General features: G+C 37.7%; 1 protein-coding gene across 1 annotated transcript; it reads right to left on the reverse strand.

The window, feature by feature from the left end:
- Positions 1-22,650: 22,650 nt before the first annotated feature.
- SLC27A6 (solute carrier family 27 member 6) lies at positions 22,651-86,772 on the reverse strand. Its single transcript, XM_045075552.1, has 10 exons — positions 85,357-86,772; positions 73,930-74,133; positions 58,887-59,045; positions 57,486-57,610; positions 39,396-39,590; positions 33,701-33,791; positions 30,317-30,515; positions 28,948-29,045; positions 27,284-27,414; positions 22,651-23,226 (listed from the first exon to the last, which is right to left on the reverse strand). Exons 1-10 carry the CDS (start codon positions 85,835-85,837, stop codon positions 23,050-23,052), a joined length of 1,860 nt encoding a protein of 619 aa, XP_044931487.1. The 5' UTR covers positions 85,838-86,772; the 3' UTR covers positions 22,651-23,049.
- Between the last annotated feature and the right edge of the window lie 57,407 nt (positions 86,773-144,179).

Below are 144,179 nucleotides of genomic sequence, written 5' to 3' on the forward strand. Positions count from 1 at the left end.
GATTTCAACTTATATCTTTAGTTTTTTGCTATTTGTGATAATACTTTACTTACTCATCTGAACGGTTCTTTCTGTATATATAGTCTCAAAACTAAACACATTTTATAATACAGGCATCCCAAATATCATTGCCTATATTGTGGTTAGATGTATTGCTTTACAAACTTAAAAATCAAACTGGTATTTGGTAACTCTGGTGGAAAATTAAAATTATTTTCCAGTTGTTTTCATTGTGAATAGTATATGTGGTTCACCGAAGAGATTTTGAGGACAAATGTATATTCCACACAGATCAAAGAAAGACGAGCCACCAAGCTTCCTGACATTCACCTTCCCTGCAGCTAAAGACAACAGAGTCCGCACATGCTGCCAACTGTCAAGGATCTTCATTCTGTTCATCCAGGCTTAAATATCTGCTAATTTAGATAATGGCTACAGCCCATCAGCTAATAGTATTTACAACAAAAACATATGGCCAGTACTTGGAAGGCCAGTGATTAGCTAATGTGAGTCATTTCCAGATGATACAGAGATAATTTATATTGTCAGTATGAGTTCTATTTGAGTCGTATGGCATTTACCAGAGTTGACCCTTCAAGAATAGACACTGGTAGGTACTTATGTGTTAACTCTTAACGGACTCTGAAAAAGACTATCACAGTTTAAGGAATACAGACTGAAAAAAGGAGTAAGGCTTGAGGGAGGTGGGGGAGAGATGAAAGAATGAAAAAGAAAATCAGAAAAGAGTAGGAGGACAGAGACTGAGCAAGCTAAAGTTTACATTAGATGGAATAAATGCTAGATTATGTTGTAGTAAGAAACTATCTCTAGTAATGATGGCTTAACCCAATCAAATTTTTTCTTGCTTACATTGATGTTCACTGTGGGTCAGAGAGGGCTCTGACCAATACTCCTCAAGAGATAGAAGCTTCTGTGATCATTATAATTTCCTTTCAAAATTGATATGCAACATTTCTGATCACACGTGATTGTTCACAGCAGATTCCATGGCTGCCTATAACTTCAACAGGAACTGATAGATCTTCCATGGTAGCCTGGAGGTAAAGGAACAGGAAACACTTGGCAAACAGCATAATAACTACCAAAGACCACCATTTTAGTTATCAAGTCTTGGTTCAGGGGCACCTGGGAGGTTCAGTCGGTTAAGCATCTGCCTTTGGCTCGGGTCATGATCCTGGGGTCCTGGGATCAACCCCTGAGTCAGGCTCCCTGCGGGAAGCCTTCTTCTCCCTCTCCCTCTGCACGCTCCCACACTTGTGTTCTCTCTCTCTCTCAGATAAATACAATCTTTAAAAAAAAAAAAAGTGTGTTCAATTGGTTCACTCTCCCAAAAAGAGAACACATCTACCCCTACTCCAAGAAAGATAACCCCCAAATCTCACTCATAGTATTACCAAACCCCAAGTTTGGCTGCCTATCACTTGAAATGCCAACACTCAAGTAAAGGTTTTGATTAGAAAGGAATTTGAGCCTTATTTAGGAGGCCAGCCACCTGGGGAGAAGGCAGACTCTTGTCCAAGAGCCAACTCTGAGGTTTGTCCATGGTCCATGGGTTTTGAAAAAGGTTTAGGGGAATTAATCAGTGATGGGGGTGGTCTGCAACATTTCTTGATTACGACCAGACTTGATGGTGCCAGCTACAAATGTTATCTCAGTGCCCCAGGGGTTGTGCAAGCAGGTCCAGTTCTTGTTTGATGATGTGTAGGAACACTCTGTTCTTTCAGAAGGGCAATATCTACATATTCACAAAAGGAGGTAAGTAAAATTATTTTCATGACCTGAAAAAAGAGAAACATTTTGCTAAAAAAAAAATGCTAGACTAATCAAAAAGCTGAGGTGGCTTCAGAATTGCTGGCCTCTGTGGCCTGGGAGTCTTGGTCCTTCACTCCTCAAGGCCAGGGGCATGTCTGCTGAATATCAAGGGACTTAGGTCAGCAAGTAAAGACTGTGTTAACTTCAAGTTAACCCTGCAGATTGGCTAGAGTGCTGTTATAATGGTATTAAGCTCAACATCTCCGAAGGGGCTCCCTCCTACACTGTTGGTGGGAATGCAAGCTGGTATAGCCACTCTGGAAAACAGTACAGAGGTTCCTCAGAAAGTAACAATAGAGCTACCCTATGATTGAGCAATCATACTACTAGGCACTTACCCAAAGGATACAAACAGTGATTCAAAGGGAACCTGCACCCCAATGTTTACAGGAACAATGGTCCACGATAGCCAAACTGTAGAAAGGGCCCAGATGTCCATGGACAAATGAATGGATAAAGAAGACATGATTGATTTTATATATATATGAATGGATAAAGACATGATTTTATATATATATACACTATATATATATAAAATGTATATACATATATATGTATATATATATATATATAAAATGGAATATTACTTAGCCATCAGAAAGGATGAAATCTTGCCAATTGCAATGACGTGGATGGAACTAGAGGATATTATGCTAAGTAAAATAAGTCAGTCACAGAAAGACCAATATCATGATTTAACTCCTATGTGGAATTTAAGAAACAAAACAGACGAACATAGGGGAAGGGAAGGAAAAAATAAAATAAGATGAAAACAGAGAGGGAAACAAACCATAAGGCCCTTTAGCCATCGGAGAAAGCCTGAGAGTTGCTGGAGGGGAGGTGGGTGGGAGGATGGGGCGGCTGGCTGACGGGCATTAGGAGGGCACACGATGCAGTGAGCACTCCGTGTTATATGAAACTGATCAATCACCGAACTCTACCTCTGAAACTAGTAATACACTATATGTTAATTAAATTAAATTAAATTTTTTAAAAAAGCTCAACGTCTTGGACCTTTGCATTGTATTCTTCTGTATCTATGTCAAGTTTGGATGCAGCTACTCTTGAAATGGAGAACTATCAATGAAAAAGACAAGTTAACACCTTTCAACACACAGACATACATACACACATGCTTCATTTGTTAGTGTAACAGAAACAGGTAATCATTGCTAAGGCAGGAAGCAATAAAAATCCAGTACAAATAGTGAAGAACTTGAGAAAATTGTTAGTTTATCCTGGCGTCAGCGAATCCTACCAAAGAGTGTGATTGGGAGGCTGTTGGGCATTTATTTCATCCAAAGTTAGATTTAGGGTGATACCTGGAAAAGACAGACACAAGGAGCTTCCACACTCAGGACTCTGCCAAATTAATATGCGAAAATAAAACCATCTGCAGCATGTACAAAGATGGGTAGACACCATGTTAGGATGCAGTTTACTCTTACCCCAGGCTTGTCTGTCAGCTTCTGGACATACAAAATTAAATTCCCTTGTGGGTGACTAAATTTAAACTCCTTTAGCAATGCATTTCTCTTCTATTTCCACCTCACTTTCTTCCCGCCCATGTTGTCTGCAGTCCCTGAGCTCATTTAGACTGGAGTCTAATATCTGTGCTCCTGGCATCTGGTCTGTTTGGTCCCAACTGAGTCTAACCCTTCTGAGGATAGATCTATAAAAAGAAAAAGGATATTTTTAATAAGAATGGAAAACTTTCATAATACAGATGTTTTCAGTAACTGACAGTACAGTTGGTTGAAAATAAATTTGAAATGAGAGTGCATGGGGATATTTTGTTTGGGGGGGGGTGGGTGTTTTTTAATATGCAGAGTATACTTCCAGCAGGCTAAGACCCTGAGATAATAACCTGGGAAGAACTACAGAATGCCAAACACCAAAGGGAATAAGTAATTGAGGAGGAGGGGGAAAGCCTGGGGAACTTTTAAACAGAAGTCAGTCAAGGAGGCTCACCCTTCGTGTCCAAGGATGACCGGAGCACTGGCAGCATGGGTATTATCTGGGAGTCGTTAGAAAGGCAGAATCTTGGGTCCTGAACATTATAGTATCAGAGTATGATTCCTATCTGTGTTAATGTTGGTACTCATCAAGATTTTATTTACTAAGAGTTTTTTGTTTTTTTGTTTTTTTAAATTTACTTATTTGACAGACAGAGACCACAAGTAAGCAGAGAGGCAGGCACAGAGAGCAGGGGGTTGGGGGGCGGAGCAGGCTCCCCGCTGAGCAGAGAGCCTGAGCAGGACCCTGAGATCATGACCTGAGTCGAATGCCGAAGCTTTAATCCACTGAACCACCCAGGTGCCCCTACTAAGAGGTATTTTATTTTATTTTTTAAAAAAGATTTTATTTATTTATTTCAGAGAGAGAGTGAGTGAGAGAGAGCCTGAGAGGGGAGAGGGTCAGAGGGAGAAAGAGACTCCCCACTGAGCAGGAGCCCGATGTGGGACTGGATCCTGGGACTCCGGGATCACGACCTGAGCTAAAGGCAGTCGCCCAACCAACTGAGCCACCCAGGTGCCCAAGAGGTATTTTAAAATAGTAAGGTACAGTTGCTCATATATTCTTGCATTCAGAAAGCAGGACCTAACACAGTTACCAAAGCTAATACAAGCTGACTAGTTGGTTATTGGTAACTATTATTAAAATCAAATCATGGGACACCCGGCTGGTTTGGTCCGAAGGGCATGTGACTTTTGACTCACGGGTTGTGAGTTTGGACGCTATGTTGGTGGAGACATTATTTAAATAAATAAATATAATAAAAAATAAATAAAAACTTAAAAAATAAAATCACCTCTTTTGTAGTAAAAACATTTTTTCCTCTGTGTAGACTGTTATTGCTAGGATAAAGTTTATGGGGATGACAAAGCAATAAATACAAAATTTGAAAGAACAACATGAAGTAGAGGAATGCCTTATCATTTATGTATTTACATATTCCTGTATATGTGGTGTACGCAAGCAGAAATCATGCATACAAATATATAAAATGTAATATAAATTATAAGTGTAAACTTTTGTCATGTAAAGTGTCTTCATATAATAAAGGATACCTAGACACAGAGAAGTTAAATGTATCCAACATCACAAAACATTTAAGCAGCAGAATATGGAATACAATCTAGTTCTCCTGAACATATTACATTGTATCTAATAACTGATATTTAAAAACATTCATTAAGTTTAACTGGGATAGTATTTCATGACGAGTTTTAAGCAAGAATCAAATTACAGCTTGAATAGTATGGATTTTATGTTCATGTTTTTCTGGAATTTTAAATAACTAAAATGTCTGTCTCACAGTTAAAAATATTTTTCATATATTGTAATTTCTTTTTTTGATTTTTGTTATTTTATTACTATGGAATTCTCTACTTTCTAAATAAGATGGGCTAAATTTAATTTAAACATTAAGTCTTTAACTCAGAAATTTTAATATCACTAAAGGCTACCACAATGTCTTACAATATGAAAGCTTTTCTAATACTTGATTCATTTTAATCCATTCAATTTTTATAATGGGAAACCATAAAACATATTAAGTAATAGAGACTAATTTATTGGGTATTTTCCATGTGTCATGCACTTATGCCATATTTGTGCCAATAAAACTTCCTTCTCTTTAAAATATTGATATATATTAGTTCCAACTTTATTACCTATGATACTTTATATCTATATTTTAGAAATAAGCAATGTAGAAAATCAACACACTTATGTACAATAAAATAATCCACAATTTCATGTATACCATGATTACAATATAAAAATATTCATGCATATACACAATGAAATGTAAAAATACATTTTCTAAAATAGGGTTATAGATTTGTGTTACTCTAGACATTTACATAATATGATATATTATTTCAATAAAAACTGAGTGCTCTGTGTGTTTATGTTTCTCAAATGAGAAAATGAATGTTTTCTCATATTGTGGCTTAAATTTTTATCTTCTTAATGATGTATTTAGAGAAACACAGATCTTATTCATTGAATAAGAGGTATCAGTCTTCCTTAGTTAGTGTTTGGTTCTGTTTAAATTTTTACACATCACAAGTTCATATTCTCTCTTCTTCTAAAAACATCATAGCTTTTACTTTCATGCTTAAATTTGCAATTGATTTGTAATTGATTTTTGTTTGTGGCAGGATGTTGAAAGAAGTTTCATTACTTTTCCACATGAATATCCAATTTTCACAACATGGTATTTGGAAATCATTGTCATTTCCCCACCACTCTCCAGGGCTACTTTTCCACAAGTGAAATGTCCATATGCACACTGTTATATTTTCTGGTTCCCAGTTCTGGTCCTCGTTTTATTTCTCTACCTTTGTGATGTCATGATAATATCTTAGTTATTTTAGCTGTATAATAAATCTTTAATTACAGATTTTATTTTCTTAATAGAAGAATATTATTCAGATTTACAACCTCCTTTTTATTTTTATCAGTTTCATTGAGTTGTATTTTTCTAGAAGAACTAACATACATTTAACTTAAGTCCTAGAAGGAAAAAAGGGAAACAAAGAATGAGGCAAGAATGAGGATATTGGAAGTGGTAACAACTAAGAAATGCCCAAAACTGATTAAAGACTTCAATTCAAAGATTGGAGATCAAATTTAGATCAAGATAACATTTAAGTTAGAGGTAAATAAATGAGAAAATGGTTACAGAATTCACAGAAGTAGAAAAAGGAACAAAGAAGCAAATTACATAAAAATGCTTTAACTCACATACTGTAGATTTTAGGTACAAATTCAAATACCAGTTACACTGCATGTAAATAATAGTTTGAGTGCTAGGATCAGGCTGTTTCAGAACCTCTCAGATGCCCTCAAGCTATTGTGCCTTCTCTGCAGGAGAGTCTGCAGGAGATTGATTCCCAGTGGACCCTGACACTGACTCCCTATAAGGCCACCTTTGAGCCCTAATCTAAAGCCCTAATCTAAAGGTTTAGAAGAGTCCCCACCACTGGTGTCTTCCTGAGTGCTTTCATTCCCTATCCCCCAGATTCTTTCAGTAGTCAGGATGAGTTTCCTTGCCACCACCATTAGGTTAACCGAAGACTCTTGGGCCAAAGCAACCCTGGAGGGATTTGGCATTTCTCTGATTTTCCATCAAGACTCAATTATTTGTATTTCTGTCTTCTTATCCCCTAGTGTTTTACTACCTTGTTAGGATTCTGATAATGTCAAGTGAATTCCTTTTTTTTTTTTTATTATTTAAGACTTTATTTTTTTATTTATTTGACAGAGAGAGAGAGATCACAAGTAGGCAGAGGTAGGCAGAGAGAGAGGAGGAAGCAGGCTCCCCACTGAGCAGAGAGCCCAATGCAGGGCTTGATCTGAGGACCCTGAGATCATGACCTGAGACGAAGGCAGAGGCTCAACCCACTGAGCCACCCAGGTACCCCACAAGGGAATTTTTTTGGCAACATATTTGATACAGGTTTTCTACTTTTCAGTGGGAAAAGTGGTCTTAATTACCTAGCTTATCCCTACCAGTAAAGATAATTCTACTCTTATGATTTCTTTACATGCAGAGGGCCTATCATTTCGCCTTTCTAACCTAGTTGAAATCATCTCTTCATTTCTTTTTTTAAAATGTTATTTATTTATTAGAGAGAGAGAGAGAATGAGTGAGAAAGCACAAGTGGGGAGGGGAGAAGAAGGAGAAGCAGACTCCCCGCTGAGCAGGGAGCCTGATGCTGGACTCCATCCCAGGACCCCGGGATCACAACCTGAGCTGAAGGCAGACGCTTAACTGACTGAGCCACTCAGATGCTCCTCTATATTTCTTAAACTTATAAAAAATAAGGGTTTTAATATAAACATCATAAAATCTCATTAAAAGTCAGGAAACCTCTGAGTTTAATCATTAATATTATACTTCATATTTACAATCAAAGGTTTAACAGATTTATTGTATGCATTGCCCTCATACCAAATTCTGTAAAGGTTCAGAAGGGTTTAAGTTTTATGTAAGCATATTTAACATTAGCTTTCTTCAGCCTAGCTAATTTTAGGGAAAAACAAAGTAATAATAGATAATAATATTAGAGATATGGGGCAAGTGATCTTCAAATATTTGAATCTGTTAGAAACTCAGGAGACAGGGGCACCAGGAACTAAAAGGAAGGACAGAAATAAAGGGGAATATGTGCAGAAGACATATTCCATTTTTTCTAGGATCTATGGCTCTCTGGAGCTGCTCTAGAAGAACTGGTAGTTTATCTTGTATGCAAATAACACTGAATCAGGGGGTCATGTTGAGTATTTCTCCCATCTCATTTTCATAGCTTTATGCTTGCTTATGCTTGATAATGGAAACAATGCCAGATGGTAAGGCCAGTTAACAGGCTCTGAGAGACAGCTACCAGAACTTAAATGCAAGTTAGTCTTAAATAACTCAATTCGGTTGCTTTTCTTAACTGTGAACAGGAAATGTGCAGTCATTTGGCCAGAGAGAGACGGAGTTACTTTAATACTTCAAGTTTTGTTTAATGCAGTTCTGTTCAGAGACTGCTTATGGGACTAGGGAAGATTTCGTGGTAAGGACAAAGTCTCTGATGACTATTGAATAGTGAGTATGAATTACCAAGGTTGGGAAAGGTGTGGGGAAAGGTAATCAGCACAGGGATGTATTTAAGAGATGTATGTTAAAATCTCACCATGGAGGGTACCTGGGTGGCTCAGTGCGTTAACCCTCTGTCTTCAGCTCAGGTCATGATCTTAGGGTCCTGGGATCAAGCCCTGAATAGGGCTCTCTGCTCATCAGGGAGCCTGCTCCCCTGACCCTTGCCTGCATACTTGTGATCTCTCTGTCAAATAAAAAAACAAAATCTTAAAAATAAATACATAAAATAAAATCAAATATTACCATGGGACAAGCCAAGAGTAAATTTTGCCTCTAAGCAGACAAAAGTTTCTGACTTGACTCATCAGGAGAATGGCTAAAGGTGCAGTTTACTGTTCATCAGAAATATAGTAGGTTGAAATCCTAAAATGCATCAAATTTAAGAAATTAGATTAAAAAGAGGGGCAAAGGACTTTGAGAACCCAGAGAAAACATCCTAGAGGTCAAGAGATTTGGGAGTTTTAAAAAGAAATAAGCACCCAAAGATGTCAAATGAACCCCATAAGTCTTAACAAATGGCAAAACAATGGCAAAAAGCCATTGGGTTTAACAATATGTTGATTATTAAGGATGTGTAGACAGCAATTTGGACATCATTATGGCATCAAAAATAAGATTTCAGGTTGTGCCTGGGGTAGCTCAGTCAAGTTAAGCATCTGACTCTTGCTTTGGGGTCAGCTCAAGATCTCAAGGTCTGAGATCCAGCCATCTATCATCACCCATACTCCCCCATCTGCCGTCCACTCAGCAAGGGGTCTGCTTTGAGATTCTCTTCTTCTCCCTCTGCCCCTCCCCTACTCATGCTCACTTGTGTGTGTTTTTTCTCTCTCTAAAATAGATAAACAATCTTTAAGTTAATAGGATTTCAGTGAGTTAAGATGCAAAGGAATTAGGGAAGCAGAAATAACAAGGGTGCAGTAGACTTTCAAGAACCTTGGCTAAAGTGACAAGGAACGCTATCTATTAAAGGGATACAAAGTAGAGGGGAGGGTTCTCTTCTTTTTCTTCCTCCAGTAGGAGTAAACTAAGATCAGAAAGACTCGGGATGAACGGGATAAATAGGGGTAAACGGTACACAGATGGTGGAGAAAATACTGTGTGAGAAGGAGAAGTCTTGATGGGAAGTAGTGGAATGTTAAGTGGTTGGTCATAAAACAGAAGGACATTTTGAACAACTGAGGGTAGGCAAAAGTTGTTTAATGAAGATATAGATGTGACTGTGTCTGGAGAAGCTTTGCTATGTAGATGATGCATGATCAGGCCTGAAACTATGCAAGATGCACCGATTAAGCTCTGCTCTGAAAACTCAGCTGAAGTTGATTTTTAATACAAAGGATGTAATTAAGAGAAATAAGACAATTTGTAATAGTCATCCACATAATAAGGAGTCTCAGTAAGATAAATGATATTGTGAACAAATCCAACAAGAATATTTTAATTAAAAATTTTGCACTCAAGACTGAGCTTGAAGGACAATTATAGGAGGGAAGGGAATTGCTGACGTCCCATAAAGATGATGTAGTCAGCAGCAGGGCTGTCCTTAGACTTCAAGGACATCCAGTCCATCAGCCAAAGAAAATGCCAGTGGTCAGTACAGGGTGAGTATGTGAGATAGCAGAAGTCAAAAGGGGAGGACAGGCCTAAAAACATGATGGGAAATAAGAGCCGAGAAAAGAGTTTTTGAAGCATTCACCACAATTCCTTCACCTGGTAATCTTCTATTTATCTTGGCCTCTGGGATTTAGTTAGAACTCATACATCCCTGTTTGCCTGGTTTATATCTGTTGTGACAGCACCGTTTCCTATTTAACTTTTGTCGTGGGGTGAGCCTAGATGTAGGCACACCTGGTTGAACATTAAAACTAAGAAAGGTCATGCAGAAGTTAAGTGAATAGGTTAAGTTAGGAAGGGTAAGAAAATTTTAAATTAGATTGCTGGGCCCATTAGTGTTTGCCCAGCCAGTGTATTTTGTTTTAATCTAATTTTCCCTTGATAAGCTTGATTTTATAAGCTTCGGTGTTCAAACTGCAGGAGATTAGCTAAGGCTGAACTACTGACCTGATGAGAAAGATCTAATCACAGGTAAAATGCCTAAGAGGCTCATAAACCCCTCGAAGCTTTCTCACTGAATCCCAGTGCTTTTTAAGTTACAAGCTAGCTACCTAAAAGGAAATAGTTATTTGTGACCACAAGCGGTAAGTAAAGGATTGAGTTAGCCTACCTTCCAATAAGAGAAAAGGGATGAAAAAAAATCAAACTAATATCTCCTTTTCCTGTTCACTTGCTTTGCCTTTCCTCTTTCCCCTCTACATCCTGGAAAACGAACTTATCATTTGAATATTGCTTCTCGAATACAAAATCAATACAAGCCACTCTATAAGCAGGTAAGGGATTTTATAATTCAGGATAGGATTTTCCAATTTTGGCATTTAAAATGCCTAGAAGGCTCATTAAAACACAGGTTGCTGGGCCCTGTCCCCAGAGCTTCAATCAGTGTGGCACTGACGGGGAGAATGGAATGGACCTGGGGGGACCGTATTTCTAACAAGTTCCCAGGTGAGGTGAATGCTGCTGGTCCCAAACCACGCCTGAGAACCACTGCCGACTGTATAGCTATAGGGTATACCTCCTCAATACCTCTCTCTTTTTTTTTTTTTTTAAAGATTTTATTTATTTATTTGACAGAGAGAAATTACAAGTACACTGAGAGGCAGGCAGAGAGAGAGAGAGAAGGAAGCAGGCTCCCTGCTGAGCAGAGAGCCTGACTCGGGACTCGATCCCAGGACCCTGAGATCATGACCTGAGCCAAAGGCAGCGGCTTAACCCACTGAGCCACCCAGGCGCCCCTCAATACCCTCTTCTTGTGTGGTCCTTAAGAAACCCTGACTCATTCTTCCCCCCATCATACCGCTGCCCAGATTCAGTGAAAATTCAGGCCTGCACGGAAATCCCCGATCACTCCTAATTAGTACGAAGCCTCAAGAGCCTCTTTCTGACCCTCAGGGACTCATGTAAGAATTAACTGAAAACATTTTAAGTTAACTGGCTCCCAAAGTGAAAGGCCTGCTCACAAATCTGAAAGTCCACAGGTTACTGACACAAAGCCTACAGGAGCCAGACGACTAGCTTATATGAACACACCCCATATTTGTAGAGTGTGCTCAACGTTGGCGCCTGATCAGGCTGAAAACTGCTCATCTGAAGTCACTGACCAATTTCTTCCATATCTTCATATGATTGCAATCTGGATGACAGTGGGCAAGTTTGCAGATTATTTAATAAAATTAGACAACAAGTAAACCAATGTAACGCTTCTTTAAGTTTTTTAGGTACTGAAATTACTTGCAGAAACTAAGGAAAGTTATGGATATTTTACCCAAGTAAATACATTCAATTTGTTTGGGGTGTGGGGGGACAGTGCAGTACCTCCTCAGGGATCTATATGCTCCCAATTAAGAACTTCTGCTCTAAGGGTTTTAGGTTGATGCCCTCCTGCTTAACGAGGTATCTCACAATCCTATGATATAAAGGCCAATTCTGGGAGGATTTCAGTCAGGAAGAGCTAGGCCTGCATAGACACAGTCTATGTCTTTACCTTAATCTTCTTTTGTCCTGGAACTGTATTCATTTTAGCTGTTGAGGAAAGTTACCACAGACTTTGCAACTTTAAAACAACACAAACTTATTATCTTACAGCTCTGGAGGTCAGGAGTTCTAAAATCAGCATGTCAGCAAGGCCGTGTTTCTTCTGGAGGCTCTGGGAGACAGAATCTGTTTTTTTTTGCCTATGTCAGCTTCAAGAGGCCACTTGGATCCTTTGGCGGGTGATACCTGCCTCCATCCTCAAAGCCAGGAGCCTAGCTTCTTCAAAACCCTCTGTTTTCATCATCGTATCTCCAGCCTTCCTTCCAAGGCTCTCACTTTCCTCTTTCTCTTTGTAAGTTCTCTGTGATTACAGTGGGCCCGCCTGAATAACCTCAGATGTTAGTCCCATCTCAATATCTTTGTTTTTCCCCCAGATTTTATTCATTTATCTTATATATATAGAGAGAAAGCACAAAAAGGGGGAGCAGCAGAGGGAAAGGGAGAAGCAGGCTCTCTGCTGAGCATGAAGCCCAATGTGGGGCTCGATCCCAGGATCCTGGGATCACAGCCAGAGCCAAAGGCAGGTGCTTAACCAAGTGAACCACTCAGGTGCCACCATCCCACCTCAATATCTTTAACCTGATTCTGTAAAGTCCCTTTAGTATTTAAGGAAACACATTCACAGATTCTGGGAGTTAGGACATGGATCCTAGGGGGTGGTGTGTGTGGGAGACACTATTCTGTCTACGATAACATGCATTTTATTATTATTTCTCCAATATACTCTAGCTTTTGGTTGATTATCATTATTTTCAACATGAGTCAGATAAAATTAATATTAACTGTGGATTTCAGTTAAGCATTTTGAACTTACTACTAGTAAGGAAGTTGGTAGGACTCTAATAGCCACTCCATGAATCATAGAAAACTTCTAAACTTCGATATTGATACACACCAATTAATAATGTTGCTTCTAGTTCTCTAAAACTTACATATTGTGGAAACATGGTTAACAGAGTCTGTATTTTGAGACCAACTGAAAAAAATAGAAAAAGCACAATTTAATCTTAAAAGCACATGATGTAATCAATCAAAAATTCTCGTGCTCAAGTATAGAAAACCAAGGAATGCAGTAAGAAAGACATGATTTCACCGAAATATTGTCAAAAATAAAGTGTTTTAGTTGCCTCTATGATCAATGTGGGTCTTCAAGATAATGAATGAGATGAATTAACAGTACTATAATATTTAGAAAAGGGGAGAGAATATTCACTCGTTCAAAAAAGGTTGTTTTTGAAGCACCTATGTAGCAGACAATCTCCACTTTGTACTGTTACTATGTCCTCATTTTTTTAAAATATTTTTAAAAATTAATTAATTAATTAATTAATTTCATAGACAGAAAGAGATCACAAGTAGGCAGAAGGCAGGCAGAGAGAGAGGGGGAAGCAGGCTCCCCGCTGAGCAGAGAGCCTGATGTGGGGCTCGATCCCAAGACCCCAAGATCATGACCTGAGCCGAAGGCAGAGGCTTAAACCACTAAGCCACCCAGGTACCCCACTATGTTTTCATTTTTTAAAAATTTTAGCTTCAGAAAACCTGGGTTAAAAAAAAAAATCACAGGACAGTTACAGGAAAAGGCCTAAACTTTAAACTCAATAAACAAACAACAAACTTTATTCTGAATTATTGTGTCTGTTCCTGCAGTTTTATTAGCAAAAATGTATTTAAAACTGTTTTTTTTTAAAATCATCAGTGGCATCCTGCATATGAAAGTTTTAAACCATCTGCTTTCCAAAATGTTCAGTTCAACATCACCATCTGCTGAAGGGGATTAAGAGCACACCTTGATGAGCATGGAGTAATATAAGGAATTATCGAAGTGTGCTATATTGCACACCTGAAACTAATTTAACACTTTCTGTTAACTATATTGGAATTAAAATCAAATTTTTTTTAAAAAGAAGGAAATTCTGACACAGACTACAAGATGGATGAACTCTGAAGACATTATGCTAAGTGAAACAAACCAGTTACAAGAGGAAAAAAATAATAAATCTCACCATCTGCAACATGTGAAAACTTTTTCTTTTAATTTTCCTCCTATTTCTCATGAACAGCTCTCAGAATGAACTGCAGTATAATCATTGACAGAATTTACATTCTCATCATGTTTAGCTAAACATTTGATCTACTGCAATTTTAAGCGGCAGCAAGAGTAGCAAAGAGTAGCAATAAAAAAAAAAATCTTGTAAACAATTAATTCTGTCTGTGATGCTCTAAATTGCCTCAACCTTTTCCATGGGCTCAAATCCCTGTTTCACTATTGTATTTGGGATAGACACACATTTTTAAAATCCTGAAGTGACATAAGCAGGCAAATGCTATTTGGATTACAAGTTTTATGACAAAGTAATCAATTCTTCTTCTTCAATGAAGTAAACGTGGAAAAAAACAGAAAACACAAGTGGTGACCAATGAGTGTGAAAACACAAGTGGTGACCAATGAGTGTATCAGGCCGCAGGCCCAGGGGCACCAGAAGAAACCAGGCCTCAACCCATTTGTTCAGTCGAGGCTGGCTTCGGCTGACCTGTCCCCCATCCCATTTCTCATCTGGTCGGCAGGTCAGGCCAGTGGCACATGAGTGGCCCGTGAGCCTCCTCCTTAACTTTGAAGATTTTTGTTCCAATTCTTTCATTACTACAATGACCCTCTAAAAGGCTTGGAAAAACACTTGTCTGGGCCCGCATACCATGCTGGCACAAGGATTCTCTCAGGCTATCTCAGACCACTTGTGCCTAGACACATCAAAGACAACCCCTACCCACATCACGCCATGTTGGATAAAGGGGTCCTTGAGGTGGTGCTGACTCCCAGGACTTTATTCGAATTGGGGTTCAGAGCACCCCCCAAACTCAAACACACCATCAACCATTGCTTTAATCAGGATTTCTACTGTTTTTCTCTTTCCTGCTATTTGGCCTCAGACATCAGCTAGGGCACAAAGCCCATTTCCTGGGAAAAATCACGCCACTATCTAAACCTTGTGCTTTTCCTTCCAGCTCCCCCCCCCCCCCCACTAGTCTGGCAAACTTGAATACTGTCTCTGAGACAGGGAACAGCGGCTCTGACTGACACTTAGCTTACATTTCTGAAGCCCAGAATCTAAGTATTGACTTATTTTGTTCTGTGGTATGTTATATTAACAGGCCAATTTAGAGTAAAGCCTGCCTCTTGCCCCAGCTAGGTAGGACGCAGTGAGGAGGGAAGGGAAAATGAGGGAAAGGCTGGCTCCTGGGAGGGTGAGAAATGGATACACTGCAGAGTCTTAGTCTCAAACTTAGAAAGAAAAGAAAAAGGACGAATGTCAGAGTGAATATTTGGAGGAGAAGCGCTTAAATTAGTCTTGAAATTAAAGGAGTTTTGAAGTGAAAATAGCTCTGCTTAAGAAGGAAGAGGACCAAAGAGTTAAATCCAGGGTAGAATAGGAACTTACCTATGTGGGGGAGAGGGAAAAAAGTGTTAATTAATTAACCAGCTTTTTAAATTTTTGTGTCATTTTAGTTACTATAGTTTTTCCTGATATAAGTTAAATTTTAGATTTTTAAAATGCAGCGAGGAATGAAATGTGCTGGGCAGAAAAGAATTCACTCACGTCGTTACGACTTCTCTTCAGGTCACACAGTACTTGCAAGATTTTTACCTTTACGAAGGGCATCTTGCTGGCTCAGTCAGCAGACCCAGCGACTCTTGATCTCAGGGTTGTAGGTTCAGGTCCCTTGTTGGGTGTAGAGATCACTTTAAAAATAAATAAATAAAGGTTTTATTTATTTATTTTTACTTCAGGAAAAAGTGAAAAAAAAAAAAAAACAGAGAATTTGTCCTCCTCATCTTCTCCCCTTCTTACTGAGTCTTTCAATCCTAAATCTCAGATGCTGCTATATATGAAAGGCAGTTGGCTTTCTGGTTCACTTAAAATTATATTTTTGTATTGTTACTGCATTAATGCTTGTGTTTTGCTAGACAGTTGTATTTTTCAAAGCATGATGCAAATTTTATTCTACATTATAACAAGGAAAGAATCCGGGCACCAGCCCATAAGCGCATTATAATCTCCTGGAGACTGTGGATTCTGAGAAACAAACTGAGGGTTTTGGAAGGGAGAGGGGTTGGGGGTTTGGTGAGCCTGGTGGTAGGTATTATGGACGGCACATATTGCACAGAGCACTTGGTGTGGTGCATAAACAATGAATTTTGGAACACTGAAAAAAAATTAAATTAAATAAAAAAAGAAAACAATCCACTTAGTTCTATGGAGAATGAAATGCTATGATTCCATAGAGGATGATAGGAAACAGGCAATCTGAGTTTGTGTCCCTGTGGCCACAGGCTGACCCCAGATGATGCTGGCACTCTGGGAATAGTTTGCCAGCTACTGAGTAGCAGAGAGAGCCTCAAAGCAATATAGAGATAGCCTTACTCATACAATCTATCTTGGCATTGGAAAGCTTATTTAATCCGTCTTTTAAAGTATCTTTTACAAAGATGTCTGGGTGGCTCATTCAGTTAAGGGTCTCCCTCTTGATTTCCGCTCAGATCATGATCTCAGGGTCATGAGATTGATCCCTGAGTCAGGCTCCACACCCCACATGGAGCCCAAGATTCTCTCTCTTCCCCCTCTCCCTCTACTCCTTCCCCAACTCATGCTCACATGTTAGCTCGCTCTCTCCCAATAAAAAAATTATAAAGTATCTTTTTACATAAGGTAAGAATGACAAAATTTGTTCTTATAAATTATTTCTTCAAAATAATAGCCACTTGCAATTTTATTAGCCTTTCCCCCTTCTGGCTATGGCTTACTCTTATTGCTAATAATGTCAGACTTTGTACTTGACTTACCTTTCAATCCGATTTAGCAGCTTTCCTGAAAGTCCCATACATAACACATTAGGATGCTTTTCTTCTTCTTTTTTTTTTTTTTTTCCACATCAGGATACTTTTAATGACAGTAACAGGAACCCCACTCAAACTAAAGGGATTTCATTGCCTCCCATAACTAAAAGTCCAGATGAAGAACAAATTGCTTGAGTGGTTCAATTTGGGATTTTCTCCATTTCTCTGCAATGCTCAGCTCCACATTTCTGTATGTGTTAGCTTTTCCCCCGTTAGCTCAATCTCCATGTAATTGTAATACAGCTACTGTTGACATTAGGGCAACCTGATAACCTCATTCACATCTGGCTGGAGAGTCTGCCTTTCCATTGTTCTCTGGTAAAAGTAAGGAAGGACTTTCCCAGGAACCACCAGAAAACTTTGTCCTGGTGCCTCATTAATGAGAATATGAGGCTGATTACCATTCTTCACAAGCCACTGTTAAAGGGAATACCAAGACCAACCAGTTCTACCCCATAAGCCGAGGTCAATTACACAAACATTACAAATGACAGAAGAAAATCATCATCATCATCATTATCATCACCATCATCACTACCATCACCATTTCAGATAGGTTAAAAATATTAAACTTATTGGCCTTTATTTTATTTTATTTTATTCCTATTAGAGACCCCTACCAATGCATCTCACTAGTGACCTATTCCACAGCCATGGAGCTTAAAGTAGCTTTTTTCTAAACTTCTGTGTCCAGCTTTTTTCTTCCCATGCTCCTCCTGCAAGCCTTCCCAATCAAGCAAGTTCTCTCTTTCTGGGTTCTGCTAAATAAAGGTAAGTGAATATCCTGTATGCTATTCATTCCTATATTAACTTGCTGATTAATTGACACTTAGATAGCTTTGTGATGAATAATAAGAAGGAATATTAGTTGTTAATTATGGTAATTGTTGTCATATGTGAATTAGTAAGGCTTGGGAATTCACCTTTTCAGGAATGTAACCCTCTACCGAAATCTTGTTTCCATGGGAAAATGAATTTATCTTCTATCATTTCCATTGGCATAAATTCATTTATTATTTGAATTAGCATATGGCTCTAAACTTAAATACTAGTTTTTCTAAATTAATGTAACCTTTCATTCATTCAATAAAAATGATATTGCTCAATCTAATCCTGTAGATAGAAAATGGCCATCTCTATTTTTGCAAACTGAAGGCTAAACACAATTGTGCATATTTAATAGATAGATGCAACAAGCATTTTTTTTAATTGAGTGTACCCACGGCCTTCACATTTGTTGTTCACTTCATCTTCCAACATTTTTGGAAGGCAGATTTATAACTTCTATTTTACAGGTAAGCAAAACAAGGCTTAGAGAGGTGAGTCGCCAAGCAAAGGTGACCCAGCTAGCTAAACATCAGGGCTGTGAGAGGACAGAACACAGTAAATCCTGACTCCAGTTTCACTCTACCCATGAGTTTAAATAGGGAGACGTAATGGCTAGACACTGGACAGGACAATGCCAAGGTGACAGTGAATTTAATTTCCAGAAATCATATATCGAAAGAATATTTCGCTACATGTTAAACTTAATTCATCTGCAGTGTGGGCCACTAGACATAAGTCACTGTTTGACCAGAAAAATTTTTAAGAAATAAAAAATCACTACATATTAATAAGAGAGATTATTACTCACCATTCTTCTATACAATTTATAGAATATGTTAGTCTGATCTCTCTCCTACACAGAAACAGTAATTTTCTTAAAATTGCCCAATATTTTAGATTCCAACCATAGATGCAAGCATACACACCTCCAGGTTTTTACTGACCTTGAGAGTTTTGAGGAGTGCTAGTCGGCTGTTTTGCAGAGTATTCTCTACTGGCATTTGTGTGATGCTTTTTCCTATGATAAGGCGTTATCTATGGGTTATTGCCCACAGTCTTTTTTTAGTCTCGTGTGAATGACTAAAGTCTAAGAAAAACATATGAGAGATCTGAATTAATGCTTTGTTCTGCTTATATACAGAGCTTTCCCCATTTCCCAGAAAAAATTAATTCCTCTTACCACAAACCCCATTTGATATAAATGTCTTTTCATATCACACAGATCATAATATCTTCATATAATATTCTCTTCTTGGTTTAAATAGTGTGTGAAGGTAATTCAATAGCAAAATCAGGTATTTTGATGAGGATCAAAACCAACTGACCACTCATAGACTTCCTTTTTAAACATAATGGTTTGGCTTGCCTAATAATCACCAAAATATTTGATTAGTACAGGATTCACAGAAGTAGATTTGACTGTTATCTTTGATATAAACCAATTAGTTCCTATTTTTCCCTTACTGGTTTTCTTGGCAACATCAAGAAAGAATTGCCTTTTTGTTTGCTAAACTTACTCTGACAGAAATCTGTTTCCTATGTTACTGCTTTTGTGGCATAAGCTTTCACGTATTATCTTCAATATTTGTAGCTCATTTGCATGAAAATATAATATCTAGTCTCAATACTGCAGCTCTTAATATATGGAGAATTTGCTTTCCTCTTCCATTATGTCATTGACAATTTATAAAATATATGCCTGTGGAAAATGGCATTTTTTTGGCCCAGAGATTCACTTACAGATAATAGTACATTCAAGAAATAGCACAAAGAAGAGTCATTGTAAAAAAAAAACGCCCAGGTGGTGGGTATTAGAGAGGGCACGGATTGCATGGAGCACTGGGTGTGGTGCAAAAACAATGAATACTGTTACGCTGAAAATAAATTTAAATAATTTAACAAAATAAATAAGTAAATAAAATCTTATTTAAAAAAAAAGAAAGAAAGACAGCCAAAACCAAAGCAAAGCAAAACAAAACAAAACAAAAAGACAGCCAATGACTTAGCTAATTCCATTCCCAAATCTGGCAGCTCGATGTCAGCATAAACCCGTCTTTGACCCACCTATTACCGGTATGGGTCCCTTGTTCCCATACATCATGCCTATGGAAGCAAAGTAATCCCTTGGCTGCTCTTTCTATTCTGGCCCCAATTGATAAATAGGTAGAAAGAAGTAAAATATCTGCCAATTTTAAGAGAACTGCATCATGAATCCTACTAGAAGACCCTAAGAAACACAATCAATGACAATTCTGTGATTATTTGAAGAGATCCTTTACTGCAATTTTTCTTCCATGTCAAGAATTAGAAGTTAAGAACTGAATTTCAGTTTGAACCAGAATTTATCTAATTTCCATTTTGAAGGGCAAGATGGAAGCACTTAATTTCAAGCTATTTTGGCTTCTCTTCTATCATTTCCCTCAAATTTGGGTCTACATCCTTGGGAATGTGCTGTGGATACTGGAGAGGAGGGGGGCAATGGGTTACCCCACCATGCAGTTCTCTCTGGAAAAGTCAGTTTTATTTGGTTCCCAGTCAAAGATCCATGTAGTTAGCCACTGAGATGCCCCTATTCTAGCACCTAGCCCTCTAAAAGCCAAATGTCCTTCTCACTAATTTCCTGCTGAAGTCAGAGTCATGGGGACCATTCTGTTTCTGAATTAGTCTCATGGCTTCTCATAAGTCTCTGTGACTCTAAGACCAGAAACTTTCTAATCTAGATAGATTCTAGAATCTCTCTTATCTACATTTTCTTGAGGATTTCATTTCTTAGAAATTAAAATCAGAAAACCTTCTTGCCCCCTGCTTTTGTCCTAGTAAACTTGGATCTTGGTAGGGGTTCCATCTTTTTCATATTCTTTCTCCTTTGGAAGAGAATTCATCTTCTCTTCCATTTGCCTCCCCCCCTTTTTTGTGCAAATGTTCTTAATATATAATAAATGTGGGCAACTACCTTCCCCAGGTTTCTAGACATTTTCTCTTAGTTTCTAGCTCTTTAAAAACTTTAATTCTTAGTGTCTTTTGTCTTAAAGAAATTTTGAATCTCATGGGATCTTATTTTCTATTTCTTTTATGTCATGAGTTATTTTATGCACGGATGGAAATTTTCTATATCAAGGGAAAGGAAGAGAAACTCATTACCTCAGTTTTCTATAATTAATTACTGTAATTAATTACACAGAGGGCCCATCTTGGTCTTTATATGTGTTTTCAAGGTTTCTTTTGCCTTTGAAGCATTTTTCAATGGTATAAGTGTGAGGCTTTCTTCCCCCATCCATCTATGGTTCCTTTGAAATCCCGGTCTCATGTGTTTCCTATTTTCCAGTAACTTCTGACAATGCTTTATCCACTGAAGACAGTCTCTCTTGTTCCCTCCATTCCCCCATCTTTTAGTGGATTATTGTTTTCATGATATTTTGTCTTTTACTATAATGAATTTGACAAGAAAGTTACAGGTAAGGGAGTAAGATATGTATGCTAAATTCACCATCATTTTCTCATCTCTAACAATTTAAAAAGTTATGAGTTAGTAGTAAAATGTTCATTCAGATTTATTGCAATAAAGAGCACCCATACATCAAAACTATGTATGTAAAGACAGAACAGACTTTTAATGGGAAAGGTAAAGAATCCAAATCACCAATATAAAAATCAAGTGCCAATGTATTCATTCACTTAATAGTTTTTAATAAAGACAGTTCATCCATTCTCATATATTTAACAGGAGAATGGATACACTTAGACTTACTTAATTCATTCTGACTTAAGAACTTTTTTCTCTTTAAAAATTTCTTATTTCTGCAAAGTTGATTACATCTTGTCATTTTTTCAATCTTAAAGCTTTACATTTTATTTCTATGCTACTATGCTTAACCTATACATTTAAAAAATATTTTAATTTCATAACTCTTGTTTCCCTAGTAAGTACAAAAAGGAACCCCTGTTTCTGCAACTTCTCTTCCAACCAAAATAAGCTTTTTTTTTTTTAAGGTTTTGTTTACTGATTTGAGAGAGAGATGAGCAAGTGAGATAGAGAGAGAGAGACAGAGAGACAGAGAATGAACAGGGGGAGAGGGAGAAGTAGACTCCCCACTGTGGAGGGAACCAGATGCAGAGCTCCATCCCAGGACCCTGGCATCATGACCTGAGCCAAAGGCAGATGCTTAACCACTGAGACACCCAGGCTTTCCCCCAAATAAGCTTTTTAACAGGAGGTAAAGCTAACTTTCCTTCTCCTTGTACAGGGAGCTAGGTTTACTGGCAAAGGAGCTTCCTGTTGGGCTCCGCTCCATTTAAGCCTAGCTCCACAACCTTCTCCTGTGGAAGCGAGCTCACTTTACCAAGAGAGTAATTTTTGTGGTTCCAGCTTGAAGCAAACCTTGGAGCTTGTTGCTTCCAGACCAGAAGAAGTCCAATTGTGTGTCTTATATTGTCCTGGCAATGCATTTCTGTTAATAACCACAAACCTGCTCACAAAGTCTCTTCTGCCGCTGATCTTAGTGTCAATACCTACATTCTGTTGCAATCCATTCTTTTTCTGTATCACCAGTGGTTTCTATAGCTCTGTTGGATTTTACCATTAATTTAATCTTATGTATCTTCCAAAAATTCCTAAATGTTTTGGGCTTACTGGTTTTCTTGGTTTGCTGTAAAACACTTCTGTATTTCTTCTATCATCAGAATGTGAGTTCAATAAGGGAGACAGGAATGTATGCATGAGGTCAGCCAGCTTTCTTGGACTGGAAGTTTACAGTTAAAACATCAGAAAAGAACCTCAAAACACATATTAGTGAAGATGATTTTATTGAGTTATAGGACAGGGTGCATAAGAATAAAACATTTGAGCAAAATTTAACCATTTACTCAAAACTAAAAACTTTCAATAGTAAAAAGTACATTTGTAGTAAGTTTCTAAATTGTTAACTACTGATTATGTAGAATGTTTATGACTGAAGCAAATATTTAATTATGTAGTGAACCCCCAGATAGATAAAACAAATAATCAACTGAAGTTTGTCATGGTCTAAAGCAAATGAAAGTTCCTACTTAGAAAAAAAGTTGTTGCATATTAAGAAAACACAGCATATGTTAGCTAATATCCATTTCCTCCTCCTGTATCATGTTAAAGAATCAGACACTTTCCTCTCACTTCTCCTAAGAAAACATATAAAAACCCCATGTGTAAAAATTCTTAAAGTTTGACCTTCCCTAACACTATTTGATTATAAAGTTCTTCGGTCAGTGGAACATAAGATTTTTTCAAGTTATCCATGAAATAAAGTGGGTCAGAAATTTTCAATGGACTAAATCCTTCTTCCATCAATTGAAACTTCTGTAGTTTGAATGTCCCTGTTGTTTCCATCTTCTCCTACAAAGCAATTGTCAGGATTAGTGGAATCATTTAATATTATCTAAAATCTATAAACAGAATATTCAATTACAAGATAGACTATAATATTTAATTGTAACAATTTTATATTCTGTGACCATCTCTCTATTTACTACTAATAATTTAACATCAGAAAATTTTAAAAATGCCCTCTAGAACAGTGGAATTTTTAGCTCAATTTACCTCTGAACTTTATTTAATATAGAAGAATTATGAAAATTGTCAAAAATTATAACCAACTATAGAAGCATCTAAAATACACAGGCTTATCTCTTTAATTCACTGTGAACACAACATCATGTACAGGAAATGCTATTAGACACCAAGAAGATAAAACCTCTGAAAGAGAACATTCCATTCCATAAGGCCAAATACTATAAAGACCAGGAGTAAAAGATGATCTAAATCTTGGGTTCTTAAACTGTGCACCGAGGTGCTCTGTGATACTTCTGTGAAATTCCAGTGTCTCTAAGGTGTATTTTAAATTTTCCAGGTAAACCCAGTGATACCTGTTGGTCACTGCTTGCTAACTACTAGCTCAAGGTAGTTCATACTTCCAATATTAGTTTGTGACACATTCTTTTCAACGATGCCATATCTTTGTGAAACAGGGTTTCCAGTGGTTGCTGTGATAAAAGGCAAGTACAGCTCCAAATCAATGTGCGACAAGAAATTAGGCTCTCCCTGTGCAGTCCAATCTAATTCCAAGGTTTGAGGAGTTGTACAATGCCCAATTTACATCTCTCTGGTAGTTGTGTTTGTCTAAAAATAAGAGTATTTTTTGCCTTTCAATTTATATACACTATTTTTTTCAAAGAGGAATTAATTTGTTAGATCTAAAGACTTAATGAATTTCTTTTGACCTAAATACTGAAGAACAGAAAATTTAGGTATTTGGTGAATCCCAAATGCCACGAAAATACTGAGACTCTAGAGATGCCATGAATCTAGAAAGTTTAAGAAGCTCTCTGCTTTAAGGGATTTAAGAGATAAAGTGTATCTCTCTGTGACAGCTTCAGGCATGGAGAAGTAACCTGCTTTGAGTCAGATGACACAGCGAGGTCCTTATAAGGTTATATGAGCCACCTGGCCATTTTTATTCATCCTTCTGGACTAATGCAAGACTCGCGTTCTCTCTGTACCCCCTTCCCTGATCTCAGCCTTTCTATCCCACCCTCTTCCCAACACGGTCATCACAGAATTAGATCTGGCTGTATGGAAACACATTCTGTTTTTCTCATTTTTAGAAAATTAAAAACTCCCTGTATGTATAAAATTGATATTCTGCCTTACACACACACACACACACACACACACAGCTCTAGCGGCACCTGGGTAGCTCAGTTGATTGAGCTTCAAACTCTTTGATTTTGGCTCAGGGTCCTGGCATCTGGCCCCATCAGCTCCACAATCAGCACAGAGTCTGCTTGGGATGCTTCTTTCCCTCTGCCCTTCTTCCTATTCCACTTTTGTGCTCTCTCCCCACCTCTCTCTATAATATGTAAATAAATAAAATCTAAATAAACAAACAAAAAACCCCAGCTCCATTATATGCTGTGTGTATTTCTACAGGTAAGGTTAATTTTATTTAGGTAATAAAAACCATTAGGTAATGGTTTAATAAGATCTCATCTAATTATATTATTTTAATTAACATTATTCTTATTCTAGCTAATAAAGAATATCAAAATTTTTAACTCCTATAAATAACATTTTGTAGAGCATCTTTATATATAACATTTGTTCAGCTTTGATTACTTTTTAAGGATACATTTCTGGAAATGAAATTACTAAGTCAAAATATATGTAAATTCTAAGAGCCCAATTATATATTTACCAACTTGTTTTCTAGTGAGGTTATAACAGTTTGTATTTCCACAAGCAGAATGAAAGGATCAATTTAATTTAATTTCATCCCACCCATACTAAGTAATATCACATTAAATTTGTTTTTTCTTTGGTAAATTTAGGGTGCCTGGGTGGCTCAGGCAGTTAAGTCTCTTTCTTTTTTTTTTTTTAATGTTATATTAGTCGCCATATAGTACATCATTAGTTTTTGATGTAGTGTTCCAAGATTCTTTGTTTACTTATAACTCCCAGTGCTCCAAGTGTCTGACTCTTGATTTTGGCTCAGGTTATGATCTCAGTGTCCTTTGAGGGAGCCTCACATAGGGCTATGGGCCCAGGGAGAGTCTTCCTGAGGATTCTCTCTCTCCATTTGCCCTTTCTCTACCCACCCCCAAAATAAATAAATCTTTAAAAAAAAATTTTATAAATTTAGTGGCAAAAATAATCATTTTTTAAATTTTTGCTAAATGGATTTTGGTAAGATTTTGATTTTGATAAGATAGTTCTTTTATTTACTTTGTCAGAAGTGATTTAAAGTTTTGTTCTGCTTATATCGGATAATTTATTATAATTCATTTGTTAAATAAATATTGTTACTGCCAACTAAGTACAATGCATTGTACTAACTATAGCAAATACTATAATAAATGTAACAGTCACATTTCTATTTCTTTAGGTATTAAATGATGCTAAAACATTTTCTAAGTTTGTGTAAGACTGACTTAGATTTCTAGAATAGTTCTATGCCAAAATATTTCTTCTTCTTAATGAAAGTGAATTTTAAGTTGCCCTAGAGGAAACGTGTTTAAGATACTATTTAAACTACCAACTGTCTACCCCATTAAAATATATTATTTGTAAGGTAGTATGGGGAAATTCAAGAGAAAACTGAATGTGATTATAAAAGGGAAACATGAGACATCCTGTGGTGTCAGAATTGTTCATATCTTGGCTGAAGTAATTGGTGAAGAAGCAATACAGATGATAAGAGTGTATAGATCTTAATACACACACACACACACACACAGGTAAAGCACAAAATTTATTAAGATGGGTAGATTGTATCAACATCCATGTCCAGGTTATAACAGTTTTGAAAAATAACACCGCTGGAGGAAATTGAGTAATTGCTACACTAAGGATCTTTCTCTGTGTTATTTCTTCCAATAGCATGACTACAACAATCTCAATAAAAATTTCAGTCGAAAATGTATCAATTCTGCTTCATACTTTTGCTTACCTTTGGCATTTCAGAGGACCGATAATTATGAAAATAATCTGAGACAATGTGTATGAGAGCTCTTAAAATTATGTAAATTAATATTTAAAAATTATGTAAATGAAATATATACTTATGACAGTTCAGATGATGCATCCCTTTGACCAAGCCATGGCAGGGCCATGAAGATGCTCAGCGAATGCTTGGAAGATGAATATGATGCTATCGATTGTTCCGCTAGGGATCTAAGAGTGATACGATGAATGTATCCAGAAAAGTTTTGTGATTGGATGTTAAGAGATAAGTACTAGCTTTGGGGACACAGTATTAAATACACGAATGGCTGAATAAATGAGTGTGCAAATTCATCCAGTGGCTGAGCAAACTCTTCTTTTTACTGTATTTTATTCTAGCAACTTAACAAGAGAGTGCCCACCTCTCAAAACAAATAAACTGAGAATTCCTTAAAAGTATAGAGTCCCAGAGGAAGGCTGGACAGAATGAGGGTAAAAATTAAAAGCAGAATTGCTTAAAGCCAATTGCCTTTCAGTTCTGCACACATCCTCAGACACCTTGATGTCAGCCTGGTGGAACACAGTTCTAGGCACAGAGCACCAAGTGTCTTCACAAGGCTTGTGTACAATGGAGTTTGGGCTTGCACCATTGCTGAGGTCTTGAGTGAAGAGGAAGAAAGCAAGTCTATAATTAGACTTAGACAAAGACAAAGACACCCTAGCATTTCATCAAGTTCCCTTCTATAATTAGGCTTCAAATATGGCATAAATTAGCATCCCAATGCTTTTCATTATTCTTGAGGTTTTCTAATATAAATCAAATGCACACATTATCTAAAAGATAAAATATTATCTTGTAAATAAACCATCTCCTGGAATCCTGGTCTTGTAGTTAAGTTGAATCTTTAGTTAAGTAATATTACCTGAATTCTTAAAATTCAAACAGTAGAGTTACCTGAATTCTTAAAAATCGTGGGCAGGCATAAGCTGGTAAGAATGTTACAACTTGTTCATAAACCTTCTCCAAGTCCAGAGACTTATTTGGTTTTAAAGTAATAGAAGCCATTCCTGCTTTTCCTTCATAATCTGAGAAAAAAGTTTGAAATAGCATTAATTTTACAAGCACTAGGTGATTTTTAAAATGATTCTCTTAATCACATACTAATTATTGCAAATGGAGACATTAATCCTATCACAGCAGTAACAATGCAACAATAGTATAAATGAGTGGATCCCTTCCTGAGCATATGATCTATGTCCCAGAAATAAGTCAGGAACAGGAAAGGATACAGTCTATTCTTGACTGTCAACACTACACAAATGAAATAGATGGAATAGAAAACACCATAAATAACCCCCAGTTTGCATTCTACCACCATTAATATAAAATACCGGGAGGAAACACTTATTTAATGGTGAATTTATTCCAGACAAATATCCATGTTAAGAGTCAATACAAAAATTAAAAGGCAACATTGTTTTTAAATTTAAAAACCAGACTGGTCTTGAATTCCACAGATCACTTAGTGCTTATCATGCCACCTATGTGTTTTTTCAGGGAAATAGTATAGACAACACTCAAGGTCTATTAGAGTAAACATCCCCTTCCTCTGCTCCTCATTTAAACACTCCCATCCCATTGTCCTGGGCACCTATAAACATTAGTTGGACATTATTTACACTTTTCAAAACAAAACAAAACAGCAAAGGAGAACAACTATCCTATCATTTCATTTTGGTAACTTTTCTTTGTCATTTTCACCATCATGAGACAATCTTCATAGGCACATTTACAAAGATAAATGAAGCCAAACAAGTTTTTAAATTATTTTTTATAAAGGTTCAACTTAAGGGGCACCTGGGTGGCTCAGTGGGTTAAGCATCTCCCTTGGGCTCAGGTCATGATCCCGGTATCCTGGGATCGAGCACCGCATCGGGCTCTCTGCTCAGCAGGGAGCCTGTTTCCCCACCCCTCCCCCCTTCCCCCTCAGCCTGTCTCTCTGCCTACTTGTGATCTCTGTCAAATAAATAAAAATAAAATCTTTTAAAAAGTAAAAATAAAAAGGTTAACTAGGGCTCCTCAGTGGCTCAGCTGGTTCAGCAGCTGCCTTTACCTCAGGTCATGATCCTGGGCTCCTTGCTCAGCAGCAAGTCTGTTTCTAGCTCTCCCTCTCCTTCTGCCCTCCCCCTACTCACGCATGCTCTCTCTCTCTCTCTCAAATAAATAAAATCTTCAAAAAAAAGATTCAATGTAATCACAAGTCAGTGTTACTAAACATTTAAACTAGCATGTGTTCCTATTTAGTGGCATGCATAAACTCTAGTCATAAAAGAAACAATAACAGACTATTGAAAAGCTGGAATTATTTTCAAGCAGTGAGTCATGGACCAGAATTTTCAAGCTTTACTTAAAAATACACACATCCATTAAAATTAAGTTGGTACTGGATGTGACCATGGCATTTGTTAGCCTGGTCTAGGGCATTACTTGCCAAGACAAGACTAAGATATTTAATATATCAAAAAATGAAATGTCGAATTAGTAATATCGTTACAAAAGTAAAGAAAAGCAACACATTCTATTTTAAGAATTCTTCCAAACCTGAAATATACTCGTACCTGGCACCGTTACCCCATAGACGTTTGCCTCCTGTATAAAATCCAGCATTCCAATAACGTCAGCAACCTCTGTGGTGGCAACGTTTTCTCCTTTCCACCTAAATGAAAATCAAGTTCCAGTGAATGTACCTCTGTCTGAAGAAGTAGGTACCCAGTTTTAGCTTCAGTGCCTTGTGTTTGGTTCTGGGCAAGTTCCAAGTAACCACACACAATGGCAGTTTTTGAAACGAAAGGCATTTCCAAAGAAGCACTTCACCTCAGTGAAGTCAACAAAAGCAGAATCATTGTTTTAATTAAAATTACTGTATATGTGTTTCATTGGCATAAATCGATTACTATAAGATGTTTTTCTACAGTATATCATAAAAACAAAGGAATGATAATTCCTCTTATTTTGAATTGTAATTACAATTAAGACATAACATTGCCTATCTCTAATGATAGAGTCAGAAAAAATGAAAGGAAAGTTCCAATTGTCTCTCACGGTAGTGACCTTTAATTTCTAGGGGTTAACCCCTTTGGATCCTTTAATGCAAATGAATTATGGATTGAGTATATTCAATTAGAATGATTTTATACAAAGTAAGCCCGTAAGTTGTAGGAGAAGGTAAGGAAGTATGATTCATTTATCCATTCAAACATTTTTTTGAATGTCTCTTGTATGTCCCTCATTATTCCATAATCATTGAGTAGTAAAGCAAAATCATTGAATAAGCCTAAAATAATCTTAAGGAATTAAGAAGGAAAATGTAAGAAAGGAAAATTTTGCTGTTTCATTGTTTTTATCATTCAGTCAAATATTAGACCAGACTTGACCAAACTGGCTTTCTTTTTTTTTTTTTTTTTTTTTAAAGATTTTATTTATTTGTCAGAGACAGAGGGAGAGAGAGCGAGAGAGCACAGGCAGACAAAGAGGCAGGCAGAGGCAGAGGGAGAAGCAGGCTCTCTGCCAAGCAAGGAGCCTGATGTGGGACTCGATCCCAGGACCCTGGGATCATGACCTGAGCCGAAGGCAGCTGCTTAACCAACTGAGCCACCCAGGCGTCCCCCAAACTGGTTTCTGTTTCAACTCTGCCATTTAAACATCACATCTGTCTACTTATCGTATATTCTTAAAAAAAGGAGCTCACTGATTTGGACCAAAATGATTCATTTAAATAATGATAAAAATTGACATCAACACTTAAATTAGGTTTTAATCTAGAAACAGATGGCCACTGAATTTTTAAATGGGGAGACATTACAGAGCTGAAAGCACTCTGTCTGCCCCAAAGGTACAGACCATGTGGTCTACAATCTTTCCACGGAGCCTTGCTTGGACATGGTTCACAATTCCAGAAGAAGCAGTATGACCCGTGATATTTCGCACCTGAAAGTGTTGCCAGTACGGTCCCAGAAATAAAAGAAATTGTCCTGATCTTGCACCATTAAGTCTCCTGTGTTAAAGTAAACATCTCCCTTCTTAAAAACATCACAAAGCAGTTTCTTCTCTGTGTGCTTCTTACTCCCGGCATAACCAAAGAAGGGATTCTTCTTTTTCACTCTACAAATGAGCAGCCCAGGTTCTCCTGGGAGAGAAAGGCACTTTTTGGTGACTTGATTAAAATTATTATTACACATATCATGCATGTACTTAGATTATATCTGACCAACACAACCAGTGTTGATATTCTTTCCTGGAACTTGATTTTTATTATATTTGATATTTACCCTGGGTGCCTGCATCCTGCATCCAACACACCCTTTCACAGACTGCCACCAACACAAACCACTTTGGAAAAACTAGCAAAAAGGAAAGCAAATGCAGGCAAAGGCACATTAAATTTATTTTACATCCTATCCTGGGTGGATAGACCGATCCATAGATTCAAGTTCCATAGATTTTAACACTGATAATAATGAAACTATATAAATAACCATAATAATAATTTTAGTAAGATTATGATAGTAGGAATATTTATCAGGCTTTTACTATGCAGCAAGCCCCATGAGTCCCTTGCAACTGTCATCCTATTTATTCTTCACAGAAATCCTTTAAAAATGATAATTAAAATCCTTATTTCACAAGGAAGGAGCCATGGCTGAGAAGGGTCAAGTAAGTTACTGAAGTCCAACAATGTTGAAAGGAATGGACCTAGAACTCAAATTCAAGTCCTTAATTTCACAACAAGGTTTCTGTTCAATACTATCTCAGATCTAGAAGGTAATAGAAGTTTAAGAAAATGTTTTATTATTATAGGATGTTATGTAGAAATCCTCAATGGGCAAGAGATGAGGCATGAAAGTTATTAGTATTCTTTATATGTAGACACATTAACTGAAACAAATTTTCAATCAGATTTACTCAAATTAATCAGGATTTTGCCCAGCAAGCTGCAAGATAAAAATCTACTTCTACGAGAAGTGTGGAAGAAAAAGGGGAGCAGCAATCACTGTCCCAGAACATCCCAAGGCCATTGTTGACATGGTTTGCCCCCCTGTAAACAGAGGCAAAGTCCACATGACTACTCAGATGGGGTTAATTCCAGAACACTATAAGCCAATTATGTCATTTTAACATTATTCAATGTTCATTGCTCCCACTCCTGCTGGACATCCTGGCTTCCACAGGCACATATGCCATTGGTCAAGCCAAGTCTGGTTGGCTACTGCAGAGGCCCCTCATTGTCACTGTCATCATGGACACCTTCATCATCATCGTCATCACCATTGTTATACTTCCTGAGTGCTTTCTGGGAACCAGTCACTATTCTGAGCACCGTATTTATCTGATTCTCATCACAAACCTGTAACACAAGCCCTCAAATCATCTTCATTTTACAGTAAAGAAACCAAGAAAGAATAGTAATTTGCCCAATGTCATACAGTTACCAAATGTGGGAGACGGGCTTTGTTTTTGTTGTTTTAAAGCCTCAGGCTCCATGCTGAGATAAAGACTCAGATGCTTAACTGACTGAGGCACCGGGGTGCCCCTGGTTTTTGCCCTTGGTTTTTATAAACCAAGTTCATCTGACTCCAAAGCCTGTCCTCCAACATATATTCCTTCAGTTACATTCCCTCTATTGCAGAAATTTCCAAGCCTCTCATGTTCCCCTTAAAATTTATATTCTTTGTTTTTCTTAAGACACAGGTTGACAGTTTCTTCCCTGACAAATTAATTATTGCAAATGCTTAAAAAGATCATAGTATTCTTCATCTACCTATTCCAGGCAAATGTATGCAAGATACAGTATCATTAATGGAAAAAATATTGAGTAATTTATAATGAGAATTACAGAACACTAAAGCAAATGTTTGGGGACAATCCACTTTTTTTTTTTTTTTTTTTTTTTTAAGATTTACAGATTTATTTACTTATTTTAGAGAGAGAAAGAAAGAGTGCAAGCACAAGTCAGGGGAGGAGTAGATGATGAGGGTAAGAGCGAATCCTCAAGCAGACTCCCACTAAGTGAAGAGCCCAAACAGGGCTCAATCCCAGGATCCTGAGATCATGACCTAAGCCAAAATCCAGTCGGCTGCTTAACCGACTGAGCCACGCAGGTGCCCAGGGACAAGCAGTTCTGAAACTCAAGTTCCAATGTTGATACTGTCCTAAATCCAATAAATAAAACACACCGGGAGTGCACGGTTGGCTTAGTCAGTAGAGCATGAAACTCTTGATCTTGGGATTGTGAGTTTGAGCACCATGTCGGGCGCTTAGATTCCTTAAAAAAAAAAATAAAATCTTAAATAAACAAAACAAAATAAAATACACTAGAAAGGTGTGAATAAACAAAGTTCTTTACAATCTTTTTATAATTGGCTTTTCTCTTGAACACAGCTTACAGACCTGAATTAGGGGAAGATATTTGATAAATGCTCTTAGGTTTGAAATTTAGAGGACAGGGCAATTTGTTTTTTAATAGACAAGGCTTATATTCTTTCCAAGCTTCCAGCTACCAAAACACACAAACAAGCCAGGTTTGCAACCTTTATCTCCACATTTGAAGTTAAGATTTAAATGAATTCATCTTTGAAATGTAGCCTAAGCATATTCTGAAAAAAGTAAAAAGTAATTTTGGCCTGATTTATCCAGCCTGAATCTCTAAACAATTCCAAGTGCACATATCTACATTGAAATCTCTAGACTGATCATATGCAGCAGCAAGTTAATTGTCTAACCAAAAATTATCAGAAACTATACCTTGGTGGAGGAGGGGAGTGAGATGGAGAAAAGCAGCAGGTAGGTAGCAAACCACATGCCAGGCTCTCTGTGGGACTTTGCATACATCACCTCATTTAATGGTCAACAAGAACCTCACAAAATAAATATTGTCAACTCTACATATGAAGAAAATGAGTCTCAGCTCGAGTGGCCTGTCCAAAGTTGTATATTTTCTAAGGATGAGAGCCCAGATATAAATGTAAGCCTGCCTGACTTTCCACTATACCTAGAGTGATAACTAAGGCATTCTTTTATACATTTTATCTTGGTGATAGAGGACATTAGCACTACTGTTATAACTAGAAGAGTGGATCAGGGAAAAGGGATCCCAGTAATAATCCATTTTAGATTTTAGTAACTGACCATCCGAGTGGCCCAATTGGGATCCCTAATACCTAATAATGAAACTATTCTACCTGCATTGAAATTCCAAATAAATCTCATCACATATCCATAACGGCTATTCTTTCTTCTCTAAATTCAGTAGTAATTAAATAGAAATTCAGAAACTTTTGCCTGAAAAGACATGGTCAAATGCAAGAATCTTACCTTTCTTCACACGAATACACCAGCCCTGTTCATTTCTAATGGGTTCATCTTTCTGAAAATCATACTTTAGCAAGTCATAACTGAAAAGAAGCTGCAAAAATAAAATTCAACAAACAACAAAAACAATAACGAAATACTTATTTGTGCAGTGACATCTACTGGTGGCAGAGTTTATGTTCAGGCAACTGAAATAAAGAATTAGAATGCAGATTTACGAAAAAAAGTAAACTTTCCTGATAAAAATTAAATACATATTTGAAAATCAAAACTGAAGGCATTATTAAAGAGCACTTATATGATGGCATTTACTTACATTTCATTTTATGTTGCACATTACCTTAGCAAAACATTAATTTTATTCTTGAATGAGCAGTATCAAACATCCCGGTGCTCAGTCACATACTCTACTAACTCTAGCTAAAAGGAACACTTCCTGCTTTCTTCTTTTTTTTCAATCATTCAAAAATATCCCTTCGGGGGCACCTGGGTGGCTAAACTGGTTAAGCATTTGAATTTTGGTTTCAGCTCAAGTCATGTTATCTCAGGGTCTTGAGAACCAGCCCCACATGCTTGGGATTCTCTCTCTCCTCTCCCTCTGTCCCTCTGTTCATGCTCTTTCTCAAATAAATAAATAAATAAAATTTTTAAAAATCCCCTGAAAGTTTTAATAAAACCAAAGTTTCAACTACACAAAGACAAGAATTTCATTATCTGTTTTTAAATTATAATCCCTTAAAAAAGGGATCAGATGCTTATTTGACTTTGAACTTTTCCCCAAGCCTTTCACCTTTATTTCCCTAAACTAGCACTCAGTACTTCTGTGCTGTGAGATAGCAAATTAGTTAGAACATGCTCATCAAGTTGGGAAACAAGCTAGTTGGACATCTCTCCTTGTCCCCAAATATTTCCAGCTCTCCTGCTCCTGTCATGTCCACCTATACACTAAGAGGTGATTCTGGGAGGAAAAATTGCAGATTGGTTCAACCCCACCCCTTCCTTTTATATATAAGAAAACTGAGGTTTTGCCAGTCAATTAAACAAGCTATCTTATTAAGGTGAACTAGAAAACAGTCATCTAAAAATATAGAAAAAATAATAAGGAAGAACACATAGAAGAGAGAAAGACAAAGAGGAGGAGGAACAAAGTGAATAAATATAGAGCAAATAAGTGGGAAAAGATGAATAAAATTAATGGGGTGCCTGGGTAGCTCAGTCATTGGGTATCTGCCTTCAGCTCAGGTCATGATCCCGGAGTCCTGAAATCGAGCCCTCAGTCGGGCTCCCTGCTCCGTGGGAAGAGGCCTGCTTCTCCCTCTCCCATTCCCCCTGCTTGTGTTCCCTCTCTCACTGTGTCTCTCTCTGTCAAATAAATAAGTGAAATCTTAAAAAAAACTATTAAGACTATATAAAGGAATGCATTTGACAAGCATCATTACAAGTGTGTTTAAATTGATAGGGAGAAAGGTAGAAAACTGAGTAATAAAATAATCTATAAAAATGATACCACACCTTTTTAAGCAATTAATTTAATTCCCTTGAATTTAACCAAAGAAAATGGAACCGAAGTTAAATTATGTGTTTTTTTAGAAAGAGAGAAATCAGTCCCTGTGGCATCAAGAATTTAACCTTAACCCCAGTTTAACCAGGGGTCTGGCTGGCTTTCACTCTCAGCTTCTGGGAGATTCTCTCTATGCCTTGCAATGTTATGGTCAACAGGACTCTATGTGTTAGCCTAAGGGCTTTTGGCATCCACATAGTGACAGTATGGTTCATATTGAGTGTCTCTGAGCCACATGAATAACATGATGTGGGGTGGGGACTTTGGGTCTCCCAGCTTGGCCTTCTGAGGGATTCGGGAAAGAAGTCAGCCTCACAAGAAACCAAATAGAGTTAAATGATGGAGCTGCAAAGAAGACTGCAGACACCAAGGCTGGTGAGCATCCCTAGCTGGCAATACTCTGCGTACATGGTCACATGTCAGTTCCAGGAGAGTAATGCCATCCTGACTGCGCATGAAAGGACCCCTAAAAGTCTTGCGTTTGGTGCCCTTTTGATTCTGCCCTATTGCTTCTCCCTCCATCTGATTTTAATCCATATCCTTTAGATGTAATAAGAATAATGACAAGTATAACAGCTTTTGGTAAATTTTGAGTACTCAGCAAATCATCGAACCCCAAGTGGGTTGTCGGGTCTTCAAAACTGGCAAGTGCTGTGAGAAGTGACGATGGTCTCATGGAGATTATTGCACTGCTGGTTAAATTTCCTGGTCCATAAAAATTGCCTACTTTTAAGATAATAAATAAGTTTACAGACATTTGAAGGTATCTTTTTATTAAATCCTTTTATGTGTGACTTCTTAATCCCAACCATCTAGCTCCCTAACAATGTTTAGAGCCTGTAATGTGGTGTTCATCTCTGTAATACTTTCATTCTTAGACCCTTTTATTTTTCTCCTTTGAACTGAGTGTGTCTACTTTTCAACTCCTTTTGTTAATTTATATTTCCCTTGTACTTTCATATCTTTTGAGCTCTTATTTCTTTTTAAAAGATTTTATTTACTTATTTGTCAGGGAAAGAGAGAGAGAGAGAGAGCACAAGCAGAGGGAGCAACAGGCAGAGGGAGAAGCAGGCGCTCCCTGAGCAGGGAGCCTGATGTGGGACTCGATCCCAGGACCCTGAGAGTATGACCTGAGCTGGAGGCAGAGGCTTAAGGGACTGATCCATCCAGGTGTCCCACTGAGCTTTTATTTTATTTATTTCTAAACATTTTATTTACTTAATTGACAGACAGAGAGGGAACACAAGCAGGGGGAGCAGCAGAGGGAGAGGGAGAAGCAGGCTCCCACTGAGCAAGGAGCCTAAAGAGGGGCTTTGGGCTCCATCCTAGGACCCTACGATTAAGACCTGAGCCCAAGGCAGACCCTTAATGACTGAGCCACCCAGGCGCCCCTGATCTTTTATTTTTAAAGAGAATGTTATTGTAATTTTTTAATCTATGGGAAATTATTTTACTAAATATTCCCTGGTCATTTTATAGGGCTTATCATTTTGCTGTGTATTTGTACTTTTTTGTCAGCTTTTATTAAGACTTCTTTTCTTTTTTCAAGTTTTATTTCTTCTAGGGATTTCATGTTTGTTCTCTCCCAATTTTATCATCCCTAGGTGTAGAAAAGGAGAAGCCAGTCTATAACTGTGAGTTGGGTTTGTCTCTCAAATCAGTCACAAAATTTTTAGTATTTGCTCTGGGGGCTTATATGGCACACATGCCCTTCGGCTATATACATTTAAATGGTAAGTACGGCACACAGGAAGGACATGTGGGATGCAGGAACTTTGTGTTGATGCCTCATCTTTTCCCTTTTTTATTAACAGCCTACCTCTGTTTAGATGTTGATTTGTCTGTGAAACAGTAGGGGGAAGCTTCCATTAGGTTTAAGTTTTTGAGAGATGGACTTATCAGATCTCTCCACATGATTATGAAAGTTATTGGTCCAAATTTTTCTGGTGACTTGGTATATAACAAAACAATAATATATGTATACTACAATAATAATGAGAAAAGATATAACTGAATTCATATGATACCAGGTATAATTCTTTTTCATTTCCAAAATGAAAAAAAAAATAGGTTGAAAATCAGAAGTTTTCCAAATAAATTGGGAACAATGACTTCTTGCTTTATTGACAGTATTACAGTCAGGGAATTTAAGATGTTATAAAATTATAATGAGGTCAAGTCAGTAATGTAAAATACAAATCTTCTTCATGTACTCTTGTTGGATGACTACTAGGGAATGACTCAGCTTCACTAAGAAGCTTTAATGCGAATATGAAATTCTTAATGGAACCAGTGCAATGAATTGAGAAAATTAACTGTATGGACTGAAAAACTCAATAAATATCAGCACTTACTTTCCCCAAATTACTTTTCAGAATGCAGCAGCATTTCTGAGAGGTCAATAAGACCCTCAAAATCCCAAAGAGTCTATCATAAAAGTAGTTTGCGCCTTCTCTAGGTTCCAAACACGAGATAAATTTACACCAGCTTTGACCTTATTTCTTTACTTTCTAAAAATTATATGTCTCTCTCCTCTGATACTTCTCACTAAATTTTATTTTGTGTTTCTTTAATTTTTGTTTTTGATTAGTTCCTTATTTTTATTTTTTTTTTTAGTTTATTTCAGTTGCTTTTTAATTAACCCCCAGAAATGGATATTTAGCTCACAAATTTTAAACCACTCTTACGTAGGTCCAATGTTTTGAAATATAACATTTTAATTTTGATTCAGCTCCCGTTATTTTTTTTAGATTTATTTTTATTTATTCACTTGAGACAGAGAGATAGCACAGACAAGAGCCTGAGCAGTGGGAGGAACAGAAGGGGAGAGAGAGAGACAAGCACCAGTAGACTTTCTGCTAAGTGTGGAGCCTAAGCATGAGATCCATCCCACAACCTGAGATAATGACTTGAAGCCAAAATCAGGAATCAACTGATTGTACCAGCCGGCGCCCCATCTCAAATTATTTTTCAATTTCTTCTTTTTTTTTTTTTTTTAAAGATTTTATTTATTTATTTGACAGAGATCACAAGTAGGCAGAAAGGCAGGCAGAGAGAGAGAGAGAGGACGAAGCAGGCTTCCTGCTGAGCAAAGAGCCCGATGTGGGACTCGATCCCAGGACCCCGAGATCATGACCTGAGCCGAAGGCAGCGGCTTAACCCACTGAGCCACCCAGGCGCCCCTATTTTTCAATTTCAATAATGATTTTTTGTCCACTCATAGAAACTTACAGATATTCTATAACCCAATATATAGATGACCTGTCATTTAAAAGATTTATTTCTACCTTAATTAAACTGCTGTCAGAGAACATAAGCCACATTTAATCTTGCTGAAATTCCCTAAGTGACCCAATAATCTTTGTGAATATTTCATAAGTGCTTGAAAAGAAAGGATATTCTGCAGTTTTTAGATGCAGTATCCTATAAATGTCTGTTAGTTCAAGTAACTTGTTACTGCATATTCTATAACATTGAAGGTTCTTTTTTTGTTTGTTCTAACAAAAACTGAAAGAGCTATAATATAATATCCTACTATGATTCTGGAGTTGTTTATTTCCACTTGAGTTTATAAACATTGTGCTATATAAATTTAGAAACTATTTTCTTTAATGAAACTTTTATTCTTTAAAAATTATTGTTCAGTGTAAGCTTTATGTTGACAATTACTTTCTCCAAAGCAGGTCAAGACCTGAGCTGAAGGCAGAGGCTTAACCCACTGAGCCACCCAGGAGCCTCAGAAACCTATACATAATTTTTATGTGATATAAAAATGAAGTGTAAGCAGAAACACTGGATTGAAAAAACTCAGGAAAAATGGAAAGAGTCAAAATGACATGTATCAGAAACTTTGCTTGTTTTTTATATATTATCTTATTAACTTTGAAGACAGAACAAAAAACACTTGGGTATCATTATCCCCACATTATACAGGAAAACCTGGGAGACAGTTGAGGTTTTTATAACCTATGGTTCACCTAGAAGCTATGACTTTATAGATATTCTCAACTTAAAAAAGAAAAGAAAAAGAAAAGAAAAAGGAAAGGTGATTGTATTTACCGTAATTTATAAACAGGAAGTCTAGAAGAGAGGTAAACTGACTTCATTATATTTATGGAAGGAAAATACTGTACTTACTTTGTGAAAGAAGTTTGTTCTCCCAACGGATCCTATTTTTCCAGTGTAATTCATGAAACTAATGTTTCCTTCAGTAGCTCCATAAAGCTCACACATCTTAATATTTCCAAATCTGTCTAAAAATTCCCTCCATACATCACTCCGTACACCATTTCCAACTGCCAAACGCACTTGATGATCTTTTTCACCTTCTCTCTGTTAGAAGAAAAGATTTTACTTGTAATTTATTATTTCCAGTTCTCCATTCTTTCTTTCATTACTATGATTTTATTGGCAAATATCCAGAAGTAAGTTTGCACATATGCAATAATGAAAGGGAAGTAAAAAAAAAAAAATCACGTTTAACTGTTGCTGAACCATGTACAATAGCTAATGAAACTAACACTGGCCTAGAATAATATAGCTTTTATTACCCCATACCTGGTAAAAGATCTTTACCTTCCAGATTACGAAAGCCTTATTTTGGTAGAGATCAGGTAAGGAAGAAAGCATATTTCAGGGAAAAAAGCATTACTTTTAAAAAAGTTATAAAAAATATACTTGAGTTTGTAATCTTAGCTCTACTACTTATTGTCTATATAACTTTGCACTAAAAGGTTGAATACCATTGCGATTCTCCATTTATTCACCTGTAAAAATGAGAATACCTCTCTCATCCTGCCGTATATAGTAAACCCAGGGCCTAGCATAGGATGAACGATACACTGTTATCATCTAATCCCTATAATATTTGACTTGCAAATATTATGTCAACTGCTTATAAATATTATTATTTTTCATTGTGTTATGTTAGTCACCATAAGTACATTAGTTTTTGATGTGGTGCTCTAAGATTCATTATGTATAATACCCAATGCTCCATGTAATACATGCCTTCCTTACTACCCATCACCAGGCCCTATGGCCTGGCAATTATAAATAATATTTTTAAATATGCAAGGACAGAGGAAAGGGAACCCTTGTGCTCTATGGGTGGGAATGTGTATTGGTACAGCCACTGTGGAAAACAGGAGAGAGGTTCCTCCAAAAATTAAAAATAAAACTCCCATGTGATCCAGCAATTCCACTTCTGGGCGCTTATGTGAAGGATAAGTGGAAAAGATATTTGCCCCCTACCCCCGCCACGTTCACTGCAGCATAAGTTAGTACCCAGGACACAGAAGCAACTCAAGTGCCCACTAATATATGATTGGACAAAGAAATTGTAGTGCACACACACAGACACACACACACACACACACACACACAGAGTGCGATATTACTAAGCCAAGAAAAGGGAAATACTGCCATTTGCAACAGCACAGATGGACCTTGAGGGTGTTATGCTTAATGAAATAAATCAGACAAAGACAAAGACCATATGATTTCATGTATATGTGAAGTCTAAAAACAAAAGCAAAAACAAAACTCAAAATAATCTCCAATGTAAAGCTCACGGATATAGACAACAGAGTCAAGGAGTGGGGTGAGGGTGAAATGGGTAAAGGAGATCAGAAGGTACAAAATTCCAGATATAAAATAAGTCAGTCATGAGAATATTATATATAGCAAGGTGAGTACAGTTAAAAATACTGGGCTGAATATTTGAAAGTTGCTAAGAGTAAATCTTAAAAGTTTCTCCACAAGAAAAAGAAATTTATAGCTATGTGTGATATTAGACATTAATTATATTAATTTTGGTGATCATTTTGCAATATACACAAATATCAACATTATCTTATACACCTAAGACTTACATAATGTTAAATGTCTATTATATTTACCAAAAAAAAACTGAGTAAGAATATAGTATGAATTAGAGTAAGAAGATACTATAAGTATAGTTATGATAAATCCATGATTGCCCGAGTGACTCCCATCCTTGTGAAAAATAATTATAAAATTAACAAGAAATAATAATACATCAGCAACAATAAAAATCAATATCCCTGACACTTATAATTAAAAATACACAACTGAGGTGAACAAGGGGAGGTGAACCATGAGAGACTATGGACTCTGAAAAACAATCTGAGGGTTTTGAAGGGGCGGGGGGTGGGAGGTTGGGGAACCAGGTGGCGGGTATTGGAGAGGGCATCGATTGCATGGAGCACTGGGTGTGGTGCAAAAACAATGAATACTGTTACGCTGAATAGAAATTTTAAAAAATGATTAAAAAAAAGAAAACCCACAACTGAGCACATTCTTTATCTCAGTTCCTTCTCAGTCTTAAAAGAAAGGTTTTAATCTATTAACTCAGTGGAAAGGGCTGGCATAAAGGCCTGCAGGTGGAAACACAAAACATGCTCTGAGGTGTTACGGAAACAGCAAAAAGAATGAGGAAGGTAGAAGGCTTGGTTGAAAATGTCTAAGTAGTCCCTGGACCCTTAGATATTCCAACATAGACAATTTATCTGGGTGTCTGCCCTCGCTACGTGTTTGTTATACAGATACCAGAGACTAACTTTCTGGAGAAGTCCATCCAGACAGTCACCAGTCTGGGGTTGAGGAATCTACTGAAGACAGTAGTGTTACAGAAAAGTATGAATACTAAATGGTGAGATCATTAAACTCTTCTGCTCTGATCTCAGAGCAAAACTAATCTGTAGTGACAGAAATCAGAATACTGTTCACATTTGGTGGGACAATGGCTGATTCTTGAAGCTATCCAGGGGGATGGTCTTCAAGAAAAAAAATAAACAAGGGTGCCTGGTGGCTCAGTTGGTTAAGCAACTGCCTTTGGCTCAGGTCATGATCCCAGAGTCCGGGGACCAAGTCCCGCTTCAAGCTCCCAGCTCCATGGGGAGTCCGCTTCTCCCTCTGAACTTCTCCCCTCTCATGCTCTCTCTCACTTTCACTCTCTCTCTCTCAAATAAATAAATAAAATCTTTTTATTTTTAAAGAAAAAATATAGGGGTGCCTGGGTGGCTCAGTGGGTTAAGCCTCTGCCTTTGGCTCAGGTCATGATCCCGGGGTCCTGGGATCAAGCCCCACATCGGGCTCTCTGCTCAGAAGGGAGCCTGCTTCCCTTCCTCTTTCTCTGCCTGCCACTCTGCCTACTTGTGATCTCTCTCTCTGTCAAATAAATAAATAAATAAATAATCTTTATTTAAAAAGAAAAAAAAATAAAGAGAATTACTTAAAAATACTCCAAGTGCTGTTAAATCATAATGAGAAATTTCAGCTTCAATGAAGAGTTTGAGAGTATTTCAATACTAACTCATTTAGATCCTAATTCATTGGGTGTTTATAAAGCCAGATTTTCTAAGAAGCAATTATTAGAAATGAAAAGTTGAAAAAATAAAATGGTAATGATCTTTTAATTACATGATATGCCTCAGCTGTGAATAAACTGTACATATTATAATTTCTTTATAATAACTTTTAAAAACCTGATTATCAGGGTAATTATATTGGTGCCAAAGAGGAAGAAGAAACAATCTATAAGAATATGTGAGGAGAAAGCCAGGTAGATGACAATTAAAACTAAAAAATCAAAAAATTAGTAACATACATATTTTATTGAGAAATATATGACTAGATAACAACCAGAAATATGTTAAAATAATGAAGGGGGTTTACTTCTAGAGATCAAGTATTGACAGCAAGGGGTTACCTTTATTCTGAGAGTACTATTTGTTTTTTTTTAAACTATAGAATTCCTTATTTGATAAAATAAAAATTAAATTAAAAGAATAAACTATGAAGCAAGCAAGAATGTGGATATATTGAAAATAAGACTCCAAGCTGCTGATTTCCTTTGCCCCGCATCAAAAGGGTTGAAGGTAAACATTCTGCAGACAGAGAAAAAAACTCACTCAAGATACAAGCAGCTCCTTTCAAGACAGAGGAGCAGCTGTGTACTGATTCCCACCTCCCATGGGCATGTTGGATATGGCCAACCTGCCATGGATTTCATTCTTGGATTTTCTGCTATCATTTTTCTGTACAAGACAGTAGTGCTGCTAATCTTAGGGTTTATTCTGCTTGAACAGAGAACAATCTTTTGTATAGTATAGCTCTTGGATGCTTTCCAGGTCAGAGATGAGTCTCAGCAAGTATCATTACTTATAAAATGTGTTGTGCACTCCAGAAAATAGTAAGAAGGTGTTTATAAACCAAATTCCACAGACTTTAACCTGTGTGTGCTACAGCCAGAGAAGCTTACTAAATGAGGCTAAATATTCATCCAAAAATGATTGGACTGATAGAGAAAATTGTATTATCAATACTAGGGTAAGGCTTTTGTCTAAAAACATCAAATCCACTTATGTAACTCTTTTTTTTTTTTTCACTTATGTAACTCTTAAGATATCTTTATTTTATGGTCTTCCCTTTTATTTTACTTTTTAAATTTATTTACTTGAGAGAGAGAGAGAGAGAGAGAGAGCATGTGGTCAGGGGGAGGGCAAGAATCCTGAGAGTCCCTCCTGAGCACAATTCCACTGGTGGATCTATCCCAGGACCTGAGATCACAAATTGAGCCTAAATGCAGACTCAGACTCTTAACTGACCGAGACACCCAGGCACCACTGGTCTTCACTTCTGAAACAAACCCAGAAGATTATGCTTTGAGGGGTATGAGAAAAGATGAACTGATTCATTTTTTACTGTTACGGGAAAAAAAGAGAGGTGTATTTCTTCTGATTTTGAAATGCATGCACATCATAGAAAATTTGGAAAGCATGGGAAAGTTTTAAAAGGAATTAAAAAATCTGTAATCTTACTACACCAACATTATTTTCATAGAACCATGTATGTAATGAAAAGTTATAATCATACTGCATTTGAGCTACATATCCTTCTTTATTAATATTATATTCTGAACATTATCCTAAGATATTGCCTCTTAAGTGTCAAAAACAGGATTTTTCATGTGTACAATTTATGTACTATGACCTATTTTTGGATAATTACCTTGTTTTCCAATATTCACCTATATAAAGAAACCTGAGTGAACATCCAGTCTATAAATCTTTGCAGCTCATTCAGATAGATCCCTCCAAGAACATAATAGTTATCAATTTTTATGATTTTGTTGCCAAAATTATTGTATAGAAAGGACATCTTATTTACATCATACTTCTTCAAGGTATGAACTAAGAATTCTTTTAATTTAAAATGTTAATTTGGTAAGAACACGCGGAATAATCTTTTTTATAATTAAATATATTATTCTTCTCTTTGGTTAATATTTTTACTTACTTTGTGATTAAAAATCTCCTTTCCCATCCAACATAAAAAAAAAAAAAGACTATCTTCTTTACATTTAACAATTATATTCATCTAGAATTAAATTTGTGAGAAAAGTGTAACTTTTAAAATTTCACATGATGCTATGTCTCATTTAAGGCCAATTCAGATAGAGATGCAACGTGAGAGACATTCACAGAGATGTAGAGAAACCCACGCACTAAGTGAGATGAAGAGACAAAAGTGCAAACACAGGGATGGATGCTTGCTCTTTCTTGCTTGATCTTGCTCTCTTTTATTCTCTATCCCCCCACCACACATTCTCTCTCTCTCTCTGTCTCACTCTTCCCCCACCACACACACACAGAGGGTGTGAGAGAGAGTTAAAAAAAAAAAGATAAACTAGATAGAGACATACTTGAAGAAAGAAAGGTGCACACACAGAGACACACAGTTGTACACTGAGACACAGAGATACAAGCAAACAGAGAAGCAAACAAGCAAAAATAAGTGAGATAGAAACACACAGAAAAAGGAGACAAACGCAGAAATCCACAGGGTGTGGGACAGGAACAAAAGACATGTTTGCAGCCCAACAGCAGGAGAAAAAGGAGTGGATATGTTTGAGCCCCCATGTTCAGGTTACTGTACTTTCTCATTTTAATCACCATGACAACCCTAGAAAATAAGACGCATCATCCCCATTTTGCACATTGGGATATGAAGTTCAGGTCCAAGGTCACAGGCATGAAATAAGACACAGAATTCGAACACATTAAAATGAAAGTGCTATGTGGGCAGGGGCTGTAGCCTATTCTCTCCTCTGTGGTGCTCCATTGCTTAGGACAGTACGTGGTGCACAAAAGATGTTCACAGCATACTTGTGGAAGGAAGAAAGAAAGAGAGGGAAGGCAAATCAAAGAAAGAAAGGGAGACAGAGAGGGAGAGAGGGAAGGAAGGAAAGAAAGGGAGGAGAGGAAAAAAACAGCTCAAACCCCTGCAAAGCCCATGTTCTATTTTCCCAAGTATTTCCCCCAAGATTTTAGGAATAGAAAGCAATCAAAACATGAGTTTATAATTCAGTAGTCAGTGCTTAAATGTTTATAGACTTGCATGCGTGTGCACACACACATACACACACAGAGTAAGCCATTTTACAATACACAGAAAGTACTCATTTTTATCTCCAGACATTTAAGCTCCCATTTGAAATTTAAAAGAGAATCTGCTGGATGATTCACACCTTTTAATATAGAGATGCCACAGTCCCGGGTTTCAGTAGAGCAGTGTCCCTTTGCCTTTTAGTATCATCCACCCAAACCAATGTGGACAGACCATGTCCGTACCAGGACAAGACTCACACCCAGTGGACCAAGGCTCCTGTTTCGTCAAAGCGTTCTCAGAGGAGGAGCCGTTTTCCAGCTGCCAGATGCCAGGCAGTGCTTGAACTATAGCTTCCTCCTCCTGAGCCATACATTCACATACTCATTTGCTGAAATGCACAGGCCTCTAACAATGCCCTCCTAGAAACAAAGTCTTTTTCTTCCAGAGCACGGGCTTAATCCTACCCAGAAAATCAAAAACACAGCCAAGTTAAATGCTCTTCATATGCCTATGAAAAGTGTAAGTCTGAAGGTTCTGCTTACATACAGGTAATTTTATATCAACCTTGATTTCTCAGAAACAAAGCATGTTTGTTGACAGACAGAGACACAGAAAAGCAGTATGAATTAACAGTGAAAACAAAGGGGCAAACCATTTCTGCCTTCCGAAACTATCTGCCTCAGGTAACTAGCTGCTTAATGTGCAAAACAGAAGTATGGTCTAATTACTAAAGGATCACTGGAAATTCATAACAGCATATGATAGGGCTTATGACCCTTCCATCTTGATTCTACTTAAGACCTTTTTTTTTTTTCTAAAACCCACATGCACATGTGTCACACCAACACACCCCACAGAGTAAGAATAACTATATTCCAACAGTTTGCTGCCTTCACAGATACTCCAATATCAATATATTGAAAAAAAAAAAAAAAAGGCAGCAAGCCAGCGGGGTATTACAGAATGGGTACCAAGTAACACTAAATGCAAACACATGGTCAGAGAAAAAAAATAAAAGGCATAAAATAGCAAAATTTCTTCTACTGCAGCAGGAAAGGAATGGTGGGGGGGGGGGCCCGGGTGGAGGCCTCTTTTGAGAAAGAGCCAGAAAGTATTTAAAAGGAGAGACATACCCTGCTAACATAGTGTGGGCTCCAGCTGCCCCTAAAAGTCTTCGCCATGCTTCCTCTCCAGCCTGAGCTGGGCAGGTCATGGTTTCAGAGATGCCAGCTCTCAGTTCAACAAACTATTTTAAGGCCTAAATCATAGCTTGAAAAGAGCTGTGTGATCTCAAGTATTACAGCAGAAAGCAACCATACTGTGGGCTTATTTCAAACTCCCTGTCTAGATAAAACAGTAAGAGGGATGGCCATTTACAGGCTACTTCTTCTGAACAGGTGTCTTCTAACCTGGCAGCACTCTAGGGAGCTCAAGGGTAGAGGGAAAGCCATGTTGCAGACCAGAGACATTTCCAGATTGCCTTGTTTGACAAGGACTGGCTCCAAGACTCTATGCAAGACGTGCCTTAAACCTGAATGAGAGCTAACCACTAAAAAGACAAGGGAGCTGTGTAGATATAAAGAGAGTTCAATCTGGAAACCCAGAGAAAGGGTTACCTAAGCCACAACTAAGCTGACTTATTAATGAAATGTTCTGAAAAGTGCAGGGGCCCATGACCAAGATAATTTCTGCTATGAGCGGGATACAGCAGCAGTCTGACTCCCTCCATGCAAGGATGCAAACTTTTGATTTATCCAAACTCCTTCAGGGAGCTCTGTCCTCCCCAGGAATGTGACTTGCTGATTATAACTGAGCTTACCAGGCAGGCTGGGACCAGTGAAAGATTGTGCTGATCAGGAGCACACAGGTATCCTAGCAATGAGGCTCATTATTATTTGTTACTGTGTTTTTTAAAAATAATTCAACGAATTTTTATTGAGCACCTGTTATGTGTCAGGTACCATAATGAGTACTGAGGGTATAACATTAGATGAAGAAGATAAACTCCCTGCTTTCCTGGAAGGAGAAGATAAGAGGGGAAGGGGAAGATTAAGAGAGAATAAGGAACAATTATATATAAAATCTGTAATATGGTAATAAGTTCTGTGAAGAAAAACAAAGCAGTGAAAGAACACCATGAGATAAGCATTGTGATGGAGTCTGGCTTCATTCTTGATGACTGACTGCTAATAGCTAATAGCTTTCTTCCCCTGCCCCACATCTGGGCAAGCTGATGAGATCACCCAGTGTTCCTTTATTTGGCAGCAATAGGAAGCTCAAAGTATGCAAGCAGTTCCACGTGCACAAGACCATTTGCCCTGGTGCCTTCTTCTTGTTACAGTAAAAGCCAAACCTACCTCTTTCCCAGGTTTCTGAAGTTATTTTTGGATATCCTTGGGACCCTAGCCTGCTCTCCCCAGAAAGTCCCATTATGTGAGTAATAAACCTGTTCACATTCTCTTGGTGCATGTTTGGTGCATGTAAGTCTCAACATCTGTACCAAATTTAGGTATGAGACCCTCTGAGTTGCTAAGGTGACCACACCTATATTAGTAGGACTTGTGGTCAGAGACACCCTCACCTGGGAGGTGGGATGTGGATGGACTAGGGACTGAGCCATGCAAGTATCTGAGGGAACATTCAAGGGGAAAGAACAGAGAGCCCTGATATATTGAAGGAAAAACAGGGAGGACAACAAAGCTGTAGTAGAGTAAACAAGGAGAGACAGCAGGTGTGGCAGGGAGGTGGGGAGGAGGGGAAACGCTATCAGGGGAGCTGACCACATAGAGAGCTGTGTGGTCCATTCTAAAGGAATTTGGATTTTCTTCCAAGTGAACCACCAGAAGGATTTTAATGGTGAAGGAACACAACCTGACTTCCATTTTAACTGAATCATTCCAACTGCTATGCAAGAATGGAATAGAAGGGGACAAGAGTGGGGCAAAGAAGAAGCCAGCCAGAGCTAAACTAACAGGGGGAGCTAGAGCTGGCTCAGATGAGAGCAGCAAGGAAGCAGTAAGCTGAGGTTTGATTCCAGATGCATTTGAAGGTCAAATCTGCAGGGGTTGCTCATGGATTAGATGGGGAGAGAGGGAAAGAGAAGCTCCAAGGGAGAGTCCAGGATCTGTGTGACTGAGCACCTGGATGGGGCAAGAAGGGCATCTTCCATCTTGATGGAAGAGGTAGTGAAGAAATTGAGCTTTGGCCATTTTTGAGATCAGATGCCATGAGATCTCTAAGTGAGGATGTCAAGTGGGAAGGCAGGTATCTAATACCTGAAATCAAGGGAGAAGACACAGCTGGAGACACACCCTTGAGTGTTAAGCTCTGGGTGGTATTTGCAGCCAGAAACCTACCCAGAGAGTGAGAGTAGAGAAAAGAAATGTTTGATTGCAAGTGGTGGGCACTGTGAACATTTACAGGTCAGGAAGATTAGTGAAGACCCAGCAATGGAGACGATTTAAAGCTACCAACTGGCACTCCTGAGCTTGGTCTATATTAGTCTAATCTAAAGACCTATACTGATAAAGGGAGATCTGAACCTGTCAGGCTGGAGACTAGAACTTCAACTTCGGCATATTTGCTGTGATAATAAAAACCATTTTGTGAGGTCTCTTCTCAGAGCCCTTCACCACTGTTTCCATGTGAATTTCTGTGCCTAACAACTTAACCCTTACATCAATCCCAGATATAACTGTTACTACACTCATTTTATTGATGACCAAACTGAGGTGGGAGCCGCTCAGAAAAGCGAGATAATTTGCTCCAGATCACAAAGCTTTCGAGACACAGAAGTTAGGCTTGAATTTCAAGATCCCTGTTTCCAACAGGCAAAGAAATGAAATAACTTGCCTGATGTGACACTGTAAATTAATGGAAAGGTTGGAAATAGATCCCTGATATGTTTAATATAAAGTTATTATTTTTTTCCATTGGGAATAAAATGATCACTTGGAAAATTCTGGCCATTTATTATTTGCTGAAGATTCTTGTGCTTATACACTGAAGACTGGCTATTTCTTACCTTGATTTTATACATTTTATACATCCATAGCAAGGACATCAGGAACATTATTAAAGAAAGAGACAATTTGAAAATTTGCAAATATATCATAATACAAAGAATCTTGAAGGTACATTTTAAAATGTTAAATCAATCTGAACTATAGGAAAACCTCACCCACATACCACATTTACAGTAAAAGCAGTATATAACCCAAGAGGAAACAGGCTTCATACTGTCAGGATTTTTAACTTTATATTTCTGTTTTTAGTATTTTTATTTGTGAAAAGCATCATGTTATAAAATTATTACCATTTTAGTATTTTAAAGTTGTACTTTGAAATTATCATGCTGTATTTATACTGGCTTTTACAAATTTTATTCATTTTATCTATTTATTCATTCATTCTTTTTTTTTTTTTGGAGGGAGAGAGAGAGAGAGAGTGCCTGCGCATGAGGTGGGGAGTGGTGGTGAGGTGGGACAGAGGGAAAGGAGAGAGAGAATCCTAAGGAGGCTCCAAGCTCAGTGCAGAGCTGAAGGCAGGCTCCATCTCACTGCCCTGAGATCATGACCTGAGCCTAAATCAAGAGTCAGACACTTTACTGACTGAGCCACCCAGGCGCCCCTAAGCTGGCTTTTATAATTAAAGTATGATTTTCATTAGTCAAAGACCAATTATTTTCAATACTCACACAAATCACTCTAATTTTACAATGACATTTGCAGAAAACATTACTACATTCTGTTTTAAGAATAGTTTCTTTCATTTGTATTGGGCTTCTCAGTTTAGATTTTTTAATGTATATCTCATAACTGGATTATGAGAAGCAGGGGGCAAATGAGGACAAGTGGGTGCTGCCACCTATTTTATATAACAATGGGAACCATGGCTCAAAGAGAAGTGACCAGCAGAAAGTCATACAACAAGAGTCTGAAATTGAACCTGTGTCTTTTGATTCCATAGTCAATGCATTATTTTCTTTCTGCATCAAGTAAATTTGTTGGAAATCTTTTTAAAAGATTCATTTATTTGAGAGAAGGGAGAGAGAACATGCACACACATGCAAGAGTGGAGGGAACTGGAGAGGGAGAGAATCTGAAGCAGACTCCCCGCTGATTCTGGAGCCAAGGTAGGGCTTGATCCCAGGACCCTGAGATCGTGACCTGAGCCAAAATCAAGAGTCTGATGCTTAACTGACTGAGTCACCCAGGTACCCCTATCTGTTGGGTAATTCAGCAACTAAGAGATATGTGTACTCTTAATGGAAATTATAACATGAATGGTATAAGCAAATAGAAAAAGATATGTAGATTTTATAGGCATTACTATCCATGAAATACAGATCATTAAATATTAAAATTAGCACGTATTAAAACCCGTTAATAATACACACAGTCTAAAACATTTCAAAATATTCATTAATTCCCTGCTAATTCTTCTAGCATTTAGGCAGCCCATAGCTATTCCTATCTGAGTCCTTCTAAGGACTATGTTTCTATATTTGTAGTTTTTGTTTTTTTTTTAAAAAGAGGGAACACAAGTAGGGGGAGTGGGAGAGAGAGAAGCAGGCTTCCTGTTAAGCAGGGAGCTTGCTGTTGGTGCTCGATTCCAGGACCTTGAGATCATGACCTGAGCGGAAGGCAACCACTTAATGACTGAGTCACCCAGGTGTCCCTCTATATTTGTAGTTTTTAAGCAGAAAAAAAAGATTCTGGGAACTTGTCAAATTTTCTAAACACTTTTATATCTACTATGAGAATATTAAACATATCTTTGATTTACTTAAGGAAAACAGTTTTAAAAGAGAGATGATTTACTCAATCATATAATAAAATGCTTCAAGAAATAAAAAAAGTATAAATATCTTAAAATGACTAGGTCTTGGAGATAAAATCAATTGTTTTGAGTGTTTCAGCATCAGAAATGATAGCAAAACTAATGTAGAACATCTTAATAAGAATTAAAGCTCATATTAATTTAAAAATGTCATTCTTCAGAGGCTATTAAGTATAATGAGAAAAGTTTCCAGAGCTCAATGTTTTGATAAGCTACATCTTTTACAAGATGTGGAATGAGGAAAATGTTATGATAAACTAGGTAGAAACTAAAGAAATGAAAACATGATAGAAAAACGAATGTTTTTAATATACCCATTAAGATGCATGTATTCTTCTACGTCAACTTAGTGTAATTTAGTCCCTTCTATTAGAATTGTATTCTTTGACAAATCTCCATATTCCTCATCCCCACTTCCCTAAATATGACAAGGAAAACTCTTAAAAGTTTGGAAGAAACGATGGGCTTTCTTTGAAAAAAATAGAGTAGATGTTTTTTCAAATTGAAGTCTTAAAAAATCTTGCAGTGCTGATAATTGATTATTGTCATTTAACAACATAACATTAACCATTTAACATTTAGGGTAACAACTTGTTACCCTAAAGAAAGCCCAGCAAACACTTATGGGTGCCCTGCATGACTGTCTAAACATTGCTGGTAAAAAAATTAGTATGGCTTTTAATGACCAACATTTAATAAATATTTATCAGATATCCGGGTCCTGTAAAATATCTCCCTTTTCATAATGGAAGTCAACTGTAATCCATTTTGTCAAAGTTTTTTTTCTTTTTTTTTTAAGATTTTATTTATTTATCTGACAGAGAGAGATCACAAGTAGGCAGAGAGGCAGGCAGAGAGAGAGGGAAGTAGGCTCCCCACTGAGCAGAGAGCCCAATGCGGAACTCGATCCCAGGACCCTGAGATCATGACCTGAGCTGAAGGCAGCGGCTTAACCCACTGAGCCACCCAGGCGCCCCATTTTGTCAAAGTTTTAACACACTCTAATGAAGGTATCCATAATCTTACTATCTAGTTCCTAGTGAACTTTCTGGCTTTTAAGAAAATAGAAGAGAGAAAAAGGATGTAACGTACAGAAGATATATTCACTAAAAAACATATACCAAAATACATGTACTAGAAAGTATAGGATATGCCTTCAGAATGTCAAAACATAGGTGTTTTACATTGATACAAACTATATTGCCTAAATAATAATATTAACTTGAAAAACTGATATTACATACATAAATCTTTGCCTGGTTAATTATATCCTGCCCTTTGTAGGCTTTGGGCTCCAGATGCCTACATCCAACTACAAATTCCACTTCTTTACCTGAATGCCTAATGAACATACCAAACTTAACAAGTGCAAAAGAAATTTAATTTTAATTCTTTAAATCTCAGTTTAACATTGGCTCACAGTTTACCCATTTCAACCAAAAACCCGAGACTCGTCATTGATTCTATTACTTCACCACCTAACCCTGTTAGTTAGTCTTGAAAATCTAACCCTGTTAGTTAAAAGTCTTGTTATCCTTCCTTCAAATAGATTCCAAATCAGTATAGTTTCTTTTTTTCAGTTTGCCTTCATCTTTTCCCAAATGCTCTTTTGGAAATGATATCCACATTTCTCCTCCATGGTACATATTGAGCCCTACAAGATCTGGTCTGTGAGTGGCCTAGCCACCCTTTCCTTCTCTAAATATTCAGTCTGTGTTCTCTGTGGGCTTCTTCATTTTCACTTTGTTCTGTTGTGACTGTAATCCCCCAGCTTTTTCATGGTTGGATCACACTTGCCATACCAATTCCTTGGCTCATTGGTCACCATTTCAGAGAAGCCCTCCCTGACCCCTCAACCTCATTAGTAATGCCACACCCTCACCACCCACCATCTCCTCCTCCTCATCCTCTTTGTATCTTCAAAACACTTGCCATTGTCACTTTCCTTCATGTATTGGCTGCTGTATGTTCTCCCTTCTCAAACTAGAGCATGAGTATCATGAGAAAAGATGGCTTGTCTTATATGCCCCTGTATACCAAAACCTGCAATATTACTCGAATGACCAAATGAGTGACAGGTAAGATTCTATCCCTAGATATTGCTAACTCTTGGCAGTTTCAGGCAGAGTGTATTTAAAGAAGATGAAGTGTGCAGGAATCCCACAGAGGATCATTGATGTATAGCATGCCACCATATTCCTCACCAACCAATATGAAAGGCAGCACTAATGCTAGGAAAACAAAGAACCTGATCCAATCAGAGAGTGTATGACGCTGCTTCAGTAATGCAGAAGACTTGAAAGACTGGAATGTGGGGAGAGCTGTTTTCCTATTCTTCAGGGAAGAGAATAATTACTCCACTCCTCCGTGACTAAGAAGAATCAGTACCGTGGCTTTTTAAAAAAGGGTAATGCTGCTGCCAGAAGTTTGAGGCACATCTAATGTTTATGCCAAAGGAACTTTTGTAACTGGACTTTTGAAAAAGAGAAAAAAGACAGGGTTGGTTGGGGGCGGGGGTGATAAAAGCTTCCAGCCAGGGAAGGCCAACTCTAGGGTGTTTTTTATTCAACTATGGACAACCACACACAGCTTTGGGCAAAGCTCTATTTATTTCCATCCTTCCTCCTTAATTTGCCTCAGGTCATTGCTTAAAGATTGTTTCCAAACGCTATCTTTTCTTCCAAGAACCTCAGTTAAGACTTAAAATATGATGTCATTAACTAAAAGCAACCAGGAATTCTGTTTTAAGCACTCAGACCATGAATTCTGCCTGCAGGTAAACCTCCTTTGGAATATATTCCTTACCCTTGGATGGAGAACAAATCTGGATGTATTTAGAGAATATGTGGTTTGCTTTTTTTTTTTTAGTTAAGGATTTATATTAAACAAATGTCTACGGTCCCTCAAACCAGGGTGTAGGGACACATCCACTTCTAATTCTCTGAAATTAGTGGATCTGGTTACCCACTCACTCTCGGCTGTGCCTGGAGCCCCTGATGTGCCACCGAGCAGATGTGGCCCCTGCCTGTAGAAGTTCACTGAAAGCAATAAATATTGGACTGAAAAAAAACAAGACCTCCTTAAAGGGGTCAGATGTCTTACCAGAATGGCTTTCTTCTTTCCCTAATCTTTAATGCCAAGAACTGCTTGTTCTTGTTCTGTGTGAAATCAACAAAAGGGATTAAGTAATACAATGAATTGTTGCTCAAAAAAAATGATCACTTTTTCCTTGAGCAAAGCTATTTTTTACTTCCCCTCTCTCCTCCTCCACTGTCTTCAGGCAAATGCAGAGAGATTATGTCAAAAACACTGTCTTTTCTTCAAAGTACTTTACTTAAGAATGAAACTATTTCATTAACTAAAAGAAAAATCAGATATTCTACTTTCAATTCTCAGTTCTCTCAAATTCTCTGTGGCTATAGCATTTTCCCCAAATTAATTCATTCCCAATTCAGGAGCTCAAAATATTCTTTTTATAAAAAAATTCTAACAAAAACGCTTTGAAAAAAGATTTGTAGTGAACATGACAAATTATTAATAAATATCTTTATTATAGGAAATGGTGGCTCAAACATATAAAATATTATGTGCCACGGGCATAAATGTGTAAAAGACTCGGAAAAGACATTTTAAAGAGAACTACTGATAATTTTCTAATTATTCAACCTTGCTAGTAATCTGAACAAAGAAGTTAAAAATATATTTGTTTCTATCCATAAAGTCATAAATAAAATTAAATGTTCCCCCATTACAAAAAAAGAAAGAAAAAAAACCCCAAGACATTCCTTGTTCAAACAAAATATTATTAAGAAGCTCTAGGGACACCTGGGTGGCTCATTTGGTTAAGCATCTGCTTTCCGGTCAGGTCATGATACTGGAGTCCTGGTATCTAGTCCTGCATTGTGTTGTCTACCTAGCAGGGAGTCTGCTTCTCCCTCTGACTTTCTTCCTTCTCATGCTCTCTCTCTCTCTCTCAACTAAATAAAAATCTTAAAAAAAAAAAAGAAGAAGAAGAAGCCCTAGCAAACCGCGTTTCATCCAACATATTTGAAAGACTGTGAAGATTGCCCTATTTTTCCCTATTCATTATCCTTCAGTGACTTTTGAGGAACTCTGAAGCGGGTTCTAGTTCTTTACGAAGCATAACTGGGAAACCACTATTTTTAATATCACACGGTCCTGATAAAGAGACCATATGCACAATAAGTATACTCTCACAACATCAATGAGATTCTAAATCATGTTAACCATTTTGAACTGCAATTTGGAAATGTGCCCTAAAAATTGCCAAAATACCCATGTCCTTTGACTGCCTTCACTTCTGAGCCCTTCTACTGGCTACATTGCATAAAGACACTAATTGCAGCATCATTTAACAGAGTAAAACATTAGAAAAAAAATGCATGTGTTCCACTGTTCAGTACATACTTACTGAGCAAATAACCCTGCAAAAGCTACTGTTGCTATTGAAGGATGAGGAGAAAAAGGAATGGTTAGGGGTGTAGTTAGAAAGTCTGTGAAGAAGTTCATTATGTGGTACCCAATTTGTCCTTTACTGAAGGAGGCTTCTATCTTCCTGGAGGACATTAATTCCCCAAATTATCCTCATCCAGACATCACATCACCAAACAACACAATGAGAAGAAGAAGATATACCAGGTTGTGGAATTATAATTAATTATTCCACTAGGACTCTAAAGATAAGACCACAACTTTGACATTGGCTAAGTCTCCCTAAAGAAAATGAAGGCCAAAAGTCTAAAACATTTCTCTGGGACTCCCTGTCTTAGAGATGGATCTAGGGAATCTATAGCTATTTGAAGCACTCCTGACTGAGAAAAGAAGAAGGATGGCTTCTGGGCACAAAGGGAGTAGGTCAGGAGCTAGAGGAGTTCTCTACATGGTAAAAGTCAAGCTTAAAGTGAATAAAAGCATTTTGTAAATAAAACTATCCAGTTTCACATTCTTCTTGTGTTTTCCTTCCCTGTGTAATCCCATCTCTTCAACAAAGTCTAATTTAAATGCTTCCAGCCTACTCTCAGCTGTGCTGAGGATAAAGGAAGAATTACATGTCCATATTTTAGCCAGAAAAGACATCCCAGTCCACCATCCATGCCTTAGGCTGGCATGATGATGGCAAAGGTGATGCATGAGGAAGGGGGTTTATCAAAGGCCAAGGACTGGCCATCAGCTTCTGCTGCCTGCCCCTTACAGGGAGGCATTTCCAATCACCATTATTCGTGGGGTGGTGTGGATTTGATGACAGAAGCTCACTTCTTTGTAGCCTCAAGAATGTTTTAAGAAATCAGGTAAAACATAAGCATCTCAAAACGCAAACAAGACCAGGAAAAGAATTTCTGAAGGCAAAATCGCAAACAAATGAATAAAGACTAACCCCAGGCTCTTGCAACTCTCTCTGCTTGTCTATTTTCAGAAAGGGCCAATTTATCAGTTGTTTGTGGGAATGACAGTTTCAGGTGGGGAGACAAGAACACATGAAAGCAAAATTTCTTTTTAACTTAAAATCAAAACCAAACAGACTAATGTAATCACTTATTCAAAAGAAAAAAAATAACAAACAAGTATATTCAATATCATTAGTTTTGTTTTATTTTTTAGAGAAGAGCATTTTGAAAGATGATCTAATTCAGCCTTGCAGTAACCACTTTCTGTGTACAGAGTAGGCATTTAATTTCATAATTGGATGTGTACTACATTTGCAGAAATCTTAATCAGTCTCAACATAAAGTGGATTGGATTGCAAGTGTCTCCTATCCTGTCATAATGTAAAGCAGTTCAGTATAATCACGCAGAGCTCTCGTTTTATTTCCTCTGACTTGCATCTCTGTAAGTCAGTCAAACTATGTTTTGGAAGGTCTCCACCTTTGTGTACACACACACACAAATTATTTTTCTCTCCATACGTTTTTCTTTCTGAAATTATTTTTCCTTTCTGAAAATGATCCCTCTTACCTTAGGTTGTTTGCAAAGATAGCGACAAAGTTCTCCAATATATAGAAACACAGTCACATTATACTTTCTGCAGTCATTCCAAAATTGACTTGCTGAGAATTTCTTCTTCAACACACAAGTAGCTCCTATGAGAAAAGGCAAAGAACAGGCACTGGGGGAAAATATTCAAGGGCAGAAGTGACATAAAACACAAATGATGTTGCCCCGTCTAGAACACTTACATTCAACTTCAAGGCTTTTGTAATCCATCAGTGGCCATTTATATCAAGCTCATTTGAAACCATTAATCTTACAATCCAATAAACTTAAAAAAATACATGTTATAATTCTGCATTTTGACTGCAAATGTATTTTTTTTTCTTTTTGAAATACAGGGGATGAAAGACAAGGTCAAAATAAGTAGGGGAGTTGAAAGTATTAGAGCATGACTATAGATAATGGTCAGTCTTCTTCACAGAGACCAAGAATATTCACTTACTTTGTTTTTGAATATGTACACTTATTTTTAAAACCTTAAAGCTGCCTGAATATTTCTTGATGTTGAGAGTTGGTAAGAAAGAATTGGTAAGATAGCACCAGTCAAGTTCGATGACTACAGAACCTAAATGTAACAACCTAATTTTCACAACAATGTAAGTCATATGACTATGTTCCAAGGAAAATGCTAATGTCTTGACTCTTGCCTTTGTTTATTTTGGACACTGGTCATGTTTTACATATACTACTCCATAAAATTACTTTTTTTATATTTCAGACATATACAGGTAGTAGTGAATGGTCTCCATTATATATTATTTAGGGGCCAGACACATAATCTCAGCATGTTTATGAACAGAATCTACTGAGTCATAAGCTACCAACAGACTTAATGGGAGCCTGGGGTACCTTGTTTGCAAAGGTAGCCTCAACAATTCCTGCTATGCAATGTGGATTTGCCACCTCTGTATTTCAAGGGTAGGATCTGTTTCCTTACCCCTCATATCTTGACTCTAGACTGGTTTGTTACTTGCTCTGATCAACAATATGCAGGTGAAATGATCAATGTGATTTCTGAGGTTAAGCCTTAAGAGCTACACAGTTTCTACATTCATCCTCTTGGAAGCCTCCTTCCACCATTTAAGGAGGTGGGGAGTAGATCATCAAAGGATGAGTGACCACACAGAGAAGGAAGACTGGTCAACAGCCAGCTCCAACCACGCGGCCAAATGTCCAAGGCATTGCTCTCTTCAGTTCAGGAATAGACTGAGTATATCACAAAATTGGGTCCTTTTAATAAAAATTATGTTGTAACTATATAATAAGCCCACAGTTACTCTGAATTCTCTGACAGAGTTTCAAAATTTAATAAACACAAGTTAATAAGCATTTTGAATACTCATCAAACAGAAAATGAAAACTTACCCAACTCAACACATCCACCAATTCCCACAAGAGATCCTGAACTATGATACAGAGGAAGAGTTATATAAATGATGTCATTAGCAGTACAACTGAAACCCCACAAGCCAGCAGAACCCTTTAAAGACTGCAGCTGACTGATTATAGCTGCTTTTGGTAGACCTGGAAGAAAAGAAAAGAGATATATGTAATAGAAAGCAAGTTTACATATTACAAGTGCTTTGTAGGGACCAAGCAAATGTGAGCTTCTGCTGTAATTATTTCTAGAATCTTGGATCTACCCAAAAGATTAAAATTAAAATTATATAGTTTGAGATACCATAGGCTTCAAAGAAGAGTCATATCTGTTTTAAGAATGACAAAAATGCCCCAAATCTGAAATTGTACACCCAAAATAAGGCAAATCATGGCATTAATCTAAATTATACTTAAAGTAGACCTTTTCTAGTGAAAAATTTTAAGATTCTATCTCAAGAACCAGTAATTCTGTCATGTTTCATATCAGATTCCATATTAAATGATGTTGAAATAGTTCTACACATTCATGATCCAAACATAAATTATCTGCTTTTTTCTTTCTAGTCTTCTTTTATGTACCATAGGAGTCTTATAAAAATATATAGTTATAATCAGCATATAAAACATTTTACATACTGTTTTTAATTTTCGATATTGTTATAGTCTTTTGTAGTATAACGTTAGCACAATAAATCCATCCAGTTAATACATGATAAAATATGAAAGTGCCTTATCTGTGATTGAATATCACCAATTTCATGTTTCAACCTATATCTTCTTGAATACACAACACACAACTTGTTTTCATAATGGTAAGTATCCTCTCTTGAATTCATTTGTTAGATTAAATGGTATTTTAGTTCTATTCTGTCAGTTCAAAGAGTTCTAGTATCTGTGGGATGTCCTCAGGCAGAGGACCCCATACCAAATCCACCTCACTGATAAAGTTACTTTGCTTCACAATACGCAATGGTGACAGGAGTATCATCCATTGTTCCAGACAGGCAAGCAGAGACCAATGTCAGAGAAGGCACAGGAGTAAGCAAATGGCAGGATCAAAAGTGAGGCCCAGCAGCCCTAAGTGTGGCCTTTCTCTCTACCCCCATACTGGAACAGTCTCACTTACCATTTGCCAAGGGTGGGTTACTAATGTCAGTGGCTCTGCACACTTACTGCTGCACCTGACTGGATTCTATTTCCCAATTCTAGAAAATTAGACCCAAATTTCACAACGTATTTCCTAAATTGAAGTACTTCCTTGTTATTTTCAGCTTGTCTTAGAGTCCTACAGCAAAATATACTCCCACAGTGATGTTGGCTGCAAGGCTGTATGAGTCATTCCTTTTTTTCTCTCCCTTCTGATATACAAGTAATGGGACCTGTATAACTACCTCCTTTCCAAAAGTGCCTGTGTATAACATACAAGGACACCCCAGAGATCCATCCACTCGTGGATGTGAATGTGGGTGAACTGGACCCCAGAAGAGGTGGCAGATTAGGGGAGGTGGTGCTAGGGCCATGACCTTTCTGGCAGAAAAGGTCAAAGGTGAAGGCAGTGAGTGGGTGAGTGATGAATTTGCCTGGTCCTGTGGGCTGCTGCGTCTAGGACCAGTTGCTCTCAATGAGGAGACCACAGTGACTAAGGGGAGGAAAGGGGAAGTGAAATAGGCAGACAAAGAGAGGTAAAGGAAAGGACTCAAAAGAACCAACCATAGACCTCTAGGACCTCCCCCTCCGCTTACACTTGATGATTCCCCCTACCAAGGCAGAGGCATGCCATACTTAACCCCTCCCACCTCAACCATCACTTGGCCTATTTTGTGTGTGTTTTGAGCATCAGTAGAGAAATCAAGTATTGGTGCTATAGCGCCACCTTCTGGAAAACAAAAGGTGGGCTCCTAACTACCAAGGTGTTCAACTATAGGTATCAAAGTAAACAAAACCTTGCCTGGGGGCACCTGGCTGGCTTAGCTGGTGGAGCCTGAGACTCTGAATCTCCAGGTTGTGACTAAGAGCCCCAGGCTGGGTGTAGAGATTACTTAAAAATAAAATCTTTTAAAAAAATAACCCCCCGAAACCGGCATGCCTAGTTGGTTCAGTTGGTTAAGCATCTGCCTTGGCCTCTGTCATGATCGCAGATCTAGGATCTAGTGCCCTCATCACGCACCATCCTTGGGGAGGAGCCTGCTTCTCCCTCTCCCTGCTGCTCCCTTTGCTTGTACTCTTACTTTCTCTCTCTCTGATAAATAAATAAAATCTTAAAAACAAAAACAAAAAACTTGCCTAAATAAGGTTTATGTCCTGCTTCAAATATGGTGGCAGAGGCACTTTTCATCAAATATCATGAAAAATCACGGTAACAGAGTATAACAGAAAATGACAATTTTTCCATGAGCCAAACCAAAGATATGGAATACTGCAATCTAACTGATAACAGAATTTAAAATAGTTATTATGAAGATATTCAATGAGCTACAAGAAAACTCAAAAAGACAATATGATGATCTCAGAGCTAAAATTAATGAGGAGTATTTTACCAAAGAGACTGAAATTGTGAAAAGAATCAAATTCTCAAACTGAAGAACTCAAGAAATGGTATGAAAAAATGTATTAGGTAAGCAGTGGAAATAGACCAGATTATATGGAAGACAGGATAACTAAGTTGGAACAGAGAAATACAGAAGTGATTCAAGTATATGAGGAGAGAAAATAAGATTTTTAACAAGTGAAGAAAAACCTATGAGAATTATCTGATTCTATGAGAAAAGCCCATATAAGAATAATGGGTAGTCCAGAAAGAGATGAGAAGGAGAAGAGGGCAGAGGGACTATTTATTTATTTATTTATTTAGAAGATTTTATTTATTTATTTGACAGACAGAGATCACAAGCAGACAGAGAGGCAGGCAGAGAGAGAGGGGAGGAAGCAGGCTCCCCGCTGAGCAGAGAGCCCGATGAGGGACTCGATCCCAGGACCCTGGGATCATGACCCAAACCGAAGGCAGAGGCTTTAACCCACTGAACCATCCAGGTGCCCCCAGAGGGACTATTTAAAGAAATAATAGCTGAGAACGTCCTTTCCTGGGGAAGGAATATACAAGCTCTTGAAGCTAATAGCACACCTTACTATTTCAATGCACAAAGACTTTTCCCAAGACACATTATACTAAAACTCTAAAAAATCAATGATAATGAAAGACTTTTAAAAGAGGCCAAGGGAAAAAAGACAGTAGCCTGCAATGGCACCCCCATTACACTATCAGCAAATTTCTCAGCAGAAACTCTATAGGGAAGGAGAGAATAGAATGACATATTCAGAATATTGGAAGATAAAAACTGTCAGTCATGAATAATCCATTTGGCAAAGTTATACTTCAGATATGAAGCAGAAATAAAGGCTGTCCCAAACAAACAAAAGTTGAGGGAGTTCACCACCATGAGACCTGACTTACATAAAATGTTGAAAAGAGCTCTTTGAGCTGACACAAAAGGGCAAAAGTACACAGAATTCTGATTAAGTTGATAAGCAGTCAGAATTGGAATACTGTAACTCTTTTATAGAATAGTATAATAAACTCTTAACTATAACATAGAGGATAAAGGAAAATTGTTTTAAAAATAACTATCTACTATAACTTGGTAATAAAATCACAGCATATATAGAGATAATTTGTGACGTGAAAAATATAAGAGAGTATAAAGATGGAACATTTGTAGATGAATGAAGATTAATTGCTTCAGCAGAAAAAAAAGAATTATTTTATCTAGGAGATATTTATGTAATGCTTGGTAACCACAAAGCAAAAATCTAGAGCAGGGACGTTATACATAAAAAAGAGCAAGACTGAGCAAATCAACATGCAAAACCACCAACTTACAAAAGTAGACATAAACATAAAAGGAAAGAAAAAGAAACAAAAGAGACACAAAATAACCAAAAGGTAAAAGATAAATGACAGCAGTAAATCCTTGCATTATCAATAATGTAAATGGTTTGTACTCACCAGTCAAAAAGCACAGAGTGGCTGCATGGATTTAAAATTAAAAACACCCAATTATATGCTCTGAATCATTTCAGCTCTGAAGACACTAATAAGTTCCTAATGAAAGGATACAAGTTGATATTCCAAGCAAATGGAAATGAAAAGAAGGCAGGCATAGCCATTTATCTCACAAAATAGACTTCAAGCCAAATGGGTAGTAAGAGAAAGAAGGTCATTATAAAACGATAAGGGGTCAGTACCTCAAGAAAATACAGTGATCATAAATTGATAATGTTCTTAACACCTGAGCACAGATGTTAAATGTATTGAGCAATTTAACAATGTATTTAACAGGTGTTAAATGTATTAAGCAATTAATAACAGATCTTAAGGAAGAAATTCATGACAGTACAATAATTGTAGGGTACTTTGCACTTGACCTTAGTCAAAAAGCTGATAAGCTCTTGTAGGGAACCTCAGTACCCCACCACCAACAATGGGTAGATCATTCAGTAAGAAAATCAACAAGGAAACAATGGAATTGAACATTTTTTTAAAAAAATTGACCTAATACACATGTACAGGACAGTCCATCCAATAGCTGCAGATTACACATTCTTCTCAAATGCACATGGAAAAATCTCCAGGGTAGATCATGCCGTAAGTCACAAAACAGATCTTAGCAAATTTAGGAAGACTGAAATCATACCAACTATCTTCTCTGAACACAATGATATAATACTGGAAATCAGCAACAAGAGGAAAGTAAGATCTACAAATTGTGGAAGCTAAATAACACACTTCTAAGCAGCCATTTGGTCAAAGAAGAAATCAAAAGGGAAATTAAAAATTATGTCAAAACAAAAGAAACTGAAAACACTGTAATACAGCAACAGCAGTTCTAAGAGGAAAGTTTATGGCTACAAATGCCTACATTAAGAAGTTAGAAAGATCTCAAACAACCTAACTTTGCACCTTCAGTAAATAGAAAAAGTTAAGCTCAAAGTTAGCAGAAGAAGGAAATAATAAGGATCAGAGCAGACCACATAGACAAGAGAAAGAATCAACAAAACTAAAAGCTGGTTCTCTAAAAAAGATCAACAAAATGGGCAAACTTTCAGCTAAACTAACTGAAGAGAGAAGGCTCGAATAAATAAAATCAGAAATGAAAGAGAAGACATTATAACTGACGCTAAAAAATAAAAACAATCATGAGAACTAAAGTGAAGAATTATATGGCAACAAATTATATAACCTAGAAGAAATGGATATGTTGCTAGAAGCTCATAATGTACCAAGACTCAATCAGGAAGAAATAGAAAATCCAATAATGAGTAAAAAGACTGAATTAAAAAACAAAAACAAAAAAACACCAACTCCCCAAAGTGAAATCTCTGGGACCAGATAAGATACTTCACCAGAGAATTCTACCAAACAACTGAAGAATTGACATCAATCTTCCTCAAGCTCTTCCAAAATATTGAAGAGGAAGAAACACTTTCAAACGCATTCTACAAAGCATTACTTTGATACTAAAACTAGATAAAAATACAAGACCAAATATATAAACCAATATCCCTAATGAAAACAGATGCAAAAATTCTCAATGACATATTAGCAAACCAAATTCTAGAACATATTAAAAGTATAATACACCATGACCAAGGGGGATTTATCCCTGGGATGGTTCAACATATGTGAATCAATAAATGTAACACATCACACTTCAATAAAGGAAAGAGATAAATCAGATGATCATTTCAACAGACATAGAAAAAACGCATCTGACTATACAATATTGTCTTATGATAAAAATCTTCAACAAACTGTGTATTGACAGAATATACCTCAACAAAATAAAGATCATGTATGACAGACCCACAGTTAACATTATATTCAATGGAGAGAAACTGAAACATTTCTTCTAAGATGAGGAACAAGGCCAAGACGTCCACTCTCACCACTCCTATTCAACACATTACTGGAAGTCCTAGCTAGTGCAATTAGGCAAGACAAAGAAATAAAATTTATCTCAAATAGGAAAGAAAGAAGTAAAATCGTCTTCATTTGCTGGTGATATGATTTAAAAGAAAATCCCAAATAATTAGTCTTTAAAAGACTATGGGAGTTAACAATTGCAGTGAAGTGTTAAGACACAAAATCAATATAGAGAAATCAATTGTATTCCTTTATACTAATGATGGATCAATTAGAAAAAAAAAGAAAGAAAACCATCCCATTCACAATAGTATCAAAAATAATAAAATCCTTAGGAATAAATTTACTCAAGACAATGAAACATACATGCAATGAAAACTACAAAACTTTGCTAAAAGAAATGAAGAAAACATAAAAAGAAAGACATCCCACGTTCATGTACTGGAAGAATCAGTATTATTAGATGACCATACCTCCCAAAGCTATCTACAGATTCAAAGCAATCACCATTAAAATACCAAAGGAATTTTTCACAGAAATATAGGAAACAATCCCCAAAATTTGGAGGAACCACAAAACACCTCAAAGAGCCAAAGTAATCTTGAGAAAAAAAGAACAAAGGCAGAGAGGTATCAGGCTTCTGAATTTCAAACTATACTACAAAGCCATAGTAATAAGAACAGTATGATACTCACAAAAAAAAATAGACATGTCTACTAATAAAACATAATGGAGAGTCCATAATTAAACCCTGGCATATATGGTCAATTCGTATTTGACAAAGGGGCCAAGAATACCTACTGCAGAAAATATCTCCAACAAATGGTGCTGGGAATGCTAAAGAAATATATATAGAATTATGAAATTGGACCTCTATTTCACACCATAAAAAAAATTTAACTTGACATGGATCAAAGACCTAGACATAATACCTAATACAATTAAACTCATAAAAGAAAACATATGGAAGAAGGTCACTGATACTGGTCTTGGCAATATTTTTTAATACAATACAAAAATCATTAGTGATAAAAGAAAATTTAACAAATAGGATTACATCAAACTCAAAAGCTTCTGCACAGCAAAAGAAACAGCCAAATAAAAAGACAACCTATAGAATGGGAGAAAATTTCTTCAAACTATATATTAGATAAGAGGTTAGCATTCAAAATCTATAAAGAAGTAAGTCAACACAGTAACAGAAAAAAATCCAATTAAAAATTGGATCCGATTAAAAATTAAAAACAGGGCAGGAGAATTAAATAGACATTACTCTGAACTGCACATCAAAATGTCCAACAGACACATGAACTGATGTTCAATATCACTAATCACAAGGGAAATGCAAATTGAAACCACAGTGAGATAACACCTCACACTTATTAAAACGGCTACCATCAAGAAGACAAGAGACAACTGGTGCTGGCAAGGATGCAATAAAAACAGAATATTTATACATTGCTGGTAGGAATATAAATTGATCTAACCACTATAAAAAACAAAATGGAGGTTTTCAAAAAATTAAAAATAAATTAACCATATGATCCAATTCTACTTCTGTATATATATCCAAAGGAAATGAAAATGAGATTTCAACAAGACATCTGCACCCCATGTTTATTATAGCATTATTCACAATAGCAAGATATGGGAACAAGTCCATCAATGGAGAAAAAAAATGTATACATATACACAGTAAAATATTTTCCAGCCATTCAAAAGGAAGATACCCTCCCATTTGTTTTTGTTTTACTTTTTTAGATATCTTCCCATTTGTGACAGCATGGATGAACTGTGAACGATGCTTGAAATGATGCTTGATCTTCCAACTGAGATTTGACTCACAGTGGCCTTTCTATGTCCCAACATATATCTCACTCAGACAACGAGCTCTACCTGTTCCATACTAAATTCCAATTTTGCTCTGGTAGGCCTTCTTCGGTTTCATCCTCTATTCAGCAGTTTGTAGTAATCAGAATTACTTACACGTGGCTCAGTCAATGGGGGCACCATCTTACTAGTAGTAGGATATCATTAGCTCTGATTTAACATATTCACTGATAAGAGCCAAAATTTTCATAGGTTTGTTTTTTTTTAAGGAAGTTCTTTTTTTTTTAAAGATTTTATTTATCCACTTGACAGACAGAGATCACAAGTAGGCAGAGAGGCAGGCAGAGAGAGAGGAGGAAGCAGGCTCCCTGCTGAGCAGAGAGCCCAATGCGGGTCTCAATTCCAGGACCCTGGGACCACAACCTGAGCCGAAGGCAGAGGCTTTAACCCACTGAGCCACCCAGGTGCCCCTCATAGGGTTTTTGGTCACAGCGGCACCTAGAACTATGAACCACATGTTTTAGTGTCTCCTAGACACTAACCCAGGTGAACCTCAAATCCACCTTGTTGTTGTACCTGCCCTGACATTTACAGACCAGCTTTGTGTTGCATTTCTACTAAACTGGAAGACAACTGATCTCATATGCAAAGACTGGCATTATCTTGCCTTTATCCTAGCTAAAATTTATTAATTTTTTTTTTCCAAAAGAAGTGTCTCTGGCTCTTCCTGACAGGTTGGCATCTCACAACATGGAAGTTTCTAGTCATCCGCAAGCACAGGGAATCTGTCCAAATTTTCTCATCACAGCCACGTATAAAGATTTTGGGTGAGCCTATCTCCATCCTTGGTCTTGATAATTTAATGCCTTTCTCTTCTTTATCCAGAGGTTCAAGTTTTTATGTGTTTTCTGCTTCTAAGAAGTTCCCACCCATGATTCTTCAGTCACTATATTCCCTACTTCCCATGCTGTTTCTGATCTCATGGAAACCCAACTTTAAAATAATTTTTCAATTAGGGTGTGACCAAAAAAAAAAGGAAACTTTATCTAGTTGTTTTCCATCTGTATGTTTATGTCACTCCTTCAAAGCACTTTAGTAAACTAATTAATGATATTTCCTTTCCTAATTTGGTTAGCTTTAAGTGATAATGAACTCATTAATTTATTATAAACCATCCAAAGTACTCAGTTAGATTTGGGGGCAGGGTGCAGAGGGACAAGGAGAGAGAGAATCTTTTTTTTTTTTTTTTTTTTTTTGACAGAGAGAATCTTAAATAAGCTTCACACCAGCATGAAGCCAGACACAGAGCTCAAGCTCAGGACCCTGAGATCATGATCTGCCCGAGCTGAAATCAAGACTCGGTTGCTTAACCGACTGAACCACTCAGGTACCCCATCCCCTAGATTTTTTTGATAAAAGAGACAACAGATATGAGATTGTCCAAGAAATTAAAGTGATCAAGGTTGATGGAGATTAAAGTTGGAAAGAAGAAAAAGGAGAATAAAGTTTGTTAAAAGTGCATTTTAGCATCCCCCTTTGAAGAGTCAGGAAGCACATTAACATTTTAAAGCCCTTGCAGAGTCCAGCAATACAAAAACTTTGGTATTTTTGTTAATGGTGTCTCTCAAACTTATGTGGTCATAAAGCCGTATATATATACATAATTTTATTTTATATACACACACACACACATATGATTTTGCTTTATCTTATTTCATTTTTCTTTTCTTTTTTTTTTTTTTTTTTTTTTTTAGGTATACTCCACACCCAGTGAGGGCTTTAACTCACAACGCTGAGATCAAGATGTGGTATCAAGTCAGATGCTCCACCAACTAAGCAACCCAGGCATCCCACCCCTTTTTAATGTTTATTTCAGTTCTTTAAACATGTGAAGGGACCTATCATAGAACACACTTTGAGAAATGCTCTGAAGTCCTTTGCTCTTCTAATCTTCTACAAATCCTTGGCATTGGAAGTCCTCATAGGTCCAGGAGGAGGTCCAGGCATAAAGGCAGGAGGGAGGTATACCCAGTGAGTTGGGGATTAGGAGGGTGAAAGAGGAAGAGATAATGTCAAGAGAAATCTAATCCAGAGGCAGGAATAAATAATTTGGGGAATTCTGGGATAGTTTTGGAAAAATGAAAAATTCTGTAAGGTTAAGGAAAAGGAGAGATGAAGGAAAGAAAGATTGAGATGATAATAGCACCTGGCTTCCAGGAAAAGCTTAGTGGGTGGTGAGCTAGTTTTCCTCCTCCCTCTCCTTCTAGGAACAGCTGAACCCATGGCTGCTCTGTCCAGGTTTAAACAGTTTTCCTAGATATTCTTAAAGGTACCTAACTAAGACCAGTGAATAATAACAGAATTAGAATTTGGCAGAAAGTACACATACTTAGACCCTCAATGCAAAAAGAATGGATTTATAGATTAAATCAATAAAATTTCAGAAGAGCAGATGGACAGCCGTGATGACTGACACAGACCCAAAAAGCTGACACCTGAGAGGAGCCTTGAAGAAAGCTGATCCCCACCCCCCTCCACCACTGGCAGAGCTTTAGAAAGACTTAGAAATTTGATGAACAGGTACCCTATAGAATGGATGGTAAATATGGAACTACAAACAAGGAGCTTTATGGAAGTTCTATTTAAGAAACAATGAGGTCAAGGTTATAGAAAAGGGCATCTATATAATGCTCACCCCTGTTCATCAAGAAAACCTTCTAGGTCAAAGAGACAGGAATGCCATCAAAACTCATGTCAACCTTTTCCTTACTCAGACACACTCTATGTTTGTTCAGATGTAGGAATATAATATTTTGGTGATCTTGAGTAAACAGGGCTTAGCATTAGTAAGAATGGCTAGGAAATGTTCACTATCAGCCCAAGGGCTTTCTTAGAATCTGCTGAAAGGCCTCACGAAAGAACTCTCTCCCTCCATTGCTCACTTTTTCAAAGCCTCACTTTCTACATCACTTCCTTACATACACCAATAGCCTCTTCATTATCAACATCAGAAGACTTTGCTGTATGAGAATCAAATGACTTTTCTGACATTAGATGGCATACTAATATAAATGATCATATTTACTACTATTACAATCAATTCAGGTCAAGGTTTTAAGTTACAAAACACCAGTCTGTATTAGAGATTCTTTTCATTAAAAAAATTAATTAAATCTTTAATGAGGCTGCGTTCATGGTTTTGTTACACTCTTCAATAGCATTATTTTAAAAAATCAAGGCATCCACTATATGACCAATTCTGTACATGGCTTTGTTTTGCTCTCCATAAGAGGACCCCAGGTTGCCTAGGACTTTAAGCTATAAGAAGATGACATTTGTATCACTCTCCTTTTTTTTTTTTTTTGATGGCCTGTACTTCTTTTTTTCCTCTTTATATTATTATGTTCACTTTCCCTGTGTAAGCTCATTCACAAAATAATTTTGGAAGAATTTCAATAAATGCTTTTGGTATTTATGCTAAAATTCAGAAAACAGAACAAATTATAGCCCAGATTACTTCTGCCATACTGGTAGAAGTTATGAGATTTATTCTCTGGAAAAGATGAGCCTCAGGAAACATGAGGAAGAAGAAATATTGAGCAAACAAAGGGAATGAGAGAAAGTCTGCTTATTCCTCCAGCCCCTACATTTGACTCATTTTACCCTTTGAGCTTCTTGTCTGAGTAATCTGAACCATTTGCAAGTCAAAACTGGAAGACGCTGGCAGTCATGAATCCCCCAAGAAAATGTCTTGGATGACGAAATCAATCAGTCCACAAATCCAACTCATGCACACACAGCTTCTAGCCAGGATCTGTTTTGGGGGTTTCGTGTGTGTTTCAGTGTCTGCACTTTAAATATGAACTGACAGCCAAAGGTCACCAGTTATTTAAGGAAATCCTCTAGGATAAAGGATAGAGACCAAAATAAACCAAAAGATAAGAGGTTGTTGGCAAAAAAAGAGACAAGGTGAAGAGATAATTTCAAAAAAACTATCACTAATATTCTGAGAGATACAACATAACAAATAATCAGTAATACAAAAATAGCCTTCTACACAAAGAGGCATTTTCAGAGAACAGAGGTTTAAAAGATAAATCACTAAGAAAGTAGATGAAAAATAAAGAAGGACAATGGGATAGAAAAGATTAGAAAATTAATAACTCAGCCCAGGAGGGCCAATCTTTAAAAAGTTTGAGTTTCAAAGACAAAAGAATGTACAAGAAACAAATACAATAAGAGGGGCTGTATAGAAAGAACAGCAATAAAGAAGGAAAAAGAAGGGGTTGTAGAAGTTTTTTTCAATTTCCAAATATCTAGAATTGCAAGATATGAGTTTCCAGACTGAAAAGGCCTACAAATTTCTCAATAAAATGGATAAATAAGACTAGTCCCAGTACAAGTCATCCAGATTAGAGACTACTGAAGATTCCCAGAGGTTAAAAAATTCCCCCCAAAGAAAGAGAAAAATAACACCAGCTAGCATGTAAAGGGTAAGATATCAGAAAGAAAACAATGTCTCACTGTGTGGAAGTCAGAAGACAGTGCGATGTCCTTACAGCCAGGGATAAAAATTGTGTTTAACCTAGAATGCTACACCAACAAGGATAAAGGTATTTCCAGATGTGAGGACTTAGAGATTCTACCTCTTTAATACTCTTCTTTTTTAAAAAGATTTATTTATTTTAAAGAAACAGAGAGAGAAAGAGCAAGCACGAGAGACTGCCTGATGCAAGCATGGGGAGGGGCAGAAAGAGAGAGGGAGAATCTCCAGCAGAGCCCTGCTAAGCACGGAACCTGCCATGGGGTTTGATCTCCTGTCCCTGAGATCATGACCTGAGCCAAAACCAACAGTCCAATGCTCAACCGACTGAGCCACCCAAGAGCTCCCCTCTTAAATATTCTTTAGGAGGCAGCTACTGAAATCAGTACAGTGACAAAATAAAAAGTAAATTGGGGCACCTGGGTGGCTCAGTGGGTTAAGCCTCTGCCTTCAGCTCAGGTCACCATCTCAGGGTCCTGGGACTGAGCTGTGCATCGGCCTCTCTGCTCAGCAGGGAGCCTGCTTCCCCCTCTCTCTCTGCCTGTCTCTCTGCCTACTTGTGATCTCTGTCAAATAAATCAATAAAAATCTTTTTTAAAAAAATGAAAAGTAAACTGAGGAAACTAATTTAGAATCTAGAAATTAGGGGATCAAGAAAAAGAAAAGAACTGAAGTGAAATTCCCAGGACAATGGTAAAAAAAGGACAGCCAGAGAGTGAGGGCTTGAGACTGAAATCACAGAGAAGCTCCAGGCAAAAGGTGGCCAAGAACAAAGGCATGACAACATACAGACTATCTTTATCAATACCAAAGGTGAAAAAGAGGAAAGTAGGAACCAGCAAGAAGTGTATAGAAAATTAAGGAAGCAAGGAAACAAATAAGAATAATGGTCAATCCCAAGTTGGGGGGGGATTTTACATGGAAGGCCTAACAGTGTTTACTAAGTTATGATAACTGATACCAATCCAGTCAAAATTCACAAGAACACAATATCAGTGTGACATTGGGGAAAGAATGTGTCTCCACCAGAGAGAAAGAAATGAATGGAGAGAGAGAGTGGTTGGTGAGAGAAGACAAATCCTCATTTCCATCATGGAAAATCAGTATATACTCTTCAGTAAGCATTTACTAAGTATCCAGTAAGATTCTCCTTTTATGCAAAGAAATGGAAGTGATTCTAAAAATAAAGAGCTAAAAATATTGACTGTAGTTGGTTTGGAGAAGGAGAAATGGGGAAGGAAGTTATAGGTGTACTTCTCTCTAAAATTTCTAAAAATTCTAAAATTTCTAAAAATATTAGAATTTATCACTGAGCTATATAACTTTAACATAAATATAAAATAAAATAAAAATCAGTAGTGCCTTTGCTTTCAGCCTGTTATATAAACGCATAGAACAATCTGGTTTCAATCTTGGAAAATGAAAGCTGTTACTAGTGGCTCTGGCTTATTGTCTCTCTCTCTCTCTCTTTTTTTTTTCTTTTTTTTTTTTTTTTTTTTTGCTAGAGAGAGTGAGTATGTGCAAGCTAGCGGGGGGGTGGGGGGAAAAGGGAGAGAAAATCTTAAGCAGGCTCCATGCTCAGTGCAGAGCCTGATGAGGGGCTCAAACTCATGACCTTGTGATCATGGCCTGAGCCAGAATCAAGAGTTCAATGTCAACTAACTGATTCCCCGGGCAACACCACCCTCCACCCCAGCCTGTTCTCTTTGGGCCTTGGGATGGTGGAAGTGGTATAGAATGTTTGGAAGACCAATCACTTTCTATTTTTCACAAGAAAACAGCCATACAGATAAACTGGTTAAGTACCTTCAGTTGAAAGTTTTCAAAGCATTTCTGAAATTTCACTGTCTCTTTCAAAGTCCCAAGTCAGACTGAATGTATCCTGACAACCTGAGACACATGAGCACTTTCCAGTTCGTTTATCAAAGCTATTCTAGACATCAAAACTATAGTCTACTCTCCAGTCTAAAAGAGATCATTGTTAGCATCTAAGGAGTAAATAAAAGAGAGACAGACACAGACACATAGAAAGAGAAAAGAAAACTTTACTTATGCAATAGTAGTTTGCCTACAATACCACCAGTGCTTAGGAAACAGTTAACAGAATATTTTTCCTTGCTCTAATTCAAACCTCTGATCATCTTCACACTAATGACAAAAGCTTATTTAGCCTATCATAAATACCATTCACCTTTTCTTTTTTTTCTTTTTAAGATTTTATTTATTTGACAGAGAGAGATCACAAGTGGGCAGAGAGGCAAGCAGAGAGAGAGAGAGAGAGGAGAAAGCAGGCTCCCTGCAGAGCAGAGAGCCCGACTTGGAACTCGATCTCAGGACCCCGAGATCATGACCTGAGCTGAAGGCAGAGGCTTAACCCACTGATCCACTGAGGAATCTTAAGGAATAGAGAAGCTAATAGGTATCTTGCCAATAAGCTGGGCAAATTTCACACTCAGAGCAACTGGGCTGGATCAAGGTCTTCATTCATTTCAAGGTCTTCGATGACACTTGACGAAAATCTTTCTAAATGAGACAATGGCCAAGTGAACATGGTAACTTGCCAAGTCATAGTGAGAGCAAATTCATCTAAGTTTGCGAGTTCTAAGATCTAAGAACCTTGGGACCTCTTGAATGCATGCTTTCTCAGAGTTTTGGTGAGTACCCATGACGGCAATTCCTGTTGCTTTGCAAATATGATGCACTCTTTTTAATTCTCGAGAAGAAATGGATCCTACCTGTAGTTCCGGATGTAAAAATATAAAGATGAGGAGACTTGAGACTTGAAGCCACATGGTAGCTGCGGGGCACGGGCCTGTCAGATGCCGTGCTTAGTTTTTCTTTGAGTGAAGTTATGCCCTGTGGAACAGAATCGCTCATCCCCCAAATGGTGATACCTTCTGGGAGGCTTGGAAGGATTTCTTCTACAGTTTCAAGCAGATCTAAAAACCAGAGGTTAAGGAAGAGAGAAATAAAACATAAATCTCAAATCATTAACTTGTGTTTTCTTTTCTCTGCTGGAACATGGATAAATGTCACTATCATGCTGACTTTATCTTCACTGGGATAATTAATATCATAGCCATTTTATGATTCTGATTCAACAGGACCAACTGAAAGGGAAATCTGGTTACCACCTGATGTAATAATTGCAAAGAGGCTGATTCAAATAAAATTCTGGAGACACCATTGTTCAGATTATGATTTTTTTTCCTAATTTTTAAATGAAACTCTATTTTTATATTCTGCTTTAAATCTACACTCAGGATACCACAGTAAACATTTTCATTGAAATAGATCTCAGTAGCTCATTATTCTCCAGAGCCATCTATTAGCGTATCACTGGTTAATTCTACTATAACGCAATACATTCAGGAAACTCTGCTGACCCCTCTGGAGTCCTAAGATCATTATGGTTTAGACACTGTTTCAGAGCCAAAAGTTAAGTGAGGAAATTTAAAGATGCCCTTTTCTCTAGATCAGGTTATCCAAAGGTGAAAGTCTTTGAAAGCAAAAGGATGAAATGAATTCCTTCTATACCAGGCAACAAGGTCCCCAGGGCCTGGCAAGGTGGGAGCAGATTGAAGAGAGCGTAACCATCATCCGCAGCAGTGTGAGATCCAAGAGCCACCTAGAGACAACAGTAAGCAAAAAGGAAAGCAAGAAGTAGAAAAACCTGAAATGCGGGTGTCTTCAGGCCTGAAGAACTTAAGAATCTCACCTCACAAGACCAAAGGTCTGGGCTGCAATTCAGATTTCAGAAAGGAAAAAAAGGATACATCTCCCAGAAAGTCTCTACTGTACAGAAAACAAAAGAGTACCTGGAGAGGAGAGGCTATGTTGCATTGATTTGGGAGACTGAACCCAAAATTTTTCATTTGGCCATTAATGTAAAAGAAAACCTTATTTACTCAGGAGGAGCTGGTAGAGAAGAAGAGAGGCAGAAGGTGGGCATGAGTCCCTGAGAAGGAAATAATTATTAAGGTATCCAGCACTCTGTAGGATATAAAAGATGCAGAGCCTCATCATTCCCAGAGTCTTTTGTGTAAGCCAATGAGGCCTCATAGTTTTTGCTAGAGTAGAGACACAGTTATTCACAGTCTCAAAATACCTTTAAAATATAACACTCCCCTATTTTAATATGGATCTCTAACATAGAAGTTTGACTTTTATATTCCACAAAGGTGCTCCAGCTTCAGTGTGGTATTCCTATAAAATGTCGTATTTGTCTAAGTTATAAGGGATTTCTGATCATTACCTTACTTATCTTAAAATCCAGCTTAACATCCTTAGAAATACTAAGAGGTAATACCCTCTGGATTTTGGAATTAATGCAAGGAATGCCAGAGATTATCAGCAACTGCCAAAAGTTAGGAAGAGGCAAAGGAAAACCTTTTCCTAAATCCTTTGGAGCGAGTATGGCCCAAAAGACACTTTTATTTTGGACTTCTAGCCCCCAGAATGGTCAGGGTATAAATTTCTTTTGTTTTACACAACCCAGTTTGCAGGAGTTTATTATAGAATCCCTGGAAAATTAATACACCAAATCATAAGTTGGTGGACAGAACTGTTATTATAACCTATGGCTAATTATCCCTAAAATCTATATATTACCTCATAAAAGAAATCAATTATGAAAAATGTTATTAAATGTAAAATATACCCTGGTTAAAAGCTCAAGTACATATAAACATGAACTTTTCCATCCAAGCAATTATATTTTTTTCTAAATTTTTTTTTCATTTATTTATTTTCAGCATAATAGTATCATTATTTTTTTCACCACACCCACTGCTCCATGCAATCCGTGCCCTCTATAATACCCACCACCTGGTACCCCAACCTCCCACCCCCCGCCACTTCAAACCCCTCAGACTGTTTTTCAGAGTCCATAGTCTCTCATGATTCACCTCCCCTTCCAATTTACCCAACCCCCTTCTCTCTAACTCCCCATGTCCTCCATGCTTTTTTTTTTTTTTCTAAATTTCTATCCAAACTTCAAGAATACTTACAAGATATATTCTGCTTTGAAGCTGAACTCAATGTCCTGCATTAAACATTTTTCTGGAAATGGAAATCAGTATATGGCAACCCCAAAAGGCCATTTGTCAGCCATCATTTAGTTCTACTATAATATAACACATTTGAGAAGGACTCATGACTTAGTTCTTCAAAATCTATAATCCAGGGATGCCTGGGTGGCTCAGTTGGTTAAGCAGCTGCCTTCAGCTCAGGTCATGATCCCAGTGTCCTGGGATCGAGTCCCACATCAGGCTCCTTGCTCAGCGGGGAGCCTGCTTCTCCCTCTGCCTCTGCCTGCCATTCTGTCTGCCTGTGCTCACTCTCTCCCCCTCTCTCTCTCTGATAAATAAATAAAAATCTTTAAAAAAATATTAAAAAAAATCTATAATCCAGACTGATCATGAAGAAACAACAAGAGAAACACGTCAAATTAGACCAAGTAGTTCCCAAATAAAACAACTAAGGAAACACAGAAAATGATAAGGAGTTCATATGCAGGGGGTAGGGAGGCAGACTGGGACTTGAACTTCTTTGAATTTTTATTTCTGTCACAAATCCACATAAAATAAACTATAAGACTCCAGAGTTCCACTGGGTATGTACAGCATGCTGCTAGCTATAGATTGCTTCAGTAAGAAGTGAAAAATCACAGGAAATGATGGGGGAAGAACAAGCCACAAATGAAAAAACAGGACAAACAAATGATCAAGACTTTCTGTTTCCTTTCGTGTTGTCATTGTTTTTGACAGGTTGGCGGGGTGGGGGAGGGGCAGAGGCAGAATGAGAGAATCTTAAGCAGGCTCCTCACCCAGCTCAGAGCCCAAACCAGGGCCCAACCTCACAACTCTGAGATCAAGGACATGAGCCTAAATCAAGAGTCAGATGCTTAACTCATTGAGCCAACCAGGCACCCCTAATCTTGTTTTAATGACTCTTTCTGGCAATTTGAATGTATAAGTACAAGTCTCTGAACGGACTCATTTCATTATCTTCCTTTCAAATTTCTTGTCTGGAATTGTAAATTAACAGCAAAAACTTAAAATGTTCGTAATGATATGTATGTCTAAGTAGTCAAAAAAAAAAAAGTGCAGAGAAAGTTATAATGTAATTAATTCTGGCTCCAAATCTTTTTTTGGAATTGTAGAGTCTATAAAGAAACACTCAATTTTTACAATGAGTGATGAGTTTTAGAAGAAAAAGGAAGTGAGCAGATTCCTAAGAATTAGAGGAAATACAATTTAGTTCCCTTCATAGGCTAAAATTTAATTGACTTGACTCAGCTGACACATTCAGAATTCTACAGAATTTCATTAAATTATTTCTTCAGTAGTCATAGGTAATGTGGTCGAGGATAATGAAAACTGAAATAAAAACTTGGAAAGTCTTGTAGAGGATAAAAAAAAATGAAGATTTATTTATCACTGTCAATCTTCCTTAACAAAATGAAAAGGTTCAGTATCATTTTGAAAGTAAATTCTGAATAGTAAGTCCTGACACAAAATAGCACACTTTTCAATACCTAGAGGACACTTGGCTGTGGTTTCAGGAAGATTTACTCTTCAGTGAAGGGCACTCCATCAAAACTTGTCAAACTGTGAGCACCTCAAATAAATGTTGTGTGTTCTATTCCACACCTCTGCTCAGGGCACCTGGCACCCACAGGCAGTGGGTGTGGGATAGAGATCTGGTTATGGAATTGAGCCCTTCCCATGAGATCCCCTGGAAAGGCGGGTCATGACAGAAAACTGTTGTAAGAAAATGAGACACCTGAATATTCTATGATCCTGAACAAAGTCTACCTCAAAGGACAAGGCTGTAATGTAGAAGGCTTTCACCACAATAGGGTCCTTTTAAGAAACACCTTTTTATTTCTCATAAACACAAGGCACTTCATTAGGTAGCACTGCAAGCATCAGCATCAAAAACAGGTAAATTAGAGGGCTACCCAAGTGGCTCAATCAGGTAAGCATCTGATTTCAGCTCAGGTCATCATCTCGGGGGCCTGGGATGGAGTCCCAGATTGGTTCCCCACCGTGCTGGGTGTCTGCTTCTCCCTCTTCCACTCCCTCTGCCCATACCCCACTCTCTCTTTCTCAAATAAATAAATAAATTCTTTAAAAAAAAAGGTAAATTATGATCTCCACTTATGATCCTCCAGCACTTTTTGTACCAATTAATTTGTTTCTACATCATCTTATCTCTTATTCACATTACTGAAAACACAACGAGTAAAATCTAACATATCTCTCTACTATGCCATTTAGTATGAATCATGTTATTCAGCCTACATTAAAAACTTTTAAAGTTATCTTATTTTACAATGCTTTCAAAGGAATTGCTTGTAGCTCTTAAAACATTGGCAAACACTGAAACTTTTAGGCGTGAAGACAACTTACATGGAATTCAGAGACAAACGGTTACCTTGAACTCTCCACATTCCAAAGCAATAATCACACAGAATCCAAAAATGAAACTGTAGATCTCATTTCATGCTTATAAATATCATCCTACTACTTAGAGAAGCTCAGCAAGTTTGACATAGAAAGCATGGGCAAGCTCTGGTTTCTAACAAAACTGATGCTTAAGTAAGCAACGTCCTAAGGCAATTCATAACAGGTTAGAAACACACCTCACCATGAAAAATGTGCCAGCTATTCTGACAAATATTAGTTTATTAATAATCATTATAACCCCAGGAAGTCCACAGAAGCACAAGTCTTTCAAGATTTATTTATCACTGTCAATCTTCCTGAAATGATTTTATTAGCTGCCCTGAATATATGTACATAAGTTTGTAAGTGGGCTTATGTGTTTTCACTCTCAGCTGTTTTGAGGGACAGAGGGCATATTTATTATGGGTAAAATTGTGTAAGAAAGTAAAAAGCAGAACACTTCATTTGATTTTATTTCTAGCACATCTCCCACTGCCAGTGAATAATTATTACCCAAATGGGACCACACCACCATGATGTATTTGGCTTGTTATTTTTCAATGGCAAAGTAGTAAAAACCAATAAATGCACAGAAAGGCTTTCCAGACACAGACTAATCAGCAAGTAAACTATATATTGGGAAAAGGCAATTCCAAGGTAGTATGTCTACAAGATTCATACACCATCAGAGTTATTTTCCACATTCCTTTTTGGTTATAAATGGAAGAATCCTCCTTTTCTTGGCCAGAGAAGAGCTAACCATCTGGCTCCTAACTTGTCTGACACCATTCCAGCCCTAGCTGCTGAAGGTTGGGAAGAAGATATGGCCACAATGCTACGGGGGAGGAGAGAACAGCTGCTTAAAACGAGTCTGCCTAGGTCACATGTCATATGCCTGGATCTGCCTCCCAAAGGCCTTCTGCCGACAGCAAAGGTAGACACTCTTACTCTGCATATATGTCTCTGCTTCCCATGTAATTAAAATAATTATGGCAACCAATTATTAAATATATACTATGGTCCAGGCACTTTGTTCTGTTCTTTATGTTTAATTCACACAAGACCCACTGATACCCATTGATTATCTGCTATGTGTTACCAGCCAGTTAATGGCAGAGTTAGGGTTCAAGCCTATGTTTGTCTGACTCCAAGATGTATATTTCTCCCACATAACACTGCCACTTCTCTGAGCAGGTACAATCCCCTTTTAAATAGTTTTGGCTCCTGCCAGCATTCAAACATCTTTCCCTTACAGTGAACACATATTCAGCAGATACTGTAAATAAGAACCCCAGTGAACCCATGATCAGACAAGAAAAAAACCGTAAGTGTATCAGTGCTTAGAACACTGTCTTTTCTAGCGAGGGAACCTTCCTATTGAAATGAGCCTTTTCTTTTGGAATGAAGGTCATCTTTGACTGAGCTGAGTCTAAAATGGAAAATAAAAATGCAAAACAGCCATTCATTCTACTAAATGTAAGTAAAAATATAAAAATGTCCTAAAAATGAATATAGATAGATGTGCGGTTATCAGAACACCTAGATTAAATAATAGAAGTTTATAGGAGCCTTGCTTCTTATCTATCTGAATACATACAGTTTTCTATAAAACTTAAAGAGTCTTTATTTTTCCTCTAACCCTTCCTCTTGGTTTTTAAAAAGCAGATGCCTTTATGGCTGAAAGTCATTTGTAGAATTACAGTGCCTTGATCCTCAACTGGAACATCTGCCCTGCACAGTCTGAACACAACGTTTCAGGAAAACTAACAGGGTAAATCTGCCTGCATTACTGTAAGTTATTAGAGCCTTTTTTTTTTGTGAGCAGGAACACAAAACCTTTGCAAACATGTTGATACTACTGAATCCAAAGTAAAAGATTTCAGGGCAATATTAATATATATATATTTTTAGTTACCCACTTAGAATAATTTGTGTATATTAAGATAGCAGGGAGTACAAAATACATACATGCAACTAAATCTGAAACTTTGGGGATGCTGAGTGTATCTAAAGCACTTCCTACTTTTGGGGAGTCATGATTCTAACAATTAGCAACATTTATATAAAATAACACAACAAAGAAATTCCACTGACACATCTACTATCAAAATCAATTACCAAATGGACAGTGGTGGGACAATGTATTAGCAAAAGTAATAGCAAAAGTAAATAAGTTACTGAGTGTCCATATGTATTTTTCATGAGGTCATTCATTCATCCTGGCAATATGTATTTGTTGAGCACCTCCTTTGTGCTAAGCTTTGAGAATTTAGCAGTGAACAAGACAAACTTCTTCTACTCAAAGAGCTTACTTACATCCCGGTTCCAGGCCTCCTCCTCAGAGTCCACACTAGAACTTTACCATATCAGTGGGTCACTGTGAAGAACCATACTATACCTGAGGTGAGAGGGGTTAGTGGAAAAGATACTGGAAGCAAGTAGGTGGATAGATGGGACGCTAGAGACAGGGTAGGAAAGGCGGTGGGGAAGGCAGGGATGAGGAAAGGAAAGGAAACACTAGCGATGGGGGAAAGAGCACGAGCAGGAGGACAAAGACAAAGGTGTACCCAGCAGGCTTTCACATCAGAAATGCTAGTTCCAATCGGTACATTGCTTCTTCTACATGTGTGAGCTCTAGGAGATGGCTTGCCTGCTTTAAGCCATGCTTCCGCTCCCTTTAAAACGAGGTTATGGCTGTGATGTGGCTCACATAGGACAATATATATATATAAACAATCTGTAACTCATAAAGTACTTTAGAAATAGAAGAGATTATTATTATTGTTAACGTTATTATTGCTAAATAGATCAAAGAATATAATTGCATAGACTTTTTAAAGTGATATACAAGCATGATAAACATTTTCCTGTTTATTCTAAGTAAAGAGAAAAACATATAGAGGTAGATGATGATCTTGGCCACAGCCACTAACAATAATAATAACAGTTGAAATATTGGGAGGAAAGGATTAGGTTTAACCTAACACTATTTAATTTTGAGTAAGCACTGAAATTTTCCAGGGAAATCTGAAATGCCATTTGATACATCTTCAAAACCATGTTATACAAATAAGAAACCTTCTGGCAAGTACTTTTGAACCTTAAGACTGTGACAGAAAGGAATAAGAGCTATAAAAACATTTAATTTTTTCCAGTTATCTGTATGTGGAAAATCTGGTGTCTGTATATTGCCAACTTTTATTTTACTATTTCTATATAACTGGAATGTATATTTTTTCATAGTTATATGAAAAGGGGGCTGACAGCCTCAGAAACAATTAGACTATATTATATAGTACAGCACAGTCTTGTATCAGAGATCAGTTTTTGAATCTTTGCTCTGCAAACTAAGTTGTGTTAAACTAGACATCCTCAGTGAACTTCTTTTCCTCTGCTGCCAATATATAGCTCTGTACCTGCCTCTCAGAAGCAATGAGAGTATCTTTACATAATCAGCCTTGAGTAAAGGGCAACTGTTAATATTTTTATTAATGATAGTAACAATTTGGTAGATGAGCTGATATATTTTGCTTTGACTTATTCCTTTTTTTTTTTAAGATTTTATTTATTTATTTGACAGAGAGAAAGAACACAAGTAGGCAGAGTGGCAGGCAGAGAAAGAGGGAGAAGTAGGCTCCCCACTGAGCAGGGAGCCCAATGAGGCTCGATCCCAGGACCCCAGGATCATGACCTGAGCTGAAAACAGCCACTTAACCTACTGAGCCACCCAGGTGCCCCTGCTTTGACTTATTCCTGAAGACAGAATCATAAGACATTATTTGGCTCAGCTTGAAATCCCCTTGATTTCAGTTCAGTTCATGATCTCAGGGTCCTGAGATGGAGCCTGGTTTTGGGCTCCACACTCAGCAGGGAGTCTGCTTGAGATTCTCTCCCTCTACCCCTCCCCTCTGCTCACTCTGTCCCTCACTCTAAGTAAATAAATAAGTAAATACAATATTAAAAAAAAAAAAAGACATTATCTGGCCTGCCTATAAAACCTGTTTGAAGCCAGTTATATACAACTTCTGGAAAGTAAAATGTTGTTAAAATATACCAAAGTAAGGTGTTCGAGGTCCTATGCCAAACTATTTACTAGCCTTTTTTATAACTAACTATCTTATAGCTATCTAATTAGATTGTATCAGCAAAATTCAAGTAAGCTCCCTTATTAAAAGCCTAAGATGACTTTATAATAATAATAACAGCAATTATTTCAATTCACTACAGCTCCAGTTAGTACATACAAGCCACTCAGCCAGTCATTTTACAAAAGCTACATCATTTAATCTCAAAATTACATTGTGAAGTAGATTGGTATTGTCACCATTTAACAACAAAGTAAAATGAGACCCAGGGCACCTGATGACCTTTTCCTCAATGACACAGCTAAGAAGTGGTAGACCATATATGAAATACAAATCTGTCTGGTTTATCTCCATTTAAACCCTCTGACTGATTTCTTTCTCAATGCATTTCCCCTGGGGATATAATGGTTTAATGACACATCTCCATTAGAAACATTCCACGAGGACCTAAGACCTCTAAAATTTAAAGCTCTAAAAACTGTATGTATATATTTTTTCAATAATTTGACTCAAGATGCCAAGAATACACTATATTGGGCTAAGAGCTTCTAATACAGAAAAGTCCCCTTGATAAGCCACATCTTACCAAAAACAGAAAAAACAACAACAACAACAAAACCCACAAAGCCAAAACACACAACAACCTAGGAAGTACATAAAACACAATTGTCCCATCTTTGAAAAACATACGTAATTTATATATTCTAAAGTATGCTAAAAATCTATTAATAAGATTGAAGGTTGATTTCTCTACCTATCTATTACTAAGCAGGTTGACTAAATGGTTTTGGCTTCAAACTCCAGCATCTCAAATAAACTCACCATTGGTGTGAAAGTTAAAAACAAAGAGACAACACAATTTAGCTATTGGCAAGCAAAACTTTCACACAAGTAGAACTGCAAAATTAATTGGTCCTAATTAGGCAACCACTCAGTCAAGAGCAAAGTTTGTTCTTTGCTGAGAGGTAACCAGCCCTATTTACTCTGAGAGGAATCCCTCAGGAGGCTGGCTATAGGATGTTTTTCAGGTTGGCTTCAATAACATGGCCACCAAAATCTTTTTAGGGATAACCTGACCCTCTTAGTTTACTCTTGTAAAAGGAATTTGTGGCTTCATCAATTTTTAGCACAACCTGATTTGAATTTGCTCTAGAAATTGCTATCTAAATTAGATTGAGCAATAAAATGTTAGATTATATCCAGAAATGAACAATATCTTTTCCTGCTGCACTCACATTTATCACTTGCTCCTGTTCCCCATGATGTCAAAAATCCTATTTGACTCGTTTATCCTACTTATTGTTACAGTTCAGAGGAAGTTCATCACGCTAGTTAATCTCTTTCCAAGATGAGGGACTGGATTTCAGTCTTGGAGGATATGACTATTAAATGGGGGGTGGGGGGAGGAATAAAAAATAGACAAGAGAGGCTAGTCAGCTTCTCCACTCCTTTAGATTAAACCAGATAAAATCAGTGCTTGAGAGCAAATATTTTGCTACTTTCTCAGGTCACTAGTTGAGCTGGAAGGACAAGGGGAATGAGCAGAAATGAAAAATCTTGAAAATCTAACCTTTGTACTATATATTACCTAACCAAATATTGTGTGATATGCAAGAGTTATATAATAAAGGTTACCCATAAAGCTCTACACTTTAGAGACTGCTAATGTATAAATGTAGATAATTTTTCCTTAATGCTCTATAAATCTAAAAACTCTCTCTGAGGTGTTAGTGTGTACCTATGACTCTAAAATACTTAAGAAGTTTCACTAAGGCCCTTGCTGTTGAGGCTCCTTATCCTCCACCTGCCTATTCTCATGCAAGAAAAATATGCACAAATCCAATAGATTATACCAAATAAGTATCACAGGTTATAATTCAAGTCCACTTGGTTGTGGGACCCATCTCCCTAGGTTTTTTCCTAATTAGATATTCAACCAAAACTTTCTCTTTGTAGTTTTGTGTCAATATGCATATCCAAAGCCTAACTCCAAGATAGGAGGGAGAAGACTAGAACCTACTCAAGGTTAAAAAAAAATAATAATAAAAGGCGCGGCTAGGGTGAGAGAGTCAGCCAAGAGCCCGCCCACTGGCTGGGAGATGAAAACCTAACCTTGCTAGGCAAATCCTAGCTTGCAAGCTGTGCAAAGTAAGAGCAGACAAGAAGATAAGAATTCACTCAATTCAGATTAAACATATTTGTTCTTCAACTGTAGTCAATCTTGAGAGTGTTGCTCCTAGAGGCAGGCAGGTATTCCACCATGAAATCAAGGTATATATTCTACGTGTCACATAATTTGGTCAGATAGGACAAAATTAAAAACTTATCAAGTTCTTACATTCAACTGAAGGCATCAATAACAGTAACACCGCCTCCCTCTCCCAAAGCAGTAAGAAGCAGAGAATTCAGAAAAGTTTTTGAACTTGTCTTGGTATTATCTACAAGAGAGTGAGTGATGTTAAATTAACGGAAGAGGGGAAATTAAACCGCCAGTCACAGAACTGTAAAAACTGTAAAAAGGTTTTGTATCCTTACTACCACATTTCATCACACACGCAAAGCATTATCTGTGAACTGTTCTATCAAAGAAGGGCACGGAGGGGGGAGCCCTCATCCCTTATTTTACCTGCGCCTACCACGAGAGCTCGGGGCTCACAGCTGCGGATACAGTGCAGCAAGCAGTTGGAGCGAATGTTGGAATTGAGGAAGGCCACCACGCAGCCCAGCTTGGCCAAGCCGAACCACACGTGGACGAAGTCAGGCTCATTGCTCATCAGAAGAGCCACCGTGTCCCCCCTTTTCAGCGTGGAATGGTTCAGAAAGACGTGAGCCACTCTGCTACTCCTTTTGTCTACATCCTGATAGGTGTGGATGTCCCCCTCATAGATGATGAAAGGTTTCTGGGGCTGCTTCTTGGCAAGACTCAGGAATTTATCCAGGACTGTGAACAGCTCCCCTTTCAGGACGTACTTCTCCATCCGAATTCCATAGCGTACCACCTTCAGCAGGAACCAGAAATCGTCCCAGAAGTAAGGGAACAGGAGTTTCTGCAAGAAATGCAGGAAGACTAACCCAGCCGCTAGTCCTGTTAAACATGACAGGAACATGGAGGCCACCGGGATAGAAGGCAGCTCGGATACCAGCCCTTCTCTCCAAAAGCAGGTCGTCGGGGCTACAGCCTGGTACCTGCAGTTCGCGCCAGACTTTCCGGGACGGAGAGGGTAATCTTGAGAAACAGAATCAGAAGTGTGCACAGTAGAGGTCACCCCAACAGATGCCGGGGATAAGGCTTGGGTCACCTGGCGGATGAGGGGACAGCGAACGAAATCAACGCGGGCACTCGCAGGGTCCACGGAATCTAGGAGCCCAGATCAGCGCCCCTGCCTGACAAAAGCCCCGACGGTGGCCCGCGCCCTGCGAGGTCCTCTGGCCCTCTCCAGCCCTCTCCCCGCAGGCTGGGTCAGTCCCTGGAGCCTCTGTGGCCCTCAGTAAGTCCCACCACCCACAGGAGAACTATGTCCAGAGGGCAGATGCTCTTCTTCTGAGGATAGACTTTCCGGCGGCTGCAACTTAAAGGCTGAACTCGAGCCTGGAGAAGGCGGGGTGGCGACGGCTGAGAAAGGCAGCGGCTTCCTCTCTTAACGCGCCAGAAACCGCGAGGAGTCTGGGCCACGCCTGGGTCTGGGATGCCCCACGTCTAGAGAGATCCGGGTCCGAGCCCCGCCCCCGCTCCGCCCCGCGCCCCGCAGCCGGGCTCCCAGGGACTCCGGCCGACGCACGGGTCCCGGGCGAGCTGCCTCCCGGCGATCGCGGTGCGGGCAGGGAGTAGTTGCCTCCAGCCCCGGTCGCAGATCCCCTCCGACAGTTCTTCCGCTGGTGTATCTCTCCCCCGAGTCACCGCGGAGGTGTTCGCTTACCGCCCACCTCCAGGCTTCCAGCCAAGCCCTGCTCCGAGCGCCGCGGCTGGAACGGCTTGGGCCCCTTCGCTGCCTCCTCCCCGGGCGCGCGTCCCGTCACCCCGTCAAGTGTGCAGTGACTGGGGCCTCTGCGGGAGAAAGGACCGTCCCTGGAGGGAAAGTCGGCAGCCCAGAAGTCGTGGCAAGAGTGGAGGACAACCAGGCTGCTGGAATTAGGGCGAGGGAGTTCATTCACTAAGCAATAAAGGGAACTAAACTTAACTAGATTAACTAGAGGTCGGAGAGGAGATTGGAAGAATAAATATATACATATATCCCGGCGGAAAGAGAGAGAGAAAACAACAGAAAAGCTGTCTGAATTGGTCAGGTCAAGGGATATTTGAACTCTTTGATTATAAAACACAAAACTGTGTTGTTGTTCTCCAAAAAGTACTTTTAAAAAACCTACAGGTTGAAATTTTATCCTTAAAATGCCTAGAAGCACTTTTTACAAAATCTTACAGAAATATTGATTGATGTAGAAGCTTAAGTCCATACACACACACACACACACACACACACACACACACACCATTTTTTATTTTTTTTTAATGTAAGATACTATTGGGCGCCTGGGTGACTCAGTCAGTTACGGATCCTGCTCTTGATTTTGGCTCAGGTCAGGATCTCAGGTTCTTGGGATAAACCGAGTGTGGGACTGGTGCTGGGCATGGAGTCGGCTTGGTATTCTCTCTAGCCCTCTTTCAGCCCACCCCGTTCCTTTCTCTCAAACTTTCAAAAAAAGGGGGGGGGGATACTATTTTCTGTCCTTAAAAATAACTTTTTTTTTTTCCATTTTACCGTTTAAACCATTACCAGCACTTCAAACTAATGATTCCCAAGGTGGGAGGGGAAATGGAGTGGAAACAAATAGTCATAAAGAATGACCGTAAGATTTTATGCAATGATGAAATTTTACTGAAGGTAAGAACCTGAGGAGCATTTAATTACACATTTTTTTTTCTTGCAGACATCATCACCGCAGGCTGAGTACATGGTTAATTGCACATAATGAAATGATTAGCATTGCCTCACATTTCCCTCCTTCTATCTTATGTCCTACAGCTGGGTTCTAGCTAACTTCAGATTTCCTAATAAAGAAAAACCTGGTAACTCCAAGGCAGACTCCGGTTTATTAATCTGAAAATGAGTATTTTGAAATTACAGTGAAGAGCCCAGAAGACAGGCTCTTTAATCCTATTTGTGCAGATGAAGAAAATGTTTTCTAAGTTTACTCAGCTCTGTTTTTTTCAATCCAAAAACATCTCAGTTAAAAAAAAAAAAATGTTAGCATCAAGAAGTTTTCAACTTGAAAAGCATCTTTGAAATTCGATCCTTTTCTCTCCTAGTTGTAGTCTCCTCCAGTTACCTCCTGGAAAATAGCATTTTTAGCAGATAACAGATTATGGAACAGTGGGTCTTAGGCTTGTGGATTTCCAGCACAAGTAAACTCTGTCCTCCTCCAGTGGAAAAACATGACTAAAGAAACACAGGTTGCCATCTTTTACTTTGTTTAATTAAAAACAGTAGCACACATTAAAACAATTACCATCAACCGTCACCATTGTTTTATAAAGGGAAGTATTTATTTCAACATTAAAAACAAGGAAAGGAATACTATCATAATAAAACAGTCTTTTAAAACAAAATTAGCTTCGTGGAAAATTCATTGTGTTATACTTATTTTTCTTACCATGGGTCTGCTAACATCATCCCAAGGCATGGAGCTAAATTTTTAGCAACTACAGATATGAGTTAAGAAAATATTTGGCATGATGAATGTGAGATACTTTGATTTATTAGGAGAGCTACAAGACTATATTTACAAAATCTATATTAGCCAAGACCAATTCCTTGCCTGAAATCTCACCACAAAAGAAGGAATCAAGAAAAATCTTGGGACAGCTAGCAGTATTATCTGTACTATTATGTCAGCTCATATGTCCGTTCCTGGTTTTTTTGGTCTATAAATTTGATATTCACTTTTGAAAGAACCAAAGACAGCTAAGTAAAAATGAAATAATTATTTATTTAGCTGTTAATTATTATAAAATGGGCATCAGACAGTAAGAATAATTGCAAGTGAGTAAATTTATCATTTAAAATAGAAAAAAAACACATGCAAATAGTCATTAACATTACTTTTGATCAGGGACAATGTAATATTTCTCAGGTTTCCTTTTATGACATATAGAAGTTTAATTATTTTCTTTAATGTTATTTGACAATAAATATTTTGGCTAAATGCAAATGAATGCAAAACAAAACAAAAACCATCCTCTTTTTTTCAAGGTAAATATGCTCTCCTCTTCCCATTTCCATTTCTGACTTGACTTTCTCTTCTAACCTGCTTCCAATCCCCTCTACACCCCCTAGTTCTATTGAAGATGAATTGTTTAGTGAGTAGATAGAACCAAAACTGAACAAAAAGCATCATATGACAGACCCTGAGTCATGTTCTGTCCATAGGATTTTACCATTGTAACTTAAGAATTTTGACTTTGCGTATTTGTGTAGACAAATTACTTGTGCCCATGTGTATTCTGAGTATTCTGAGGAAATTCTACAGATGTCATATTTTGGATTATAGGAAGTTTTAGGGGGAGAAGGTAGAGGTTTAGAGAGTCCCAAATGATGCTATGTTGGTACCAAAATACCACAACAGGTGTATGCCATGGGCCAAGACTGAGTCCCTAGACTATAGCAGTGCTTGGGATTGGGGTGGGAGTGAGCTGGACCATTTGAGAAATATGGATGGTGAGATGAGGCTGGGAAGGGGTGAATGTGAGACTTGTCCACTTAACACTTCTGTCCAGGAATGGGGTCTGGCTCAGGCTTTAATCACTGTTTTAGTGTCTGATCATAACTTGGTTTTTGAAGGGAAGCCTAAGTCTTTCTGCAATCGGTTTGTTTGAATTAATGAGCCATCATTGCCTACAAGATTACTCCCCACAAGAACTCATGAAGCAAACTCAACATTAAAGATGAGAAGTGGGTTAGAGGGTTGCACAGTCGTAATATTACTACATGTCTTAGACACATCAAACACTGCTTGGAATAAAAAAAATTTATAGCACCATGTAAGTGATCCTGTAATAATAGTCTGGGAAGCCATTATCAAACAAATTAAATCTTTAAATATTATTTTTGCCACCGACCAGAAAACATGCCTAGAAACTTCTGCCCATCAGGATTCCGCCAAGAAGATACAAATTTTATCCATGAATTTTATTTTTAAATTTTTTTTAAGATTTTATTTATTTACTTGACAGACAGAGATCACAAGTAGGCAGAGAGGCAGGCAGAGAGAGAGGAGGAAGCAGGATCCCTGCTGAGGGACCCTGGGATCATGACCTGAGCTGAAGGCAGAGGCCTTAACCCACTTAGCCACCCAGGTACCCCATCCATGAATTTTAGAAACAGCTTTCTTATATCCAGGTACTTTTGTCTATGATAACTTCTTCTTCCTTAGTCTTGGTGTACTATTTGGAAAGATACTTAAATGAAGTTTTACATGCTGATTCTGAGTCCTCAGGGTAGCTTCATTTCTATTTTATAAGCCACCACATGGAAGCAGGTCATATGATCATTAGTGAGATAAAATCAAAGAAACTCTTCAGCAACTTTCATTAGGAATTAACAGTGTTCCAAACATTACAGTGAGCTGTTCAATGGACCCCTAGTTTTGCAAGTCTCACAGGGTTTAAGATTCAGTCTCAAAGGTATGGGAGGGGAGAGCAGAACTTCTGAGGTTCAAAGTGTAAATATCACTTCTTGACATAGCAAGCAAATTTACAACGTTTAAAAATAATTTTTTCCCAATGGTTTAATTATAATAATCATTTCTCCCTGGGTAGGGAGGTGGTCCAGAGCTGACACCACTCTGCAACTTCCACTTGATGCTTTCCACTTAGGGGGGTCAAGGCAGCTACTCCAGCTCTCACCAGTTCCCAGTCTTCAAGAGGGGGAGGGGCAGGGAGACTGAAGGCATCACCTTAACCCACGTTGCATTGCTTCAGTTTTATTTTTCAGCTTTTTATTAAATAAAATTTACAAACACACATAAAGACAGAAATAATACAATAATGATCCCCCTACCGTATTGTCATCACCTGGAGTTCATGATTGTTAACCTTCTGCCCAATTTGTTTCAACTCTTTTTTTCTGAAGTACTTTAATTTCAGACAACATATCATTGCCACCCTGAATATCTCTAGTGCTTTTCTGAAAAAAGGAGATTTCACTCCCTAATCACTATATCACAGTCACATGTGATAAGATCAATGCTAATTCTTTAATACCATCTAATTCTTAGTTCATATTTAATTGCTTCCAAAATGTGTTGGGGAATTGGCTGATCTAAAACCAGAATCAGTTCAAGCTCTAAAGTCTAAGTTCTCTTTTAATCTAGAAGAGTCCTTCTCACAACCTCTTTATCTTTTCCTCAAACATTTCCTGGTTAAAGAAAACAGGCCTAAGACTACAGAGTGTCCCACCTTCTGCTTTGATCTGATTGCTTCCCCATGCCTTTTTAATTAATTAATTAATTTATTTATTTTTTAAAGTCTTTATTTATTTGACAGACAGAGATCACAAGTAGGCAGAGAGGCAGGCAGAGAGAGGAGGAAGAAGCAGGCTCCACGCCGAGCAGAGAGCCCAATGTGGGGCTCGATCCCAGGACCCTGAGACCATGACCTGAGCTGAAGGCAGAGGCTTCAACCCACTGAGCCACCAGGCTCCCCCCATGCCTTTTTTAAAATGTTCCTCTGTCCACCCACATTTCAGACAAACTGGTAATTAGACCTAAAGACTTGGTGAGATTCAGGTTAAACATTTTTGGGCAAGAATACATCATAAAAGAATCTATACATTTTATGTTGTATTACATCAGGATAAACATGCTATCTAGTTGTTGTGAATCATCACTGTTGAAGAAGAAATGTACCTTACTGTATACACTGATACCTATCTTGTTTTGTGCTCCTAAGGCACTCTGGTGACCACACTCTATCATTATGCAGTGATCCTTCTCATTTTCTTTCATGGTTGTATATACTCTATCATGTGGTGAATAACATAATTTACTAAATTTGCTCTCCACTGGTGGGCTTGTTTTCAGTCTTTTGTCATTACAAATAGTGTTACAATTCATGAGTCTATGCACATGGTGTATATTTATTTTCAGTGTAACTTTGGGATAGTTTTCTAGAAATAGGATTTCTGAGTCATAGAGAAAACATTTATATAATTTTTCTGATTATTGTCATTTTCCCCTCTATATCAAATGCCCACCATAACTCTATGGGAATATTTGGGAATAGCAATGAAGTCTCTAATGGCTACTTTGACTAAACTGGCAATACCAGGGACTACATCCAATGTTCCCACAAGTATGTACAAGATAATTCGTGTTCAGTATTGTAAAGCATTTGGTTCTCTGTTCTGACAGTTATTCAAGTGTTTCATTTGTTTTCTTTAAGATTTTATTTATTTATTTGACAGAGAGACAGAGCGTAAGCAGAGGGAACAGCAGAGGGAGAGGGAGAAGTAGGCTCCTTGCTAAGCAGGGAGCCAGACACAGGGCTCAATCCCAGGACCCCAGGTTTGTGAGCTGAGCTGAAAGCAGACACTTAATTGACTGAGTCACCCAGGCAACCCTGAAGTGTTTCACTTGTACTGATATAATTTTTTTCTTTTATTTTACATGGAACTACATAATTCAGAATCCACATCTGTGGTATGATTTGGGAAACACTAAATTTCCAGCCTTTTTAGACAGTAAATTACAAAAGCATATTTAAAACAAAAGCTAAACTAAAGTAACAGATCTTTTCAAAGGTGAGAAATAAGACAGCAACGTGGCCTCAACATCCAGACCACACACTTCAAAGAGATAGGCTTCTGCAAATTATTACAACAATGTGTGTTCTGATTTGTTACAGAAGGCACATACAAGTTCTGTCTCATTTAATTAATGAAATGATATCTATGGGCAGCCTAACATAATATCAGATGAAAACCTAAAGGTTACAGACAAGGAATTTCTGATGCATGCCAGTAAGAAAACTTGCCCACTCTTTAAAATTGGCTTTTGAACCCAGAGACAGTTCCCAAAACCCTCATATGGATTTTTCTCTATGTGGAAATTTCAAGAATAAAACTGAAAGTTTGATAATGCACTCTTTTACCAGGGATAGATACGTGAAAACAAAGGGAGAGAGCCTCGTACTGTCTCAGAGAAGGATTTTCAAGAAAGTCAACATCAGATTCTGTGGCCCTGTTCCAACAACCTGAGAACTATTACAAACATGGTAACTGATGCCCTTCTTTAAAGATCAGAGTACAAGGGATACAACTTCCAGCAGTAACATGCTGATAGAACCTGCAGATAAATGATTTCCCTGGTGCTCGATGATTTACCCAGGAGGGTAGGAAGCATAGTTAGATCTGACTGCTGTCATGTGGCCACAGAATTTATCAAAACTCAGGGCAGGAGTGACCACATGCAACTCAGGACCATCTTTGACAAAGCTCTAGAGGAAATGTTAATTAAGCCGGCATCTCACTGGGGAGGCTTATGTCTCTGGCACTCTGCCTGAGCCCCAGCATAATCTTGGTGGATCACCAGCAATGTTAACTATGCAGTATCTGGGCTTCAGGATCCTGTGGTGATGCTCAGGTGAAATAATGACCTGCATTGGACATAATATATTAATCTGGTAGACCAGATGGCCTGAAGTGTTTTCTGTACCTGCCCTTGACGCCCAAGAACCCTAATTCTGGTCAGTGGACCCGCATATTGGTCTTCACACCCATATTAGCTAAGGTTGCCCAATTCAACCCCCTGGTATGAGTCATCATCAGAGTTCTCTACTCAAGTCTTTATATCCCCTGGCTTCCAAGGTCACATGATATAAGACTAAAGAATTCTAATTTTTATTCCTCTTTTATGGATTTCTGTGTAGTACCCACTCCCGTGCCAATAACAAATGCAGAGATAACTTTAAGCTGAGGGGAGTCTTGAGTGCAGTATCACCTAGTTTTTCTCTTATCTCTGTGGGGCAAAATGGACATTCTCTAATTCTCTCCAGACATTTAATCATCACATATTCTTCATTATAGCAGATTCTATCCCTCTCACTGTCATTGTGGCTATTCTAATAGCAGGCCAGAATTTAGAGTAGCTACATGACAAATAAAAGAGATTAAAAACAAAAAAAAAAAAAACAAAAAAAAAAAAAAAAAAAAAAAAAAAAAACCATAGCCAACAAAGCCTCTGTTCTCCAGGTCTGTATGTAATAGGGAGCCCAGATAGGTGAGGCCTGTAGTTCTCATCTGTCCATAAACATTAAATAAAGAAGAGGGTACTTGGCTGATGCTCAAGCACCAAGCCAACAGCCCAGAAGTTTCTGCCTGATGCTTCTTTTCCCTTCTCCCAAGATTTGAACATCCCCTTCTCCCAAGAGTAGCACTAGCCCATCAGCTTGCCTCCCTTTGGCAGAAAATACCTACTAGAAGACTGGTAAATATTGTTGCCTGAAACCTGAAGGACATGCAGACCACATGCAAGAGAAATATCCCTTCTGGGACCCAGCCTTGTGCTTCCCCACTAGATGTGCTGCAGCCTCTAACATTGGCAGGTTGGCCAGGTGGTCTTTCAACTTAGGAAGCTGGCCATTCCTCACTGACTCTTATGAATGGTTGATCCTTAAATTAGCAATGTGCCCCAAATCAATACAATGGGTGGCTAATTCACCGAAATTTAATTCACTAGAAGATAATCTGCTAAACTACTGACCACTTTTTTAATGTTTTAGTATTAGCTTTTTGTGTGTTTGCTTTACCATCAGTGTCTATTGCTACCGAAGCCTTAGTCTAGACCTTGTACCTTGCAGAGGTTGTCAGACCAATGCTGGAATGTGTGTAAAGCAGTTAGTCCAGCCTTGCTGCCACCAGAGGCAGGGAGGGGGCAGACCCAACTACAAGAGCAGGGTGACAATGAAGCTGCAAACAGAAGTTTAAGTGTCAAACTGTTCTTTAAATATGAAACAGGAGGGTCAGCGGAAGGTCAAATAGATGGTGGAGCAGGAGAAGGTGCAGGAGAGGCAGCCACCTCATTCAGCAAAACTGAAGCTTTGCGAATAGTGTGATGTTTCTCTTTCCAACTACAATGCTTGGTATAGTTCTTCCTACTGGATTAGAAGGGCGGAATAAACCTACAGACTCCTGGAGATTTATTCTGGAGTTAGAATGAGGAAGAGGCTGACACATTTTTTTCTTAAAACTCTTAATTAATTCGTTTGAAAATATATTTGAGGGTGCTAAGGTGGGTTCAGCAAGTTTTAAAAGACAGAATAAAAGGATTCGAACGTACAGATTACTTCCTTATATTCTACGGCTTAGGAATTACGATGTACTCAAAGCACCAGGCTAAGGCCAACCCAACCATTTACTCTCCCACTTACTTCAGCAGCTCCTCTTCTGCCTTTAATAAGGTCTGTACATTGTTTTCTCATGTGCTCTGAGGACCTGTTTGGCTTCTGTGCAACTTTTTTTTTGGGAGGGGAAGGGATGCTTGTTCACTGGACTAAAAATAGAGACTCATCAGCACACATACACAGAAGCATCTACTCTGGAGGCATTCATCACAGCATTATATGAGTTTTTCTGTTTTAATTTCATGGCAAAGCAAATAACTCAGAATTAGTTTATGCATATCTGTATGTATGCATATATGTATATTCTTTCCTGTGTAGTATCTAATAAAAAGAAATATTATCATTAATCAAATGTAAGTATTCTTTGGGTAACTAATTGAGTTTCTTGAGAATGTCTTTTTTTTTTTAGACAATACCTTACTGAGGTATAATGTGTAGAATAATTTTAAAACGGTACGTATTTAAAGTGTATAATTTAGTAAGTCTTGATGTGTATATGTGTGTGTATATATATATATATATATATATATGCATGAAATTACCACCACAATCAAGATAATGAACATATATCCATCAGTATCCAAAGCGTCCTCACTTTGAAATCCTTTCTTCCAGTCACTCCCCACCACACCTGCCCTACCCCTATCTCCTAATGAATACTGATGGTACCTTCTATAGATTAGTTTGCATTTTCTAGAACTCCATGCAAAAGAATCATACCAGTGGTTCAGAGCATCTGACTAGACATTCTTCCAAACAAGACTTATAGATAACTAACCAGTAGGTACATGAAAAGATGTTCAACATCAGTAGCCATTACAGAAACACAAATCAAAAACACAGTAAGATATCACCTCACCCCTATTAAAACAGCTATTAACGAAAAGATAAGAAGATAACAAATGCTGAGGAGGATGTGGAAAAAAGAGGACACTTGTACACAGTGGGTGGGAATGTGAATTAGTGCAGTTATTATGGAAACCAGTATGGAGGTTCCTCAAATAATTAAAAATAGAAATATTGTATCCAGCAATCCCACTTCTGGGTATTTATTCAAAGAAAATGAAAAACAAAAATGTTCATGACAGAATTATTATAATAGCTGAGATATGGAGACAACTGAAGTGTCCATTGGCAGATGAGTAGTCATAATACACACACACACACACACACACACACACACACACACATTATTAAGCCCTACCATTTGCAACAACATGGGTAGACCTTGAGGGCACTTCACTAAATGAAATAATTCAGGCAAAGACAAGTACCATATCATTTCACGTATATGTAGAATCTAAAAAAAACAAAAATGAAAACAAGCTCATAGATTTAGAGAAGAGACTGGTGGTTGCCAGAGGCAGAGAGTGGGAGGTGGGGGAAATGGGTGAAAGGTGTCAAAGGGTACAAAATATCAGTTATAAGATAAATCAATCATGGGGATGTAATACTATACAGTATGGTGACCATAGTTAATATACTGTATTGCATATATGAAAGTTGCTAAGAGGCCAGATTTTTTTTTTATTCTTGATTTGTTTTTTTACTTAAATTCAATTAGCCAACATATGGTATATCATTATTTTCAGATATTGTGTTCAATAATTTATCAGTTGCGTATAACACCCAGGGCTCATCACATCACGGTGCCCTCCTTAATGCCCATCACCCAGTTGCCCCATCCCCCACCCACCCACCTCCTCTCCAGCAGCCCTCCGTTTGTCTCCAATAGTTAAGAATCTCTCAGTTTTTCTCCCTCTCTGATGACTTCCCATTCAGTTTTCCCTCCCTTCCCCTACCATCTTCGGTGCTGTTTCTTACATTCCACATATAAGAGAAACCCATATAATTGTTTTTCTCTGATTGACTTGTTTCTCTCAGCATCATACCCTCCAGTTCCATCCACATCACTGTAAATGGTAAATATTCATCCTTTCTGATGGCTGAAATATTCCATTGTGTGTGTGTGTGTGTGTGTGTGTGTGAGTTTGTGTATGCCACATCTTCTTTATCCATTCATCTGTACATGGACATCTTGGCTTTTTCCACAGTGTAGCTATTATGGACAGTGCTGCTATGAGCATTGGGGTGCAGGTAACCCTTCTTTTCACTGCATCCATATCTTTGGGGTAAAGACTTACTAGTGCAGTTGCTGGGTTGTAGGATAGCTCTAGTTTTAACTTCTTAAAGAATCTCCATACTGTTTTCCAGAGGTGTCTGCACCAGCTTGCATTCCTACCAACAGTGTAAGAGGGTTCCCCTTTCTCCACTCCTTGCCAATATTTGTTGTTTACTGTCTTGTTAATTTTAGCCATTCTCACTGATGTGAGGTAGTTGTGGTTTTGATTTGTATTTCCCTGATGCCAAGTGATGTGGAGCATTTTTTCATCTGTCTGTTGTCCATTTGTCTGTCTCCTTTGGAGACATGTCTGCTCATGTCTTCTTCCTATTTAGGAGACTAGATTTTAAAAGGTCTCATCACAAAAGAAAACAATTCTGTAATTACGTACGGTGATAATGTTAACTAGATTTACTCCACAATGTATACAAATAATGAGTCATTATGTTATATACCTGAAACTAATATAATTTTGTATGTCAATTATATCTTTTTTTAAAACAAAACAATGTAACTAAGGCTTTAAAAAGTAAAAAGAAATATTCTTAATGAACCTAAAAATTCATTAGCTTTTTCGTGTTGTTTAAATGTATTTTTTAAATATGAGAGTCTTAAATCAATGAAAGCCTTTGATTTGTCATTATGTTGCCCTTTTTCTTTTACTTTCTTATATAGTTTCAAATATATTATTAAGCAACATGAATTACCACACTATTTTTTTTAAAGATTTTATTTATTTATTGGACATAGAGAGAGAGAGATCTCAAGTTGGCAGAGAGGCAGGCAGAGAGAAAGGGGGAAGCAGGCTCCCCACCAAGCAGAGAGCCCTATGTGGGGCTCGATCTCAGGACCCTGAGATCAAGACCTGAGCCGAAGGCAGAGGCTTAACCCACTGAGCCACCCAGGCGCCCCAATTACCATGCTATTAAATAATTGTTTATTATGTATTTTTTAACTTCTCACCTGAATATTGTTCTTATTATTTATATTTGTGGATATATTGTTACTACAAAATAATTTAGTTTCCTCAAAAAAAAATAATTTAGTTAAACATTATTATTTTACCCACCCTAATGGTAATTCTGGGAGCACCAGCAACTTCAGCTGGAGCAGTAAAACTGTATGCTTCACTCATATGCACTTAACTATTATTGAGGGAATAAGACACACTTCCAAAGACAGAGTAAATTCCAAGATAATTAATAAGGCACACTTGACATTCATGTGCCATTTTGTTCAGCAAGTGGGGACATTTTGAAATAAATCTTTTATCTGTGTCAGAAAGACGTCCATAGCTATCAGGATGAGGACAGAGGAGCAATCAGGTTAACCATGTCTTGATAGACCAGGCAGCTCTTAAGAAGAGAGACATGTTGCTCCACTACTAAGCAATTTGCCAGATTTCATTCCTGTATGGTTTAGGATGGTCAAGGTGGGCCAGAGAGCAATACTCCTCACACCAGTGCTTAACCCAATTCCTGCCTGCACTGTCCTCACCAAAGCACAGCCATGTTATTGGTACTGAGTGATTGTAAGTCGCATTTTACTTATATTGATGTTCAACCTACTGGCTTTTATTTCTACAGAAACATGTGAAGTATTAAACCATTCATCTATGTAATGGATATGTATTCAGTATCTAATAGCAGATATTGATAGATGCTGGGGACAACATGAAATATCATAGTCTCCTCTCTCAGGAAAGAGAGGTGGCAACCAGTAGGATGGTTTGTAAAATGGATGAATGAACAGTGTATTGAGGGGATAAAATGAAAGAATCCTCGGGTAACTTGGGAGAATCAGATACTTCCTTCCAAAAGAAGTTAATATTTGAAATGCACTTTTCTGAAATTTCTCATATCAAAGAATAGAGATGCCCCAGGCCAGACTCAGGAATCAGACTATTTGGGTTTCACTTGGGCTTCCTGTGGTATGTGAAGTTACTTGGTCTCTGTATATTACTTCAACCAACTACCACCAAGGACTACTGCAGACACAAGATGAGATAACGTAGATAAAGAAGAACATTGTGTGGTAAGTTTCTAGTAAATATGATTCATTCCTATTTTCTTTCCATTACCAAACGTGTAGTCTTATCTAGTGTTAGGTTGACAGCTTCTGGTTGGGGTTTCACAGATAAGGAAAAAACAGATCCAGAGATGCTGGTTGACCAAAGCCACACAGGTCATTAATCTTCTGACATAATTTGTAAAATTAACCTATGGCTCTTCTGTCAAGTAGAACTTGCGTCATCTTTTTTTTTTTTTTTTAACTCAAAATACACTTTGATTCTGAGCTTATCATTTCTAAATAAAGTAGCATTCAGAAATTTATGATAAAATGGATGAGATTTTTAAATCCTCACATGGTCAAAATCTTTAATTTTCTTTTATCATTTGGATCAAAAATTGAAAGTATTTGCTATTTAAAGACTTTAAGTATTTTTCTCCACATTCTTGACTATGAAAATATTTGTGAAGATGGTTTATCTGTCAGATTTTGGAAGCTAACATCAGCATTTAGTTTCTGAGGAAGAATTATTCTTTCCAACACTTTATACTTTAATACTTTATTGAACAAACTAGATGATGGCCCTCAAGATCCCCTCCCTTCACACATCAGAATTACAGCAAGTACAGGCAACTCAGCCTTACTCACACTAGCCTGAAACCACAGGTGATAACTTTTTATTTTTTTTATTTTATTATTATTTTTTAAAATATTTTATTTATTTATTTGACAGAGATCGCAAGTAGGCAGAGAGGCAGGCAGAGAGAGAGAAGGAAGCAGGCTCCCCGCAGAGCAGAGAGCCCGATGTGGGGCTCGATCCCAGGATCCTGGGACCATGATCTGAGCCGAAAGCAGAGGCTTTAACCCACTGAGCCACCCAGGCGCCCCAGGTGATAACTTTTTAAATCTTGTATTCATACTACTCGACATTCCTATTGCACAATAATCCATTTGAATATCTGTGCCCTAAATCTATATCCCACTGTGACAATGCAGATGAAGAAGAGTTCTAAGAAAAAGATTTCTAAGAACTATTTCTATTTTGTAAAGAAAACTCATTAGGTAAATATCACCTTTCCAAATGTTTTGACCATTAAAATTGATATTTTGATACTAAAACAACATTTATATTAATTTTACCTACATATTCACTGCCTAAATTAAATTAGTCAAAGTTTAAATGAAATTATTTGTTCCATCTTTCTTTTTTGTTTGTTGCTTTATGTTAATTTCCTGGTATTTCATGTTTGTTTCATTAGCTATTTCACGAGTGCTTATTTGCTAACACAACACATTTTTGTTCACTTGGCTAAGAAGCAGGCACAAGGAAACATGACATTTATACACTGAGTTAGTCCAGTACAGATTTTGTAGGCTGGTGACATTTGGGTTGTAAATTAAAATTTTCAACACATCTGCACTGACTGGATTTATACACAAAATATTTTGTCTGAAATCTCCTGTACAATGAAGACGGGTGAAATGTCAAAACATAATGTTCTAAAAAAGAAAGCAGCAATGGAATTTAATGAGTGTTTGTCCCCAACAAACAGGTATCTCTGTACTTGGTACCCCTCATTCGAATCCTACTGACTAAACACTGTACTAGAGAATTTTTTTTTTTTAAAGATTTTATTTATTTATTTGCCAGAGAGAGAGAGCAAGAGAGCACGCGAGCGAGCACAGGCAGGCAGAGTGGCAGCAGAGGCAGAGGGAGAAGCAGGCTCCCCGCCAAGCAAGGAGCCCGATGTGGGACTCGATCCCAGGACGCTGGGATCATGACCTGAGCCGAAGACAGCCGCTTAACCAACTGAGCCACTCAGGCGTCTCTCAAACTAGAGAATTTATACTGGCCATCTAGCTAGTATAGCCAGTGACTTTCATGACAGGGAAGAATTAAGTTGGTTTGGTAACAGAGTGACAGGGAGGAAGAAAGAAAGGACTGACGGAAGGAAGGGAAGGAAGGAAAGGGGGAGGGAGGGAGAGAGGTAAAGATAGAGAGAAAGAAAGAAAGAGAGAGAGAAAGAGAAAAAGGAAACAAGCAAGCAAGTTTCAGATATTTAAATTGCAAGGACTGCTCATGGGTGGTAGATGTATCTATTTTAGTTTCCTAGATAGCAGGGAAGAATACTCATGTACACCCAGAAATGGCCTCCGCCATGTGAAAAGTTATCCCAGCAAAGGACCATAATAGTTTGATAGTTTGCTTTTATTCCCCAATGATGGAGCTTCCCTTTCATTTCACTGCCTGTGACCGCCTGTGACCTTTTCTTTACACAGAATCTGGGTTTTCTGGTGGTAGCCCCACTTACCTCCTCCCCCGAGTTTTTTATGGTAAGATGTGAAATAACAAGGCTAGTTGAGAAAGGAAGGTGGAAAATATCCAAGGTGGGTTCTCCCCTTACTTCTTGTCTCACCAGCAAGCCACACAGTTATTCTCCCAATCAAGCTTTCACCTGTCGGAGCTCCCTCTCCTTCTCTTCTCTGGACTTGTAATGCAGATTTTGCAAGGAACTGCTAAGATAATCATCTTTTGCATAAAGCAGAGCTAAATTTCCTGATGTTTAATTAAATCTTAGAGAAACTGATTGCAACTGATTGAAAACAGGAGAAACTAACTAACACTAAACAAATTTAAACAGAAAAGACTTTGCCAGAATTGGACAAAGCCAGGGCAAGAACCAGAGGAAGCTAAACACAGCGGCAGCTGAAATCAGACCTCCAGACGCCATGTGGAGGCAGACACTGCTATCTTTCCAATTGCACACGATGTGTAGCATCTGGCACAGTTCCATCTGGCACCAGATAGTATGTACACAGTGGCACCACAGTGACTGCAGCCAAAACTAAGCCATGCTGTCAGATGAATTCTTGCCCTCCACTAAGGGCCTATAAGATGGTACTCATCCCCCACTTCGGGGGACTGGAGAAAGGTGTTTGAATGGTAGAGATTTTGTACTAGGAGATAGGCCCTGCCTCCCTAAGGGTCATGAGGGAGAGAATTTCTCAAATAGAAAAGAATACAGAAGAGGATTTTCCAAGCAGACAGAAGAGCTTCAACACCTACACAGCTAAAGTAAACCAAAGGGCCCAGCAGAGTGATATTTTTTACACGATTTGAATTTCCCCATATGTTACTTTTAAGCTAATTTTTTTTTAGTTTTATTATTGAAATGTTTTTAAGACCTTCAAATAAGCTTCTCCAGTGATATGTGACTTCTAAATGAGTCATTAAATCAATTTAGTGAGCTAATTTTTTTTCAACACACTAGAAAGGAATACAAATTATTAATGTGCATATCACATAGAATGATGAGTTTTTTCCCTGAGACTCCAGTTTCAGTTATGTGTATGTATGTACACACACACAAGCATTTACTTAATTATGATATAAAATGCCTTTATGACAGTGGGTCCTAGTAAACAAAACTTTGAAAAGCACTCTTGCAAAGGACTGTATACTTGGATTTGGACACTTGGAGACTAGAGAATAATATCAATTTTTCATGACGGTGACCTGGGAGAGGAGATAAACTGTGGGAAGAAGGGGCAAGTCAGGGCAGTAGAACTGGAAGCACATGGGCCACTGTCAGGGCCTGGACATAATGTAATTGGGAGCTGATGCAGAACAAAGGACCTGAGTTCTCCTTGCTCTCTTCCAGTTGTCCTTGACCCAGCCCCAAATGGCTGGAATTTTTCATCCACGTCTCAGTAATCATTCCCAGTGATTGAGAAGACAGTGTTGGAAAAGTGATGGCAGTGGGACATGGTTCCTGTCATCCCAAGTTAAAATGAGTTATGAGTTTCCCCTGGCAGAGCTTAGAATACAACGCTACTGTCTATAGGGCTATTGTTGCTCTCGTGAGGAACATAATGAATTCTGTAGGCTACATGTACATTATTATTTCTATAGCAAATATGTTCTGTTTCTAAAGAACTGACACACTTCATAATAATTTGGTAACTTCCTCCAATATTTCCCAGTTGAAGCAGGGGTTGATGAAAAGTCATGTGCATGAAAGAGGAAGTGCCTCTCACTATAAACATATGGACAGTCAGCAAAAGCCATGTAAATATGGCTTTGTAGTTTGGCATTTGTAGGAATTTTAGTAATATTAGATGTCTTTAATATTGTCATACTCTGACATTACTCATATTTAGGTCTCCCCCAAATGGAGTTACCATTAACCAGAACACACTGGCAGATGGTCTATCCCTCCTTTTTGTAAGGAGATGACTTAATCAATTATCATGTTGATCTTCACATGTATCAGGCCAGAATATCTCTAGTTGGTGTTGGAGCATGCAATGAACTTCACAGTTTATCTGCTGAATAAACACTGTTCTGTAACTCAGAATTCTGTGGTATGATAGAGTTCAGAGGATACAGAACTACAAAGAGAAGCATCACTGAGATGCAAACACGTTTTCTCTCACAGATGACTAGACTGTAAACTTCCACAGAGTAAGGAATGTGATTTATTAACTCTGTGTTCCCAGGTTGGGTCTAGAGCTTGAAATCCAACTAACACTCAATGTGTCATTCTGGAATGTGATGGCTACATTTCACTCAGACATTTCCTAATACATGCTTTATTAATTAATCTTTACAAAAACACTACAAGCTAGGTTTTATCACCTTTCATATTATACAAATGAGAACACTGGCAAAGGTTAAATAATTGCTCCAAGTCACATAGCTCGTGGAAGGCCAAGCTGAGATCTTAACCATGCAGTTTGACTCAAGAATCCACAACCATAATCAATGAGCAAAACTGTCTATTGATGTCTAAGTATTGTTGGGAGGGAAGAGGACCACAAGAAATAAGACCACAGGCTTTAAGAAATTATCAAAATGAAAATAAAGGTAAAATTATTCAAACCCCCAACAGAGTGCATTTTCTTTGCTAAAACAAGTTTCCTCTCTGCTTCCCTTTAGTGAAACTCTTTACAGCCTGAGTACTAGGATATGTATGGACCAGAATATACTTTAATAGTAGGGGTTACACGAAGCTTATTTTATTCTCATGTAAAATAAATCTGGAGGTAAGAAGTCCAACTTATGTTTTCACCAGAAACCTCAACTCCTGTTGTTCTTTCCTACTAGGTTAGCACAGGGTTGCTACCCTCAGGATATCTTGTGACCCAAAAAAGTCTGTGGAACTTCAGCCATCATAACTGAGCTGTGGGCCAGAAGACAAAAGGAAGAAGGATAAAAAGAAACTCCTTCCTGAAAAACCCAGATATCCATTGACAGAGGAATGGATAAAGAAGATGTGGTGTACATATACAACGGAATATTACTCAGCCATCAAAAAATGAAATCTTGCCATCTGCAATGATGTGGATGGAACTAGAGGGTATTACATTATGTGAAATAAATCAGCCAGAGAAAGACAATTACCACATGATCTCACTCATATGTGGAATAAGAAACAAAAAAGAGGATCATAGGAGAAAGGAGGGAGAAATTCAGAAAGGAGACAAACCGTAAGAGACTCTTAACTATCGGAAACAAACTGAAGGTTGCTGGAAGGGTGGTGTGTGGGGGAAATGGGATAACTGGGTGATGGACTTTAAGGAGGGCACGAGATATAATGAGCACTGGGTGTTGTATACAACTGATGAATCACTAAACTCTACCTCTGAAGCTATTAATAGACTATATGTTAATTAATTGAATTAGGAAAAAAAAAAAAGAAAAAAAAAGAAAGAAACACCTCCTCCAAGTTAACTACCTTTAAGCAACATTCACAGAAATCACACGTAACATTTCTGCTGACATCTCACTGGCCAGTGTATGGTCGGTCACGTAACAGCATTAAGAGAAGCTGGGAAATGTGGTCTTTCTTTTCATGCATCAATAGGCTCAACTAAAGTCAGGGTTGTGGACTAAGAAGGAAGGGGGATTGTGGATATCTAGGTAGACAACTAATAGTTTCTGCCACAGTCCCTCACTGACAGGTCACCTATTCCAAGAAATCTTTCCTTTAACTTCTATTCCGATGTGATCATCCTTACTTCAAATTCCATAGCATATCATACATGCTTCTAATCACAGTTTTATAACCTTATCTATACAGTGCTCTTGCTCTATCCTTACAATTTGATAATCAGATTCTTGAAGTCAGACACTGCCTTGGCCCTTCAGGCATTCCACGCAGCACCAACAATATAGTCTTGCATTGAGTGGATGTTCAGTACAAGTGCAAATGGAGCCTTCCTTGTGTTTCAGGGAAGCAAAAGAATGGTCATGCATGATGCTAATGTCATTATTCCTTCATATTATCATCTCAACAACATTACTTTCAGGGAGATTCTACAGAAATGGAGAGGTTAACCAGCATATCAATGCCATGTGAACAAATCCCCAGTATTGTCCAAAATAGAAAAGCAATGCTTTAAAAAGGTTATAAGAGACTTAATCTCAGGAAACAAACTGAGGGCTGCTTCGGGGTGGGGGTAGGGATAGGGTGGCTGCATGATGGACATTAGGGAGGGTATGTGCTATGGTGAGTGCTGGGACTTGTGTAAGACTGATGGTTCACAAACCTGTATCCCTGAAGCAAATAATACATTCTATGTTAATTAAAAGAGAGAAAATACCATAAAAATGAAGGGGAAGAAAATACCATAAAATGAAGGAAAAAATACCACTTTCCTCAGAAAGTGATTTTTAAAAAGCTTAAAATAGGGGATTTCTCTCTCTTTTTTAAAAAAAATTATTTATTTAGAATGGGAGAGTGCCCACCACAAGTGGCGGGGGGAACAGAGGAGGTGGCAGAGGGACAAGTAAACTCCCTGCTGAGAGAATTGGAGGCCATGCGGGGCTCTATCCCATGACCCTAAGATCAAGATGTAAGCCCAAATCAAGAGTTGTTCACCCAACTGACTGAGCCACCCCGGTGCCCCAAGATTTCTCTTTTTGAAAAAATAATTTTTTAAAAGATTTTATTTCTTTGATAGACAGAGATCACAGGCAGGCAGAGAGGGGGTGGGGGGAAGCAGGCTCCCTGCTGAGCAGAGAGCCTGATGCAGGGCTTGATCCCAGGACCCTGGGATCATGACCTGAGCCAAAGACTTACCCACCTAGGTGTCACCAAAATAATGTTTTTTGAGATATAATTGTGATAAAACATTACATTACTTTCAGCTGTACTACATAATTATTCAGTGCGTGTATATGTATCAAAGTGATCACCAGAGTAAGTCTAGTTAACATTCACCATCACATCTAGTTATAAAGTTTTTTCTTGTGAGGAGAACTTTTAAGATTTATCCTCCTAGCAACATTTTATGCACAATACAGTATAATATTATCTATAGTCATTACATTATAGTCAGGACATATTTATTTTGTAACTGGAAGTTTACACCTTTAACCCAAATTCACCCATTTTACCTACCACCTACACCCCACCTTTGGCAACCATTAGTAGGTTCTCTCCATCTGTGAGTTCAATTTTTGTTTTTATTTTTGATTCAACATTTAAGTTAGATTATAGTATTTCCCTTTCTCTGTCTGACTTATTTTACTTAAGATAAGGCCTATATATGTATGGGTTTATTTCTGGACTGTCTTTTCTCTTTCATTGATTTATGTGTCTGTTTTTTTTTTTTTTTAAGTTTATTTAATTATTTAAGCAATCTCTATACCCAATGTGACACTCAAACTCACAATCAATCCTGAGATCAAGAGTCACATGTTTTTCCAACTAAACAGGCCAGGTCTCCCTATGGGTCTGTTTTTACGCTATTATTTGTTCCAATATTGGATAGGAAGGGAGATGTAATGGATAAAAGATATATATACAGCTTGTCAATTACTTTGCTAAAGAAGGGAGTCTGAGACCCTAAATGGTTTATCTTGGGCCTGCATATCTAGGAATATCCTACACATACATGAAGGACATCAGTATGTCATTTTGTCAGACAGAGCACTCAGGTATCCCTCTTCGAAATTGGCAGAGTTTGCCTTAATAGAAGAAAACAGAGGTCATCTTTAATAATGAAAACAAACCTCCATAGACTGATTTATGTAAAGACTATATCGTAAAGGAAAAATTAACATAAAATGCCAAAAATGTTGCAAGTCCCAAGCTCAGCAAGAGAATTCGGTTCAGCTCTTAAATAGATGCTAAATCATGTATTTCTTTTGTATTTTTCTCTCTTGGCTTGAATTCGGAGGCAGTTATTCTTAATCTCTTAGCTCTGTAAACATGCTCACAGTTTTGTGTCTTAAGATATAAAGCAGAGAGTACATTAACAGTCCCTAAACTCCCTAGCCTAAACTTTTTTCTCTGCACTTAGCAATTTACTTCCAATAACAATGAGAGCCAAACAGTGGTTTATTTATATAACGTACATTTTAAGAAAATCTGTAAAATTTACTACTTTGTTTTAAGTGCCTTTATGTTTCTTAGTCTCAAAGACAGAAAAAAATGAAACTGTAATAGAATTATTGAATAGATCTTATAGAGCTATCTAAAATATTTTTAGGAATCAGGGAAGATTTTTAGTTAGTTAGACTGTGGGCAGTTAAGTAAAAACAAAAACTTGGTGGAGGCCTGGCCCAGTTATTTCTGCAAAAAAGAGCAAATGAATCCTCATACTCACCTCCTTTACCAAACTTCTCAGAACTGCAGGATCCCACTTTAACTCTGTGTTTAATATTCTGAGGAAATGCCAGACTTTTTCCAAAATATTTTCCAAATTTGCATTCCCATCAGAGTATGAGGGTTCCAATTCCTCCACATTCTCACTAGCAACTGTTACTCATTTCTTAGATTATATCCATCCTTGTAGGAGTGAGGTAGGGTCTCACTGGAGTTTTTGATCTGCATTTCCATGATGAGTAATTATGTTGAGTTTATGTGTCTCTTCTCTGAAGAAATGTCTATTTGGATCTTTTGCCCTTTGTTTTTGTATATATGAAAATTTTATTTCAGCTTTTAAGATTTATTTTTCCAGTTGTATTAGGGTATAGTTGGTAAAACTGTATATATCTGAAGTGTACAATGTGATGATTTGAATTAGGTATATATATGAAATGAATACCACAATCAAGTTAATTTTATAACTGCCTTTTTTGAACTAGGCTTTTACAGACTTAATTTTATGTCCTTAGGATTTTGTTTTTCTCTTTATGTTTACTTTGAGCGTTTGAGTACTTGCTATGATACTTAATTTAATTGGAGTCAAGTTTGAGCACAAATAATGAATCCAGGTACTGCACTGGCCTAGTTTACAAGTTGTTTACAAAAAGCTGAGAATATTTTGACTGTCCTTGTGATCACTTTGTCAAAAACCCCACCAAATATGTAATATGTAATGCGAAGACAGAGTTTTTCTGGGCAAAGGAAGCTGCAGTAAAGCAAAGGCCTTCTAAACTGCCAGTCTGCCCACAGGAAGGGGCTTGTGGGTTTTCCAGGGAAATAGAGGATATAGCTAGTTTCTACAGGAATTATATTTATGCTGCTAGGCTCCTTCCTCATGTTTTCTGGGTCTACTGAGTCCTTGAAACCAAAAGCCAAAAAGGGAGGAGAAGAAGGGAGGTTTGCAGAAGGAATGAAAAGGTGACTTTGGTTAAAACTAAGCCTCACTGAAGCATTAAAGCAGACTTTTTGACTTTTGTTCAACTTCATGCTTTTAAATGGTTTCCATCACATCACAATTCTATTTCCCTCCCCACATTTAAGTTGCTTTAGCATGTGCATGAAGACAGAATAATTGTAAACATAATCTGCTCCAACACGTGCATTCAACATATACTGAACTACTAATGGGCATGTTTTAAAAACCTGTTTTTATTTTATGGTTCAGAGCAATAGGTTAATAGCTTTTATTGCTTAAATATGTTAGCTATTTGGTCATAACAATTTTTAAAAGTTTTATTACTTCAAAAATAAAGCTAATAAAACAAAAATAATCACTTGCCTGTGAAAGCAAGTATATTCAGAAAACAGGTGTTTTTAATCTTTTCACATAGTGTATATTAAAGATAAATTAAGGAAACAGGATTATTAATGCAAAAAACAGGATTATCATATTTTTCTACCTCAAGTACATATTTCACTTCGTTTTGCTAATCCTCAATTTGTAGAAATTGAGCAGATATCTTGGGACCCTCTGCGTTAAACATGGGTAATTGTTAAGTATGAACTGTTTGGCGTTTTTTTTTTTTTCAAATTCATATGGAATTTTCTGAGCACTGTATAATTAAATACTATATCTTGTAGCATTCTTCTGTTTCAGACACTTCATTCTAATTTAGGAACAACATGTGTGATTAAAAAATTTCTTCTAGTAAGTTCTGGGATGACTACCAAAAATACAGTGACCGTGTCCTGACATATTGGGGGAGTTCTGCCATTAATGGTGTAACAAACTAAGGCTGAACTTAAAGGACAGGACCCCAGAGCTGGGGACAGAGTACCTGGCACTGGGACTCTGCTCTTCACAGAAAGTGGTTCTCAACCAGGGAGACTTTGCCATGACTTGGGGACCAGTTGAGGGGTAGCATCTAATGCGTAAAGGTCAGGCATGTTGCTGAGCAGTCTGTAAGGTGCGGGACAATCCCTGACAACAAAGAATCATCTGGCCCCAAATATCAATAGGGCCCAAGTTGAGACACTGGATGCTGACAGAAAAGAGACGGCTCTATTCAAATGTTTGGCTTCTTACCGGTAAAGATTATCAGTTGAATTCCAGGCAGCATGCTAGGGCTTGGACACTGTGTCAATTTCTCTGTGGACCCTATATATATTATCTTAGCATGCTCTTACATTTCCTATGCAAGGTGGTATGATAACCAGATACACTGTGAACATATGATTCCAATTCATTAAGAACTCAGATATGCATGATTGAAACATGGCTCAAATAAAACCAAGCAGCCCTAGTCTATATTTTTATGCGGTACCACCTAAATACTAAAGATAAATTTTCATCTTAACATGTAAGGGTAAGAAAAAATACACCATTCTTTTCACACTCCATTTATACATTTTCAACTAAACTGAATTTCAAGTGATTCATTCTCTTCACCCCATCATAATTAGAGGGAATACTGTCACTGGGATTTTGAACTGATCCATAGCTATTTCAGAAGCCATCTTTCAAATGATTGTCTTCTTCCACAATAACAGGCAAAATTAATAGTATTAACAGAAAAAATAACTTATCAAAAAAAGCCTAGGGAATTGAGTAATGTAGACTAAAACAGCTGTCATGAAAACAATCGGACATCTCTATCTTTAACTACGTTTTCAAACCCTCCCCACTATCACTATGTCAAGGGCACCTTTCAATTTACTCTATCAAACTATTTGCTATGAGGCAAATAGAAATTTAGCCCAAGATTTAGGAGAAACTTCCTATTTATACTTAATTATTGGCTAGGCATTTATAGTTTTTAAATTAAAAAATATGAACCTGTTTCTGTGAACAAAGATATTTCAAATTTATCTTATGAATGACATTAAGTACCTTTTGATTTAGGTTAGGTTAGATATTTCTCCAAGCTGTCAACTGCCCTTCTTTCTGTTAAGTGTTTATTTCTACATAACTGCAAACATTTCTAATTACATATACTAGCAAATATACAAAAATCACCTATTTTGTATCATCCATTCAATGCCATTTCCCACAAGAAATTTTTATAAGTGAAAACTATAAAACTGACATTTTTGTTAAACAAAAACAACAACTCATACTTTCCTTTAGGAAAGGGTATCAATGATGTGGGAAACAGAGGCAGAAGAAGAGTTATTAAATTTCCTTATCCCACTGGCAAGCCCTTGAAACAGGCAGAGTGACATTCCTCTAGGGACTTAACTGCCTCCCCCTTAATACTTTGTTAAGGGCAAAAGGCAATCTTAGCCTGACCGCCCCATCCCCACCCCAACCAGGATCCTGTGGGTCTGCTTTAACATATAAAAATTCCTTTGCAAACTTCCTTTATCTCTAATCTCTAAATCCTCCAAGATACGTGTTGGGGATCATCTTCTAACATATGGCCCACTGATATATATCTGAAAGGTCTCATGACTAAGGTTTTATTAGACAGTAATAAACAACCTTTTCCCAACAACAGTTAGCCCCTCAAATTCCTGGAAACCTTGCTTCCAAAATCCCTTAGAGACTTTTGCTATTCCTGACCCCCTCCCATCTTGCAAGTACATAATGAACCACCTCTCACAACCCCGAGGCAGCAGCTCTTTCTGTCCACGGGTCCTGTCCCCATATTTTAATAAACCACCATTTTGCAACAAAGATGTCTCAAGAATTCTTTCTTGGTCTTTGGCTCTGGACCTCATTCCAGCGAACCTCACTTATAATCTAAAACTTCATCATTACAAGCAGGGGCAAAGGTAAAGGCAAGAGAAGGATAAGCAAAATATGAGAAGATTTCTAGTGGTTTATTTGTTAAAAGGAGAGTTTAAGTGTGAAAACCAACCTGAAGAAAGACATGGAAATGGAAATGGAAATGTTCTGAGGCATTGAGAATAAAGGGCTCCTTGCCCAGGGACACGGCAGTCATACTGCTATCCACCTAGCATGCTGTTAAAATGGCAAGCCATGAAGTTAGAATTGTGCTGTATTCCCGTCTTTACCAATCCACTAGAAGTTTGCACAATTATACTGCATAAAAGCTTTTACAAAATGGACGCAATGAATATCACTATTATTACCCACACAGCTTCATAAATGCCTCCTTGCTAATTGTGAAAGAGTAAATTTGGTTAATTACCTGCCAGGGGCCAAGGAGTGTTGAAAAATGGCACGTCCTAGTCTTGAGACCATTTCACCTCACCTCTAAGATCATTTTGAAGTCTGAGAGTAACTTTTTTTTTTTTTTTAAAGTAGGCTCCAACCTAGTAATGGAGCCGAACACAGGGCTTGTACTTATGACCCTGAGATCAAAACCTGAGCTGAACTCAAGAGTTAGACGCTTAAGCAACAGAGCCACCCAGGCACCCGAAGTGTAACTTTTGAGACAAACAAAGTTACACTGTTCTTGGACAATCCTCAAATTATTCCTCATTGTCACTGAGGGGCAGAGTTCTCCACAGGAAGGTGATGATAAGAAGCAAAATATTCGGCTCACAAAGGTTACTCTGCCATACGAAGGTTAAGTAAAAATTCATCTGGAAAAAGAAAGGCTTCCATTTTCTGTAACAGAATCATATATTTTTAGGCCCTGTTAGCCAATAAAGAGCACCATACTGAGTGTCATTTATAATGTAATGGTTGAGACGGAAGCATATTTTACAGTTTTTATAAAGTCCTCAACACAGACTGTGTTTCAGTATTTTGGCTTCCCTAGTGTTGCTTTCCTCTCTCTCTCTCTCTTTCCCCTCTCTTGCTAACATTCTTTCATTTTATCCAATATGAAAATGTTATATATAACATGTTCAGAAGAAAAGAAAGATCAAATACGCTGGCACTGGGAAATGGAATAAGGCCTAAGACTTGGAAGGAATTTCTTGAATGGTTTGGTCCAGTTAAAATGCCTGATGTTTATAGATCCACAAGCTGAAATATATTTATCTTCATGTACACAAATGCCACAGGGGCTGTGGGACATCACAGGGTCTTCTCTGAGGTAAATATTAGCTGCCTTTGTGTAGACAGCCTGCCTGAGCCCAGCCCTGTTCAGATTTCCTTCTGCCTGTGCCAAAACCATGATTTTACCACACGATATTTTTTTTACTTCATTTAGCTTGAAATTCCTTTAACTTTCTTGATATTTAAAAGGAAAAAGAATGAACCATGTGGAAAGGAGCAAGGGTGGTTATTTCAAGGCCAAATTGGGTTTAAATGGCTTGTACACCATTGCTGATTTCTAGTATATCATTGCTGATTGCTTGAGGTGAAAGAAGTAATACAGTATTATTGTGGCAATGGTGACATAAACATAAGATAAAAATACACAAGAAAAAGATTAATGGCAGAAAAGCAAAAGAAGAGCAAATCTAAAAGTAAAATATCTTCTTCATATTTTGAATAGTGGCTTCAAAAAAAGGTATGTCCATGCCCTAGTCCCTGGAACCTGAGGATATTACCTTATTTGCAAAAAGGTCTTTATAAAATAGTTGAATTAAAGATCTTGAAATGAGAAGATCATCCTGGATAATATGAGTGGGCTCTAAATTCAATAATGAGTGTCTTTATTAGAGACATACAGAAGAGAAGTCAGACATACAGAGGACAAGTCAGTGTGATGATGGGTGTCAGAAACTGGAGTGATGTGGCCATTACCCAGAAACTGGAAAAGGCATGGAACAGATTCTCCCCTAGAACATGTACAGAGTGAGGCCTACCAACACCTTGATTTGGGGCTCTAGCCACCAGAACTATGACTGAATAAGTTGCTATGATTTTAAGCCACCAAGTTTATGGTAATATTACATTAGCCCTAGGCAATTAATACATTTTCCAAACTACACACACACACACACACACACAAACACACACACAGATATATGTGTATATATACACATAAGCATGTATACATATATGCACACAGGGTCGGGTGTATAGATATGCATGTTTTGAAAGGTGTGAGCATGTTTCTCTCAAAGCTTCAGCGCACTGGCTCAGTGAGAGTCACTGAGTCTTTATTTGGCTAACTCTATAGGAGATTGAACATAATGCTGTTTAAGTACAGATGCCCTTAACACTAAGTATCTTGATGGTGTGTATGTGATTTTGTTTGTTTCTCAGTTGACCTGGTTGTTAAGTAATAAATTATGAAATTTCAATTGCATGAAATTTAAAGAATTCCACTCAACTGATAATTTTAAAACAAATTTTAAACCATGTTAATCATTAAGCAACAATTTAAATGACTATCTGTTGATCTTCGCCTCTAAAGAACAGGTAGGAATGGTGAAAGTGGTATCTTATCCATCTCAAGAGCTACATGGGAAAGGAATCTATGAGGATGCTGGGAGTTGCCTCCTGAGTTATGGTAAAGAAAGAGTCACCACTTTCAAAGAATGGTTTCTATTGAACAGTTTCTGACTCCCTTCCTCTGGATGGAGTTCACCTGGGAAGACAGGACTGTCAAGACTTGGTGTGAGGAATACATGAAGCAGGGCTGCCATGGCGGCAGCAATGGCTGGAGGCTGAAGTGAAGGGATAATTTGGAAGAAAGCTGTAAATTCCACTTTTACTTTTCACCACATTGCCTAAGAAAAGCTACTGCTTACCCTGTGACTCAAGAAATGCTCAGCAACTGTCAGGCTGTTGGGATTGGTCGGGGGATAGCAGGCCATGGGCCCCCCCAGATTCTCTCAGATGTCTATGAAGAGATATGCACAGAGATGTTCAGTACAGCCTCATGTGAGTTCAGGGAGTGAACTGAATCCTGTGGGGTATTATGCAGCAGTTAGTGTTTTGTTTTGTTTTTTGTTATTTTCTTTTTACCAAAGTATAAAACCTTGTGTGGTGGATGGAACTAGATGGTATTATGCTGAGTGGAGTAAGCAGTCAGAGAGAGACAATTATCATATGATCTCTCAGATATGAGGAATCTGAGAGGCAAAGTGGCGGTTTAGGGGCGTAGGGAAGGAAAAAATGAAACTAGATGGGATAGGGAGGGAGACAAACCATAAGAGACTCTTAATCTCACAAAACAAATTGAAGGTTGCCGGGGTAATGGGGTAGGGTGGTTGGGTTATGGACATTGGGGATAGTATGTGCTATGGTAAGTGCTGTGAAGTGTGTGAGCCTGACAATTCACAGACCTGTACCCCTGGAGCTAAGAATACATTATATGTTAATAAAAAAAAAATTAAAGGGCATCTGGGTGGCTCAATGGGTTAAGCCTCTGCCTTCAACTCAGGTCATGATCTCAGGGTCCCAGGATCGAGCCCCATATCAGGCTCTCTGCTCAGCAGGGAGCCTGCTTCTACCTCCTTCTCTGCCTGCCCCTCCGCTTACTTGTGATCTCTGTCTGCCACATAAATAAAATCTTTAAAAAAAAAAAAAAAACTTGTGTTAAGAAAAGTCTACTTTTAGACCATTAAGTGCTTGGAAAAGAAACTGTAGTCACTTTAATTAACCCTGACGTGGCAACATATAATATAAGTGGTATATTTTAGCTACCATTTTGGTCTGAACATGGAAATAGCTTTGTGCACTTTGGAAAAATAGGTTTCAACAGGTTTAATTGTCCAAAAACATGAGGTAAATCAGAGTTGTCAATACAAATGATTAATGATAGCACTTTCAATCTTCTCCTGTTCCCCATATTCTCATATCCATCAATCCACAGAAGCATGGCTGTCAATCCTTCTTCATGTACAACGATGGTCTGTAAAGTTATCTTACTTGTCATGTAACCCAGTATGGTTGTCCTTGAGTATGTTTGATTCCACAACCAAACAGGGCAAGCCAGGAGTTTTATAAGGCAAACATGGAAGCCAGGATGATTTAACATCATAATTATCCCTTGTTTTCTAAAGACTGTCTAATAATTTAGTCCCAACTATCTTCTGAGAATGATTCTCCATCACAAGATCCTCCTATTGGCAGGCAGGCTCCAGACCTGTTCAACCCATGTTAGGTAACTTAGCTGCATTCCTTCACTTTCTGGAGATTATAAAAACAAACCAACCAAACAACCAACCAACCATCCAAACAACCAACCAAACAAAAATCTTTGCAAGAGTAGAGAAGCAATATTGAAAGAGCTACTGCATAATTTAAAATTTTCACTACCTGGAATTTTTAGAATCTTGTGAAGATAACCCCAATGTTCAAGTATTTGAAAGGAGCTCTAACAACAAAAGGATTTATTGGGTCATTCTATTTGAAAATCTAAATTGCCTTTAACAAAGAAACTACAAGAATACTGTATCTGACTAGGTCTGGTTATAACTGCTATCATGATATTTTTCAAACCACATGGGAAACCTCAGGCTCCTTCAGAGTCTGAGGCTCTGAAAAATCACTGTGATTTCAATGGTTATCCAGCAGTTTTTCTGATCAGCATTGCTATGTCTCATATCCTTTTTGTTTCTATTTCTTGCCCAAAAGTATCATTATTAATTCAATCATGGATCTCAAGTTATGCAAGTAATTAGGTTTAATGAATATATTTTGTACCAGGAAGTCAATGAATGGGAAGTTTAGGGACCTAAATACCCTTATTAAAAACAAGCATATTAATTTCATTGGATCATATCACCATGGGCTTTTTTCACAAATTAATAAGCAGAGATGAGTCCCTTTTAAATAGTCAAGGTAAGCAGTAGACAGAATCAGTTAGAGTAAAGATCCAAGAGTCATAGGATGGTCCGAATCCACACATATTTTAAAACTGTTTGTGGAGGTCCAGGAAGTTTCTGTGTGTGACTGACTAATGACTGAAGACTAAGCATTCAGGGTTGTAAGTTGTAGAGGCTCTGTGGGCTGGGTCAAAGTCATTTGATGATTTCAGCAACAGCCTCTTCTTTGCAACTCTTTCAAAATAGCTGCTCTCTGCTCCAATCCGTGTCTCATCCTGCACTCAATTAATGTCTTTAAAACATCTAACTCTAGATGATTCTCTTCCTCAAAAATTCTCGGCCATCCTTCATCATCTGGCAACATAGCATTCATGTGTCCCCTCCTGGCCCCACCCTGCTGGCAAATCTGCACATCTCCCTCTCATTCACTTAGCCATATCTCCCAGGAATCCCTACACCACTCTCTGCCCCAAACTGCCCACTTCTAGCTTTAAGCCTTACCGTGTGCTTTTCATGTCACTTGCCCCTTCTCAAACTGTCAGTTACATCACTCAAGCCCATTTTCTTAAAAATCTCAGTATCTTCAGCACTCACATAATCCCATCTCCAAATTCTTGTAGGGTTTATTTTCTCATCTGCTCGTTTTGGTGTCTAATTATACACTTCCACATCCTGTTAATTATTATTTCAAAGTTTAATCAGGTTCCTATAATTAGGTATTTAAATAATAATTACTACTGTGTGTAAGATTTTACTGTTTTCCAGCTAGCAAAGGGTTTTGCTCTTAACAGAATATTTTCATCCATTGAGAGAGGAAGTTCTTCAAGTACAGTGATCTAGCAAAATTCAAAGAAATGTCAGATCTCTTGGTCACATAAGTTCAAAAATATAAACTATAGGAGCACAACTAATTTCTCATCTGTGACAACATCAGGCAACATATACCAGCAGGAAGTGACTTAGATATGCTATCAATGCAACTTCGGTCTTCAATGAAGATTTTGACAAGATTGGTTTTTCAAGTCCGAATTGTTTTCAGTTTGTCTTTCCTTGATCCTACAGAATATCCAACAGTGCCTGCTATCATCTTGCTTTCTCTTTTTGGAAAATAAGATTGTTTCAAGATGATCCTGAAATACTGCTCCTAACTTTTAAAAAAGTAATAATAGATTTTATACTTCTAAATAGATTTTGTTGTTGTTGCTTATCTTCTTTAATAACTGTGATTACATGGTCATCATCATTGACATTATCTTTTTAAAATTTACAATCAGATCCACTTTACTAGTTATGGGAGACAAAATAAATCTTACATTATCACCCTGACTCATTTTGTACTCCAAAAAATACCCACTTTATTCACTAAATTTGGTTTCAAACTGAACCATCCCTACAACAAATCTACCTTCAAAGGATGATTCGACAATATGAATAATATCTTTAGGAAACTGGCTCAGATATTGAAGGCAATTACAAAGGAGCAATTCCGGGGGGCGAGGGTGGGGAGTCAAATGGTGAGAATATTTCCAGCTTCCAAAGGAGACTTCTTTGAAGATTAAAAAAAAAAAAAAACAAAACTATCTTATATGTGTAAATTCTGGCATATTTATCCATATCATTATTACATTCTAGCCATAGACCAAATGAATGTGTGTGTTTTCATATCTCCCTTTCAGTTCAAATGGTTATTGAATAGCTTTCATCTTCTAGGCATGTTTCTGGAGATAGAAACAGAAATGAAGCAAAGTAGAATACCTCAAAACAGCTTCCTCCAGTGAGGAAGACATATAGGTGCATGGTTATAATCAAATATTACATGTAAGTGTCCATGGGAATATCTAGAGTTTGACCTGCAATTTTTCTGGACAGGTGAGGGAAACAGAAGAATGTTAACCTTTTTTCTTTTTTCTTAAGAAAGCAGAAGTGACAATTTCTTTTTATGGAGCTTGAAGTGAATATTTCTTTTTACAGAGCTTCTAGTAGAGAAAGGAAGACCACAAGCAAAAATAACACCCAGGGGCCTCTGGGTGGCTCAGTGGGTTAAAGCCTCTGCCTTCAGCTCAGGTCATGGTCTCAGGGTCCTGGAATCGGGCCCCACATCGGGCTCTCTGCTCAGCGGGGAGCCTGCTTCCCCTTCTCTCTCTGCCTGCCTCTCTGCCTACTTGTGATCGCTCTCTGTCAAAATAAATAAATAAAAATTTTAAAAAATAACACCCAAATACCATGTTGTAGTAACACGAATTATAGAAAACAGAAACAGACAATGGAGATAGTGGTGTCAGGGTGATCAAAATTTGAATGGAGGTGATCAGAAAAGGCTCTGTGAAAAGTAAAAATTGAGCACCACTTTGAAGGCAAAGCAGCTATCTGGGGAAAGTGTGCTTCAGGCAGGTGCAGAGAGCTACATAGAGAAGTCTGACTGGTATGCTACAGGAACAGCAAAGATCGCTGGATGGGAGAGAAGAGGAGCTGGTGTGGAAAAGATAAGCAAACAGTGGGGGACCACAGGGTGGTGGCAGAGTTAATACAAGATGAGATCAGAGAAGTAAGAGCTGCGTAAGTTACAGGTCATTGAGGCCATTTTAGGGCTTTAACTTTTCTTTTCAAATTAATTAATTAATTAATTAATTAAGTGAGCTCTACACCCAATGTGGGACTCATGACCCTGAGATCCAGAGTTGCATGCTCTTCCAAATGAGCCAGCCAGGCACACGTGGGGTTTTAACTTTTCTTGAGTAGAGATGGAAGCCAATGACATTTGGGAGCAGAAGAGTGCTAGGATCACACTTACATTTTACCAAGGTCATTGTGGATGTTGGATTTAAACCAGACTAATGGCACAAGGGCAGTACCAGGAGATTAGTCAGGAAGTTATGGCTCTCATCTGCTCCAAGAATGACAGCATCTTTGATGCTCCTAACAGTAGTGAGGACAGACAAAAGTGCTAAGAGACATTAGATCATAGAGCTGGCAGTGAATGCTGATGAAGTATAAGTCAGGGGAGGAGACAAAGACAAGGAAGGAGGCAAAGACAAACCCACAGTGTTTGGACTGTCAGGAGGACAGAACTGCCAATAGGGAGGAAGTCTTAGCTTGATTTAAAAATTTGAAAGTCATCACATTGTTTGAAGTTTTATACCTATGTTGAGATATGAATAAAAATGGTGTTACTATCCATATTGACTCTACAGAAACCCAAGACCCACACAGGTGGACTATCAACACAAAGTCCCTCATCAGTGGGACAGAAAAGGAATGAGAACATGGGTCTCTATTCCTGGATTAGGACTCTTTCATTTACAGTACTTGATCTATTTAAATAATTCTATCATCCTGCTGTAATTTGTTATTGCAGCCCCCATGGGAATACATTGAGCATGTGTTTATTGAATACCCAGCAAGTGCAGGAACTGTTTCTGGGACTGGGAATACAAAAAAGGAAAAAAAAAAAAAAAAGAAAGAAAAAAGAAAAAAAAAACCCTGACAAAATCCTGTCTGTTGAGGAGCCTACATCTTCTTAGGAAGGAACACACATAAACAAGTAGATGTGTGGCAGACTGCTTGATGATAAAATACAGATTTTAACAATAAATCCAGATAAAGGGGGAAGGGAATACCAGGGGTAACAGAGGTGTTATTGTATCACTATTTTTTACACGGTGTGCACAGAAGGGTTCAGTGAAGGGAATGAGCAGAGCCCCATGGAAATGAGAGACAGCATGTTGAATCTGGGCAACAACTTTCCATGGGGAGGAGCAATTTGGGATGACTTCCCCCTCCCTCCCTCTGCCCAAGTCAGTAAATCACAAGAGAAGCAAAATAAGATTTGTGAGTGAGGATGTTTTCTCCCAGTGGTCTTAAAGGTAAATGGATATTCACCAGGTAGCTTAATTTATAAAACAACACATTTAGATCTGATATTATAGGGTTAAAAAATGCTCTCAAAAACATGAACAACAATAAAGTAAGCAAAAATGTAAATTGGTGGGGCGCCTGGGTGGCTCAGTGGGTTAAGCCTCTGCCTTCGGCTCAGGTCATGATCCCAGGGTCCTGGGATCGAGCCCCGCATCGGGCTTTCTGCTCTGCAGGCAGCCTGCTTCCTCCTCTCTCTGCCTGCCTCTCTGCCTACTTGTGATCTCTGTCTGTCAAATAAATAAATAAAATCTTAAAAAAAAAGTAAATTGGTTATATTCTGATAGGTGGAAGTTGAAACACCCTTTACAGTCCCACAAATCAAATACATTGAACAATAACACACTACTACTCTAAGTAAGCGTCCTTGCATGTGCTGCCATCTTGTGGCAGAACAGAAAAATGTTACTAAGTTACCACATGTAATGTCTACATTTATGCCAACTACTGGCTGTCTTAGTTGACCAAATGTGGCTCTCGGTAGAGAAAAAGCATGCTTTGTAACTGATTCTGGAGATGAAATACCTTTCAGCTAAGTTAACATTCAATAAAAGAGCTGGGAAAAGTGGAATTTATAAAAACGGTGGCTTTATCAGTTTGCCTAAAAAAACACAACTGCATTGTAAAATTACTTCACCATACACAGTATTTCTTCTCAATACATAAATACATAATTTTAAGGTGAATTTCATTATTCTACACCCTCAAATGAATCACCTTTTTGCTACACCTAAACAGATCATATCTTTCAGCCTTTAACAAATTGCCGACTGCAAATACTAGGTAACATACATAAGGGTAATTTTCATTCATTCCTGTGTCCATGACTTTTGTGTTTGTTAGCTGTAAGTGATTTGAACAGACCAGTTGCCTGGGTATTTATAAGCACTGTGCTTGGAGGAATAGGATTCCTGGGAGTCGGGGAAGGAGGTAGCTGCCTAAGGCTGTGATTTAATGTGTCTTGAAAACTAATTTTGACTCTTAGAGAGTTAAAAATCACAGGCCATCACCAGTGTATGTTATCATGACCCCCCTTTGCCTTGAGAGCCAAAGTGTTTGAGACATCACTGAACTGTAATAGAGACAGTCACAGGTCTGACCTATAACTCCATCTCTGGTTACTCATCCACGCAGCATCCTATGGCCCTACTCCACCTGATTCCACATCCATCATTTCTGTCTTACAGAGGATTGCTGCTTGGTGGGTCTCCCAGAACTATTTTATCTCCCCCTACTAGACTATCAAAACATATGGCATTTGCATTTGGTTCTGTAGCAGTAACTCTCACATTTGGTTAACCTTGATTCTATGTTTAAACAGAAAATATTGGGGCACCTGGGTGGCTCAGTGGGATAAGCCTCTGCCTTCAGCTCAGGTCATGGTCTCAGGGTCCTGGGATGGAGCCCCATATTGGGCTCTCTGCTCAGTGGGGAGCCTGCTTCCCTGTCTCTGCCTGCCTCTCTGCCTGCTTGTGATTTCTCTCTCTCTGTCAAAATAATAAATAAAATCTTTAAAAAAAAAAAAAGAAAGAAAATATTTATGACAGCGGCGGCCCGTGGTCCCCTTATACCACCCTCCATGTTTTTGTGGTCAGTAAGAGAAACCTCGATTTTGACCCACACTCTTGATTGCCCAGGATGAAAAGTGCATTTCCCAGACCTCTGGATATGGCAATCAAATTAAGTCTTAGCTCATAAGAAGCAGGTAGAAGTGCTAAGTGAATTCTTTTATGAACTTTTATAAAAGACAGCTAGTGTCCTACAAATTAATTTTTTAAAAATCAATTTCAAGAAGTGTCATGTATATTGGAGGGGTTTAAACATGCTCTATAAGGTAGGAAGGAGCCACCCCAAATTGCAGGGATTCATCACATCATTAAGATTTCAGGAATCCACAGCCAGACATACCCTCCAAAATAAAACACACATTATTACTCCATGAAGTCTGGTCACTTATGGAACACCTCTGAAGAACCATCCAGGCTCTAAACTCTCCATTGGAGGGACTGAGACCTCTCTCTCTCTCTCTTTTAAGGTAGGCTCCACACTGAACACAGGGCTTGAACTCACTCTGAGATCAAGATCTGAGCTGAGATCAGGAGTCAGATGCATAACCAACTAAGCCACACAGGTTCCCCTGGACAGAGACCTCTCTTGCAGCTTCTCTGCCTAATTCTGTTTTCTTCAGTTCCTTAGAGATTAAAGGAGAGGAGCAACCTGCCCCCACCTCTCCCTAATTAAACTCCTGCACACATCATTTCATTTCTGATGCTTTTCTATTGAATGCAATCTGAGACACCTTTCAGTGTCCCCCCATACCATCTCCATGCAGACCCATCAGATTTGCACATTCTTCTGAACCCCACAGCGTCTGATGGTAAATGTGTTTAATGCTGACTTCCAACCCCTTCCTATCCATTTATGTACAGTCCACACAGTTATTGGTATTATGCAATATGATCCTCTACACTCTTACTGATTTTTAAAACATGGGACAGAAATCACAGAATGGATACAGAATTATGTCTAGAGTGTAGATAACTTTTACCGTTCTCTTTTTACTGATATCTTTCTTAGAAAACTTATTATTTCTACAATAAAAACGTTTACATAAGGAAGACTTTTCCCATCTAATAATAATGCTAATAATAACTACCAACCAGGAATACCTAATTACCCAAAAAAGGCAGCGGATTGTAATACAAACCCTATTTGTAGTAACTGATAAGCACATAAATTATCTCAAGTCTGTCTCCTTCACTGCGGTCCAAAAAGAGTAGTGAGATAAACTGTGTAGCTCTGGCTAGGAATATTTCAACACTCAAAAAGGAAAAAAAAAAAAAAACACCAACAACAATGAGCTATTTCTGCATCTCTGTCAAGTGTTGTCCCTGCTGTAATCTGCTTTGAGCCAAGGAAAAGATAAATGCAATGAAAGTGTGGAGTGAGAACCCCACTGTAACACAGTCACTTAGCTTTGTTTAGGTTAATCAGCATGAATGATCTTTGAGAATGTATCAAGAGCAGATTTCTGGGGGTTAATATTATTATTAGAAATTACAGAATGAATTGCAAGTTCACCTTTAGCTAACATTTGAGATCCTGGCTTTCACCCTTAACTCTCGTGAGGTATAATTCATTTTCTTAAGTCTCTCTTCTCTTCCCTTTCAGTCCCATCCTATACTATTCTCCAGTATTCGCTGCATTTCTCAGGGAAAAGGAAATCTCATAATCTTTACAGATTTAAAGCTAATGCTTTATTTGGAAACAGTGCATCCCTCTCCCTGGAGCTAAGAGCTACACAGAATTAGACCAAATGTTTCTCAGTGCAGATGACATTGGCTTTTTCCACCACTGATTTCTGAGGCTTTTTGTTTGTTGCATACAAGGATAATCATGAGTCAAAATGACAGGGGACATACCTGCAGTTCGCTTTGTGTTTGTGTGTGTTTGTCTTGTGTGTTTGTCTTATATGAGAAGTCCCTAGGACTTTTTCTGGCACACAAATGGCTCTGTCTCTTAAGACAATACATTTGAGGGAAAAAAAACAAAAGACAATAGACTTGTTCTTTCAGATCTGTAAGTCGAGCTGTATTCATGCTACGTTTTACAGCTCACACCTTTTTCCCCTCTAAAGTTATAGAAGGCTTTAATTTTCAATAAAAACACTAACTGTTTGACCTAACACAGTGTGGTCAATTATTAAGTAATATTACAATAGCTGAATGCCTTCAAACATTAACAAAGAAGGAAATAAAATGTTAAATGGACTTGATGTTTATATATCAATATTAAATAATTTTACTAGATGGCTTTCTTGTGATTTTAAGCACCCCTGCACATATTCTCAAAAAGACACTGGGTGAGTGAACTTCCCAAAGAAAATACACCCCTTTCCTTTTGGTGCTTTTTTCAGGATGACTATCTTCTCAGCAGATTCCTGGATCTTTAAGGGTTGGAGTCTGGGGTTCATATTTTCACTCCATAGCAGTTAGCATGGTGTCAGTGTCTTGCACATAGATAGTGTTAATAGTTATATGTCAAAATGATTGATAGGCAAGAGATTCACATTGTGATGGAACCAACTGTCCAAATTAGTGTTGTCAGCTTTGAGGAAGAATGAACATTTGGGATTTGATTAGCAGCAAGTGAATGAACAGCTGGGTACATACATTCTCATGTGATCCTGAACTGATTGTGACTATATGTGGCTTATTATAAATGGCCACACACATTCTTTGACATTTCTTTCTTTGACGCTGGGCAAGATATCCCTTCCCTTTGAATCCAGGCTAGCCTTTGACTGCTGTGACTAATGGAGCATTGTGGAAATATACTACACTTGTTCCAGGTCTAGCCTACAACTTACACCTTGGTTTCTAGGAGCCCTGTGCCACAGTATAAGAAAAGTGACTACACTGAAGGACAGAACATATGGGGAAGCCCTGAGATGATGATGCAGGCAGAGGAGAGTGACAACGCATTTCCAGCTATCTCTGCCAATGCAACAAGCATGTAAATGAATCCATCTTTGACCCTCCAAACCAGACCAGCAGCCAGCCAGCTACCACCAACTGACCCTATCTGATGCCACGTGGAATAGAAGAATAACCCAGTTTGACTCTTCCTGAGTTCCTGGCTCAAATAAACAAAACAATACAAAAAAAAAAAAACACATGGATATAATAAAAGAGTTGACTGAAGCCACTCCTTTTTGCAGAAGGTTCATACATAGCAGTCAATAACCAGAACATTCTACATGGTGGTTTGCCTGGGAGAGTCCCAGTCTCTGACAGTTGTTCAAGCACCATCTCATGATTTATATGTGTTCTGGATTTTCAGTTTTCATAAAGTATTATCTATCACTGGGTTTAAATAAGCCAAGATAGTCTTGCTGTTTCTGTCATGTTCCCAACCAGAAGAGAGCAAGAATTACGTGAAAGGAATAGTTGCAAGCCGAAACTTATTTAAACTGGGACAACCAATGAAAACCTTCCTTTTCTCCTGAAACCCTCAGACAGAAACAGACTGACATTTCCCCTTGGAGGTCAGCAGGCAGGGTGCTTGCTGATAAAGTTAAACTCCTGGAACCCAAACCATCAGCTGCAAAAAACAACCAGCTCCTTCTGATCTTAGGCAGTGGTGGAGGGAGCACCATTCTCTGGGGTGCTTTAGTTGGCCAGACAATGGTGCGTCAGTGCTGCCTTGGTCTGCAAGAGAGACAAATCTGCCAGGCCACAAGCCCTGCATTAAACTGATCAGTAGATGGGGGTGAGGGGCCTTAGGGGGAATCATGGGAAATTATAAGTTAGGTGTATATGACTAACGTGTAGGAAACAGAACTGGAGCTATCCTTCCACAGAGTGAATAGAAAACAGTCTGTGATCTTCATTTAGTGGTAAGATCCTTACTGCATCATGCAAATCTATAATATTCAAGAAATGTTCAGAACCAATGAGCTAAAAATAGAAGTGCATATTGAAGGACAATTAAATGCTAAATTTTCATTTCTCAAGAAAGTAGATGATAAAAAAGTAACTTACACAAAATGGGCATCATTGCCTGTTGCCATGTTATCTGTACTGAAATCCAGAAGGCATAAATCTGCTAAAGAATCACTGGCATTTGCCTCAAGAATTAATTTTAAGAAAACTGTGCCTGAAGAAAACAATTTAGTATATGTAAATGCAGAAACATATTTATACATGAACCTGCGAAGCATGACTTCCAATTATACCTAAAGACTGTTTTCCTAATTTAAATGTGCTCATTTTAAATTCCAAAATTACTTGTGCACATATAAAATGAAGCAGTAGCTGCCAATGTATCCACTATTAGAAAAACAAACAAACAAACAAAAAACAAAAGCAAAACAAAACCCCTTGTGAACAGTGAGTTAATGCAGTTTGTTCATTAATGTCATCAGGTGCTTCAAATAGAAAATCAAAGAAATGCATATCAATAATAGATAAAGAATGGGACGCCTGGGTGGCTCAGTTGGTTAAGCAGCTGCCTTCGGCTCAGGTCATGATCCCAGCGTCCTGGGATCGAGTCCCACATCGGGCTCCTTGCTCACCAGGGAGCCTGCTTCTCCCTCTGCCTCTGCCTGCCATTCTGTCTGCCTGTGCTCACTCTCTCCCCCTCTCTCTCTCTGATAAATAAATAAAATATTTAAAAAAAAATAGATAAAGAAAATTTGGTACATACATACAATGGAATACTGCACAGCGATCAAGAAAAATGAAAGCCTGCCACCTGCAACAACGTGGTTGGGACTAGAGGGTATTATGTTAAATGAAGTAAGTCAGCCAAAGAAAGATAATTATAATATGATTTCACTCATGTGGAATTTAAGAAACAAAACAGAAGAAGGGAAGGAAAACTAAAATAAGATAAAAACAGAAAGGAAGGCAAACCGTAAGAGATTCTTAACTACAGGAAACAAACTGAGCTGGAAAGGCAGGGAGCTATCTGGGAGATAAGCAATAAGGAGGGCACAGGAGGGCACATTACACATTACACACGATGTAATGAGCCCTAGGTATTACATGCAACTGATGAATCACGAATTCTACTCCTGAAGCTAATAATACACTATATGTTAACCAAATGGAATTTAAATAAAATTTTTAAAAAAATTCATATCAATAATAATTCAAATATTTTTCACCCAATTGTTGGAACCAAAGAGTGTTTATTTAATTCATTTTGCAAAAGCTGATAGTGTGGCTCCTACTGTAGAATTCATTTAAAAGTTCAATACTGAAGATAAAATCATTTAGTTAGTAGTAAAACTATAAAGACAAATTTAGAATAAACAAGTTTTATGATAAAAACAATAATCTTAGAAGTTGAGGAATAATTCACTTGTAATTGATGGTGATGTACACATAATTCATAATTGAGTTCAAGTAAGCTTCAAGAGTCTACTAATTGAAATAGAGTATGTTTAGTGTCCAAATTTACAATCTACAAATACTACTATATATATGTAATTGGGGTGACTGGTCTACATTTTTGGTGATGAGGCTGGTATTTAATATTTTAAAAATCACTTGAGGACAACTGCAGATACTTCATTAATTTAATATTAATTGGCAGTTAGCTATATATAAAATCTTTGAAGCACTACCTTGTAAATCAACCTAAGTGTTCTATGATGGTACTGAAAATTTCTGTAAATTCGTTCTTTGAAGTTTAGAATAAGTTTCTAAAAAATTATAGGAAAATTTTAATCCAAGTGTTCCAAAATTAAGCATCAGAAATCTCTGAAACATTTACATTTTGTGCCAGTTGAAACCATTGCTTGCAGAACAGAAGACAGTGAGTATCATCCTTACAAAGCTAAAGAGGAACTGAACAAATTAGCTAATGTGAACTCAGGATGTACATGATGTAAGCTTGATGCTTTATACTTGAAATTTTATTTTATTTTATTTTTAAAGATTTTATTTATTTATTTGTCAGAGAGAGAGAGGAGCGAGAGTGAGCACAAGCAGACACAGTGGTAGGCAGAGGCAGAGGGAGAAGCAGGCTCCCGGCTGAGCAAGGAGCCTGATGCGGGACTCGATCCCAGGACGCTGGGATCATGACCTGAGCCGGAGGCAGCCGCTTAACCAGCTGAGCCACCCAGGCGTCCCTATACTTGAAATTTTAAATGTCTCACCTTGCAGAAATAATCCTTAATGGAGCTTTAAAAAAAAGATCGATTGATTGATTGATTTGAGAGAGAGAAAGAGAGAGAGAGAGTACAAACAAGCCACAGGAAGAGTGGGGAGAGGGAGAGAATCTCAAGCAGGATCCCCGCTAAGCATGGAGGGGCTCTATCTCCTGACCTTGAGATCATGACCTGAGCTGACATCAAGAGTTGGACACTCAACTGACTGAGCCACCCAGATGTCCCACGGAGCTCCTATTTTTAATAAATTTAAACTCTATACTGAAATCAAACTGAGATGGCCTACAGTTTTCTAAGATTAAAGCTTTGCAAAACATTGAAAAGAATTATACACAGAGAAAATTTTTATCTTGGAATAATATTTGTCAAAGATGGCTCTCTGAATGGAGGTTAATAAAATACCTAAAATGTTAAGCTAAAATCTTTTCATAGCTTAAGAAAAAAAGTTCAAATTGACTAAGTCTTCCATTTAGGGTACTTGCTTGGAGTTTATTAAACATGTCAGCACCTGCAGGGAGAGCACTTTCTCAAGTAAAACTATCCTAATCTACATACAAGTTCATTTCAAATTCAGCAGCATGAAATGTAACTTTCAAGAAGATGGGAGATAATTTTAGGAAAAAATTATTATAGTACCATTATATTGAAAGCATATTCTCCAGAAGATATTAATGACAAGGTATTGAAGGTAAAAATTGCTGTGAAACTGATTCAATTATGTGACCACAGATGAGAAGCAATTATTTTGCTTGTATTATTTTAAATTTCAGTTAATCAATATTTTTGCTTTAGTGTATGTGTATATTCTTTAGTGTATATTCTATTTTCAGAAATCAATTTTAAATAGAACTGTTTTATAAGTCCACCAAAAAAATACAATCAATTTATTCACCTATAAACATTTCTAAAAGTTGTAACATTTTAATGATTTCAGTGCTGTTTGCTCTCAGAAATGTCCCATTTTAAATGATAAATGATATGGTTTCTTTCCTTATTTCTACTCTGAATTACTATTTCCAGTCATTTCTTCACTTCACTCACATTACAGCCTCATGCTATCATCATCAGATTGTTTTTCTCTCTTCACAATGCAGAAAAAGTCCATTTTTTCCTACTTTTCCCAGCCTGACATTTCTTCATTTTCCTATGAACTCTGATTTCTATTCCCCAAATACACTTTTCCATCCCTCTCAAATGTTGAGGATACTGTTAATGCTCTTTTTTTTGACATTTTAAAGAAGATTTCTTTATTCTTTTGGCAGGAGAGAGAGAGAGAGCATGAGTAAGAGGTGGAGAGGGAGAGGGAGAGAGAAACCTAAGCAGACTCCATATTGAGTGTAGAGCCCCATGAGGGTCTTGATGCAGGGCTTGATCTCAAGACCCTAGGATCATGACCTGAGTGGAAACCAAGAGTCAGAAGCCTGAGTGCACCACCCAGGTGCCCCTATTTTTTGACATCTTGAACTCTTCCTTTCCAAAGCAACTTGTGACAATCTTCCCCACTTTTCAACACCTGGCTCAAATACTGTCTCCTCCCACATTCTTTAAACCACAATCAATCTCTTCCCCTTTTCTCTTCCTTAAGAGTTTTACTTGTACATCCACTGGAGCCCATTGAGTTTGCTTTACAATGCAGAAAACTGCATGCCCACTTTTCTTCCTCTAAATAATGTCTTAAATACCATATTTTCCTATTGATCTCAGCTTTCTTACTTGCATCCACTCCTTGCTGTGGTAGACTGGATAAGCTGAGTAGAAGGTTGTTAGACTAATTGCTATCTTTCTATAAACATGTTTCAATTATCATCTTTCTTTATACACATGTCATCTTAGTCCATTTTATAGTTTTAATGTGGTATGTTTATACTCTTTTTTCCAATGTACCTTAATTACTCTTAGTCAAGCTTCTGATCATTCGTATCCAAATACAGTCTTCTTCATTTTTTCCTCAAAAAAATGGATACATCTTTATCTTGCCTGATGCATTTCCTAGTTTTCTGTTTTGTTTTGTTTTTAGATTTTATTTATTTGAGAGAGAGAGAGAGCAAGAGCAGGGGGAAGGAGAGAGGGAGAGAGAGAGGGAGATAAGCAGACTCTCCATTGAGCATGGAGCTGGACCAGAGGCTCAATCCCAGGACCCTGAGATCACATCCTGAGCCACCCAGGCATCCCCATCTCCTAGTTTTGCTGCAAAATCTAGTATTTCTTTTTGTAATACCATTGCCACTTTGACAAAAACATGGCCATTTCTTCTCTGCTTTTAACTCCCCAAATTTTTTCCCAAAAAGAATATGTGATTTCTTCAAACAATGAATAATAAAGGAAAAGAGCCACATACAATCCTTGACAAAACAGATGAGAAAAATAAGGCCATGGATATTATTAATACAAGGAAGCTGGATAGGTAGCAGTGTTCAGAAAACACATATATGGGGGCACCTGGGTGGCTCAGTGGGTTAAGCCTCTGCCTTCGGCTCAGGTGATGATCTCAGGGTCCTGGGATTGAGTCCCGCATCGGGCTCTCTGCTCCACGGGGAGCCTGCTTCCTCCTCTCTCTGCCTACTTGTGATCTCTGTCTCTCTGTCAAATAAAAGAAATTAAAAAAAAAAAAAAGAAAACACATATATGACCCTGATTAATAAAATGCTTTTAATTATGACTCACTGAAGTAAGAAAATGTGTTTAGTCAAAAAAGATAGAATTTCTGGTAACACAAATAATAGAAAATTCCTTGGATTTAATTTGTTTATAAAGAGCTTTTTTGTATACTTAAAAATTGACATCACAGAATTCAAAAAGCAAAGAGAGCAAATTATGTGATATAAACTGTTTTAATTTCTATGTAGTAAGGGGTATGAAAAAGGAGATCAGATTTTAAATATAAAAGATGAAGACATTACTGGTTTTATTTCTAGCTTTGTGTGCATTAATACTTGACATGCATTATAATTTTTAGTCATTCTTATTGTTTTAGGTTCACTTTTGTTTCTCTACTGCTTTGGAAGTTATCCATATCCTAGTTCTATTTTTAAATTGACTTAAAATTTTCAACATGCATACTTTACTTAAAACCAAACATTTAATATCTCTCTCTTATTCCTAAACAATCAGGGACTTCTTGGATGTATGAAATTGCAATCACCACTCTTTCAGCCTTACATATATTATTATTTTGGTTCTTTTTGTGATTTCTTTTAACCACAAAAACTCGGCATTGCTATTATTGTTTTAAACAATCACTGTTAAATTTGTAAGTCTACCAGTTTCCTTGTACAACCTTTCATCCCATGCCTCAGACATTCATTTCTCTTTAGAAATTTCTTTAGTGAAGATCTACTGGTAATACACTGTTAAGTTTTCAGCTTTCAAAAAATTCTTGTATTTCATTTTCATTCTTGCAAAAAAATGTACTTTGGAACACAACTGTATATCAATAGTTACTTTTTTTGCATTCATTAAGATATAATTCACTATTTTAGTGCTTCATTATTACTGTTGAAAATTCTGAGTCTTATTCATAAACTTTTCATTTTCTCTGTTTTAAGCTCTTCACTTTGTAGGTTCCTTATGATGTGCTCCTAAATTCTCATTTCCTACCAGGTATGTAAAATGATCTCTTCAAACTATCCCTTAAAATGCTGCCCCTTTCTTACCTTCTTGATTCTCTTCTTTAGGGGCCTCAATTAAAGATGCATTAGATATTTACATTCTATCCTCTGTGTCACTTAACCATTCTTATATTTTTCATCTCCTTATCCCACCATTTTGCAATCTGAGTAATTTCTTCAAATCTATCTTCCATTTCACCAATGTTTCTTATCCTTGCCCATTCTCTCATATTACTCTAACTTTCCATCTGATATTATGCTCTTTCTCCCTGAAGAATATACTTCGGTGTTTTAAAAATACCATTCTTACAGTGATTTCTTTAGGTGAGAATATCTTATTTTATTTCTTGGAATACAATTTACATGAGGTTATAATCCTGGTTTGGCCATTACTGACTTTGAGCTATGTGAATATACCTTTCCCTTTTCTTCCTGGCTTCTCTTGTCCTTAAGAAATCAACTGTCAGTCAAATAGTTGCTCTTTTGATGGTACCTGCTACTTTTCCCTAGCTAATTTTGGTATTTTTCTTTGGGTCTTTGGCCTTCAGGCAGTTTTCTTCATGTGTAGGTGTGCTTTTGTTACCTTACTTTGAGTTCATTTGGACTTCATGAATCTGTGGCTTCAGTCAGTTTCAGTTATGTAAAATCTTCAGGCATAATCTCTATAAATATTGCTTTTACCCTTTTCTCTCTCTTCTCTACTTCTGGGAATTCAGTTAAACTTGTGATATACTTTTTATTGTATCTTTCATATTCTTATCCTATATTGCCATTTTCCATCATTTTTCTCTATGTTGTTCAAGTTGGATTTTTTTTCAGAACTATTTTCCAGTTAACAAATTCTCTCTTCAGCTGTCTCTAATCTGCTTCTTTCACCATACATCAGTTTTAATTATTGTTCTTTACAATCACAGAATTTTATTTTGTTCTTTTTAAATCTGTTGTGTCATTTGTCCTCTTAAACTATGGTAGTTTTTATTTTGAGACATAATATGCATACCATAAAATTCATTATGTTGAAGTATAAGATTTAGTGGTTTTTAGTATATTCAAAAGGTTGTACAACCATCACTGCTACCTAGTTTCAGAACAATTTCATCACCCCAAAAAGCAATCCCATATCATAAGCAGTCACTTCCCATTATTTTTTCACTGAGTTCCTGCCATCCCCTCATCTACATTCTTTTACCATTAATTTGTCTATTCTCGTTATTTCATATAATATGACCATATAATAGGCAGTCTCTTGTGTCTGGCTTCTTTCAGTTAGCATAACGCTTCCAAGATTCACCCATGTTGTAGCATCTATCAGCACTTCATTACATTTCATGGCTGAATAATACTTCTTTCTATAAATATGCCACCTTTGGGTTATCCAGTCAACAACTGATTGAAATTTGTTTCCATGTTTTGGCTATCTGCATAATGCTATCTCTTGTAGATAGCATATAGATGGATAATGTTTTTATACACACTTTTCCAATATTTGCCCTTTAACTGAAGAATTTGAATGGATCAAATGGTTGCATTACATGTAATTACCAATAAAGTAGAATTTAGGTCTGCCATTTTGATATTTATTTTCTGTATGTCTGGAATGCTTTCCCCCCAGGTATCCACAAAGTTCACTCCATCAGTATTTTATGATCTTTTCTCAAACATCAGCTCCTTAGTGAGGTCTTTTTACTGGCCATCCTGTTCAAAATTTAAACACTTCTAACATACATTTCCTAACTTCATACTCTACTTGATTTTTTCAATATTTATCTTTAACATACTATATATCGAATTTATTCATTTCACTTAAATGTGTATATTGTTTTGTATACAAATAGATTTACCTCATTAAACTGTATGCTTTGTGGGGGTAGGGTTTTTTCTTATTTTGTTTTGTTTTGTTTTGTTATATTGCCAGCACCTAGGAGAGGCCCATAGTAGAGGTCCACCAAATATTTTGTTGAATGAATGGTCAAAATACTTAGACATTTTTTCTATGAATCTCATTGCAGGCTGCTTGTTTTCTTTTCAGTCAGAAACACCATAAAGCTTTTTGAAATTTAACTGCAAATGTTCCTTTTAGAACAACTTAAAGAGAAGTAACTTTGTAATACTTATTATGTGCTAAGTAATGTAGGGAATTTGCAAAATAGAATTCAATAGATGCATTAATTGAAGACTCTGCATGATCAGAAGGCAAATTTGATCTGACTCAGGGGAGGTCCTAACTTCAGCATACCATTTTCTTCTTACAGATGGAACAAGAGGTATTAAATAGCTCCAGCCATCCGAAACACAATCATTGAACTCCAAATCCAAAGAGCTTCCTGCCATTAAGCATTCTCTCTTAGCTATTTCAAGGTCTCCCAAACTCATCATACCTGAAACCAAAATACACACCTCTTCAAACCAGATCCTCACCCCAAGAAAGCCATCTTACCCATCTTATTACACAAGCATTACTGACACAAGCAGTACTTTCCTTAAGTCTTAATATGAAATCTATCATCAAGTACTCTTCCATCTTACCACCCAAATACCTAATAAGTTTATCCCTATTTTTCCATCTCTGTCACTACTGTCCTAATTCACATTACTATCATCTCTATTTGGTTTCCTGCAATAGATTCTTAACTTATTCCCCCCTGCCACTTTCCATTCTACTCCAATCCATTCTGTACACTTCAGCCAACATAATTTTTACTAAAACAGATCCGTTTAAGATATTTCATCAGCACTTTATTCCACTTAAGATAAAGAAAATACTCTGAACTTGGCTAAAGCTCTGTATGTTTTCATCCCTGCCTACAGCTTCATTTTAAGCCACTCTCCTCTCTCCCTTTATAGAGTTGCTACATTTATCATTTCTCATTTTCTGGAATGCACCTCGTTTCCTCTGCCATTTTGTTCCTACTTCTTGGTCTCTCTCTTTCTCTCACTCTCTCTCCACAAACAGGCCTTTTTGTCTCCCTATTCATCTAGAGAACTATCACTACACATCTACCACACTTCAGCCTAAATCTTTCTTCTCAAAGAAGCTTTCCCTGACCATTTTTCCTATCCACCACACCACATACGTAGGCTAAGTATCAATGTTATATTCTCCTATGAACCATGTTCTCTGTCTCATAGAACTTATTTGGTTTGCAAACAAATACCACTTGTAAGGTAACTTGATTTTTATTTATATTTTAAGCTCTGCAAATTCAAGACCATGCCAGCTTTTGCTCTATATGTTTTTACCCAAATACAATGCCCAGTATAATAAATATTTATTAAATGAATGTATTATATAGCTTTGTATCAAGTAGACCATAATCCAATGTTAGGGTGCTCCTACAGCTTCCTTTATGCATTACCTTCACTGCCATTGCCCCACTCTCTGTCCCCCAGTAACCACTCCATACAGCAGTCACAGTTATCTTAAGCTCTTCCAACAAATAATGACAGTACTGCTCATCATGTGTAAGGTTCCATAATAACAATACATCAGGCAAATACATGGACTTTTGCCTACAAAAAAAAAAAAATGGCACATCAGTATTGCTCATCTCCATACATTCTTTACCACTGACATATGTAAAGAGTATCATATTTTTTATAAATAAATAAATATATATATGGGTAGGTATGTATTGGAAGTGCACGAATGTATTAGAAAATCAGTACTGTTCATATACACAGTCATCACTCAACTCCCTTGTCTCTTTTTATTATCTGTGGACTCCAGACCCAGCTCTGTAAAAACCATGAAGTCAGCCAACTTGTTTTTGTTAATGTGTTCTTCCACTCTCCTTTTCAACCACTATCACCTCTACTTGCATTCTTTCCTCATGACATATCATTCTTTCCTCATAACATATATGTCTACTCTCATTATTTCCTCATGGCCCTGTGGTTCTTGAGCTACCTAGTGTCATCTTATCCACTTCCCCTGCCCTGAGCCTCCTTCACCTTCTTCCCCGCTGCTACTACTTGTGAAGTATATTATCAGATGATTTGTAAATTATCCAAATTATTATTACCCATCCTGAGAAAAAAGTCTCTAGCAGTGGGATTTCATTTATATAAAATAGGCTAGTGGATGATAATGGTAGGATCAAAAAATATTATTCACATCTCTGATTCAAACAGTATAGGTATGCTCTAGCAACCAAAGACAACCCAGATCTTTCCCCAGTGGGCTGTTCTTAGCAAGTATTACAAAAAAGAAGAAGAAGAGGAGGAGGAAAAGGAGGAGAAGGGGAGGAGGGGAAGGAGGAGGAGGAGGTGGCGGGCTGGGGATGTGTGTGGGTGGGGTGGGGGGTGGGGGGGATGCATCCAGTACAGCTTGTAAGGAAAGGTATCTTTTTAAAGCTGTTGAAATGTTTTAAAAGCAAGAACCACACCCCTAAAACTTAACATTATAGTACTTGCTCCTTACCTTTGGAAACTACCCAAGTATTTTCATGTGGTGCTTTAGTAGTAGTTCTCCACCCCCATGATTGATGTGGTTTGAATGCTAAAGTTATAGTTCCCTTGTCATCTGAAGTGATTTCCCAAGATGATCTGTTTCCTTTCAAACTTCAGACATTTTAACCTACACTCTGAAAACAGCCAAGACAGTTTCCATAAAGATCAGATTAACTTACCATCAAGGCTATGTGGAAAAAAAAAAAAATTCTGGATCATAGTCAGTGTTCTTAGATGTTCCTGGATGTGAATGAAGACCTAAAACGTGTTCTGACTGTAGTCACTAAGGAAAACAAATTCTATTTATTTCAAGTTAAAGGAGATTGATTTTAAACATCCATTTTTTTCCAGTAAAATTATTTAAGGTTCATTCTGACTACATGCTTCAAACAAAGGGAGGGTTTAAGGAAATTACCATCTGGACAAAAGAAAAATGTCTCCCACTATTTTATCTTTGACAATCTGGATTGTTCAGGTAAACAGCCCTGTTTCAGCTTGAATAGCCTGGGCAAGGCTCCAATTGTGCATACTCCCTAATCAATTGGGAGGGGTGCCTTTCCAGTAGCAAAGGTGTTTCTGGTGTTCTCTTGTCAATGTTTTCAATTAAAATTTAGAGATAAGGTTTCCATTCCATACAAAAAGACCAGAAAAGAGAAAAGAATTCACAAAATTTGTGCTTTGTAAAGGTGAAACTGAAATCTGCAGAACTGTTAGTACTACTGGCCTCTGCTTCCACCCATCATCCACCTGAACCACACCTGCCAAACCTACTCCTCTGTTTGTAGCATCACCTCTGCAAATTGCTTAAATCAGATACCAGAACATAAATGCTTAAGTCCGATCTATTCATCTATCTCCACAAAAGACACTGCATACTGTTTTTACGACAGGTTAGTAATTCTAGAATTCCTCCACTTTTCATCATTTTTATTGGGTCTACTTTACTTGAGGCCATATTGCAGGTCCCAGCATACATCACCCTCACTCTTATCTCTAGGTTCTGTGCATTCTGCTTCTTTTGTTTGGACTCTTCTCCCCAACCTCTCTTAACTACTGCTTGTTTTCTGTTTCCTTCAAGGATGAACTGAGTCATTAGTGTCCCTGACTCCTTCCACCACCACAAATCTGACAAATGTCCCTCCTCTGTGTTCTTTCAGCCAAAAGAACATTTAAAACAAACAAAATCAAACTTATCTTTTAACAAACGGTATGGTTTTAATAATAAAAACAAGTTTCCAATAGACTTCAGGAATTACTGAAAAAATAATGGGTATTTCATTCTTTGACCACACAGTTGTATTCCAGAGGCCAGGATCCCTGAGATTAAGTTAAAGGAGAGAAGCTGCTAATGCCACAGCACTTTACTAAAGGCAAATTGGTGAATGGAATCTTGTGGCCTGCTTCCAACCAGGTCATTCTTGAAGGCACTTGATTTATAGAATTCTTTATAAAAAATACAGGTCTCCATAATTTGGCATCTTTTCCTTCACAATTTTGTAAATCACAGGAGAAGGTGGGTGATTTAGCTCATTAGAATTTCAGCACTTATTTCTCTCTGTAAATACTCATCTCTACCATTGTTTTCCTTTCAACAGAAAGTTCCAGAGTTGATCTATGTATTGGAATTATGATATAGCTTCAATGTATATGCCTCACTACAGAACATTATTTTTCCTTTACCGGTGGTTTCTGTCATTACCTCAATTTGCAACCATCCAAAAAATGTGTGGAAATGTGTGGACTAAAGCAGAGATAAATGAGTTTAGCAAATATAAATTATTTTGCCAAAAAGGAAAAGTAATTTGCTCTTCTAAATTCTCTTAAGTGTCTAAAAGGAGTCAAAGTGAAGTCTTGCAACCCCCAGGCACTACCCAAGCTGTGCCCTCTTCTGATCTTAGTGACTGTGAAGTAGCTATCTTAGTGACTGTGAAGTATCTTGTGTCCTTCCTGCCTTAGGAAAGCACAACATTAGCTCATTCAAATTCATGAAAAAGACTGATTAGCTTTAAATAGTATCCTGTTTCCATTTTTGTCTGGAGGACAGGCTTAACTGCAAGTAATAAATCTTTGGAGAAGTGAACTTGGAAGACAGCCTCCAAGACTCTTCCAACCTTAATTGTGTAAGCATAAAACACACTCGATCTCAAGAGGGATAGAAGGGTTAGTATAGCAAGTGTCCTGGATACTGGGTGCTCCATCATAAGGTACAAATTAATATTCTATATTCATCAAGTATTTAAGTCATTAGAGTTGATTTTATAATAAGATGGAATTAAACATATGTATACTTAATCATTAAATCATCACTTTTTAAAAAAAAATCACTCTTTTTAATATCTTGGAGCCTTTAGAGGCTCACAGGACCTTAGGATTCTCATTAATGGGAAATTCTTGCGGATATGAACTAAATGCATTTGTATTATCTAATACAATAATTAAGGGTCGATTACTTAGTAATTCTACTAAAAATATTATTATGTGCCTTTGCAATACTCCCTTCTAACAGCTGGTGGACAGCAGTGGCCTTGTTTTGTTCTCATACAACCCCCACCCAGAATAGATGATTACATTCATTGAGCTTCTCAGATGGGATTAAGGGTTTCAGTATATTTGAGGAGTTTTAGATCAATATTCCTTCTGTCATTTTCTGTCTTCTCCTCTTGGTACTCCCATTTTACATATGTTGTTGCACTTAATGGTGCCCCACATTTCTCTTAAATCCTGCCCACTTTTCTTCCTTCCTTTGTCTCCCCTTTCTTCAGGTTGTGTAATGTCTAATGATTTCTATTCCAGTTCACTAATTCTTTATTCTGCCACTTCAAATCTGCTGTGGAGTCACTTCCAGTGAAATTTTCATTTCAGTTATTTTACTTTTCAAGAAAAAAACATAATTTCCATTCAGTTCTTTTTATAACTTCAGTCTATTTATTGATATTCTCTATTTGATGAGATACTGTCAACATATCTTCCTGTATTTCTTTAAGCCTGGCTTCCTTTGGTTCCTTAAACATTTTTATAATGGCTACCTTAAGGTCTTTATCTATTTAATCTGACATCTGTTTGCTCTCACAGGCAGTATTTGCTCTCTTCTTTCTTACCCCCATGTATAGATTTTCCTTTCTTTGTGCCATGAGCTTTGTTGGAAACTGGACATTTTAGGTATTATATTATATAAATGTCTATATTATAGACATTTAGGTATTATATTATAGGACTGCTGCTCCAGTCCTCCACATCAGGATTTATATTGTTTTTTCAATTTTTTTTTTTTTTTTTTTTGTTTAGTGATGGGTTGGGTTAGTTGAGTGAAGTCTTAATTCCCCTCAGTGCGAAACTAGTAATGCTGCTCCTAGAGGGAGCAGTCTTGAGCATGAAAAGTCACTCTGTGATGACAGTGATTTTGGCTGGGCTCTCTTTCCATCTCTTTCCCTAACCACAACCAGCTGTTTAAGCTCAACTAGTTGCCAGCTGACTGCTCAATTACTTTCAACAATGCTCTGGGGCATAAACTGCTCCACAGATTGATCCATTGCATTGAGGATCCTTTATTAATTTATGAGGTCAGTGTTTCAGATTTGTCCTGACTCTAGAAGGTCACTGTTTTACTCTGGTAAAGTAGCTGGCTAATTAATGGTTTATCTTCTCTCTCTAATGTATCTGTAAGTCTCCTCTAAATTGCTTTACCCCATACCCTCTATTGTTTTTGAGAGGGCCCTTAGGCCTGAATTTCCCCACACTCTGTGGCAAATGAAGTCAGTTCCTTTAGGAAATGTTTCCATTGCTGTGTTTTATGACCTGCCTTTATCTCTGGCCAAACTTTCTGTTCCTCTCTGAAGCTCAGGGTGGGGAAAGTGACACACTCTTCCTTAAGTAACCCTCCTGCTTTAGGATCTGGTGCATTTGCCAGGGAGGTAGGGGGTTGAGGGCAATAGGCTCAGGTCTCAGCTGGCCACTCATCATATGGAATGTCTGCTTTATGAGTGAGGCAAGAGTGATAGGGCTCTAGTATTCACTGTATCTGTGCTAGAGCTTCTGTACCATGAGGCGACTGGAGGGAAGAAAAGAATTCCCAACTCGTGGCTATAACTGATCAGAACTTAATCTTTGCAACATGGTGTTGTGGGCAGGATACGAAATGCTGATGTTCTCTGCCTCCTTCTGGAAGACACCACAGCCTTGAAATTGGCAGCTGGGGGAGGAAAAGCCCTGTGTTCTTGGCTGCGCCCATCTGAAACACTATTCCCACCATACTGAGCTGGGATTGGGGTGACGAAGGGAGCAGACTATGATTCAAATGCTACCTATTTCTGCAATACTTAACCAACTTTCAGCAGGCTTTCAGATTTTTTTTTTTTTTCTGTATGCCCTTATGATCATTTCCAGAAGATTTAAAAGTTTGGGGTTTTATACAACAGTTTTCACAAGTTTTGCTGGGGAGTAGGATCATGGAGCTTCTCACATTGCCAAGCCAGAAAAGGAACTCCCATATGCATTCATAATTAGTAAATAAATGTAGCTAGCCCAGATGACTGGACTCAGAATCATCATCAAATCAGACTCCTCTCACAAATTTGGAATTGGGAAGCCTAGAACTCCAGCAGTTATTAAGAAAGGCAGATACCAAAATACTACATCAAGAATTTTTATTGAGATAAAGAGGACCTGGTCAATTCAAATAGGTTACAACGAGTCTAAATGAATGGATACCAAGAGGTAATGAAGACAATGGGAAAATTATTAGAAAGAATAGAAAAGACAGAGATGGTGGGGGGGCCAATATGGGGGGGACCATGTAAATCCACTAAGACCAGCTCCATTTCATATAAGGTCAGATTTTATTTTGCTTCTCATACTTGGAGCCCTGAGATTCCTGTAATCTTGTTATATTTATACAAAGCAGCCAGCCTAGAATAGGGGTCAAGGACAGGCTGCCCCAAGATGAACCATTTTGGCTGATGAAATGAATAACCATTTTGAGCTGAAGGAAAATAATACCCTGAAGGCTCAAGAGAAACTTTTGTTTTTTTCTTGCCTATCCCTTAATTACACAAAAAAACTAAATTGGGGGTCTTTCTCGGAATAATGATTATTACCACAGATAAGTTTTATCTGAGTGACCCATCTGTGGGGCAGGGTGAACATCTAATTACCAAACACATACAGTTTTCCCTATTGCCCTGTGAATTGCATTCCTTCCCTTCAAAGTCCCAGATTGCTATCCCTGCTCCTTAGTTCAGGGTGACACTTATATCTCATTTTGCCTGACTGCCTTTGGAGCTTTTATGTCTGTGTGGATTCCCCACACATATGCCATGAAATTCAATTTTCTTCTGTCAATCTATCTCATGTCAATTTGATTCTTTGTCCAGCTAGAAAGACCTTGAAGGGGACAGGAAGTCTTGCTCCCTGACACTAGCAGTCAAATAAGATTAAAGAGAATAAGAATTCTCTATTTAAGAATTAAGCCTCAGGTTGATTGGTTTGTCTGCTTTCTTGCTTACTTGTCTCTGCAATACATTATAGTAGAACAAAATCCTAAAGTTCCCAAGGGTAACAATATTAGAGAATGCTCATTTAGGAAAAGTTGCAGATAGCCTGGAAAACTATCTGATACTAAAAAAAAAGTTCAGATAGCCTGGAAAACTATCTGATATTAAAAACAAACAAACAAACAAAAACAAAACAACAACAACAAAACCCCTAGGAATTCTGGATAAAAATGTGGCAAATATACTTGGTTTTGTTTCTTTTCTTTCTTTCTTTCTTTTTTTTTAAATTTTGGTAACACACAGAATATAGTATTTAAACCTTTTAGGAATGTACAGTTCAGTGGCAATAACTATTTTCACACTGCTGTGAAACCATCCACACCCATCCCTCTCCAGAACTTTTGTATCTTCCAAAACTGAAACTTCATACCAGTACAAAGCAACTCCTTGTTCCTCCCTTTTCTCAGCCCCTACAAGTATTATTCTGCTTTCTGTCTCTATGAATGTGACTACTCTAAGTACCTCATACAAGTGGAATCATTCAATACCAGTCCTTTTGTGACTGACTTATTTCACTTAGTGTAATGCCTTGAAGGTTTATTTATATTAGAACATATGTCCAAATTTTTCACCTTTTGTAAGGCTGAAAATATTATATAGCATCTGCACAACACGTTTTGTTTATCCACTCATTTCTCAGTGGATGCTTCATTTGCTTCCACCCTTTGGCTATTGTGGATAATGTTGGTACGAATATTGGTATACAAGTTCCTACTTTCGGATATTTGAGGTATATACCCACAAGTGGAATTGGTGAACCATATGGTGATTCCATCTTTGGTTCTTTGAGGAACTGCCATACTGTTTCCCTTCATGTCTTCACCATTTTATAGTCCCACCAGTAATGGGCTGGGGCTCCACTTTTCCCACATGCTCACCAACACTTGTTATTCTCTGTTTTATTTACTTTTTCTCTTTATAATGGCCATCCTAATGGGAAAATCTAACAAATATACTTTAAAACCATATCTGAGCACTGAGGAAGAAATACAAAGAAAGTAAAAGAAAGAAAGAATGCGCGAGCAAGCCAATGTGGTTAACCTATGGAAGAGGCTTATGTCTTAATGCTCACTAGGGCACATGGGACAAATTTATTTTTTAAGATTTTATTTATTTATTCATCAGAGAGAGAGTAACCACAAGCAGGGGATGCTATAGGCAGAGGGAGAGGGAGAAACAGGCTCCCCAATGAGCAAGGAGCCCAATCCAGGACTTGATCCCAGGACCCCGGAATCATGACCTGAGCCAAAGGGACTGGGCAACCCAGGCATCCCAAGACAAATGTTCAGAATGGACAAAGTAAAAGACTGAATGAAGTGCCTAGACAAAACCAGGGCCATCAAAGAGCTACATTCTTTGATGAAAGCTCTGGTGTGTGTGTGGGGGGGTTGCAGCACAGAAAAACTGTGAGCGGAAGAATCTTGTCTATTTTCGCATGGGGTAGAGAGTACAAAGATTGAGTAGAAACATCTCTAAGAATTTGCAACCAGAGGTGTGCCCTCAAGCAGATTTTGAATCAACTGCATACCCCTGTGTGGCCTTAGAATACAGAGGCTAGCATATTAGCATAAAGTAGTCAGGTCATCCTATTAATGTCCTGAAGAAAGTGTAAATAACTTTTAAGACTCACACTGTCAGCCCAATCCCCAGAAGATCTCCTAAAATAAAACTCCACTACTCCTTTCCCACAAAGCTATAAGATATGAGAGAATATAAACTATCACAACCAAGTCATTAAGCATAAAAAAAAGCACATTTATACACCAAAATAGACCATGGAAGCATCAGTAAATAATAACATTAAAATGTCCCCCTGTTTAGAGAAATAAATGTGATAAAAATAAAATAAAGGGATATGTTACTTACAAAAAATATGAGGCTGATCCGAACAAAAATTAAATAAAATTTCTATAAAGTGAAAAAAAAAAGTCACTGAAATGAAAAACAACCCACCAATGGAGTTGCTTATATATAAAATCAGACACAACTGAGGTACACAACTGAAGATAGCATTAGTGAACGGAATCACAGTTCTAAAGTGATTGCCTATAATACAGAGTATACAGTAATAAAACACACAAAAAGAAATGAGGTGGTGGAAAGAATGAGAAAGGCCAATATGCCTCTTATCAGAATTTCAAGGAGAAATACAGATAATAAATGAATGGCAATAATGAAAGATAACGGCTGAGAATTTTCCAGAGTAAAGGAAGATACTGTGTCCTCAGATTCATGACATATACTAAATCACAAACAAAATACATAAGACCAGATTCACACCTAACCACTACGTAATTAAACCAGAGTATTTATAGAGCTATAATAACAACTAGATAGAACTGACAGCTGGCTTAGAAAGGAAAAAAAAAAAGTCTGAAAGCATAAATAAGGAAAATAATAGCCTCGAAGTGCTAAGGTAAATAATCATCAGCCAAGATTTCTTTTTTAAAGATTTATTCTATTATTTTAGAGAGAGAAAGAGAGGGAGAG

This window comes from Mustela putorius, unplaced genomic scaffold, assembly GCF_011764305.1.
Source record: "Mustela putorius furo isolate JIRA1106 unplaced genomic scaffold, ASM1176430v1.1 tig00000145_pilon_pilon_pilon, whole genome shotgun sequence".
NCBI lineage: Eukaryota > Metazoa > Chordata > Mammalia > Carnivora > Mustelidae > Mustela > Mustela putorius.

What these genes read in the sequence shown, in the direction of transcription:
- SLC27A6 (XM_045075552.1), bottom strand. Translation starts at nt 85,837, where the DNA reads ATGTTCCTGTCATGTTTAACAGGACTAGCGGCTGGGTTAGTCTTCCTG. An exon ending in GAACAAACTTCTTTCACAAA is followed by an intron (nt 33,792 to 39,395) that starts GTAAGTACAGTA and finishes TTATTTTTGCAG; the next exon opens with CTTCTTTTCAGTTATGACTT. An exon ending in CACGATTTTTAAGAATTCAG is followed by an intron (nt 23,227 to 27,283) that starts GTAACTCTACTG and finishes ATTGCTTTGTAG; the next exon opens with GAGAAGATGGAAACAACAGG.